The sequence below is a fragment of the Pseudophryne corroboree genome, chromosome 5, assembly GCF_028390025.1.
Source record: "Pseudophryne corroboree isolate aPseCor3 chromosome 5, aPseCor3.hap2, whole genome shotgun sequence".
Classification (NCBI taxonomy): domain Eukaryota; kingdom Metazoa; phylum Chordata; class Amphibia; order Anura; family Myobatrachidae; genus Pseudophryne; species Pseudophryne corroboree.
The window spans coordinates 406,484,921-406,629,099 of record NC_086448.1 but is presented as its reverse complement, the minus strand read 5'-3'; the positions used below and the strand labels follow the sequence as shown (position 1 = coordinate 406,629,099).

Sequence of the window (144,179 nt, the reverse complement as noted above, 5' to 3'; positions counted from 1 at the left end):
TCCAGACACACGAGTCGCAGGAGTGACACGAAGTTCATGACAACCACTGACTCACCCTGCAGCTCCTGATATACCCCTTGGTCTGCAGGCATTGGCTGGAGTAGAACGAGGAGGTGCGGCCAAGCTCCGGATTGGCTGCCACACTCAGACTGAGGGAAACTGTCATGGCGGCGCCCATGCCGTGGCCCGGCGGGAACGCGGCGCGCCCGCACGCCCGCTGACAACAGGAGCGCTCCCAGGCCCAGGATGACATCCAGCGACAGGGAGACGGGCGACAGCAAAACGCAGGGACCCCGGACGGAGTCCGCACCGACGGACAGATGCAGCCGTGGTAAGTCGATTCCTGACATGTTGTGAGAGCTGATAGGGATGAAAGAACTGGAAGAACTGAAGCTTGGAGCTGAACTAATTCCTAATTGCAGCAGAGTTAAATGACGAACTGAACTGGAACCAGATGGTGACTGGACTGGAATCAGATGATGACTGGACTGGAACCAAATGATGACCAGACTAGAACCAGTGAGTGAGCGGACTGGAACCCGTGAGTAACTATGAACAAGTCTCTTATTGATGCTGACTGGAACACTGGTAGCTGGAAACTTACATAAACCAGATGGGAACTGGATTTCGGTAGACAAAAACAGAGTACCTAGGAGCTCAGCACAGAGCTGTAACCTCAGCAGTAGTGATGTTGTACTGGCGATTATGTCTATCCCATGCATAAAAATTGATCTACTGTCTTAGCCTCTACCACCTCAGACGGGAGGCTATTCCACTTGTCCACTATCCTTTCTGTGAAGTAGTTTTAGTGCATGTGCTCATGTTCTATTACTTCTCTTCAGTTGAAGAATGTTTCCCTCCTGGACTTTATTAAAACCTTTGATATATTTGAAGTTTCTATCATGTCCTCCCTTTCCCTTCTCTTGTCCAAACTATTCATATTGAGATTTTTTTTTGTCTTTCAGGGTATGTTTTGTGATGTAGACCATGCACCATTTTAGTTGCCATTCTTTGTACAGTCTCTAATGTATTAATATCTTTCTGAATATATGGCCTCCAGAATTGAACACAGTATTCTAGATGAGGCCGTACCAATGAACTATACAGTGGCATTATTACTTCTCTTTCTTTCTTTCTTTCTTTCTTTCTTTCTTTCTTTCTTTCTTTCTTTCTTTCTTTCTTTCTTTCTTTCTTTCTTTCTTTCTTTCTTTCTTTCTTTCTTTCTTTCTTTCTTTCATCTCCCTATGCAACCAAGCACCTGACTAGCCTTCCTCATTGCTTTGTTACATTGCTTACCTGTCTTTAAGTCACTTGAAATAGTGACTCCTAGATCCCTTTCCTCCTCAGTGGTTTCCAGTATAGTTCCATTAATACTATATTTAGCCTTTGGATTTTTGAGACCCATTTGCATTACTTTGCATTTTTGGCATCAATCTGTAATTGCCATGCTCTTGACCATTCTTCTCATCTACTCAGATCCTCACTCATTTGTTTTACCTCTCCTGCTATGCAATATTTCATATTTGATTACACAATGAGTTTGGACTTTAGGTGCCTTGGGTAACTCTGAATGAAACTAATTTTGAGCGGTTTCAATAATGAAATGTGGAAAGAGTTTGGTATCCTCAGGAAGGGTGGTAGTTTAAGCTTGAATGAAACTGGGTTGATAACACTCAATGGTGAATGGCCTAATGTAGTGGGGTGCAAACTTCATAGAAGGTACTTTTAACCTCAAGTTTCATGTTAAAAGTCAATTCCCTTGTTTGAGACTGGGACTTGCTCGCCGTTTCTTGTCAGTGAATCTCTTATGCCGCTCAAGGGCCATTACAAGAGAAGAGCAAACCTCTTTCCAGATCCTAGTGAAATGGTGTAAGGTGCGATCAGAAGCTCGAATCTGTGAAGCAGAAAGAGGCTGAATCTCAGAACCTCAGGGATGGAGACCATAAGTAGTATGGAAGAGTGTAAAGCCAGAGGAGGAATGGTACTGGTTGTTATGACAAAACTCTGCCCAAGGAAGTAGTTTGGCCCAGGTGTCTTGAGAGGGGATACATATAAAGGAATGATTTAAAATCCTGATTGACCCTTTTTTTGACCATCAGTTTGAGGGTGGTATGTAGCAGAAAATTTGAGTTTGACCCCAAGTGCTGAACACAAAGAATGCCAGAATTTGGTGACAAATTGAAATCAGTGGTTGGAGATGGTTTCCAGAGGCAGTCCATTAAGTCTGAAGATCTCTTGTATGAAAATTTGAGCCAACTTAGAATCTAACGGAAGAGGTATGAAGTGAGCCATCTTGGTGAACCGGTCAACCACCACCCAGATGGTGTTGAACTTATTTGAGAACAGAAGATTGGTAATAATGTCTATTAACAAATCCTTCTGATTCTGGATCAATGGTTGGAAAGGCAACTTAACATTTAAGCATCAGAAGAGGAGAGCCCACGTGGCTTGCCCCAGGTTCAGACAATGGGCTGTCTTGAGATATAAGAGTTTTTTCTTGATTGGTCAGAATCGAGATTGGATGTTCAGCTCCTTTCAAGAGGTAACACCATTCCTCCAAAGCCAATTTAATGGCAAGAAGCTTTTGATCTCCAATGGAATAAGTACACTCTGCTGGAGTGAACTTGCAGATTCATTCTCTATGTATCTGTAATCGCAATCTAATCACTGCGTGTGTGCATGGTGGCTGGGATACATGCACATGCACTGATAATTGCTCAAATGCATGAACATTGGAATAACATACAATTATAAATCAGGCCCATAATTGTAGCCTCCTTGCAATAAAGACAACTGAAGGGAAAAGCTCGTAGTTAAGTTTCACCACCAAATTGAAGCCCTGCCGTACTTTGGGTAAATCTTATTCATCCTTAACAGCAAAGTTAAGGACCATAAGACGCACCTAGTTTTTAGAGTAGGAAAACAAGAAAAAAAAATATTCTGAACCAAATAGTTCCAGTTCTGTGTGATTTCTCATTAGACTCCTACAAGCATTTGCAGATTGTGATTCTGTACAGTGCAGCCTTCTGTCAGAGCCAGCATACACATAGACACACACACACACACACACACACACACACATCAGAGCCATCTAACGCTGCCTGCGGTGCACTCCTGAGGAAGGAGGAGGTGTGTGTGTGTGGGGGGGGGGAGCGGGGGAGTCACATGATGCCGGCTCTGCTGCTGGGCTCTGAGATGACGGCGCAGCAGCATCCAGGAACCGCCGCTACCCCCGCCGGCGCTACCCGCACACTCCATCTGCGATGGCTCTCCACATGTCTTATTCGCTCCATAAGACGCACATACTTTTTACCCCACATTTTTGGGGAGAAAAAGTGCGTCTTATGGTCCAAAAAATACGGTTTTATCTCTGGCTTAAGTGATACTTTTTGTATTTTTGTTTGCATTATTAGTGGAGTAGGCAAAGTAAAAGTAAGCAAGAGGGAGGTGGTACTGCGCTTCTATGACTAGTAGGGCCGGTGTGTGGATGCACTACAACAACCACTATATGCAAATTGTAGAAAAAAGGGGGACTCTCCCGGGCTCACCTCACTGTATAAATAACAGTACTTTTGTGCTGTGCTGGTCGGGAGCTACTCTTGAAGTGCAATGGCATCACCGCTGTGCGATGCCTTTGCACTTCTGCGGGGCTCCGGCACTGACATGCAGGGCAGACTAGCCCTGTGCTGGGCATTCCCCCGCATGTCAGTGTGAACGATCATAGCTGTGCTAAATTTAGCACAGCTACGATAATCTCAGAATGACCCCCATAGTGCCATGGGATCAGTTGTGCATGAAAGAGAAAATCTCAAAACACACGATTGCACTGGGTGTGCTCCTGCGACTTACAGTACTCCCTCTGTGCTGTGTGAAGTGAATGATAAAAACAGGGTCCAGTCACAGAGTTGAATAGCCCAAACCTTTAGTTCCTGATCTTAATTTAACAATAAGTCCTTGAGCCTTTTGAGGGTGTACTGTAAAATGCCCATGTTGGCCGGAGGCAGGTGAGGTATGTCACTTTCTTACCTCCTCCAGTCGTCTTGTGGGGATGGATGGCCGTTTCTGGTGTGCTGTGGATGCTTACCGCTCTGAACTGTGGGAGAGGGTGTTTGCCAGCAGACCACCCAACCAGCCTGCTGACAGCGCTGTGCGGCCCTGCGGGATTGATGCAATCTGCAATGCGTTTTGCCTACAAGGCTTTGTCAGGATAGCAGATAGGTCGATACGCTCTCCTGTCTGGTTTTAAATAGCGATGTTGATGCTTCCAAAGTAACTGAATCATTCCCGCCCTGCTATGCGTTCTAAATGTTCTGTGCTTCTGCCCATCATAAGGAGGTGGTATTATTGAATTTGTACAGTCTTAATTCAGTCATATACAGTAGGAATATTTAAAATAACCAAAGCAAATACCAATAGACTAGAAAACAGCGCTCTAAAAATATAGTAGGAAAGGGATTCCACACAGTAAAAGGAGATGTCCCCTTTAGACAGAAACTTACAGGTAATTTCAACCTCGCATGTACATAAAGGTAGTTTTTATAGACGAGAGTTTCAGTCCCAGACGAATGCTTCAATCATACAGACTCCTCTTATTAAGAACACTTACATTAGAATCTTTTCACGCATTCCCGTAAAGGTATCTTTTTATCTCCCGTCTTAGATCCAGGTAAATAGTATAGACAGGCAGGATATCCAAAACAACGTGGTTTATTCGTAAAATCACAAACGGAACAGCAATGTCTTTCCATACATCACAGGGTACAGACGGTTCACGCTCACATTGCTTCATATACAAATACCGGCTGCAGACAGGTAGGTGCAAAACATCTGTGGCACTCAGTTCTTAAAACCAATCGGATCCTGGGAGACAAGACACGGCAGGCAGCTTCAACGCGTTTCAGGGAGCTCCCTCCCCTTTCTCAAGAAGTACTGCTGCCAGCCCAAACCCGGGTTTTTATACCGGATCCAATCTAATCAATTGATTGACGTCACACACATCAGCCTCCATGTGTGTGAATAATTTAACAGAATCACTTTCTAAAACAACATAACACAAATATACTTGCATCATTTTACATTTGCAATGGTCCTCTTTTTCCAAGGATTCCCCCATTCACATTTTACTCAATTTCTCCTTATAATTTATATTTATAATACCTTGGGTTAAATTTACTAAGATGAGAGTTCTATTTGAGATGGGATGTTGCCCATAGCAACCAATCAGACTCCAGGTATTATCTTCTAGAAGGTGCTAGATAAATGAGAAGTAGAATCTGATTGGTTGCTATGGGCAACATCCCATCCTAAATAGAACTCCCATCTTAGTAAATTTACCCCGGAGACTCCACTTGTACAGAAAACATTCAGAATCACGTTTAAAAACATCTAAAACCTCCTTTAATTATACATACAATACAAAGCACAAGTATGTACTGTATGCATCTACATACTCCTCAAAGCTTTTCCTGTTGTCCCGGTCCCGTGACTGAATGTACTACGGTGGTTACTTCCGTCTGTCTACTATATTCATATAAAAGAACCCTATTATACACCCCAATAGGACATATCAATACTCCTAAAAGGCAGTTCCGTGACCTTGTCGCGTTTTTCATTACAATAAAACCAATCCATTTACAGAATGTCTTTCTTTAAATGAGGAATCCCCGTTTTGTACAAGGCGGCTAGTGACCATGATTGTATATGCTATCAGGGGGAACCCTCTCCATTCATAAACTAGCATTCACGTGACCTCTCTGGGCCAATAATACAAAGCTCCCCATCTGACATAAGACGGCTGCCGTGTAATGCTATACCTGTAGTAAGGAGGATAGTTACCCTCCTTAGACAAAAACGGCTTATTCCCCGTCAAAGCGGTAACATTTACCACCTATATTTTACCTACTATGATCCAAACTTTAAGGGATCAGTATTATATACCATAGTTTTTTTTAAAGCAATATTTTTATTGAAAAGAAGTCGAATATGCTGATACAAGTCAAACAGGAGATGATGACTCCAAATGAAATATCCAAAATCACATACAAGCCATCCCGTGGGGAATAACCAAATGTAACAACAACATGGGAGCACATCATCAATACATTGTATATATATATATCTGTCGACAACAATTTTTTACGTTTAGACAAAAAATAAGAGAAAAATAGGGGAGAAGAGACAAAGAAGAAGAGGAGAAGAGAGGAAGAAAGAAAGGGAAAGGGTGGATGGGAGAGAGGGAGATCATCATAGGAGAATACAAGGTAGAGGCAGGGCGCAGGAGGGGAGACCTCCCAACTGTAAACTTTACATCCTGGTAGAAGAGGGCATAGTATAGGTGAACCAAGGATCCCAGATCCTCCTAAATTTCTTTGACCTATCCCGTAAGGAGGCCGTGATTTTCTCCATCATGGAGATATGCCATATTTTGGCTATTAACATGCTCCTAGGGGGGTGGGGGTGGTTTTTTTCCAATTTTTAGCTATCACACATCTGGCAGCGTGTAGGATCTGGAGTACCAGGTTGCTCTCCTGGGAGTCTAGATTGGACAAAGGTAGGCCCAGAAGGGCCGACCAGGGACATAGCGTTACTTGCGAGGAGAAAATGGAGCTAATGAGGGTTTCCACCTGAGACCAGAACGTGCAAATTTTGGGGCATGACCACCAGATGTGCAAAAAGTCTCCAATTTGACCGCACCCACGCCAACACAATGGTGATGACCCAGGAAAAAACTTATGTAGTGTAGCAGGGACCCGATACCATCTAGTATAGACTTTATAGGAATTTTCCTTCACTAAGGAGGAAATTGAGGACTGAGCTACCTTTTGCCTAATAATTTCCCATGAGTCCTCTGCTGGGGGTGGGCCAAGGTCCTGTTCCCATTTACGCTCATGGGGAAGTATGTTCGCTGCCTTCAGAGAACGTAGTAAGCCATAAAGTATAGAAATAATACCCTGCCGCATGGGAGAATAAATACACAAACGTTCTAAGGGAGTAAGTTGACGTATGACTTGGGATTTTGAAAGGGAGCTTAAGAAAGAACGAATTTGTAAATACTCATAAGATACAGGTTGAGGGATATTATATTTGTCACGTAGGGACTGAAAGGAGCGCCAGGAGGAGCCCTCTATGAAATCAAACACCAGTCCCGGACGTGGGCTCAAATGGAACCACAGGTGGGACCGTAAGGTGGAGCCAGGGGGGAAATCCTGATTGTCCCAAATGGAAGTGATGGGCGAAGGGAAAGTGGATAAACCATAATGCCGAATGCAGAAACACCATAGGGAGCAGGTAAATTTAGTGGGAGGGGTGCACGCTTGCATTGTCCGGGTTGGTCTGGTCGGCGCAAGTAGGGAAACCAAAGTGGAGACCCCGGCCGCCAGACGCTCGATACGGATCCAGGGTAGATGGGGCGCTGGGGAAAACCAGGCGACAGCCTGGCTCAGGTGAGTTGCGTGGTAGTATTTACGAATGTCTGGCAGACCTCTGCCTCCAGATAGTGGATCACGTACCAAAGTGGAGGTCCTAATTCTAGGAGGCTTACCAGAACATATAAATTTTAGGAAGAGTTTCTGCATTCGGCCCAGGGCCTCAGCGGGGATGCGTACGGGAATTGTTTGAATCAGATATAAGAGCCTGGGTAGGATGTTCATCTTTACTGAGACTATCCGTCCGAACCAGGCTATAATCTGCTTGTCCCAGGCCCGAAGGTCCGACTCTATACACTTGAATAAAGCTGGGAAGTTCTCAGAGTATAGGGAGTCGTAGGAGTTCGTGATGAGCACGCCTAGGTATTTAATTTTCTTGGGGCGCCAAGCAAAATTAAAGTTAGCAGCTAGGAGAGATCTGGTGTCCTCACTGAGATGTAGAGGGAGGGCCTCCGATTTGGAATAGTTAATACGATATCCCGAATAATGAGAATATGATGATAGGGTTTTAAATAGATTGGGGATAGAAATATTAGGTGAAGACAGAGTTAACAGAACATCATCTGCAAATAATGACAATTTGAACTCCTCGTCGCCAACATTAATGCCCTTAATATCAGGGTTAGCCCTAATCATGCACGCCAATGGTTCGATGGTCATAGCAAAGATTAATGGAGACAGAGGGCACCCCTGTCGTGTACCGTTGTTGATGTGAAAGAGGGGAGAGTCCTTACCATTAACCCTAACTCTGGCAGAGGGGTTGGAGTAGAGTGCCTGAATACCCTGAAGTAGGCTTCCTCCCAGGCCGAACCTACGCAAAGTGGCGAACATGAATGGCCACAATATTTTATCAAAAGCCTTCTCCGCATCAAGCGAGAGAAGGACAGAGGGTAATTTAGCTTTATTGATAAGATGGACCAAATCAATGGTTCTACGGGTATTGTCTCTAGCTTGTCGGCCTGGGATGAAGCCCACCTGGTCAGCGTGTATCAAACGCGGAAGAACTGGGTTTAGTCTTAGGGCGAGAATTTTGGCAAAGAGTTTGATGTCATTATTTAGTAACGAGATGGGGCGGTAGCTAGCACAGGAATTGGGGTCTTTCCCAGGTTTATGAATTAAAACTATCCTTGCCTCTAGTGCCCGGGGTGACAGAGGATTATCTCTGAGGAAACCATTGAAGAGTCTACAGAGATGGGGTAATAGGATCCCTTTAAATTTCTTGTAATACATAATTGACATCCCGTCGGGGCCAGGGGCTTTACCAGATTTCTGAGTTTTAAGCGCATTATCTAACTCTTCCAAAGTTATCTCTGAGCTTAACTGAGAGACTGTCGTGCTACTCAGTGATGGTAGGTCACACTTATCTAAAAGGGATTCGATCCCCTCATGGAATCTCAGTGAAGACGACGAAGGGCCCGCCTCCGCGTTATATAATAGTTTATAGAATTCCTCGAATTCACCCAGGATGCGGTCAGGGTCATGTGTTAGTGTTCCCTGTTTGGTGCGAAAAGATAAGATATTTTTTGAAGAGATCTGAGCCCTCAGTTTCCTGGCCAAAATTTTATCTGCTTTATCCCCTTTTTCGTAATAAATCTGGTTAAGGCGTCTAAGGCATTGTTCAGTCTTATGAGATAACAATATATTAAGTTCACCCCTGACTTTAAGTAGTTTATCTAAATCGGCCGGGTTTAGAGAAGATTTATGAACCTCCTCCAGATGGTGGAGTTGGTCAGAGAGTTCTGATATCTTTTGGGAGCGCTGTTTGGTAAGTCTGGCCGCAATTTGAATAAAATGGCCTCTAAGGACCGCTTTATGCGCCTCCCACAGGGTCATGTCTGATATATCAGGGGTTTGGTTTTCATTAAAGTAATCTTTCAAAGCCTGAGTGATTTGTTGCGGCACCTCGAACTGTTGAAGAAGGGCATCATTAAGAGACCAAGAGGGAGGGGAGAAGGTGCGTGCCAGCCCAGACAGAGATAAGGATATTGGGGCATGGTCGGACCATGTGATTGGGTGGATACAGCATTTCTGGATTCGGGAGGTGAGGTCTCTACTTACCATGATCATATCAATTCTGGTGTATAGATTATGCACTGGGGAATAGAATGTGTAATCTTTAACTAAGGGGTCAACAACCCTCCAGGAATCGAATAGTAAGTGATTTTTAAGTAGGGACTGCAGGGCTCGGGAGTTGCGGGTATGTGTATGGGCCTGGGACGCTGGTAGGGAACTAGAGCGATCAAGGCTATGATGGAGTATAGTGTTGAAATCACCTGCCAATAAAATGTCGCCTTTCCTACACTGAGCGATTTTAGAGTCTAGAGAGGTGAAAAACGAGGCTTGATTAACATTGGGAGCGTAGATATTGACCAGGGTGATGGGGACATTATTAAGCTTGCCTACTATAATGAGGAACCTTCCGCGCTTGTCCCTAACAATTTTTTCTGATTGTAAGTGTAGATGGGCGGGGATCAATATGGCAACCCCTCTTTTCTTCTGGGAGTGGTCACAGGCATGTATGGCTACAGGATGGCGTCTAGAACGTAGTTCAGGGTGGGACGTTCCTTTGAAATGTGTCTCCTGGAGGAACACCAGATCTCCCCCTACTTGTTTCAAAAAGAGAAATAATTTGGTCCTCTTTTGGGGACTATTGAGACCCTTCACATTATAGGATATTACGTTAACAGACATAACCGTACAGGTAGAAGCAAAACTCTAATGGCCCTAAGGGCCTATTGATGATCTCCCTGGGGGTAGGGGGGAAGAAGAAAAGTGAGAGGTGGAGAAAGAGGAAGAACAAAGAAGGGTAGCAACATAAAGAACAATACAAAATGAAAAGCAATGAACATGTATAATATACCGAGCCAATGACCCATTGTACGCATTGTACGGGTCTAAACGTTTGAGCTCCCGTATGGGGTATTAAGGGAGAGGGGTTCTCCCCTATGCTCAAAACTGACTATAATGGCTCGGTGGGGGGTATGGCTCCGAGTATCAAGGGGCCCACCGACCAATCAGATGGGGGGGGGGCGACCAGGGGGGTCACAACCTCAAATAAACTTAATAAACCATTTTTGAATCTTATGAACACAGAGAACATATGCTCAGTTATATGAACACAGTGGAACAAAGGAACCCGTAAACCTCTAAGCTAATATGCATAACAGTGGGAAATGACATGTAGTAACCCGAGATTGCAGCTGTGAAGAAATGTTCACGGAGGGTCGTGTCTCGCGGAAGTTTTTGTCGGGACTGTCAGCCACAGACGTCGGGGCGCCCGCTGTGGGAGAGGTGAGACTGGAGTGCGTTGAAGAGCTGGAGCTTCCCGCGGGGAGACAGGTTTATCCGACTCCGGGGGAGAGAGGTTAAGTCTCAAAAGAAGCCGGTGGGCCTCCTCCTTAGAACGTGCCAGCAGACTCTTCCCATCAAGTTGCACAATGAGAGCAAAGGGGAAACCCCATCTGTAACGGATTTGGTTGTCCCTGAGGATTTGGGTGTACTCCCGCAAGTCGAAGCGCCTCTTAAGAGTGGTAGGGGATAAGTCCTGAAACACCATTAGCTTATGCGTGTCGAACAAACACAAGTCTCTATTCCGGGCCGCTGTTAGGATTTTTTCCTTGGTTTTAAAGTAGTGACACCGTAAGACTACGTCTCTTGGAGGGGACGAAGTCGGGGGTTTTTGGCGCAAGGCCCGGTGAGCCCTGTCCAGGAGGAACTGCTCGCGCGGGACGTCCGGGAGGAGGTGTTGGAAAAATCTGAGGAGGAAATCCTCCAATTGTGTTGGTTCCACCGACTCCGGTATGCATTTAATACGTAGGTTATTACGTCGTGCGCGATTATCTGCGTCTTCCTGTTGGTCTTGGAGCAGGTAAATATCTTCCTGCATAACGTGGACTGAATGTTCCAGTTCTTGTTGGAAGGAAATGACTTCATCAATTTTTTGTTCAGTATCGTTAGTACGGGCCCCGAGATCAGATATCTCCGCCTTGAGCCCCGAGATGGCGTTATGGATCTCCGAATGAAAAGCTTGTTTCAGTGATTTCATCTCCGCCAGGATAGAGGAAATGCCATCTTTCATGGAGGGGTCTGGGGCAGATGAGTCTTCCTCAGATTCCGAAACCGGGGCGGGAATAGGGACGGCCGGTACTTTAGTGGAACTGGATTTCATCTTAGAAATAAAGGAGGAGATTTCCGCAGAGGACGTATTTTTATTGGACTTAGACTTAGACATGGTGTGTGACAGTCCCGGAGCTAGGAGAGGTCATAGGGCATAGCTGAGTAATAGCATAAATAGTTACTGATCCATCATGAGGTAGAAGTTGAGAATTCACAAGGAAAAGACCCCCGTGGTCGCACCCATAGGCATTCAGCAGCACATTTCTCTGCTAGATAGCAACATAGGAGACTGGAGTATAAAGTATAAAGCAGGTGCAGTTGCAGGGAGAGGTCAGGAGATGGCGCCCCCGGGCTTGTAAAAATGTAAAACAGAAAAATCCAGCACAGAAGGGAAGCATCAGGTAACTTCAGTAAATTATATGAAAATTTAATGCTGGGGGGGGGGGGGTGTTATAGCATATATAGGACCCCTATGTGGTGAGAGGATGGTACTCTTATTTGGCCTAGTTGCACCTTAAGGCAATGGGGGGGGGGGCGAGAGAGCAGACGCCCCTATCCATGCGGGTAGTCGAGCAGGGCTCCCCAGCGGCCGAGCGTGAATAATAATACCCCCGAGAAGGGTTATTTGAGCGCAGGCTTGGGGCTGAGGGCCAGACCCAGAGAGAGGTTGATGTGGGAGCTGTGGTGCTGCGGTGCTGTGTCTCCCTCCGGCACACAGCGTGGAGTGTCCAGCCGTGGGCGCCCGTTGGTGTCAAGCGCAGGCAACGGTGGGGGAGAGAGTGTGTTGGGGGATCAGCTCACCTCTGTGTACGGTGGAGGCCGCCGGGTCCCGAGTCCACAGCTCCGTCACCGGGACCGAGACCTAAAATGGCCGCCGCCTCCGGAGCGTCGTATCCCCGGCGTCTGCTCTCCGGCCTGTTCTCCGTTCCTCCGCAGCCTCCTCTGTCTCACTGGTATGAGGGAGTGTGTGTCAGCTCCAAGGGGGTCCACGTCCGGGCACTTAATCGTACTTTGGGGACGGGGTTGAAGCTCCGTAAGGTCCGCCGCCAGAGGATCCGAAATTTAGGCCCCGGCTTTTGGGTGGAGGGTAGGCCGCAACCCGCAGGAGCCGGTAAACCGGCTCCCCGATTCCGCAGCACTACCCCACCACCGATGAGTGTTCCCTCTGTCAGGGGGAACACGTTTAGAAGGCTCTTCCCGGGCAGGGATTGGATTTTAAAGGCAAAAACTCATTAATCTCAGGGGAGCTCACAGAATGTGCTGCCTATCAGTTCAGCCTCCAGGCCACGCCCCCCCTATACCATAGTTTTTAATAACCAAATAAATTAATTTCGCCATCCTTCTTAGTGCATTTGAACCGGGATTCCTCATTCTGTACAATAACAATTTTAGACACATATAGGATACCATATTTCCAAAACATGAATCCTGCAACAACAGTGTCCATCTTCTTTAAAAGGAATCATCCTAGACTTCACCACGAGTGGGCTGGTTCCATCCGTGAGGCCACTCCAATCTCCTTATTCCAGATAATAGAGTACCATAATCCGAAAGTTCTTAACATATGGAATTTGTGGAAAAAAGCCCTCTATCCAGCATTCGAGGAAAAGAGAAGACAAAACAACACCATAATAGGGTTATTAGAATTTTGTTAGTGAATCATACACTGCTCAAAAAAATAAAGGGAACACTAAAATAACACATCCTACATCTGAATTAATGAAATATTCTTATTAAATACTTAGTTTTTTACATAGTTGAATGTGCTGACAACAAAATCACACAAAAATTATCAATGGAAATGAAATGTATTAACCCATGGAGGTCTGGATTTGGAGTCACACTCAAAATGAATGTGGAAAAACACACTACAGGCTGATCCAACTTTGATGTAATGTCCTTAAAACAAGTCAAAATGAGGCTCAGTAGTGTGTGTGGCCTCCACGTGCCTGTATGACCTCCCTACAATGCCTGGGCATGCTCCTGATGAGGTGGCGGATGGTCTCCTGAGGGATCTCCTCCCAGACCTGGACTAAAGCATCCGCCAACTCCTGGACAGTCTGTGGTGCAATGTGGCGTTAGTGGATGGAGCGAGACATGATGTCCCAGATGTGCTCAATTGGATTCAGGTCTGGGGAACGGGCGGGCCAGTCTATAGCATCAATGCCTTCGTCTTGCAGGAACTGCTGACACACTCCAGCCACATGAGGTCTAGCATTGTCTTGCATTAGGAGGAACCCAGGGCTAACCGCACCAGCATATGGTCTCACAAGGGGTCTGAGGATCTCATCTCGGTACCTTATGGCAGTCAGACTACCTCTGGCGAGCACATGGAGGGCTGTGCAGCCCCCCAAAGAAATGCCACCCCACACCATTACTGACCCACTGCCAAACCGGTCATGCTGGAGGATGTTGCAGGCAGCAGAACGTTCTCCTTGGCGTCTCCAGACTCTGTCACATCTGCTCAGTGAGAACCTGCTTTCATCTGTGAAGAGCACAGGGCACCAGTGGCGAATTTGCCAATCTTGGTGTTCTCTGGTAAATGCCAAACGTCCTGCACGGTGTTGGGCTGTAAGCACAACCCCCACCTATGGACGTTGGGCCCTCATACCACCCTCATGGAGTCTGTTTCTGATCGTTTGAGTAGACACATGCACATTTGTGGCTTGCTGGAGGTCATTTTGCAGGGCTCTGGCAGTGCTCCTCCTGTTCCTCCTTCACAAAGGTGGAGGTAGCGGTCCTGCTGCTGGGTTGTTGCCCTCCTACGGCCTCCTCCACGTCTCCTGATGTACTGGCCTGTCTCCTGGTAGCGCCTCCATGCTCTGGACACTACGCTGACAGACACAGCAAACCTTCTTGCCACAGCTCGCATTGATGTGCCATCCTGTATGAGCTGCACTACCTGAGCCACTTGTGTGGGTTGTAGGGAGGTCATACAGGCACATGGAGGCCACACACACTACTGAGCCTCATTTTGACTTGTTTTAAGGACATTACATCAAAGTTGGATCAACCTGTAGTGTGTTTTTCCACTTTCATTTTGAGGTTGACTCCAAATCCAGACCTCCATGGGTTAATAAATTTGATTTCAATTGATAATTTGTGTGTGATTTTGTTGTCAGCACATTCAACTATGTAAACAACAAAGTATTTAATAAGAATATTTCATTCACTTAGATGTAGGATGTGTTATTTTAGTGTTCCCTTTATTTTTTTGAGCAGTGTATAAACCATTTTGTCTCAAAGTCTGTGTTTAAACCATGAGGGGTCAGTGTTCTCAAATGAAAAATTGTTTTCATCTCTAACTTGGCTAAATTACTTTCTATATCATTAGTTCTCCAATTTCCTTTAACCATTTTTATCCCACAGAAATTCCTTAGACCTTTTATATTACATTTGTGTTTTTCTTTAAAAATGAAGGGATACACTATGTTGCTCATATCCTTTTTTAATGTTCCTAACGTGTTCGCTCATACGGTCTTTGAGCATTCTCCCAGTCCATCCTACATACTGAGTTCCACATTGGCATTCCAAAAGATCAATGACATTTTTGCTTGCACATGTAATAAAATCCTTTATAGAGACTACCTGTAAGGTTTGATTAGATTTATATTGAGTTATATTCTGTGTATCTGACTTGCAATTTTTACACATACTACAAATACCACAGCGGTAGAAACCTTTAGATTTTATATGTGTTTTTCTCTTATCCACCTGTAAGGCACTTTTCACCAACATATTTTTTACATTGTCAGCTTTCCTATAAACAAACCTTGGTATGTCTGTTATATGCATCCTAAGCAATGGATCCCTAGTCAATATACTCCAGTGTTTCCTAATGATAGCTTCCATTTCTCTATATTGTGAAGTATACTTTGTGATAAACATTATTTCTTTATTTTCCTTAATTTTCTTCCTTCCCTTTCCCTTAATGATCTCCTTTTGAACTAAGCCTCAATTTTTCACCTTTGCTTTTCCTATTAGAGCGGCATCATAACCTTTACTATTAAAATGTGATTCCATTATTTTTGCACTATCATCATAAGATTCATAGTTGGTACAATTGCGTCTTAGGCATCTAAATTGGTTATTAGGTATCCAATTTGAGTGATGGTTGCTATCACTATTTATATAGGAATTACTATCAGTAGGATTCCTTACCAAATCTCTCACTTTCTGAAACTCTCACTCTATTTATTTGGCACTATATGTGTAAACATTCTGTACTGAACGTCCCGTGGATCTGGGCAGAACATTCCTAAAAGGTACAGGGAGTAATTAAGTTACTAAATGAATCTGGATGGATAAAGTCATTAATCATTTCCAACAGCATGAATGGTGTACCACATACAGTGGTTGATTCCAAGTGATACCATGCTTAAAATGTATACAGCACTAAAGGAAGTGGATACTAAAATCTACTTGCATTGGGGATGTACTCACTCTAGCACTGCCCCGATGTATTGCACCTACAATAAAAATTATCTCCTGTAAAGAAAGAAGGTAGATTCACATCACTGTGTACATTTGTATTCCTCTTATTGCAAGAATGGGGTGATTTCAAAATCAACATTTAAACCTTTTGGGAATAAGGTTACCATGTTGTATGTGAACTTTAGTTCTTCTTTGGTGAGGAGTTGTTCCAAATTACCTCTCCAAGAGTAATGCGACTTTCTTAATTCCCGTGAATTTTAAAAAATACGAATTGCTATTATGCCTTTCCAGGAAATTAAATGGGATGCTCTGATCTTCTTTTTTATTTTTAATATACTGCATAGACGTTCTTGTACCCTTATGTGGAGTTTGCTTTTAGTTTTGATGATGTATTGAAAACTGCATGGGCACTTCAGGAGATATATTACTCCTGTGTTACACATAATTCATTCTCTTATCTTATACTCCCAACTGTTGGAATTGGAGTATACTGTCTCCATGATTTTGAAGGAATTCAGTCTGGTTTTTTTACATGCCATGCAAATACCACAGCATGAGAAACCATTCTTTACTCTTTCTCCTTTGGAGGTTACAGCTTCTTTATAGCTCCTGACTACAGTTGATTTAATCATTGAGGCTCTCCTATATACTATACATGGTCGTGCTGGTAATAGGTTGCTAAGTGATGTATCGGTCTTTAAAATGTGCCAATGCTTCTTAATTTGTAACTTTGTGAAAAGAAATTTGATATGAAGAGAATTTCATTTCCATTTTTAGTATCTCCTGGTTTGTACCCCAACAAATCGATCCTGTTTAAATTCTGGATTTTTTTCTTTAGATTCCCTTAATAATTCGGAGTCATAATCCTTTTCTTTAAAATTCTTTATCATGTTGTCCGCTTGCCTCCTGAAGTTAGTTTCTTTTGAACAATTTCGTCTAATGTGCCTTAATTGTCCACCTGGAATATTTTTCTATGGTGGTTACTTCTTGCATGGAGATAATTGTTGCTGTCTGTCAGTTTTACAAATGTATTTGTTTCTATCTTGTTATTTGGTTTCTATCTTGTTATCTACAAAGAAAGTCCAGAAAAAACACTAAGCTATTGCTGATGGTATTTGTGAACTCTAAATTCACGCTATTCTTGTTTATATGTTGGATAAAAAGTTCTAATTCCATATATTCTCCTTCCCAAATTATAATAATATTGTCTATGTACCTTTCCAACAGCTGAAGTTTATCTGCATGTTGTTTTGCCAAATGGTTTCTGATTCCCACTGTGCTAAAAATAGATTTGAATAGAATGGGGCAAATTTTGTGCCCATCGCTGTGCCCATATCTTGGACATACTGTAGTGTGTCCCATTAAACCAAAATAAATTATGGGTTAGGATGAACCTAGTGGATTTTATTAGATAGTCTATTTGCTCTTGTTTTAAGGTTGCATCATCTTCCAGTCTTTTTTGATGAAGTCACATCCAATATCATGATTGATACACGTGTACAGAGCCTTAATATCACAAGTTGCAAGGATGTTGTTTTTCTTCAATTCTATATCATTCAGGATATTCAGAACCTTAGTTGTGTCTTTAATATATCCTTTCTGTTTCTTTAATATATCCTTTCCAATGGATTGGAGAAATTTGTCGACATATCCTGACAGGTTTGCCGTAAGTGAGTTTGTCCCTGCCACTATTGGCCTTCCTGATGGATTGTGTGGTCCTTATGAATTTTAGGGAGGTGGTAAAAAACTGTCAGGAGGGGGTTCTTAGGGTCTAGGTACTCGCTTTCTTGTTTAGATAAAATGCCTATTTCTCTTCCCTTGTTCAGGAAACCTTGAAGTTATTCCTTATATCGTGGAGTGGGATCTTTCTTTAAAACTTGGTAAGTGGATTCATCTTGTAATTGTCTTATGGCTTTATTCACATACCTCTTGTGATCTTGAATGACGATCCCTCCTAACTTGTCAGCCAGCTTGATGACTATTTATTTATTCGTACTCAATGCTTGTAACACTAATCTCTCTTACTGGGTGATATTCCATATGTGCAGTTTTTACAATTTTATATTTTTGTTTTTTATGTTGTATCTTTATGTGTATTTGTTGTATACCAGTATTAGGAGTCATCACTTACTCTAGCATTCATTCTAAACCCATGGTTAAACACATTCTCTATTTGATTTAAACAGTGTTTTGGCTATACATATGTATCAAATAAATAAATAAAAAATATACATTATTTTATCACTGAGAAGTATATGTTATTCATATGGTGAGGTGAGCGCTTGAGACTCCCCCTTTTTTCTAAAGTAAAAGTAAGCAACTACTTACAGTTATGATGTCTATTCTTTAGCATTGCTTTTTAGAGTTTAACATATCTGATCAGGCATCCCTTGTATCGAGGTTTTAAAGTACCACCCTTTTTTAACATGGTTTTTAAGCCACCATGCTTATTTTTCTACAGCTCCTGTTACATCCAAATTAAAATGATAAATATAAATGTTTAAACTAAACATGTGTTAGATTTTACAAACTCGTGAACTTCATTTGATATGAATGTTAAATTTTTTTCTACTACTTTGGTAGTACTACTCTACTACTACTCATTATAAATATAGATGACAGAAAAAAACAAGTTGGTCAAAAATATAAATCATCAGTATGGATATAGATATAGGATAATAGGATATTTAGGATAATAATAATAATAATTCTATATAATAAAAACTAAGGCTGCTAATCACCTTGTTACGTGCACTGGTGGCCACTAGAGGCCGCCACATGGACCAGGTAACTCACTCCTGGAGGTGAAAGTGATACGGCAGGTGGATTTTACAGCATCTTACCCTGCTGCTGATGCTAATATTAATAATACTGATCTGACTGTTTCACACTTGCTGCTTACGGACAGAGGTGGCTGGGGAGAGAAAGAGTGTGGGTAGGGGCAGATATGGTCCTGAGGGTGTAGAGTGTTGTAGGTGCAGATAGGGATTGGGGGAGATATAGGGGGGAAGAATTGGGGAGAGAGTGGACTGTAGGGGCAGATAGGGACAATGGAGAAAGAGATGGTGATTTTTCAATATAGTCACCTCTGTAGTGCTGCAGGCAACTGGTGGGTGCCTGATGGAGCTCCATTCAGCACTTGTACACACACACTTCTGTGTACACAGCACCCCCAGCCATATACTGCCCCTATATACACTGCATCCTATTCCATATTCTGCTCCCACCAACAAATGCTGCCCCTATATACACACTGCACCCGCATACCCCTCTATACAGTGCCCCCAATATACAGAACATCCCCCACTTTCTCCTCTATTTACTGCTCCGCCATATGCCGCATACTCTGCACTCCCTCCTCCATATGCTGTGCTGCAACCCGAGGTTATTTCCCATCCTGGGACTCAGCAACAAGTAGCAGCAGTAACCAGGAAATGAATGCAGGAGCCCACAGACTGTCCAGCAGTGCTCAGAATGGAGGAATTGGGGACACGTATGGCCACTTACCGGTGGGGGCAGAAGGTGAATCAGTCCAGCAGGAAGGGGAGAAACTCTGTGTGGGGTGAGCTGTATGGTGACCAGGAGGTGGAGGAGTCAGTGCTGGGGAAGCAGATGATGCGGGTGAGGAGGAGGCAGATAACCGGCTCAGCTGCTTTATATGTACTGCATGCATGCGGCCCCTCCGCATGCATGCAGTACATATAAAGCAGCTGAGCCGGTTATCTGCCTGCTCCTGCGTAACCCCTCCAAAAAACCCACACAGGCCATGCCCAGAGTGGCACACACCTACATACATACTCTCCACATGACAGAGCCATGGCTCCCAGTAGCAGAACTTCCAGAAACCAAGCAGCTTCTGTGTGAGTAGTGACCCCCCCCCCCCCCATATTCCAGTCCTGGTGCCCGTCATTTTGATGTGCTTTTAAATAATAATAATAATAATAATAATAATAATAATAATAATAATAGGCACTTGAAGAAATAGGATTTTATATACCTACCGGTAAATCCTATTCTCATAGTCCATAGGGGATGCTGGGGTTCCATTTAGTACCATGGGGTATAGACGGGCCCACCAGGAGCCATGGCCACTTTAAGAGTTTAATAGTGTGGGCTGGCTCATCTCTCTATGCCCCTCCTACCAAACTCAGTCTAGAAACTGTGCCCGAGGAGACGGACATACTTTGAGAGAAGGAAATACACAGATAGTGGTGAGATTCACACCAGCTCACACAGAACAAAAGGAAAGCCAAGCTAACCAACTTGAAATGATTCAGCAACGACTGAACCAACAATACTTAACTAAGTAACAATGCAGGAATACGAAGCACTGGGCGGGCACCCAGCATCCTCTACGGACTACGAGAAAAGGATTTACCGATAGGTATATAAAATCCTATTTTCTCTTACTAGAGGATGCTGGGTTTCCATTTAGTACCATTGGGATGTACCAAAGCTCCCTTTATGGGAGGGAGAGTGCTGAGGTTCCTGCAGAACAGATTGACCAAACTTAAGGTCCTCAGTGGCCAAAGTATCAAACATGTTCGACCCTGACCAAGTAGCTGCTCAGCAAAGCTGTAAAGCCGAGACGCCCTGAGCAGCCACCCAGGAAAAACCCACCTTACAAGTAGAGTGGGCCTGAACAGATCTTGGAATCGGCAATCCTGCCATAGGATAAGCATGCTGGAGTAAGCCTGATCCAGCGAGAAATAGTCTGCTTTGAGCAGGACACCCAATCTTGTTGGGATCATAAAGGACAAATAGTGCGTTCGACTTCCTGTGACGAGAAGTTCTCTTCACATATATCTTCAAAGCCCTCACAACATCCAAGGACTTTGAATTAATTGAGGTGTCAGTAGCCACTGGCCCCACAATTGGTTGGTTCATATGAAAAGCTGACACAACCTTTGGAAGAAATTGCTGACGTGTTCTGAATTCAGTTCTATCCTCATGGAAAATCAAGTAGGGGCTCTTGTGTGACAATGTCCCCAATTCTGACACACATCTTGCAGATGCCAATGCCAACAGTGTGACCGCCTTCCAAGTAAGAAACTTTACGTACACCTCCTGTAAAGGTTCGAACCAATCTGATTGCAGGAACTGCAGCATCATATTAAGATCCCAAGGTGCCGTGGGAGGCACAATGGGTGGTTGGATGTGCAGAACTCCTTTCAAGAATGTCTGAACCTCAGGGAGAGCAGTTTCTGGAACAAAATGGACAAGGCCAAAAATCTGGACTTTTATGGAGCCCAAGCATAAGCCCACATCTACACCTGCTTACAGAAAGAGGAGAAACCATGCTAGTTGAAACTCCACCGTAGGAAACTTCTTTGATTCACACCAAGGCACATACTTTTTACAGATTCGATGGTAATGCTTAGAAGTTACACCCTTTCTAGCTTAAGTCAGAGTAGGAATGACTTTGTTCAGAATGCCTTTCTGATCTAAGATCTGGCATTCAACCTCCATGCCGTCAAATGTAGCCGTGGTAAGTCTTGATAGGCGAATGGCCCCTGTTGTAGAAGGTCCTTGCGAAGAGGAAGAGGCCTCGGATCCTACAGCAATAATTCCAGAAGATCCACGTACCAAGCCCTTCTTGGCCAGTCCAGAGCAATGAGGATCGCCTGAGCTCTTGTTCTTTTTGTTAGTTTGAGAATCCTTGGGATGAGTGGAAGTGGAGGGAACACATACACTGACTGGAACGCCCATGGAGTTACCAGGGCGTCCACCACCACTGCTTGTGGATCTCTTGACCTGGAACAGTACCTGAGAAGCTTCTTGTTGAGGCGAGAGGCCATCCTGTCTATCTGAGGTACACACTATCAGCTTGTTACCTCTGCGAATACCTCCAGGTGGAGGCCCCATTCTCCTGGATAGAGATCGTGTCTGCTGAGGAAGTCCACTTCCCAGTTGTCCACTCCCGGAATGAAGATCGCTCACAATGCCACTGTATGTTTTTCTGCCCAGAGGAGGATTCTTGTTACCTCTAACAGTGCAGCTCTGCTCTTCGTTCCACCCTGCCTGTTTATGTAGGACACCACTAAGATGTTATCCGACTGAATCTGAATGGCTTGATCTTGCAGAAGATGCAACGCTTGTATAAGGCCATTGTACAGTATATGGCCCTCAGTTTCCGGAACGTTTATTGAAAGGAGAGATTCCTGACTTGACCACCTTCCTTGGAAATTTTTCCCCTGGGTGACTGCTCCCCAACCTCTGAGACTCGCATCTGTGGTTAGAAGAATCCAATTCTGAATCCTGAACCTGCGACGCTTGAGCAGGTGAGAAGTTTGGAGCCACCAGAGGAGTGAAATTCTGGCTTTTGGCGACAGGCGTATATGCTGGTGCATGTGGATATGTGATCCCAACCACTTGTCTAAGAGATCCTGTTGGAAGAACCGTGCATTGAATCTTCCATACTGTAGAGCCTCGTAGGAGGTGACCATCTTCCCCAGAAGGCGAATGCACTGATGAACCGATACCTGGTCTGGCCTCAGGACATCCCGGACCATTGATTGGATCACCAACGCTTTCTCCACTGGTAGAAACACCATCTCCATTTCCGTGTCCAGAATCATCCCCATGAAGGGCAGTCTCCTTGTCGGCTCCATATGTGACTTTGGAAGGTTCAGGATCCACCCGTGATCCCGAAGTGGTTGAGTTGAGAGAGCAATACCCTGCAACAGTCTTTCTCTGGAAGATGCCTTAGATCGTCCAGATATGGAATTCTGTTCACTCCCTGCTTGTGGAGGTGGAACATCATCCAGGCCATGACCTTGGTGAACACCCTTGGCATTGTGGAGAGGCCAAATGGTAATGTCTGGAACTGATAGTGACAGACAGTCCAGTAGTGCAAACCGTAGGTAAGGGTGTGTACACACGGTGAGATATTTTCTTTCAATTTTGACTATATAGTCAAAATTGCAAGAAAACTTAGTGCAGATCGCAAGGTGAAAGTCACCTTGCGATCCCGATTCAATCCCAATGCGCGGTCCTGCCAGGTCGGCATCACAAGAAAATATAGACTGTGCAGGCAAGTCAGTTCTTGCTAGATCGGTGTACTATCTAGTTCATCTCACATGTCAATGACATCTCACATAAGCCAAAATCTCACACAAGCCAAAATCGTAAGCACACATAGTCCATATTTCAAGAAAAGTTAGTAAAAATCGGTGGTGCTGGGCTCCAGGGAGTTCAAGGGAAATTGCAAGTGAAAATCGGGCATAGCAAGGATCTCACAGTGTGTACACACCCTTAGCCTGATGAGGCATCCAAATCGGAATGTGAAGGTACGCATCCTTGATATCCAGGGATACCAGGAATTCCCCCTGCTCCAGACCTGAGATCACCACTCTCAGCGACTCCATCTTGAATTTGAATACCTTTAAGTAGGGGTTCAAAGACTTTAGTTTAAATATTGGTCTTACTGAACAGTCCGGTTTCGGAACCACAAACAGGTTGGAGTAATAACCCTTGTGTGTTAGATGAGGTGGAACCAGAACAATGACATTTATTTGTACCAACTTTTGAATGGCTTCCTGTAGGATAGTACTTATTGTCAGCAAAACTGGTAAGCCTGATTTGAAGAATCTGTGAGGTGGGAGTTCCTGAAACTTCAGTCTGTACCCCTGGGCAACAATATCTGTTACCCAGGGGTCTAGGCACTATGACGCCCAGACATTAAATATTTTAATCTCGCTCCCACCTGCCCTCTCTCCAGGCTGGGAGGTCCACCGTCATGCTGAAAATTTTGAGGAAGCAGAACCTGGTTTCTGTTCCTGGGAACCTGTTGGTGCAGGTTTTCTGGATTTCCCCCGACCTCCTCTAAAGAAGGTGGAGGGGCCTTTGGATTTAAAATTTTTTGCAAGGAGTATGATAAGATTTCTGAACCAGTGGAGCTGCGGAGGGAAAAAAGGTCGACTTACCCGCATTTTCCGTGGATATCCACGCATCCAGCACTTCCCCAAACAGTTCCTGACCTTTGAAGGGTAGGTTCTTTTCCCTTTTCTTGGATTTTTTATCCCCAGTCCATTGGTGTAAGCAGAGTCCCCTGCGTGCTGAGACTGTAATGGAAGTAGCCTGTGCATTAAGCAGGCCAATGTCCTTCATGGCCTCCACCATGAGACCTGCAGAATCCTGTATGTGATGTAAAAACAAGTCAATGTCACTCTTATCCATAGTATCCAATTCCTCTAGTAATGTGCCTGACCACTTTACTATAGCTTTAGAAATCCACGCACACGCAATAGTAGTGTATAGAGATTTGAGCGTAGTCTGTTGAACCGGGGACAGGTAAAACCAGATACAGGTAAGACAACCTAGATACAGAAGCATCTACTATAGGTGGGTTTTCCCACTTTTTCCTGTCCTCTTCAGGGAAAGGAAAAGCAATGAGAATTCTTTTAGGGATCTGAAATTTTTTTTCTGGGTTTTCCCAGGATTTCTCAAACAAAGAGTTTAACTCCCTACAAGTGGGGAAGGTAAGCGATAATTTCTTTTTACGGTAAAATAAGATTCCTCTTCCTGCTCAGGTACCTTCTTAGTAATGTGCAAAACATCCCTAATGGCTTTAATCATTAGTTGCACCTCTTTTGCAAGGGATGCATCCCCCCTGCAAATTCCCATCACCGTGCCCTGTATCAGAGTCGGTATCAGTGACAGCTTGCATTATCTGTGCAAGTGTACGCTTTTGTGGGTATATAGGTGGGGGTTTTGACGAAGTAGTGGAGGCCGAATACTACAAACCCTCCACAGATTTCCCCAAAAACTGCGTCTCTTTCTCAGTATGTGACATCCTTGCAGAAATTTGGGATATCATTCCCTTAAAGAATCCACCCATGCAGGTTTGGGTTCGGAAGGCTGAGAAAGCATATTGCAGTCCTGAGTACATGGAATAGACTACTCAGGAGAAGATAAACACTCTGCAGCGCAGGACACAGAGTCCTTAGACATGGTAATATGGGATATACTGTACACACTTACACACACACAGGAAAATGTCAGATACATTTTCCCAGAGAGTACTTTCAGAGAGTCACAGAGTATAAGGAGCCAGCCACACTGTGTCCCTGTAGACAGTTATTATGATAAAAGCCCGGCGCTTACTAACTATCCTTAATAGGGTAGTTAGTCCTGATATAACACTTCTCCCCTGCCTATAACACCCTGGTACCATAGAGAACTGTTGGAGTGATGTGGAGGGCAGCGCTACCTGTCAGCATCCTGTCTGAATGAATTGCATGGAGAAAATGGCGCTGGTAATTGCTGGATCCACCCTGAGAGGAAGCCCCACCCCTGCAATGGCGCGCGGTTTACCGCACTGATTCTTTATACTGGCTTGAGGATTCTGAAATGTTAACAGTGGGATTAGCCCCTATTAACTAGCGTGACCAGTATAGGGTTATGCATTGGCCCAGGAGGCCCCTCAAGCACCTACATGTAGCCTTCTAGGAGCACAGCCTGTGCTCCAACCCTTGTGCCGCCATACCTGCCGGCGACCCGCTAAGCGGGACGCCGGCACTGTACTCACCACTCTTCTGGCTCTGTTAGGGCGTGGCGGCCATGCTGCAGGAGTGAGCGGTCGCCTCGTGGGCTTGCGATCATCACCCTCAGGAGCTCATTGTCCTGTCAGCGGAGTAGAGAACCATTAACTCTCCATTAAGTTGGTTCCTACTCCCCCCAAGTACCACAAACCAGGGAGGCTGTTGCCAGCAACCTCCCTGTAAAACAACTCCTAGGAACTCCCCTAGCTGTGACTGGCTCCTCCGGGCACATTTTCTAAACTGAGTCTGGTAGGAGGGGCATAGAGGGAGGAGCCAGCCCACACTAATAAACTCTTAAAGTGCCCATGGCTCCTAGTGGACCCATCTATACCCCACGGTACTAAATGGAACCCCAGCATCCTCTAAGACCTAAGATAAAAGACATGTTTTGGTTCAAAGGTGCTTTGTATAGCATAATAAAGAAATGTATGGAACCAACATATAAAAATGACAACATGATAAAAAGTAGAACTCATGTAAACTAGAAAGTTATTTCCTCTATGTCATTTACTAATAAATTGTCAGATTGAATTATTTGCTGACACCTTCAATTTATTTAAACAAAGTAAACAGTACATTTATTGACTGCTAACAACTCTGTTTTTCCTTAATTTGTTATTCATTAATTTAAGATTTTTACAAGCTAGAGTTGATGTTATAGTGCAAATAGAATATGTTAAAAAATATATATATTTTTTTTATTTTTTTCAAATTCCATTAGGCAAGGTTGTTTTTAGACTTATCTCCTGTTGTTGGGCTATATACTTTGAAGTACGTCTTTTGAATGAACATTTTAAATGCCTTCTGAATTTTGTTCCCAAAAATGCGTACAAAAAAGGATTCAAGCAACAATGAACATAGACAGTTGTTTGACTGATATGAAATATATACTGCAGAACATTATTGCACTCAGCATATAATTCAATATGCTTTTTAAACATTAGAAACATAAGAATGTTGTATGGAGTCCAACAAAGAAAAAAAAGTGAAGCAATGAGAAATATTACTTTTAGGGCTCTAGATTTTTTTCTTAAATTAGATTTAGCCAGTTTTACCACAATTCGACTATAGCAGAAAATTATAATGGAGAGAGGTCCAAGATAAAACACAATAAAATGTTTATAATGGCCTATAGAAAGCCACAAATGTGTTTGGTCTCCAAAAAATGATGAAAATTCACAAACTGCAACTCCAAAGTCAGTAATGATTACTGTATAACTTATGACATCTGGAATACTCAAAATAATGCTTATTACCCAGGCCATGCAACTTATACAAACAGCATATCTTACTCGTAATCTTGAAGAAGTGGACCAAGAATGAACTATTGTAAAGTACTGATCAATGGTTGTCAACGTGATAAATATAACAAAACTTTGGAAACCAATATAAAAAGCAGCTATATTCAACTTGCACAAAGATCTTCCAAAAATCCAGGTGTATGAATGGTCGGCTGCTGTAAATGGCAATGTAATTGAAAATAATGAATCTGAGACTACTAGATTAAGAATGTAGATATTAGTTACTGACTGTAGCTTCTCTTTCCTAAAAAGAATAACTAAAATGACACTGTTCCCAAGTACACTGATGCAGAAGAGTATATAAAAAATTGTGGACATGTAAGAAGTCACAAAGGTTTTAATGTCCTCTTTTTCACATATACCCACTGGTGACATAGTCCAAGGAGGAATATCACTGTAGTCATTGTAATCTGTTACAGCAGATAAGCGTCCAATGTCTTCCTCCATTTTCACTAAAAGAAAATATAAGGACAGGTTGAAATGTATTTAAGTACAAAAAATAGTATGACAGGTTAAAAATAAATAGGCAAAATATATGTTGTTGTGTATGAGAACATGACTTCATCTGAGCTTCAAAAGTCATAATTAATTATATACAGTACATAAAAAAACAAAGATTAAAATGACAAAATACTGAAAATCGCTATAGAGAGAAGGGGAATGGCTGCCTCAGTATTCATGGATATTGGTAGGTATACAGAGGCAGGGCCAGATCTAGGGGGCGAAGGGGGCGACCGCCCCCCCCGAACACAGTCATAGCCACGCCCACTTTTGAGCAGAAGAGAGCTCTCCGGGGAGAGCCTGAGGCAGAACGATGTGCTGCAGCTTATACCACAGCAGCACAGAGGAGCCAGGAGAGCAAGGGTAACAGATCATTTGCCCCTCACTTGCTGGTGTGTGGGTACTAGGGCTAATCAACACAATTACCCCATAGCACAGTCACATGTACATAGAACAATCACAAAGCACTATCTCAGTCTCACTCAAAAAGTTCAGTCAGAATTGAGAGAGGAGAAGTTAGGATTGCAGATGGTAGAAGTTGGGATTGTAGAGGGAGGAGTCAAGATTAAACAGTAAACCGCCCCCCCCTAAAGAAAAGTCTAGAACCGTCCCTGTACAGAGGTGTCCTCATACATCTAGCCTGAATACACCATATGGTGCAAGATGACCGAGAAGCACTGAAAGGTGTAGTATAGTGGCTTTTTTTTCCTTTCATTTTTGCACCTTATTCACCTCACACAAGCATCAAAACAGGTGTACTAGAGACATTGGGCTTTGACTTTTACCACACAAGAATTAGTTTTACACTTCTACAAAGTTCCAGATGAAGCACAATGGTAATTGGCATGAGAAAAAGCTGTGGTCGCTGCACTTCGTATTAGGGATGTGCGCCAACACCGTATTTTGATAAATTTTCTGTTTTGGTTTTGATTTTGCAAACCACCCTCACATGTTTTGGTTTTGGGATTGGTTTTAGATGTGTATTTTTTTTCAAAATAAAAAAAAACAGCTAAAATCATGTAATTTGGGCCTGTATTTGTTCCTACAGTATTATTAACCTCAATAACATTAATTTCCAGCTATTTCCAGTCAATTTTGTCCACCTCACAGCGTGTTTCTCGCTGATACTCAGCCCTTATCCACAGAGCTCACAATCTAATACATGTATCATACAGATACAAAGCTTTTATCCCTACATTTTACAAACAGAAAAAAACATTACATAGATACTGAGCCCTCACCATCTACAGAGCATAATCCAGGTTCTCACTGATACATGTCCCCAAGTATCCCTCGAGCTAGTAATCATATGTTGCTCTTTCCCCACCCAGCGCTTGCTATTTTATTATACAGTACACTTTAGAGGGACCTCACCCTACAACTTGACATCTACTATTTATCGCACATCCCAAAATGTAAGATACATCAGAGCAGATTTGAAAGTGTACAGGATGCTTGTCCACAGAGTTTGTAATCTCAGAGAATGTCATCTCACCTGGGAAGGGCAGAGTTTGAAGCAGGGCGCCCCAAAGCATCTCTTGTCAGGAAGTTAGCAGAAACAGATTTAATAATAATAATTTTATTTATATATATACTATAGCGCTCTTTCTCCAGTAAGACTCAAGGTGCTTAACAGATAGAACATATTATGGGACAGAAAAGCTTTTCATAAAATACAGAGAGCATGCAGATACTAAAGGGACATTATGGAAATGCTTGAGATAGCAATAAAGTCTGTCTGTTTTTGAAGGATTCTAAAGTGGAGGCCTCTCGAATTGTGCGTGGAAGTGAGTTCCGTAGAGTTGGAGTCTCATGGTTAAAGGCTCAACCCACAGATGAATTACCTGAGATTCTAGGTACTGCTAAAAGTCCTTCATCTACCGATCGCAGTAATAGAGTGGGAAAGTATGGATTTAGAAGCTGCTTCAGGTACCTTTGGCCCTGGTCATGTAGGGCTTTGAAACTCTGTAAGCCAATCTTGGAGATGATTTAGCATCTTACAGGCAAACAGTGGAGGGAGTAGTGAATGGGTGTTATGTGGATAGAATGGGGCTGGTTGGTTAACATCCTGGCAGCTTTGCGTTCTTCCAGCTGTAAGTGGTGCAATTCTTTTGTGGGAGACCAAGGTAATGGGCATTGCAGTAGTCTAATTGAGATGATACAAATGCACGGATGACTTATGGCAGATCTTCAGAGGGAATTAAGTTTTTGATTCTGACTGTGTTCCTCAGATGAAAGAATGAGCACTTGATTGTGGCTTATATATGATATTTAAGTGTCAAGAAACCATCCAAGACAATGCTTAGATTCCGCACATGATCAGTGTTTTGTAATTCTGTATCCCCAAGTGTAAGCCCAGTTGGTTGGCTGTGCTGCAGTCTTGTCCTTTGATGTTGAGGTCCTATTATAAGGATGTCTGTTTTATCAGGATTCAGTCTCAGCCAACTGGCACTCATCCACTCCTGGAACTCAGATAGACAGCGATTTAGGGTTGTTATTGGGTTCTCAGTGCCGGAGCAAAGGACATGTCCAGTTGAGTATCATCTGCATAACAGTGATATGGTAGCATGTATACTGCAAAAAGCATGATGTATAGAACCTTGTTGGACACCACATGGCAATGGTACTAATGGTGATGAGCATACTTCAGATGAAACTCTCTGTGACTTGCTAGCGAGAAATTATTTGAACCAGCTTTAACCAGTCCACAGAAACTTTTCAGTTGCTCAATCAGAAGCCCATGGTCCATGGTATCAAATGCTGCAGAGAGATCCAGAAGGATCAAGATTGAACATTCAACTCTGTGTCTTGTCATCAGAAGATCATTTAACACACACCAGGGCTATTTCGGTGCTATGTCTTCTCCTGAATCCAGATTGGAATTAGTTGTCAGGCAGGTTTTTAGTTGATTTGCAACCATTTTCTCAAGAACCTTTCCCAGCAAATTAAGGTTTGATACTGACCTGTAGTTGGTCATGCAGTCTGGGTCTAAATTAGTTTTTTTACGAAGAGGTCTAACAATTGCTTCCTTTAGGGTTTCAGGAAAAATGCCTTTCTGCAAAGAGCATTGGACATTTTTTTCAAAGGCAGTGCCAATTTTATCCATACATCCTATTAGGAGTTTGGTTGAGGCAGGGTCCAGAACACAAGAGTGAGGCACAACATTCAGGTGATTTCAATAATGTCCTTTACATCCATTGGGTCAAAGCTGGTCCATAAAGATAGGTGGTTTACATTGGAATTTTGCTAGTTTGGCACTTCTTTCATGACACTGTGGAGAAATCCAGTCCAGATGGTGGATATTTTATCTGCAAAGAAGTTTGCAAACTCATTGCATCTTTCCTGGGAGAGCGTTTCATCAGGCTGCAGGCATGCTGGCTTGCAAAGCATCTCCACTGTGTGGAACAGTTGAGCTGGCCTATTTGCAGTCTTGATCTCATTTGACTGGAACTATGATTTCTTACTGGAGATAGTCTATTGATATTCTTCATTATGCTTTATTAGTTTTATCTTGTTCTCCACCAGGTTAGTCTTCCTCCATCGTCTTTCCAGTCTACGCCTCCTTTTCTTGTTCTCATTAACACTGTTGTCAAACCAGGAAGCTTGACGTTGTGGTGCACAAGATTGTATATTCAAAGGGGTGATAATATCAATTGCAGCCATCACATCCCTATTATAATAATGAACTAGGGAACAGGGGTCTTCACAGGCACCCAGTACTGCATAGAGATCCAAATTTTATGCGAGAGCCTGCGGAGTCATACCCCTCATTGGACGATTCCTGGTCAACCTCATGGGAAAAGATCTAAGTGGAAGGGTTGCAACTAAGAACTGAGGAAGATATATGTATTTCGCTTAAGCAGTGTCAGCCATTTTGTTAAGTAGCAGCCATGATGCAGTGAAGTAGAAGTATGCTTTGCTGGTTAAATCATAATAATGCTGACATTTCACAGTTAGTACATTCTGTGCGAAGCAAGGTCGTAGCTATAAGTCTTGAAAACATGTTATTAGACAGTCTCTGTGTGTTTAGACTTCCTGTGAAGGACACATAGGAGGGTGTCAGTCTGATAGTAGTTATGAGAAGAGATGCATTATTGTTTTGAAAATGTGTTGTGTATCAAGTGTTCATGCAAGTACCTTTTGTTGGAATGGCAGTTGTTACAGGATACACAGATGCTGCTACTGGCACAGGGGTTGTGCACCTTCTTGCGTTGTCATCTTGTGTGTGCTGGTTTACATAGGGCTGGTCTTAAGCCTGTTGCTGTGCCAGGATGTGCTTAAGGTACTTCCTGCAATCCTTTTTCTGATGACCTGGAAGTCTACACCAAAAACATCTGCCAGTCATGTCATTACCTTGTGAATCAAGTTGATTCCGTGCCTGGAATGGTTTTCTGTGCTGTTTTCCCTAGCGGTGGGATTCTACGTTTTCTGGGGACCCTGCACCAAATTGACAGTCACTGCTGGGACTTTGGACATGCGATTTTCCTTCTTTTCTCATTCCATATCTTCGATGCCTTCAAGAACCTGTAGTATGGCTGCTATATCCATTGTCATGGCTTTAGGTCTGATCTGGAAAAACTCAAGTCATTTCTTAGTCCATTTAGAAATTTTGTTTTTAACAATCTTGCTCCTGCAGCGCCATCTACTGGGTAACCTTCATCCTCTTGTCTAACCACTAGCTTATAATACTGACATACACTGTCCAACTTTTGCACAATATCAGGTGCTGCCAAAGCAGTCTCTTGTATTTCAAAACATCTCCATTGCACTCTTGCTAAAAGATCTATACCACTTGCTCTGGAATATCAACCTTCCTCATCTGGCTTGTCTGTAAGTTTCTTCCTACTGCCTTCTGCATCTCGATTAGTCATATGCTCCATAAGAGTATTCTCCTGAGCCCACTGTGGCTCTGAGAATCTGCTCCAAGTCTATCCAACAAGGTATGTATATACTACACACTTGTGACAGATGCTTGTAAAATACAGTAGGATGTTTTCTCACATCTGGTAAACCATTCACAATTCTCATCATATCAGATTGGAACCATGGTGTGTATTGCTCTTGCAGAATAAACTCTGGGTTATCTTCCCCCACATCTTCTCGTGGATTAAATTTAGGGGATAATAGTAGTCTGCAATCTCACAGGCATAACGTAATTTTGCAAAGCTGCAGCACAATAAGGATCTGTATAGTGTATTTCAGCTAGTGGTCTGTGGAGGCGCTTTCTAACCGTTAGCTCTGTCGGCTCCCTCTCGGGACTAATATTGTGGCTTTTTAAACAACTCAGCATTCTTTTCTGTCTGGGGTGGTTACTAGGCAACTCACAAATAGGGTTACTGTCCGGTCCACATGTGGGTTATCAGGACTGACCCAGTTTCCAAAGAAGGGACATTTTACATAGCCTTCTGGGACACATTGTTTACAAGCCTCACAGACTCTCTCTGGAAAGTACTATATTTTTATATTTTTCATTCCCTGCACAACCTCATTTATATCAGAGTACACCTTGGGCGACTGTTTCATGTGTGCAGGGACAGGTGGTGGTGGAGGTATCACAGCCTGCAGCGGTGGTATGACCTATGGTGGTATTACAGGTGCAGTGGCATATGGTGGGGGTGTATACATTACATCTACATCTGTTCCAAACATATCTTCCTTTCTCTGTTTTAACTCATCATCTATTTCCTGTGATATGGTCTGCCAAATATTTACAGTGTCAGAATTACCTTTTCTATTAATCCAGTGTTTATTAGTTGCTTCAAACCTCATCCATTGGCTAGGATCCAATGTCCCATCCTCTGGAAAGTTAGCCCTCTTTAAAATTGTATGAATTCTATGGAATGCCCGCTTTCTTTCCCTAGAACTGACAACCTCCAGGGAACTCATCTCACTGACTTTACTATTGTGCGATCCCATCATTAGGGGAATGATCAGATCACATTACGATATGCTTGTTATACCTGTTATATACCCATTACTTGTACTGCGCAGTATCAAAAACAACAAGTCAGTATATACCTCAGCTTAAAAGTTTTACTCCTTCAAGCATCACACTTACAGTAATAAGTGTCTTCTAGGGAACTCTCAGTTTAGATTCTAAACATCACACTTGGATTAAGTGTATTCTTAGGAAAATACCTCAGTTTAGAAGACTTGCTTCTCTTAAATGTCACACTTATATTATTCAAGTGTTTTCTGTATTCATCAACAGAAAAAGGGCTAACTGGATCTCAATTCTTTGACACAACAAACTAGAAATCTGTTATTACTGACTTAAAACCATCTAGTTCACAAAGACCTCCCAAATCACTGAGTCATATGTCTTCTCATATGCAAATGAATTACCTTGGTAACAATAGATTTAACATTTTTCTTCTAATAATGTTAAACTTTTTGAACAGACAGGTGATTTATAGACGGATAAGCGTAGACAATATACTGCAATATATCAGATAGTGCACATTTCTATGAAGAACTGATACCACTATTACCAAATCTTGTATGTCAAACTGACTGCAGTTTTCTTATATTAACAGAGACATACACCCCTTACCACACACACACACACACACACACACACACACACACACACACACACACACACACACACACACACACACACACACACACACACACACACTGGCTGTAATGGATTGCAAAGACTGAGTATGTTTTTAATGCCTTAACCTAAGTCTATGCCATCTGGTTAAACATTGTCTATAGTTAGAAGGATTTCCTTCACCAACTATATGTTAGGCGCCGCGGTCCGTGGCGTCGCTCGGACCGACTCCGAGCGACGACCGCGGCCGCTGCACCCTCCTCCTTGCCCGCCCGGCGCCTAGCAACTAGGGACGCCGTGCGCGCTTAGCTGCCGGGTCCCTAGCAACGCTAGGACGCTGGGCGCGCCGAGCCGCTGGGACCTTAGCAACGGGGACGCCACAGGCGGACCGCGTTCCCTGTTGCAGGGATTGATTAATTAAAGTGTTCACACATGTTTCTCTGGTCGTGCAGCAAGGCAGCTGCACGACATTTATTGTAATTAGGCTCTGTGCTCTTATTGGAGGGTTCCCTGTTTAATGCCTCCTCAGTGCCTCACACAGACGCCGGTGATAGCTTCCTGCATGCTGCTCATGTTTGGTGAACGTCTGTTCCTGGTCTGCTGTGTCCGGTCCCTCCAGTTCTCTGAGTTCCTGAATCTTGGAGTTTGTCACCTGGTCCCAAGGAGTTCTCTTGGTCCTCATTTACCTGTGGCAGTCGATTGAGGTTCTCACTTGGTTTCGTGAGTGGCTGCCCTGCCGCGTGTTGCGGCCTAGGCCGCTTTAGTATTGTTTTCTTGCATTGGAGCATTTGCAGAGGTTTCCGCTTCCATAGTCCTCTCCGGTACTCGGCAGTGCCGTGTAGGAGAGTGGACAAGTGGATTATTTTGGTTGTTCTTTTCCCTGGCGGTAAGCCGCGCATACTTTTAGTTTCAGGTTAGCCAGTAGCCCCTGGCCTTGTTGTTTAGTTAGAGGGCCCCTTGTTATTACCCTGCCTCGGTTCACTCTTTGTCTCTCATTAAGACCTGAGGGGGCATCGGAGTTGGGCAGACGTAATCCGCCCTTCAAACGCGGCTGCCATGGGCCCAAGAAACCATAGTCTCGCAAGAGTGAACTGACAGCACGGGTAAGACAACGGAGGTAGGGCGCAAGGGGCTATTCCCATTCCGTTTCCCCTTTCCAGCATTACGTCCTGGCACTCAAGACTCACAGTATAAGATCTCCCCTGACCTGAGTGTCTGGATCATAACATTATCACCGGCCCAAAACATAAAAAAAAAAAAAAAAGGGGGTTTAATTTTTTCAATTTTTTTTGTTTTGGTGAGAGTAAAATTCGGCTTCATGAATCCGGCAGGGTTAGGGCCAAATCACGGTCAGCTTTTGGTTAACCAAATTCAAGAACTAACTCAGATGGTTCAGGACCTTTCTCTTCGGGAGAAATCGCAGGAAGATCTTTTGCGAGCCTCCCCGAGGGTGGTCCCAGAACCAAAGATGCATTTACCCGACCGTTTTTTGGGTAACCGAAAAGATTTTTTTAATTTTAAGGAAGCTTGTAAGCTTTATTTTCGTTTAAGGCCTCATTCCTCCGGTACTGAGTCTCAGCGGGTTGGGATTGTTATGTTGTTGCTCCAGGGTGATCCACAGACCTGGGCGTTTGGGTTAAGAACAGATGATCCTGCTTTGTTATCTGTAGACGCCTTTTTTAAATCGTTAGGCCTGTTATATGATGACCCAGATAGAGAGGCGTCAGCTGAGAGTCACCTGCGTGCCCTTAAACAAGGTAATAATCCAGCAGAGGTGTATTGTACCGAATTTCGCCGTTGGTCGAACGACTGTGGCTGGAATGACCCGGCCCTGCGCAGTCAGTTTCGCCTCGGTTTGTCTGAACTTATTAAAGACAGTCTCCTTCAGTACCCCGCTCCTGAGACTCTCGACAAACTCATGGAGCTTGCTATTAAAATAGATTGTCGTCTCCGAGAGCGGAGGGCTGAAAGAGGAACAACTTTTAGGCCTAATCCTTGTGTTTATACCTTTCCTGAGGACGTTGAGGAGCCCATGCAGATGGGTCTCTCCCGGCTGTCCCCAGAGGAAAGAACCAGAAGATTAAGTTCTGGTCTTTGTTTGTATTGTGGTGGTAAGGGACATATTGCTCGCAACTGCCCGAACAAGTCGGGAAAACGCTCTGACCAAGTGAATTGTGAGGGGGTTCACTTGGGTCTGCAGCTAATCTCCTCAAATGATTCTCTGTTAGTTCCTGTTAAGATTTCCTTTGGCAGCCTCAGTTCATTGGTGTCGGCCTTCGTCGACAGTGGAGCTGCAGGAAATTTTATGGACTTAGCTTGGGCTAAGGCTTTAGGTATTCCACAGATACCATTGGATAAACGTATCACCATGCACGGCTTGGATGGGGGTCCGCTTTCCAATGGGATAATTACTCACCGCACACCTCCAGTGTTACTGACAGTGGGGGCCTTACATTCTGAAGATATAGAATTTTACCTTACACATTGTCCGGCAGTTCCTGTAGTTTTGGGTCACCCCTGGCTTGCCTTTCATAATCCCACCATAGATTGGCGGTCTGGGGAGATTTCCCAATGGGGTCCTTTTTGTGTTAAGGAGTGTATTTCCCATCCAGTCCGGGTTGCGGCAGTCATCCCAGAACTTATTCCTGTGGAATATCAAGATTTTGCCGATGTGTTCTCCAAAGGCAATGCAGACATTCTGCCTCCCCATCGGTCCTATGACTGTGCGATAGAGTTAGTACCAGGTGCCACTTTGCCTAAGGGGAGATTATATGCCCTGTCCGGGCCAGAAACCACGGCCATGAATAATTACATTCAGGAAAGCCTGAAAAAAGGCTTTATTAGGCCTTCGAAATCTCCGTTGAGTGCAGGTTTTTTCTTTGTTGAGAAAAAAAATGGGTCACTCAGACCATGTATTGATTTTCGGGCTCTGAATAAGATTTCTGTTAAAAACACCTATCCTTTGCCATTGATTTCAGTGCTTTTTGATCAGTTACGCTCCGCCGTGATCTTTTCAAAAATCGATCTTAGGGGAGCTTACAACCTCATCCGAATAAGATCTGGGGATGAGTGGAAGACGGCTTTCAGCACTCAGTCGGGTCACTATGAATACCTGGTGATGCCGTTTGGCCTGTCAAATGCTCCTGCGGTGTTTCAGGACCTCATCAACGATGTTCTCCGTGACTTCCTTGGGAAGTTCGTGGTCGTTTATTTAGACGGCATTTTTATATACTCTGAGTCTATGGAACAACATGTTACCCAGGTGCGTCTGGTTCTTCAAAAACTACGAGAGAATCATTTATACACTAAGCTTGAGAAGTGTGATTTTCACATCACAGTAGTGTCCTTCTTGGGGTACATTATTTCTCCCCAGGGATTTTTTATGGAACCGAAAAAACTTCAGGCCATCCTTAATTGGGCGCAACCCACTAATTTAAAAGCAATTCAGCGCTTTTTAGGGTTTGCAAATTATTACAGGCGGTTCATTCATACCTTTTCTGACCTGGTCGCTCCTATAGTAGCTTTGACTAAAAAAGGAGCGGATCCTTCCAATTGGTCGCCTGAAGCTGAGTCTGCCTTTCGGGCCTTGAAGCAGGCCCTTGTCTCGGCTCCTGTCCTCAGACACCCTAATCCGGAGCTCCCCTTTATTGTTGAGGTTGATGCCTCAGAGGTTGGAGTGGGGGCTATCCTTTTTCAGGAAGATCCGGAGTCTCAGGAATTACTTCCTTGTGCCTTCATGTCCAGGAAATTCTCCTCCGCAGAATCCAACTATGACGTTGGTAATCGGGAATTACTGGCAGTAAAATGGGCTTTCGAGGAGCGGAGGCATTGGCTGGAGGGAGCTAGGCATACTATTACAGTATTTACTGACCATAAGAATCTGCAATATATTGAGTCAGCTAAACAGCTTAATGCTCGGCAGGCACGTTGGGCATTGTTTTTTACTCGTTTCAGGTTTATTATCACCTTCAGGCCTGGTTCCAAGAATACGAAAGCTGATGTCCTGTCACGTTGCTTTCTTCCGGTTCACAATAGCAATCCTGTTACTACCCCCATAGTTCCATCTTCAGTCATCCGGGCAGGTCTCACACAGGATTTATTTACTCAGTTAAACCAGCTTCAACACCAGGCTCCTAGACTTACTCCTCCTGATCGTCTTTTTGTCCCTGAATTTTTGAGAGGCACTGTTTTAGCTGAATTTCATGACAACAAAGTCTCGGGTCATCCAGGTATCACTAAGACCTTGGAGTTAGTCTCTCGCTCGGTGTGGTGGCCTAGTCTTTCTAAAGACATAAAGGAATTGGTCCGTTCCTGTCAGGTTTGTGCACAGCATAAGGTCCCTCGTTCGTTGCCGATCGGGCAACTCATACCTTTAGCCGTTCCTCTCAGGCCATGGTCTCATATATCCATGGATTTCGTGGTGGACCTTCCCCTTTCAGCCGGATTTCGAGTCATTTGGGTGGTAGTGGACCGTTTTAGTAAAATGGCTCATTTCATTGCTCTTCCCCGATTACCCTCTGCTCAAGGGTTGGCAGTTTTGTTCCTCCGCCATGTGTTTAGGCTCCATGGTTTGCCCCCTGATATGGTCTCTGATCGGGGTCCGCAATTCATCGCACGATTCTGGAAATGTTTTTGTGCCTCATTGAATATGAAGCTGCCTTTAACATCTGGTTACCATCCACAGTCCAACGGGCAAACCGAACGAGTCAACCAGTCATTAAAACAATATTTACGCTTATTTTCGGCCAAACTCCAGAATGATTGGTCTGAATTTCTTCCTTTGGCCGAATTTGCTTATAGTAACTCGTGTCATTCTTCCACCAAGGAGTCTCCTTTCTTTTCAGTTTTTGGTTTTCATCCTAGAGCCAACTCTTTTTTCCATCATTCTCCAGTCTCCTCGTTGACCTTGACCTCCCATCTCAGAGCAATTTGGAGAAAAGTGCACCTTGCCCTGAGAAAAGCTGCCTTCCGAGAAAATACATTTTCTGATAGGCTCCGACGTCCTTGGACTTTTAAGGTGGGAGATAAGGTGTGGTTGTCAATTTGCAACATCAAGCTCCGACAACCCTCGGCTAGATTGGGACCCAAATTTATTGGACCATTCCTTATCATTAAGAAGGTCAACCCAGTTGCTTTTTGGCTACGCTTGCCAAGATCTCTCAGAATTGGAAATACTTTCCACTGTTCCCTTTTTAAACAGTATTTTTCTTCCAGGAGATTTCCTCGGAGGACTTCCCAGGGTAGATCTCCGGTGGATGTTCAGGGGCAACAGGAGTTCTTGGTAGAGAGGGTTTTAGATTCAAAAATTTCTCGGGGCCGGCTTTATGTTTTGGTTCACTGGAAAGGCTATGGTCCGGAGGAAAGATCTTGGGTCCTGGATAAAGATCTTCATGCCCCTAAACTCAAGAGATTATTTTTTCAGGAGTTTCCTCATAAACCGGGCTTTAGGGGTTCTTTGACCCCTCCTCAAGGGGGGGTACTGTTAGGCGCCGCGGTCCGTGGCGTCGCTCGGTCCGTCTCCGAGCAACGACGGCGGCCGCTGCACCCTCCTCCTTGCCCGCCCGACGCCTAGCAACTAGGGACGCCGTGCACGCTGAGCCGCCGGGTCCCTAGCAACGCTAGGACGCTGGGCGCGCCGAGCCGCTGGGACCTTAGCAACGGGGACGCCACAGGCGGGCCGCGTTCCCCGTTGCAGGGATTGATTAATTAAAGTGTTCACACCCATGTTTCTCTGGTCGTGCAGCAAGGCAGCTGCACGACATTTATTGTAATTAGGCTCTGTGCTCTTATTGGAGGGTTCCCTGTTAAATGCCTCCTCAGTGCCTCACACAGACGCCGGTGATAGCTTCCTGCATGCTGCTCATGTTTGGTGAACGTCTGTTCCTGGTCTGCTGTGTCCGGTCCCTCCAGTTCTCTGAGTTCCTGAATCTTGGAGTTTGTCATCTGGTCCCAAGGAGTTCTCTTGGTCCTCATTTACCTGTGGCAGTCGATTGAGGTTCTCAATTGGTTTCGTGAGTGGCTGCCCTGCCGCGTGTTGCGGCCTAGGCCGCTTTAGTATTGTTTTCTTGCATTGGAGCATTTGCGGAGGTTTCCGCTTCCATAGTCCTCTCCGGTACTCGGCGGTGCCGTGTAGGAGAGTGGACAAGTGGATTATTTTGGTTGTTCTTTTCCCTGGCGGTAAGCCGCGCATACTTTTAGTTTCAGGTTAGCCAGTAGCCCCTGGCCTTGTTGTTTAGTTAGAGGGACCCTTGTTATTACCCTGCCTCGGTTCACTCTTTGTCTCTCATTAAGACCTGAGGGGGCATCGGAGTTGGGCAGACGTAATCCGCCCTTCAAACGCGGCTGCCATGGGCCCAAGAAACCATAGTCTCGCAAGAGTGAACTGACAACACGGGTAAGACAACGGAGGTAGGGCGCCAGGGGCTATTCCCATTCCGTTTCCCCTTTCCAGCATTACGTCCTGGCACTCAGGTCTCACAGTATAAGATCTCCCCTGACCTGAGTGTCTGGATCATAACACTATAGCTCTGGGACCAGGGCATAAGGATGATAGAGACTTAGAACACATCACTTGAGAGGTTCCTGGTATATAATCTACAGATAATCTATCAAGACAATATGGAAATTTATCACCAATACATTTTTCTATCTCCACTTTATCAATGTGACACCCCACAACTGCCACAAAGCCTGTCTTAAGGTTCCCCACAAAACTGAAATGACTACTTTGCAATACACCTTTAAATTCACAATGCTCATCTTCTTAGGACATTATATTTCTCAAGGCACCAGGCACTTAACAGAGGAGAAGAAGAAACTTATACTGCAAGCAAAAATGCCAACCACTCTGAAGCAAGTCAGATCATTACTGGGCCTAGTGGGATACTGCAGGGAATGGATACCTCTAGCATCAGTCTATATGCAAACACTGTATGACAGTAACAAAAAGCAGGGTCCACGCCCCACCCAACTTGAGATGAAAGAAGCATTCAAGCAACTAAAAGCAGCAATTGCCTCATCTCCAGCCCTGGGACTACCTGACTACAGCAAGCCTTTCACCTTGTATTGTCATGAAGAAGGAGGCCATGCACTGAGAGTCCTTACGCAACTTCATGGACTAAAGCAAAGACCAGTGGTCTCCCACTCAAGCAAGCTTGACAACGTTATTCAAGGAGCACCTACGTGCATCAGAGTAGTGGCAGCAGCAGCAGTTTTAAAAGACAAAAGCACAGACATAGTGCTTAATCATGAACTTATCATTCAAGTACCACATGCTGTAACAGAAATTCTGCAGCAAGCAAGAACAAAGCATTTGTCTGCAGCAAGACTTACCAAGTATGAAGTAGCACTGCTCAGTGCAACAAATACCACCATCAGAAGATGTACTACCCTCAACCCAGTAAATCTTTTACCAGCATTCCTACCTTAATGTGTTGAATCTCAAGATTCAAAAGGAGGGAGAAACAGGTTATCATTCCAATTGATGAACCAGCCAGAGGAAGATGATGAGGACCAGGAAGGTGATCCAGAAGAGAGAGGTGGAGACAGAACATCATGGACACAGGACCAGAGGAACAAACATTATAATTCTGCTGACCAGATTTTTTCCCATGATTGTGTGGCATCAATGGAACAAGAAACTCAACCTCTACCACATGCCACAGACACAGCCCTACCCAATGCTCATCATGAGCTATACGTGGATGGATCAAGATACTATGAGAATTGGAATTCCCTATACAGGATATGCAGTGACCTCTGCACATGGAGTTGTGGATTCAGGATCCCTACCATCTCACCTATCAGCACAAGCGGCAGAGCTGGTAGCTCTCACTAAGGCATTGGAGTATGCTGAAAACACCATAGCCAACATATACACTGACTCAAGGTATGCTTGGGGAGTGGCCCAAGATTATGGGCAAATATGGAAAAGTAGAGACTTTAAAACTGTAACAGGAAAACAGATACGACACGCTGATCTAATCAGAGACTTGTTCAAAGCGCTTGACAAACCATTAAAGGTTGCCATTATCAAAGTTCAAGCGCATTCAAAGAATCAATCAAAGAAAACCCGAGGCAACGATTTTGCAGATGAAGAAGCCAAAAGAATGGCCAAGCAGCCAGTGAAGACAACAGTTTACAATGCACAAATAGAAGTAACCAAAGAAGAAGATGAACCTCAAATGCCTGACCTACAGGAATTGAAGAAACTTCAGGAACAAGCTGGACCTGAAGAAAAGGCCTCTTGGGAGAAAAGAGGGGTCAAGCAAGAAGAACCGGCCTATGGAAGGAAGGACACATATTATGTCTACCAAGAAGTTTGTATCCACCCATGTACCAGGTCAGCCATGGACTCACACACTTGGGAAATGACCAGATGGGAAACATAGTCACAGAAAGATGGGTAGCTCCAGGACTCTGCCCAGCTGCAGCCAAATTTGTAAAGGCTTTTTGGATATGTGGAATTTCCAATCCAGGGAAAAAGGTCAGGACAACCCTTGGTGCAATCCCCAAAAGCTACTTCCCATTTAAAAGACTGCAAATTGACTATATCCAGATGCCCAAGGTGGGCACCTATGAGTATGTTCTGGTATATTTGGACACTTTTAGCAAATGGATCGAGGCTTGGCCCGTTGACAAAGCAACAGCCAGAAACACAGCTAAGAAACTCTTGTCTGAAGTTGTCTGCATATATGGAGTACTAGAGACTATTGAATCAGATAGGAGTACCCATTTCACAGGAGAGGTAATGACCCATATCATGCAAGATATGGGGATACAGCAGGCCTTGCATGGGGCCTATAGGCCGGAAGCAAGTGGTCTAGTGGAAAAATATAATGGAACTCTCAAGCTTAAGATACAGAAAGCTATGTAGGACACTGGGAAAAATTGGTTAAAGTGTTTGCCAATAGCCTTGTTCAGTATTAGAACCACACCCAGTAAGACTACAGGTTATTCACCTTATGAAATCTTGTTTGGTGGCATACCTAAGATAGGATGTTATTATCCACAAGAATTACAGCCTAAGCATGGTGATTTGACTGCATATGTAAAAAGTCTTACTGAGAAACTAACATCTTTGCATTCTCTAGCCTTTACCTCTCTCCCAGACTCAGGAGCAGATCTGAATCCCCACAAGCTTCAGCCAGGAGATTGGGTGTACCTCAAAAGACACGTGAAGAAGTCACCTGAGCCCAGATTTGACGGTCCATACCAAGTGCAGTTGACCACACCCACTTCCATGAAGGTCAAGGAGAGAGAGGCTTGGGTACATGAATCCCACTGCAAACAGGCCCAAATTAAGTTTGGATAAGCAAACATACCCACATATAACCATGCAAAGATTACTTGGGCCTAACCAGACAAACCGTTATGGGGAGTCATATTAGGAACCTCAGTCATTGTTGTCCTAATTATATACTCTGTATTTTTCTTTGAAAACAATGAAACAGGTGAAGTAGAGGAAGGTTTCTCTCACCAACCTCCTCTCCATGAAAACTATAGCAATCTTGTGAGAGACAAGAGAAGTGCTACTGTCTGGCCAAACTCATTAGTCCAGTCCCATTTCAAAGTAGCACAGGCCCTTAATTTGTCCGATTGTTGGGTATATACTCACCCACTAGTAAGTGCCCAATCCATGCACTGGTATGGGGTCCCCTTAACATTAACTGAATTCCAGGCTTTGAACTACTCATTAGGAGAGTACCATAACAAATCCATGACTGGGAAATCAGTAAGTTTGGTTATAGCTGGGATGATCAGTCCCCCTAGTTTTTGTATACAGGCACCACCCACTGCTAACGTCTACCCTTAGCTGATGGGACAGTTATAAAACCAGTCACTCGAAAACTGGGTCTTGTAGACTGTTCCCAGACCCTAGTAAATTTCACCACTAACAAGAGGTTGGACATAAGCACATGCAGTAGAGGGGGTTATTTAACTCCATTTCCCCTTAAGGGCATAAAGGTACAGGCAAACACTTCCAACCCCCAAATAATTAAATGGCTTAATGGGTCAGAATGCAGCGCACATGCTCATTCTAAACCTAGCTTCCAAGGGAAAAAACAGGATGGATATTTTCAATCCCAGATACCTGATTGGTTCAACAGTTCCATTGAAAATGTGTTTGTCATAACCCAAGATCTTTCCAATCAAATGTATGATCTACAGATTGCATATGGAGTAGTGGTTAATAGACCTTTCATTCTGCAACTAGATGTGTACTTTCTATGTGGTAAAAAGGCTTACAAGTGGATACCATATGGGGGGACAGGGTACCTGCACCCTAGGGAAAGTAATACCTGCAATTAGTGCAATAGTTAATCCAGAGATAGAGGATACCCCAGCCCATTTCAATGCCTTGGAAAAAAGGGAACTAAAAAAGAGCAAAACTCATGCCCATGATCTCATTTACATTCCATGGTATAAGAAAATGGGACTAGCCCTTGCAGGAGGTACAGTTAAGAATTCCCATAACATAGAAGCATTGGCGGAACTGCTTGACAATATTACTGCCATATACGATGACACATTTAAACTAGTTTTAGAAGACATAAAAATGGTGAAACGAGAGGTGCAGGCTCATAGAATGGTTTTAGATTACTTGACAGCCAAAGAAGGAGGTATGTGTATGGTAATAGAAGGTGCATGCTGTAATTATCTGAACCAGACCACCTCTATAGAGGAGGCCATAGAAGACCACTTAAATAGGTAAAAGAACTTAAGAATGCATTCAGAGAAAAGCATAATGACCCTGAATATGATGTAGATGGAGCAGGATGGTTATCATGGCTGAATCCAGCCAATTGGTTTAGTGGAATCAGAGGATGAATTGTTGGGTGTTTAATGTTTTTATTAAAAATTATTGGCTTAGCAATTTGCATATATCTGTGTCTTAAGATACTATTTTTTTTTTCAGATGGCAAAAAGTCTATAAACTCAAGACTTGAATCCTCCAAGTTTAAGAAACTACAGAAGAGCTTGGCAAGAAGGAGCCGTGAGCAGTCTACCTTAATGGATATGATGTGAAGGGTACCTTCCATAGGATATTGTAACAAGCACTGCCCTATGGGAACATAACCTTTAGCACCATTATAGGTAGACTGCTTAGTCTCTTGTAGGTAGAGTTTGTGTAATGCCTTTTAGCTCAACTGTAATGTCATATTATTGTAGCTCAACTGTAATGTCATATTATCAGCTGTAATGTCATTTTATTATGAAAAGGAGATACTGAGGAAGATAAATGTATTTAGCTTAAGCAGTGTTAGCCATTTTGTTAAGTAGCAGCCATGATGTAGTGAAGTAGAAGTATGCTTTGCTGGTTAAATCATAATAATGCTGACATTTCACAGTTAGTACATTCTGTGCGAAGCAAGGTCGTAGCTATAAGTCTTGAAAACATGTTATTAGACAGTCTCTGTGTGTTTAGACTTTGTGTGAAGGACACGTAGGAGGGTGTCAGCCTGAGAGGAGTTATGAGAAGAGATGCATTATTGTTTTGAAAATGTGACGTGTATCAAGTATTCATGCAAGTACATTTTTCCTCTATATAATGTCATGCTGAATAAAGTGGAGGCAGTCTCATTTGGTGGACTGAGGAAGCTGGGCTGTCAATACCAGCGAAACGCGCTGAGACTGTTGGACACACCATTCAAATTCCCTCAATGTTTCTGGACATTCCATCCAACTCTACCTTACGGCAATAACTGGACTGCTTTTCCCTTGGACATCACCCCCCATGGAGGATTTGGAGTCACCCCTACCTACCTACAAAATGCTTGCACTGTTGTGCTCAAAAAGTGATTTTACTGAACTCCACTGCTTATACAATTTCTCCAACCAGCCAGTGTGGACTTATTTCCGGAGGGAGTCCTAGCCGGGGTATGATACAATTTCTCTATTGAGGGGACATGTAATGTGTCACGACATATGAATGAGCCATGATTTCTATAATTATGTTTTCTCTGACGTCCTAGTGGATGCTGGGGACTACGTAAGGACCATGGGGAATAGACGGGCTCTGCAGGAGACTGGGCACTCTAAAGAAAAGATTAGGTACTATCTGGTGTGCACTGGCTCCTCCCTCTATGCCCCTCCTCCAGACCTCAGTTATAATCTGTGCCCGGCCAGAGCTGGGTGCTCCTAGTGGGCTCTCCTGAGCCTGCTAGTTAAAGAAAGTATTTGTTAGGTTTTTTATTTTCAGTGGGCTTCTGCTGGCAACAGACTCACTGCTACGTGGGACCGAGGGGAGAGAAGCAAACGTACCTGTTCACAGCTAGGTTGCGCTTCTTTAGGCTACTGGACACCATTAGCTCCAGAGGGTTCGAACACAGGCAGCTGTCCTCGATCGTCCGTTCCCGGAGCCGCGCCGCCGTCCCCCTCGCAGAGCCAGAAGAACAGAAGCTGGAAAGACAGTGAAATCGGCGGCTGAAGACTCCTGTCTTCATTTAAGGTAGCGAACAGCACCGCAGCTGTGCGCCATTGTTCCCACAGCACACCACACACTCCGGTCACCGTAGGGTGCAGGGCGCTGGGGGGGGGGGCGCCCTGGGCAGCAATTTGAGTACCTTGTGGCATTAAACCTACATATATACAGTCAGGAACTGTATATATGTAAATCCCCCGCCATTTTCTATCACTGAAAGCGGGACAGAAGCCCGCCACTGAGGGGGCGGGGCCTTCTTCCTCAGCACACTAGCGCCATTTTTCTTCACAGCTCTGCTGGAAGGACGCTCCCCAGGCTCTCCCCTGCAATATCCTGGTAGCAGAAGAGTAAAAAGAGAGGGGGGGCACATAAATTTAGGCGCAAAAGTTATATTTCAGCAGCTATTGGGTAATCAGTGTATCCCTGAGTTATATAGCGCTGTGGTGTGTGCTGGCATACTCTTTTTCTGTCTCCCCAAAAACCTCTGTGGGGTCCTGTCCTCAGTCTGAGCATTCCCTGTGTGTCTGCTGTGTGTCGGTACGGCTGTGTCGACATGTTTGATGAGGAGGGTTACGTGGAGGCGGAGCAAGTGCAGATAAATGTGGTGTCGCCGCCGTCAGTGCCGACACCTGATTGGATGGATATGTGGAAGGTCTTAAATGACAATGTAAAATCTTTACATAAAAGGTTGATGACGTTGCAGCCGGGGGACAGCCGGGCCCTCAAACCGGGCCTGCCCAGGCGCCTCAGAGGCCGTCAGGGTCTCAAAAATGCCCACTATCTCAGTTGGTTGACACGGATGCCGACACGGGGGTAAATTTACTAAGGTCCCGATTTTGACCGAGATGCCGTTTTTTCATCAAAGTGTCATCTCGGTAATTTACTAAGCAATAATCACGGCAGTGATGAGGGCATTCGTAATTTTTTGCAAGTCCAAGAAAAAAATTACGAATGAATACACCATCGGTCAAAACGCGGCTGTTTAAGTATGAATCTCGGTAATTTACTAAGAAGTGCAAAGCAAAAAACAAACAAACACTGCCGTGAAAAAATACAACTCGCAAAAAAGTGCTAAAAAAACCCAGACCTGCTTTTTTTTTCCGTGATTGGATAGGCATGCAGGGATCCATGAGATCCGTGCATGTATATCAGTGGGAAGGGGTGGGAAAGTTGTTATTTTATAAAAAAAAATTGCGTGGGGTCCCCCCTCCTAAGCATAACCAGCCTCGGGCTCTTTGAGCCGATCCTGGTTGCAGAAATATGGGTAAAAAAATGACAGGGGTTCCCCCATATTTAAGCAACCAGCATCGGGCTCTGCGCCTGGTCCTGGTTCCAAAAATACGGGGGACAAAAAGAGTAGGGGTCCCCCGTATTTTTAAAACCAGCACCGGGCTCCACTAGCTGGACAGATAATGCCACAGCCGGGGGTCACTTTGATATAGTGCCCTGCGGCCGTGGCATCAAAAATCCAACTAGTCACCCCTGGCCGGGGTACCCTGGGGGAGTGGGGACCCCTTCAATCAAGGGTTCCCCCCCCCAGCCACCCAAGGGCCAGGGGTGAAGCCCGAGGCTGTCCCCCCCCATCCAATGGGCTGCGGATGGGGAGGCTGATAGCCTTTTGTGATAATGAAAAGATATTGTTTTTAGTAGCAGTACTACAAGGCCCAGCAAGCCTCCCCCGCATGCTGGTACTTGGAGAACCACAAGTACCAGTAGTACTACTACTAAAAAAATACCCAAAAAAAGACAAGACACACACACCGTGAAAGTAAAGATTTATTACATACATGCACACAAACATACATACATACTTACCTTATGTTCACACGCAGGTCGGTCCTCTTCTCCAGTAGAATCCAAGGGGTACCTGTTGAATAAATTCTACTCACCAGATCGCGGGTCCCAGGGTCCTCGGGGCATCCATTTGTAATCCACGTACTTGCATAAAATAAGAAAATGGAAAGCCGAGCCACGAACTGAAAGGGGCCCCATGTTTTCACATGGGACTCCTTTCCCCGAATGCCAGAAACCCACTCTGACTGATGTCTAAGTGGGTTTCTTCAGCCAATCAGGGAGCGCCACGTTGTAGCACTCACCTGATCGGCTGTGTGCTCCTGTACTGTATGACAGGCAGCACACGGCAGTGTTACAATGTAGCGCCTATGCGCTCCATTGTAACCAATGGTGGGAACTTTCTGCCCTGCGGTTGACCTAAAGTGACGTCACCGCTGAGCAGAAAGTTCCCACCATTGGTTACAATGGGTTCGCTCACAGGTGGATCCTTGGGCTATACAGATTGTATCTCAGGGATACAAGCTGGAGTTCGAAGTGACTCCCCCTCACCGTTACCTAAAATCTGCCTTGCCAGCTTCTCCCACGGAGAGGGAGGTAGTCCTGGCGGCGATTCACAAGCTGTATCTCCAGTAAGTGATAATAATGGTACCCCTCCTTCACCAGGGAAAGGGTTACTATTCCACACTGTTTGTGGTACCGAAACCGGACGGTTCGGTAAGACCCATTCTGAATTTAAAATCCTTGAACATTTATATGAAAACGTTCAAGTTCAAAATGGAATCACTCAGAGCGGTCATTGCAAGCCTGGAAGAGGGGGATTTTATGGTATCTCTGGACATCAAGGATGCGTACTTGCATGTCCCCATTTACCCACCTCACCAGGAGTACCTCAGGTTTGTGGTACAGGACTGTCATTACCAATTCTAGACGTTGCCGTTTGGTCTGTCCACGGCTCCGAGAGTATTTACCAAGGTAATGGCGGAAATGATGGTACTCTTTCGGACGCAAGGAGTCACAGTTATCCCGTACTTGGACAATCTCCTCATAAAGGCAAGGTCCAGGGAGCAGTTGTTGCTCAACGTAGCACACTCTCAGGAAGTGTTGCTAAGGCATGGCTGGATTCTGAATATTGCAAAGTCGCAGCTGATTCCTACGACACGTCTGCCCTTCCTGGGTATGATTCTGGACACAGAACAGAAGAAGGTGTTTCTCCCAGAGGAGAAGGCGCAGGAGTTGGTGACGCTGGTCAGGGACTTCCTGAAACCAAAACAGGTGTCGGTGCATCACTGCACGCGGATCTTGGGAAAGATGGTAGCGTCATACGAAGCCATTCCCTTTGGCAGGTTCCATGCCAGGATCTTTCAGTGGGATCTGTTGGACAAGTGGTCCGGATCGCATCTTCAGATGCATCGGATGATCACCCTGTCCCCGAGGGCCAGGGTGTCTCTTCTGTGGTGGCTGCAGAGTGCTCATCTTCTCGAGGGCCGCAGGTTCGGCATACAGGACTGGGTCCTGGTGACCACGGATGCAAGCCTCCGCGGATGGGGGGCAGTCACTCAGCGAAGAAACTTCCAAGGGCTGTGGTCAAGTCAGGAGACTTGTCTTCACATAAACATACTGGAATTAAGGGCCATATACAACGCCCTGAGTCAAGCGGAGCCCCTGCTTCGAGGTCAACCAGTGCTGATTCAGTCAGACAACATCACGGCGGTCGCCCATGTAAACCGCCAGGGTGGCACAAGAAGCAGAGTGGCAATGGCGGAAGCTACAAGGATTCTGCGTTGGGCGGAGAATCACGTGCAAGCACTGTCAGCAGTGTTCATTCCCGGGAGTGGACAACTGGGAAGCAGGCTTCCTCAGCAGGCACGACCTCCAACCGGGAGAGTGGGGACTTCATCAAGAAGTCTTCGAGCAGATTGCACATCGTTGGGAACGCCCACAGGTGGACATGATGGCATCCCGCCTAAACAAAAAGCTAAAAAGATATTGCGCCAGGTCGAGGGACCCTCAGGCGATAGCTGTGGACGCACTGGTAACACCGTGGGTGTTCCAGTCGGTCTATGTGTTTTCTCCTCTTCCTCTCATACCCAAGGTGCAGAGAATAGTAAGAAAAAGAGGAGTGAGAACAATTCTCATCATTCCGGATTGGCCAAGAAGGACTTGGTACCCAGAGCTACACGAGATGATCACAGAGGACCCATGGCCTCTGCCTCTCAGACAGGACCTGTTGCAACAGGGGCCCTGTCTGTTCCAAGACTTACCGCGGCTGCGTTTGACGGCATGGCGGTTGAATGCCGGATCCTAGCGGAAAAGGGTATCCCGGATGAAGTAATTCCTACGCTGATAAGAGCTAGGAAGGATGTGACAGCTAAGCATTATCACCGTATATGGCGAAAATATGTTGCTTGGTGTGAGGTTAGGAATGCCCCTACAGAGGAATTCCAGCTGGGTCGATTTCTCCACTTCCTACAGTCAGGTGTGACTATGGGCCTCAAATTAGGGTCCATAAAGGTCCAGATCTCGGCCCTATCCATTTTCTTTCAAAATGAACTGGCTTCACTGCCTGAGGTTCAGACGTTTGTAAAGGGAGTGCTGCATATTCAGCTTCCTTTTGTGCCACCAGTGGCACCTTGGGATCTTAACGTTGTGTTGGATTTCCTGAAATCCCACTGGTTTGAGCCACTTAAGACCGTGGAGCTAAAATATCTCACGTGGAAAGTGGTCATGCTGTTGGCCTTAGCATCGGCTAGGCGGGTGTCAGAATTGGCGGCTTTGTCATGTAAAAGCCCCTATCTGATCTTCCATATGGACAGGGCAGAATTGCGGACTCGTCCCCAATTTCTCCCTAAGGTGATATCATCGTTTTCATTTGAACCTTATTTGAATATTGTGGTGCCTGCGGCTACTCGGGACTTGGAGGATTCCAAGTTGCTGGACGTAGTCCGTGCTTTGAAAATATATGTTTCCAGAACGGCTGGAGTCAGGAAGACTGACTCGCTGTTTATTCTGTATGCACCCAACAAACTGGGTGCTCCTGCTTCGAAGCAGACTATTGCTCGCTGGATCTGTAGCACGATTCAGCTGGCTCACTCTGCGGCTGAATTGCCGCATCCAAAATCGGTGAAAGCCCATTCCACTGGAAGGTGGGCTCTTCTTGGGCGGCTGCCCGAGGGGTCTCGGCGTTACAGCTTTGCCGAGCTGCTACTTGGTCGGGTTCAAACACATTTGCTAAGTTCTACAAGTTTGATACCCTGGCTGAGGAGGACCTTGTGTTTGCTCATTCGGTGCTGCAGAGTCATCCGCACTCTCCCGCCCATTTGGGAGCTTTGGTATAATCCCCATGGTCCTTAAGGAGTCCCCAGCATCCACTAGGACGTCAGAAAAAATAAGAATTTACTCACCGGTAATTCTATTTCTCGTAGTCCGTAGTGGATGCTGGGCGCCCGTCCCAAGTGCGGACTTCTTCTGCAATACGTGTATATAGTTATTGCTTAATAAGGGGTTGTTGTTATGAACCATCCGTTGAATGAGGCTCAGTTGTTGTTCATACTGTGAACTGGGTATGGTTATCACAAGTTGTACGGTGTGATTGGTGTGGCTGGTATGAGTCTTACCCTGGATTCCAAATCCTTTCCTTGTAGTGTCAGCTCTTCCGGGCACAGTTTCCTTAACTGAGGTCTGGAGGAGAGGCATAGAGGGAGGAGCCAGTGCACACCAGATAGTACCTAATCTTTTCTTTAGAGTGCCAGTCTCCTGCGGAGCCCGTCTATTCCCCATGGTCCTTACGGAGTCCCCAGCATCCACTACGGACTACGAGAAATAGAATTACCGGTGAGTAAATTCTTATTTTAATGACATCTGTGCTTTTTAGTGTATGTTTCTATTAAATGTATTATATATTTTTCAACTTAACCTACCGTCCTAGGTTTTTATTGACTAACTTCTTGATATTCGATTTATAAGCAACCAAGCGCTGGTGACCATTGTTTTTATCATTTGGTGGACATAACTGCATGTGTTGTCTGCTACCTGGGATTCCCAATGCATTGGTAACCAACCACTATCATACAGACAATTGAAGCGACTTGCTAGAGGAGGCTTATCTCCAACAGAACCAAAGGGAGTGGTGGTCTGAACACGACTGGGTTTATTTTTAGGTCAGTGACTTCTAATCCAATGTGAAATAAAATATCTAGAGTGTGATCATTTTTATGTGTGGCAGAAGGAATGACTCATGTGAAGCCCAGATCTTTGTGCACAGGAGGGCTTGGCCAAGGCAAGAGAGCTCATCTTCAACCCATTTATTGAAATCCCAGAGGCTGAACCATCTCTGATGCACCAGAACTAGGCTAGCAACAGTGTCTTCATGTCTGAAAATCTGGCCAAGTCACTGGCACATCATTTGCTCTCTATGTAGCCCCACATCTCTGCTGCAGGCTCTGTGTTCTCCCAAACTCTCCTCTGCTGCTGGGGTGGAGTGTGACAGATCTTACGGAAAGGCTGGCAGAGAAAATGAATGAAATATCAGAGTGAAGTTGTGGATAGGAATCAGGTACTGAATCAGCCATGAGGAATTAGGGAGCTACCAATGTTCGATTGGATTCCATGCCGCTGATTGGATCCAACAGACAGGCAATATGGACCAAAACTAATGAGATGTGACACTGGGAGAATTATGTTTTGCCTTGATTTGGATCTGAGCCTGGTGAGAATACCCAAGCCAGTACTTGTATCCATTCGTAAATGGTACTGTATATTCAGATAGATTTGGTTTCCAGCAAACTGCACCCGCTCATCTCTATTTTGTATACAGATTCAGATGTGCACATCAAATTGATAAGTGCAGTCTAGCTAAATAATTTTGTTGGTTCCAACTGTTTCATTTGTGTGAATAAGATGCTCAGCATGGCTGAGCCACTTGGGACCTGGCACACTGAAAGGAGCTGTTTGGCTCTACTGAAGTCACATTGTAAGGACACATCTGTATTACATTGTATCTTTTTCTCTTTAGAGTAGTTCTGGGCTGGTTGATAAGTTTATAGAACCTTCTTAATGAAAAGAAAAATGGGAACTATTATAAAAAACCTGTGCAAAGAAATAATATATTGCTGAGCTGTAGAAAGTAAAATTTTTCAAAACTTCAATAGAGAAATGCCAGTATGGACAACAGTGCTTAACACTCTTAACACAGTGCTTAGGCAATGGTAGCACCCATGGGTTTAATCAACTGCAGGCCCCTTTATTTCCAACCCCCTAACCTCATCGGTCAATGCCAGTCCTGCCAAGTCTCTGTCGCAGCCACCTGGACTGTCAGGATTGATGTACTGTATGCTGTATTTCAGTGCAGGTGACTGGACTTTATCTTCTCCTCCTGCCCCCCCTACCTTTGGTGAAGAGCGAGCTCCCAACCCAGGCTGGGGTTGATAATATTAGTAGTGCACAGCGGCAGTAATAAGGGCCCCATACAGTGGTTCCATATGATTTGGTACATTTGCATGCAATATATTGTATGCGATTCCAGCCATGCCTGCAGGAACCGACATATTACGAGTGCAGCACTAACGACCTAGGAGAGCTGATCCGACCCTCACGGGAACGTGCATCGCATCGGATCGGAAACACCTCCAAAATGCCCAATTTCACCGTTATATCATCCCGAGTGCCCGAAATTGGCTAAAATCAAGCATTATCGTTCTAGTGTATGGGGCCCTATAGCCTCTCAGACAGTGATAATCAAGTGGTTGGGTTGTAGTGTAGCTAATGAAGGGAATGGCTTAATAAATACTGAGTGGATAGAAATTAATAGGTGCTACAGATGTAGCCACCTTTATCTTGACTGTTTCTCCGCTGAGACGGGCGTTTAGTCACGCTAAGGCGATAGCTGAGTTTAATCACAGGTAGGCGCGTTGAGGCGATCTAGATACTCATAATGCATTACACATCTCCACCACTGTGTGGCTAATGCTCCACTAATCCAGTACTTTCGATCGTACAGTATAGCGGCGGATTGATCTACAGCTCTGGCAATACTGTAGGCGTAACGGGAGGCGGTGGAAAAAGATGGTGACCTACAGTACTGTAGAGTACTGTACTGTATGTGTATGGAGTACTATATGTGTATGGAGACGCAACTACAGTAATTGTGTAAAAGGAAGAATGTACACGACAATGTATAAACACCGTGCTTTTAAAATACATGAGCGTCTGAGTTCGCTAATGCATAATGGGAATGGAGGGCTAGCAGGAGGCGGTGGAAAATACCGTGCTTTACAAATGCGAGCGTCCGAGTCCTCTAAGGCATAAACCAACACCAATGGGGTGGGGGCCGGGTGCTGTTTGCAGTACTTTCACACATGAAATTGGGAGTCTCTCATGAGGCGTCGTGGGCTAGGGGTGAAGGCTCCCACCTCCCACGCTGGGGGTCCAGGGTTCAAGACGTGATGTGCCTTCTTTTTTTTTTTTTTTATTGTAATAATACACTGTATTATTTTATCTACATTGTAAGACAGTCAATGGAAAGGTGCACACAAGTTACATATAAATCAGAGTACATCTGCAGGAGCGATTCTTTACGCTAAATGCAACTAAACAGCGGGAATGAAATGAGGGTATTCTGACGCTACTAACTGAGCAAAACAGTACTGTAGATCTTCAGCGTTTGTGTATTGCACAGGACCTGAATTCCCTCCCTGTGCAGGCTCCCAGGGGGGAAGGGCGATGGGGGTAGGGGGAGACGATGGAAAATACTGTGCCTTTGAAATGCAATTACTGTACATGAGCGTCCGAGTCCACTACGACATACTGTAAACCAACACCAATGGGAAGAAAGTGCCAACCTTTTTTTTAATGTGTTCCCGTGACATTCATTTAAAAAAAAAAAAATTTTTCTCTCTAATACATCCAATGGAAGGATGCACACAGGTTTCACATAAATCAAAGTACATCTGCAGGAGTGATTCTTTACGCTAAATGCAACTGCACAGCGGCAATGAGTAGAAATGAGTGTATTCTGACGCTACTAAGTGAGCAAAACAGTACTATACAGTAGATATTCTGCATTTGTGTATTGCACATGACCTGAATTCCCTCCCTGTCTACTGCATGATCTGTGCAGGCTCCCAGGGGGGAAGGGCAATAGGCTAGCAGGAGGCGGTGGAAAATACCGTGCTTTACAAATGCGAGCGTCCGAGTCCTCTAAGGCATAAACCAACACCAATGGGGTGGGGGCCGGGCGCTGTTTGCAGTACTTTCACACATGAAATTGGGAGTCTCTCATGAGGCGTCGTGGGCTAGGGGTGAAGGCTCCCACCTCCCACGCTGGGGGTCCAGGGTTCGAGACGTGATGTGCCTTCTTTTTTTTTTTTTTTTAATTGTAATAATACACTGTATTATTTTATCAACATTGTAAGACAGTCAATGGAAAGGTGCACACAAGTTACATATAAATCAGAGTACATCTGCAGGAGCGATTCTTTACGCTAAATGCAACTGCACAGCGGCACTGAGTAGAAATGAGTGTATTCTGACGCTACTAAGTGAGCAAAACAGTACTATACAGTAGATATTCGGCGTTTGTGTATTGCACATGACCTGAATTCCCTCCCTGTCTACTGCATGATCTGTGCAGGCTCCCAGGGGGGAAGGGCAATAGGCTAGCAGGAGGCTACTGGGGACTCAGACTCATACAGTACTTGCATTTCAAAAGCACAGTATTTTCCACCGCCTCCCGCTTGCCCATCGCCCTTCCCCCCTGGGATCCTGCACAGGTCATGCAGTAGACAGGGAGGGAGTTATTCACGTAAAATAGGGCAAAGCTGCAGGAGCAGTTGTACTGTTTAGGGTCTATGCACCATATGGTATACATACAATTCTATAGCAGGGCAGACTCAATTGAAATGGCTACCGCCTGTGTCTCCTCGCCCAATGGAGGCCCTCGGCTATGGAGCAAGTAACAGCACAGATTTGGTAGGTCACGGGGCAATGCTGAAGGAGCGTCAGAATTCCCTAGCTAAAATACACAGGGGTGATAGGGATAAGTGAGGTCTTTGCGCATAACGATACACCGCAAAGTTCCCCATGGTTTTGATTATGCCTTTTCTTTGAACACGGTATTTTCCACTGCCTCACCCTACCCCCATCCCACTTTCCCCTTCCCCCCCTGGGAGCCTGCAAAGTACATGCAGTAGACAGGGAGGGAGTTCCGATCAGGTTACAAGACATGTGCAACAGTATACTACTGTATGTAGGAAAATCCACCGCCCACTCTGATTTATGTGAAACCTGTGTGCACCCTTCCATTGAATGTATAACAAAGAAAAATAATAATAATAAAGTGAATGTTACAGGAACACATTAAAAAAAGGTTGGCACTTCCTTCCCATTGGTGTTGGTTTATGCCTTAGGGGACTCGGACGTTAATACTTGTATTTCAAAAGCACAGTGTTTTCCACCGCCTCTCCCTACCCCCATCGCCCTTCCCCCCTGGGAGCCTGCACAGGTCATGCAGTGGACAGGGAGGGAGTTCAGGTCAGGTACAATACACAAATGCTGACGATCTACAGTACTGTGTTGCTCAGTTAGTTGCGTTGGAATACACTAATTTATACTCATTACCGCTGTGTATTTGTATATAGCGGAATGAATTGCTGCTGCAGATTTACTTTGATTTATGTGAAACCTGTGTGCACCCTTTCATTGAATGTACAACAAAGAAAAAAAATAATTAAGTGAATGTCACGGGAACATAGAAAAAAAAAGGTTAGCACTTTGTGACTCTCAGCGTGGGAGGTGGGAGCCTTCATCACTAGGTTGGTATGGAAGGGGAGACAATTAGCTACCGGAGGGTACCAACCCCAAGTTTCTGTGACCCCCACAAGGCTCATGGCAAGCGTCGGAACCTATGGTGGGTCTGAATTAACGGTCCCATTATAGTCTATGGGAAAATGGGTCCACTTTGCGTACTGATATCTCTGGTTCTGGGTGTCCCAGAGACTCGGGACTGGTACCATACAAAAGAGGAGACTCTTGGCTTTCGGGGCAGACCAACCACTAGTTTATGTGACACTGGAAAAGGAAACGGGAAGCAACCGTGTTTCGGGTCCCCTCCAGTTGTCCGCCTAGCTTGCACAGGATACAGGGTTTCTGGCTAGATAGGAAATACTGTACAGAAATGCTAAGCATGGTAATTTGACATCCAGGAACATAGGGAGGAGTTTTTATCTCACTCCATTATACTTAGAAAAATTACACTTGCCACTGTACGTTACAAGCTGTTTGTGCTAATTAGTACACTAGTAGAACATACTGTACAGAGATACTAAGGACAGTGATTTGGCATCCACGAACTTAGGGAGGAGCTTTTATCTCTCTCCATTGTAATCTTTCTAAGTATAATGGAGAGAGATAAAAGCTCCTCCCTAAATTCCTGGGTGCCAAATAACCGTCTTTAGTATCTCTGTATAGTATTTTCAATTAGGGTACTAATTAGCACGGACAGCTTGTAAAGTACAGCGGCAAGTTTAATCTTTCTATGTAAAATGGAGAGAGATAAAAGCTCCTCTGGAAGTTCCCAGATGCCAAATCACCATTCTTAGTATCTCTGTACAGTATGTTCTACTAGTATACTAATTAGCACGAACAGCTTTTAACTGGATGCCAAATCACCATACTTCGTATCTCTGTACAGTATGTTCTATTAGGGTACTAATTAGCACGAACAGCTTGTAACGTACAGCGGCAAGTTTAATCTTTCTATGTATAATGGAGAGAGATAAAAGCTCCTCAATAAGTTCCTGGATACAAAATCACCATACTTGGTATCTCTGTACAGTATGTTCTATTAGGGTACCAATTAGCTGTTTGTGCTAATTAGTACCCTAATAGAAAATACTATGCAGAAATACTAAGGATGGTGATTTGGCAACCAGGAACTTAGGGAGGAGCTTTTATCTCTCTATATTATACATAGTAAGATTAAAATTGCCACTGTACGTTACAAGCTGTTTGTGCTAATTAGTACCCTAATAGAAAATACTATGCAAAGATACTAAGTACAGTGATTTGGCATCCACGAATTTAGGGAGGAGCTTTAATCTCTCCATTGTAATCTATCTAAGTATAATGGAGAGAGATAAAAGCTCCTTCCTAAATTCCTGGATGCCAAATTACTGTCCTTAGTATCTCTGTACTCTATGTTCTACTAGTGTACTAATTAGCTGTTTGTGCTAATTAGTACCCTAATAGAAAATACTATGCAAAGATACTAAGGATGGTGATTTGGCAACCAGGAATTTAGGGAGGAGCTTTTATCTCTCTATATTATACATAGAAAGATTAAAATTGCCACTGTACGTTACAAGCTGTTCGTGCTAATTAGTACACTAGTAGAACACACTGTACAGAGATACTAAGTACAGTGATTTGGCATCCACGAACTTAGGGAGGAGCTTTAATCTCTCCATTGTAATCTATCTAAGTATAATGTAGAGAGATAAAAGCTCCTCCCTAAATTCCTGGATGCCAAATTACTGTCCTTAGTATCTCTGTACTCTATGTTCTACTAGTGTACTAATTAGCTGTTTGTGCTAATTAGTACCCTAATAGAAAATACTATGCAAAGATACTAAGGATGGTGATTTGGCAACCAGGAATTTAGGGAGGAGCTTTTATCTCTCTATATTATACATAGAAAGATTAAAATTGCCACTGTACGTTACAAGCTGTTCGTGCTAATTAGTACACTAGTAGAACATACTGTACAGAGATACTAAGTACAGTGATTTGGCATCCACAAATTTAGGGAGGAGCTTTAATCTCTCAATATTATACATAGAAAGATTAAAATTGCCACTGTGTGTTACATGCTGTTCGTGCTAATTAGTACACTAGTAAAACATACTGTACAGAGATACTAAGGACGGTGATTTGGCAGCCAGGAACTTACTGAGGAGCTTTTATCTCTCTCCATTATACATAGAAAGATTAAACTTGCAACTGTACGTTACAAGCTGTTCGTGCTAATTAATACACTAGTAGAACATACTGTACAGAGATACTAAGGATGGTGATTTGGCAGCCAGGAACTTACTGAGGAGCTTTTATCTCTCTCCATTATACATAGAAAGATTAAACTTGCAACTGTACGTTACAAGCTGTTCGTGCTAATTAGTACACTAGTAGAACATAGAGTACAGAGATACTAAGGACAGTGATATGGCATCCACGAATTTAGGGAGGAGCTTTAATCTCTCCATTGTAATCTATCTAAGTATAATGGAGAGAGATAAAAGCTCCTCCCTAAATTCCTGGATGCCAAATTACTGTCCTTAGTATCTCTGTACTCTATGTTCTACTAGTGAGTCCGGTGTACCGTAATGTGCAGACCTAGCTTATCCCTATCGCCCCTGTGTATTTTAGCTAGGGGATTGTGACGCTCCTTCAGCATTGCCCCATAGCCTGTAAAATCTGGACTGTTACTTGCTCCGTAGCCTAGGGCCTCTGTGGGGCAAGGAGTCATAGGTGGTAGCCATTTCTATTGAGTCTGCCCAGCTACAGAATTGTATGTGTACTGTACGGTGCATAGAACCTTAACAGTAGAACCGCTCATGCAGCTTTGCCCTGGTTTATGTGAATAAAAAAAATAATAAAGTGTCTGGAAAAAACTAACATGCATTTGTACTTTAGGAATCAAACTCAGGACTCTGAGTATAGGAAGCGGAACACTTCACCACTTCGCCGCAGACAGATGAATAAATCCATTGGTTTTGATTATGCTGTAATGACTACAGGATTAGGACGCTAACATACTGTACAAAATTCCTAATCTCAAGAGGCAATAGTGAACTTCAAACACGTCCATTTGCGACAGTGTACACTACTGGTTTTCTGTTGTTTTGTCTGCGGGACTTGGACGCTCACATATTCATAAAGTACTGTAGATGGATCATATACTGTATGCTGTACTATCTGTGTCTGTATCGTATATACTGTATTAAATAATGCAGCGTAATGAGTATTTACTGTATGCAGCGTAATGAGACGCCTTAGTAAAGTAGTCCTTATTATATATTTCAGTATTGTATTTTACGGGAGACCACACGCATGCTCAGTGGTGATTGTAAAAAGCGACATCTGGTGGATGATCGCAGGTATTACACGTAAAGGTAACGCCAAACGCTCTGTCTGCCTCCGTGCGATTAGGTACGCCTCTCTGTGACTAGGTGCGCCTCCCTACGCTGCGTATGCTCGATCGGGACAAACGCCTTAGCCAGTCAAGATAAAGGTGGCTACATCTGTATGTGGCGGTTTAATGGGTGTAGCTGTGGTTGAATGACAAGGCTGAAAATTTTTTAATGAGAGCAGGGAGGGTGAATCAGTATAGAAAAACTTTAGAAACAATGCGTAATAAAATTTGGTGTGCAACTACAACATGTGCACATCCCAAAGACACTTAAAATCAAATGAAAAAGATAAATGTTTTGTACATCAATAATAGTGCTCTCCAAATACCACATTTAAACATGCGACACCATTGTGTGACATTTATAGGCAAATGACAAAATTGATTCACCATAAATAAGGAAGGTCCTCTAGTCACCATTGGATAGATATAACCAAAGATTGGGTGAAATCCTCCTTTTCAGGGAGTAAATTCTATTCCTTACGTGCTTTAATAGACCTGAAAGATACGCGTCTCCTTTCCCCATGCAATTGAGGATAAATGGAGACACTTAAAAAGAACAGAACATAATTAATACATTTAATGAGACAGATTGCACTTACAAAAAACACAATTTAAAACAGCATATCACAATAATCTCCATAGGACATAGCAGCATTCGTATATATCACCCGGGGGGATTCCTGGCTTAGGCTGCTGAGGCAGGAGGCTTACCCGTAAACTGTTAAGCGAAGTGCTGACATTTTGGGGAGGGTGGGACCCGGCATGCAGGGCAGCCTTGCACCCCCTCCTGTATGCTAGAGAAAGGAGTTGTAGTTTTGTGATTTCTCGTAAAACTACAACTCATGTTGAATCAGGGCTTCTTTTCTTTCTGCTGGTAAATACTATGGGCTAAATGTAATAGAGCGCAAGTTTGGGAAATGTGCGAGTTTACCACAAAACATGCACATTTTTGGAATTCAGGCAATGTAATAGCGAGAACATGTAAACTCACGTTTCTCCCAATTCCGCAACTCACAATGGATAAACTCGCTTCCAGATGTTTTGCAATGGAAAAATACAACTCTCTGCAAATGTAGTAGAGTGCGAGTTCTAAACTTGCACCAAAAATCTTACCAAAAAATCACAAAACATAGATCAGTTTCAGATAGTTGAGATCAATGTGACACTTTACTTAAGAATATAAAAAAACACAGTTAAAGCCCAATTACAATACTAAAACATATCTCAATACATATCTACAGATGGAGCCACCTTTATCTTTGCCTTTAATAGGATTAATTGAGCCAGGACAGTCGGATTTAATCCCCCAGTGGCGCACCCAGGGGGGGGTTTCCGAGTACCCAGAAACCCCCCTCCACTAAAAAAAAAAAAAAAATTTTTTTTTTTTTTTTAGCTGCATGAGTATTATTAATGACTGTCTAGCGTCCTCTGCAGCCTGCTGTCTTCCTGGTGGCACTTGCAAGTGCAATAAAAGTTTACTTTATTTTAATTATAGTACATATATATCCATGTGCCTACATATATACACATGTATATACATACATACATACATACATACAAACAAACACACACACACACACACATACATATGATATATATATATACATGTGTATATATATATATATATATGTGTACTGTATGTGTGTGTGTATATATATATATATATATATATATATGTATGCATGTTTAATATGCTATGTATATGTGTATATGGGTTCACTACGATCTCCCGGCGGCCGACCTCCCGGCGACCAGCATACCGGCGCCGGGAGGCCGGCCGCCGGCTTACCAACAGTGTGGCGAGCGCAAATGAGCCCCTTGCGGGCTCGATGCGCTCACCACGCTACGCGCGCCACACTATTCTATTCTCCCTCCAGGGGGGTCGTGGACCCCCACGAGGTAGAATAAGTGTCGGTATGCCGGCGGTCAGGCTCCAGGCGTCGGTATGCTGGTCGCCGGGAGCCCGACCACCGGCATACTGAAGACCACCCGTGTATATGTGTGTGTGTGTGTAGATATAGATAGATATAGATATCTATCTATCTATCTATCTAGATAGATAGATAGATACACACACAGACACACTAGTTTTACGGACCAAGCATATACTGGGTCACCTCAGTCCCCACCCCCGTGATTGGCTCCGCCCAGTTCTGGAAACCCCCCCATGCAAATCCTGCGTTTGCCACTGTCCCCTGCTGTAATGATTTAATCCCCTGCTCTATTGTTCTCTGTATTGTATTGCAGCTGAGGACAATAGATGAAAGGCTTATGCTAATAAACCATGGTGTGCCTAGGCGCAGCAGAGAAGCCAAGATAACCGTGGCTCCATCTGTAAGTAAAAAGAACCATTTACATTCATTAAACCCCTAAATACATTAGTGTACCTACATGTAAGTGTTAAAAACACATTACCCAAACTTCTAATTCCTAAAAAGTGTACCACACTCAACTAGTGCAAACATTGGGGGTCATTCTGACCCGTTCGCACGCAGCGGTTCTTCGCTGCAGTGCGAACGGGTCTGGAATGCGCATGCGCGGCATGCGCATGGCGCACGTGTGGCATGCGCATGGCGCACGTGCATTGTTTTCGCCGGGCTATGATGCTGGTTATGAAGAAAGCGGTCTCAGCGGCGCCCGCAAGAAGATTGTTAGAAGGAAGACGTTCCGAGGCGTCACCTGTCCGTAGGCGGCCGTTTTCGGGGAGTGGTAAGGAAAACACAGGCGTGTCCAGGAGAACGGAGGTGGATGTCTGACATCAAAGCCGGCCCCATCATCGCTGATATCGTCGCACAGGGTAAGTATGTCCAGGGCTGGTCTACTTTTACACAAAACTTTTTAGCTAAGCAGGGCTGCACAAGCGTTCGCAGCCCTGCTAAGCTAAAATACACTCCACCATGTGAGGGGATTAGTTGATCGCACCAGCAGCAAAAAGTTGCTGGCTGCGATCAACTCGGAATGACCACCATAGTGTGCCCGCATCTATGACACGTGTGTGCATATGCACGTGCATGCCATAAATTTCTATGGTGCGAATGCAGGCTGCACTTCATCATAGTGCGGCACATATGTGTCTTTCCACAAAGCGTATGTCTGTGCATATGCATCAGGGCAAAAGTGAGCATGGCTACATCTGTATATGTAAGATTACATTTTTTTACAATTGACACCTTGATGAAGTCCAGACAGGACGAAACGCGTTGGATGCTGCTTTGATCTATACCTCAACTACTAAGTTAAGCTATCTTACTCCTTCTTTTGAACTTTATAATCCGTTTTTTTTTTTTACTCTTTTAATCCTATGTATTTTTATGTCCCATGTACCAATTTTTATGTCAATTGTAATTTTTTAAGCATTTTTATTTACCTCCCTGTGCTCCCTATATATTATATTATTATTATTATTTTTACTGTACAAAATTCCACTTTTTTACTCTATTTTTGTTTTAGTGCACCACAGTTTAAATAAATTTAAAATTTTATTGCAGCTGCCTATCCTCTGCATCTGATTGACACCAGCGGTCGCCTTTACTACCTCATCCTTTGCATACATATATTTCTGTTAAAGTTTACTGAACATGAAATAAACATACATATGTGTCCTTATACATCCTTGCTGCGATTCATGCTCATTGCAGCAGGGACAGAGCGATATAGTGAGGCTCGTGTGATCACACGCTGCCACTATACCATAGACTTGAATGTGATACAGCGAGCTCATGCGCACACATCCAATTCACTAGTTATAGGACCTGGCAGAAATGCAAACAAGCGTGGCATGCTGCACTGTGTTCATATCAGGGCCCTTCTACAGCATGCTACTTAAAGCAGCAAAGCTGTAGCAGGACACATTTGTAAACACAAAATCAACAATATACAACAAATTTAAGTTTTACTTAGAGGCAGAGCTGCCTCTGCACTTTTTCAACCACACCGCCTGGTGTGCATTCACTGCGTCTAGTGGGAGTGATCATTGATGTAGTTTGATGCAGGCATATGGAGCATCCCTTATGGTCCTTTGGGACACCAGCTTCCTTTGCAGGTTGATGAGGGCCTGTGTTTGCTGACGGGTGACCTGTGTCATTTCAAACATGTGCAGGTTCATCTCACTGGCCATCCAGGTGCCGATCCCCTGGGCCACTGTGATGGTCTGGTTCAGCTTCCACAGTTGTTGTGTGATGGCATCCATCTTTTGGCTTTGCCTGTCTGTATAGGCCAACTGGTGTTATCAGAAGCTGATACACTGTTATTCATGCTTGAGCACATGTGCATTCAGTAGGGACTCCTTTACATTATTGAATACGCCACAATGTATGCATGGTTTTTAATGTGTTTTTATAGATTATTTTCATTAAAAAAAAATTAACATACTGTATCGGTGTGCTTAAAGTAGGACACTATTATTTTATTATGTAACTGTTGCAGGCTTTTATGTCACTATGGTAATGGAATTAATGTTACTGTATTTGAGTTTATAGTTATATTATAGAAGCCTGCTGTGTGTAATATTGTGTGTGTTTTTTCTGTTTACTACTCACTAGCCTCCTCCTTGTCCATTTGAGTCTGCCTCCTTTTAGCAGACTCAGGAGCAGGGGCAGAACTCCCAGAGGCAACGAAGTCAGTTGCCGCTGTGCTCTAGCCCTGAAGGGGCACCTGGCTCCAGCCTCCTCCATTATACCCCAATCGCAGGGCCATAACTAGGGTAGTGCGGATGGTAAGCGGATGGTACTTAGCCCACATTTGCCCTGTGGGCGCACCATCCGCATCTACCGGCCTATGCATATGCTACTGCCACAGTCCACTGCCCTCCCCTGAGCCGGGTAATCCGGCTGGCCGTCCATACAAACTGCAGCCTTCCTCCAAGCCATACCCCCTTTTGACTATAGCAGAAGTTCTCCCCCGGCACACTGAAGCAGCACAGTGACAGCTGGATCATCTTGGCATCCACACCACACTAAAAGCCAATTAATAGCTCCCGGAGTCCTTGCAACATTTAAAAATGAGGGGTCTATTTACTAACAAGGCACTTTATGCTGCACAAAAGCCACTCGCTACAGCTGCAAAGCAGAAGGTGGCTACTGCGGGAAGACTGTTCCCACTTAACTGTACTGTGACTGCGGCTTGTACCCCTTTTTAGCTGCTTTGCACGTTTCTGATCCCCTTTATCCCCTCCATCACCAAGGTGTACAGGTCTGCCCCCCCATACCTCCTGTCCTTCCCCTCTCCTTTGCTTCCCTTAGCTGTCTCTACAGAGCTGTACTGGGCTGCAGTGTTTCTAGTGAGGCTGGTGCCACAGTGCTTTAGCAGCGGTCTCTGCCTGTGCAGGGGAGGGATGGTGGGTGATCACACTGATTGTGCTCCTCCCACCCTCCCTGGATTTGCTCCTGCCGAAGTGGTTTTCATGGCAGCCTCCCATTCATCAGGCTAGCTCTACATCACTGTCTATAATAGGTACACTTTAACACTGACAAGTCTTCTCTGTTTGTTCTTGGCCCTCTTCTCCCCACCTCCCTCACTTTATTCTAATGCTCTCTGCAGCTGGTCTCTCTTCATACTAAAGGACCTTGCTCAAAACAAACTGTTTCCCCTTTAAAATAAGTCTAACCTCACCTCCCACATCATTACCATAGCCTCCCCACTAACCCTAACCCCCACCCAAACTTTGCTTTCCCTATAGCAGCCTTACACTAACCCTAACCTCCCTCCTTAACCTCACTTTTCCTTCCATAGAGTAACCCTAACCTACCCTCCTGCAGCTTTACTCTAACCTTACCACTAACCCTAGACTCCCCCTTAGTAGCCTAACTCTATCTATCCCTCCCATGCCTAACATTACCTCCCCAGGTATGTGGAAGGGACTGATATGCGATACCAAAAGACAGGATGCCGGTGATCACAATATAAACACTGGCATCCCAATTGGTGATGATCCCAACAGGGGTTAGGTTATAATCCTTTCCCCCTCTAACTCTCCAGTACCGCAGCCTAACCATAACTTTCCCCTTAGTAGCTAAACCTACCCTTCCCCCTAAGTGGTGCATAACACCCCCTCCCCACAGCACCTAAACCTAACCCATCCCCCCTCTGCAGCCTTACCCTAACCACCACCATTAGTGCCCCTGCTGCCCAGGTGTTTCAGCCCTGTCCGGATGTGTGTCCCAGCTCCTCTCTGGTCAGTGTCAGGTGGAGAGAGAAGGGAGCGAGAAACAGGTAGAGACAGAGAGGGTGAATGAGAGACAGAGAGGGTGTCAAGGGGAGAGAGGGGAGCGAGAAAGAGAGACAGTGTCATGGAAAGAGAGAGGGGAAAGAGACAGGGGGGGTTGAGGGGAGAGACACAAAGTTTCAGGAATAGAGAGAGGGAGTGAGCAAAAGAGGGGATGGTGACAAGAGAAGAGATGGTGTCAAGGAGAGAAAGAGAGGGGAAGTGTGTCAAGAGAAATGAGAGATGGGAGCAATAATATACCACTTTTACACTGCACTAAATATACCAGGTTTTTGATCGTTGACTAGCAGCAACCTGGGATATTGGGCCTAATTCAGAGTTGATCGCAGCAGCAAATTTGTTAGCAGTTGGGCAAAACCATGTGCACTGCCAGGGAGGCAGATATAACATGTGCAAAGTTAGATTTGAGTGTGGTGTCTTCAAACTGAAATCTAATTTGCAGTTTAAAAATAAAGCAGCCAGTATTTACCCTGCACAGAAACAAAATAATAACCCACCCAAATCTAACTCTCTCTGCACATGTTATATCTGCCCCCCCTGCAGTGCACATGGTTTTGCCCAACTGCTAACAAATTTGCTGCTGCGATCAACTCTGAAATACCCCCATTGTGTGTTACACGAGCTGAAACAATAATAGGGAAACAGCTGCACTGTTGCACTCAGCAAGGGACACCGCAGGAAAGTGCACCCAGGCTCCTCTCTTCGTGCCAGCCACAGGTGCCAAAGGAGGAAGCATGATGTGATGTTAACGTTCTTAGAGCCAGGCCTATAGGTGATATTGAAGTTGAATAGAGATGAGCGCCTGAAATTTTTCGGGTTTTGTGTTTTGGTTTTGGGTTCGGTTCCGCGGCCGTGTTTTGGGTTCGAACGCGTTTTGGCAAAACCTCACCGAATTTTTTTTGTCGGATTCGGGTGTGTTTTGGATTCGGGTGTTTTTTTCAAAAAACACTAAAAAACAGCTTAAATCATAGAATTTGGGGGTCATTTTGATCCCAAAGTATTATTAACCTCAAAAACCATAATTTACACTCATTTTCAGTCTATTCTGAATACCTCACACCTCACAATATTATTTTTAGTCCTAAAATTTGCACCGAGGTCGCTGTGTGAGTAAGATAAGCGACCCTAGTGGCCGACACAAACACCGGGCCCATCTAGGAGTGGCACTGCAGTGTCACGCAGGATGTCCCTTCCAAAAAACCCTCCCCAAACAGCACATGACGCAAAGAAAAAAAGAGGCGCAATGAGGTAGCTGTGTGAGTAAGATTAGCGACCCTAGTGGCCGACACAAACACCGGGCCCATCTAGGAGTGGCACTGCAGTGTCACGCAGGATGGCCCTTCCAAAAAACCCTCCCCAAACAGCACATGACGCAAAGAAAAAAAGAGGCGCAATGAGGTAGCTGTGTGAGTAAGATTAGCGACCCTAGTGGCCGACACAAACACCGGGCCCATCTAGGAGTGGCACTGCAGTGTCACGCAGGATGTCCCTTCCAAAAAACCCTCCCCAAACAGCACATGACGCAAAGAAAAAAAGAGGCGCAATGAGGTAGCTGTGTGAGTAAGATTAGCGACCCTAGTGGCCGACACAAACACCGGGCCCATCTAGGAGTGGCACTGCAGTGTCACGCAGGATGTCCCTTCCAAAAAACCCTCCCCAAACAGCACATGACGCAAAGAAAAAAAGAGGCGCAATGAGGTAGCTGACTGTGTGAGTAAGATTAGCGACCCTAGTGGCCGACACAAACACCGGGCCCATCTAGGAGTGGCACTGCAGTGTCACGCAGGATGTCCCTTCCAAAAAACCCTCCCCAATCAGCACATGATGCAAAGAAAAAGAAAAGAAAAAAGAGGTGCAAGATGGAATTGTCCTTGGGCCCTCCCACCCACCCTTATGTTGTATAAACAAAACAGGACATGCACACTTTAACCAACCCATCATTTCAGTGACAGGGTCTGCCACACGACTGTGACTGATATGACGGGTTGGTTTGGACCCCCCCCAAAAAAGAAGCAATTAATCTCTCCTTGCACAAACTGGCTCTACAGAGGCAAGATGTCCACCTCATCTTCACCCTCCGATATATCACCGTGTACATCCCCCTCCTCACAGATTATCAATTCGTCCCCACTGGAATCCACCATCTCAGCTCCCTGTGTACTTTGTGGAGGCAATTGCTGCTGGTCAATGTCTCCGCGGAGGAATTGATTATAATTCATTTTAATGAACATCATCTTCTCCACATTTTCTGGATGTAACCTCGTACGCCGATTGCTGACAAGGTGAGCGGCGGCACTAAACACTCTTTCGGAGTACACACTTGTGGGAGGGCAACTTAGGTAGAATAAAGCCAGTTTGTGCAAGGGCCTCCAAATTGCCTCTTTTTCCTGCCAGTATAAGTACGGACTGTGTGACGTGCCTACTTGGATGCGGTCACTCATATAATCCTCCACCATTCTATCAATGTTGAGAGAATCATATGCAGTGACAGTAGACGACATGTCCGTAATCGTTGTCAGGTCCTTCAGTCCGGACCAGATGTCAGCATCAGCAGTCGCTCCAGACTGCCCTGCATCACCGCCAGCGGGTGGGCTCGGAATTCTGAGCCTTTTCCTCGCACCCCCAGTTGCGGGAGAATGTGAAGGAGGAGATGTTGACAGGTCGCGTTCCGCTTGACTTGACAATTTTGTCACCAGCAGGTCTTTCAACCCCAGCAGACTTGTGTCTGCCGGAAAGAGAGATCCAAGGTAGGCTTTAAATCTAGGATCGAGCACGGTGGCCAAAATGTAGTGCTCTGATTTCAACAGATTGACCACCCGTGAATCCTTGTTAAGCGAATTAAGGGCTCCATCCACAAGTCCCACATGCCTAGCGGAATCGCTCCGTGTTAGCTCCTCCTTCAATGTCTCCAGCTTCTTCTGCAAAAGCCTGATGAGGGGAATGACCTGACTCAGGCTGGCAGTGTCTGAACTGACTTCACGTGTGGCAAGTTCAAAGGGCATCAGAACCTTGCACAACGTTGAAATCATTCTCCACTGCGCTTGAGACAGGTGCATTCCACCTACTATATCGTGCTCAATTGTATAGGCTTGAATGGCCTTTTGCTGCTCCTCCAACCTCTGAAGCATATAGAGGGTTGAATTCCACCTCGTTACCACTTCTTGCTTCAGATGATGGCAGGGCAGGTTCAGTAGTTTTTGGTGGTGCTCCAGTCTTCTGTACGTGGTGCCTGTACGCCGAAAGTGTCCCGCAATTCTTCTGGCCACCGACAGCATCTCTTGCACGCCCCTGTCGTTTTTTTAAAAATTCTGCACCACCAAATTCAAGGTATGTGCAAAACATGGGACGTGCTGGAATTTGCCCATATTTAATGCACACACAATATTGCTGGCGTTGTCCGATGCCACAAATCCACAGGAGAGTCCAATTGGGGTAAGCCATTCCGCGATGATCTTCCTCAGTTGCCGTAAGAGGTTTTCAGCTGTGTGCGTATTCTGGAAAGCGGTGATACAAAGCGTAGCCTGCCTAGGAAAGAGTTGGCGTTTGCGAGATGCTGCTACTGGTGCCGCCGCTGCTGTTCTTGCGGCGGGAGTCCATACATCTACCCAGTGGGCTGTCACAGTCATATAGTCCTGACCCTGCCCTGCTCCACTTGTCCACATGTCCGTGGTTAAGTGGACATTGGGTACAACTGCATTTTTTAGGACACTGGTGAGTCTTTTTCTGACGTCCGTGTACATTCTCGGTATCGCCTGCCTAGAGAAGTGGAACCTAGATGGTATTTGGTAACGGGGGCACACTGCCTCAATAAATTGTCTAGTTCCCTGTGAACTAACGGCGGATACCGGACGCACATCTAACACCAACATAGTTGTCAAGGCCTCAGTTATCCGCTTTGCAGTAGGATGACTGCTGTGATATTTCATCTTCCTCGCAAAGGACTGTTGAACAGTCAATTGCTTACTGGAAGTAGTACAAGTGGGCTTACGACTTCCCCTCTGGGATGACCATCGACTCCCAGCGGCAACAACAGCAGCGCCAGCAGCAGTAGGCGTTACACGCAAGGATGCATCGGAGGAATCCCAGGCAGGAGAGGACTCGTCAGAATTGCCAGTGACATGGCCTGCAGGACTATTGGCATTCCTGGGGAAGGAGGAAATTGACACTGAGGGAGTTGGTGGGGTGGTTTGCGTGAGCTTGGTTACAAGAGGAAGGGATTTACTGGTCAGTGGACTGCTTCCGCTGTCACCCAAAGTTTTTGAACTTGTCACTGACTTATTATGAATGCGCTGCAGGTGACGTATAAGGGAGGATGTTCCGAGGTGGTTAACGTCCTTACCCCTACTTATTACAGCTTGACAAAGGGAACACACGGCTTGACACCTGTTGTCCGCATTTCTGGTGAAATACCTCCACACCGAAGAGCTGATTTTTTTGGTATTTTCACCTGGCATGTCAACGGCCATATTCCTCCCACGGACAACAGGTGTCTCCCCGGGTGCCTGACTTAAACAAACCACCTCACCATCAGAATCCTCCTGGTCAATTTCCTCCCCAGCGCCAGCAACACCCATATCCTCCTCATCCTGGTGTACTTCAACACTGACATCTTCAATCTGACTATCAGGAACTGGACTGCGGGTGCTCCTTCCAGCACTTGCAGGGGGCGTGCAAATGGTGGAAGGCGCATGCTCTTCACGTCCAGTGTTGGGAAGGTCAGGCATCGCAACCGACACAATTGGACTCTCCTTGTGGATTTGGGATTTCGAAGAATGCACAGTTCTTTGCTGTGCTGCTTTTGCCAGCTTGAGTCTTTTCATTTTTCTAGTGAGAGGCTGAGTGCTTCCATCCTCATGTGAAGCTGAACCACTAGCCATGAACATAGGCCAGGGCCTCAGCCGTTCCTTGCCACTCCGTGTGGTAAATGGCATATTGGCAAGTTTACGCTTCTCCTCCGACAATTTTATTTTAGGTTTTGGAGTCCTTTTTTTTCTGATATTTGGTGTTTTGGATTTGACATGCTCTGTACTATGACATTGGGCATCGGCCTTGGCAGACGACGTTGCTGGCATTTCATCGTCTCGGCCATGACTAGTGGCAGCAGCTTCAGCACGAGGTGGAAGTGGATCTTGATCTTTCCCTAATTTTGGAACCTCAACATTTTTGTTCTCCATATTTTAATAGGCACAACTAAAAGGCACCTCAGGTAAACAATGGAGATGGATACTAGTATACAATTATGGACTGCCTGCCGACTGCAGACACAGAGGTAGCCACAGCCGTGAACTACCGTACTGTACTGTGTCTGCAGCTAATATAGACTGGTTGATAAAGAGAAGATGTCTATGTAACTATGTATGTATAAAGAAGACTGAAAAAAATCCACGGTTAGGTGGTATACAATTATGGACGGACTGCCTGCCGAGTGCAGACACAGAGGTAGCCACAGCCGTGAACTACCGTACTGTACTGTGTCTGCAGCTAATATAGACTGGTTGATTAAGAGAAGATGTCTATGTAACTATGTATGTATAAAGAAGAATGAATAAAAACCACGGTTAGGTGGTATACAATTATGGACGGCCTGCCTGCCGAGTGCAGACACAGAGGTAGCCACAGCCGTGAACTACCGTACTGTACTGTGTCTGCAGCTAATATAGACTGGTTGATAAAGAGAAGATGTCTATGTAACTATGTATGTATAAAGAAGAATGAAAAAAATCCACGGTTAGGTGGTATTACAATTATGGACGGACTGCCTGCCGAGTGCAGAGACACAGAGGTAGCCACAGCCGTGAACTACCGTACTGTGTCTGCTGCGACTGGATGATAAATGATATAAAAAGTATATATATATCACTACTGCAGCCGGACAGGTATATATTATATATTATATAATGACGGACCTGCTGGACACTGTCTGTCAGCAGAATGAGTTTTATTTTTATAGAATAAAAAAAAAAAAAACACACAAGTGAAGTCACACGACGAGTGTTTAACTTTTTCAGGCAATCACAATATAAGTATACTACTAACTATACTGGTGGTCAGTGTGGTCAGGTCACTGGTCAGTCACACTGGCAGTGGCACTCCTGCAGCAAAAGTGTGCACTGTTTAATTTTAATATAATATGTACTCCTGGCTCCTGCTATAACCTATAACTGGCACTGCAGTAGTGCTCCCCAGTCTCCCCCACAATTATAAGCTGTGTGAGCTGAGCAGTCAGACAGATATATAATATATATAGATGATGCAGCACACTGGCCTGAGCCTGAGCAGTGCACACAGATATGGTATGTGACTGACTGAGTCACTGTGTGTATCGCTTTTTTCAGGCAGAGAACGGATATATTAAATAAACTGCACTGTGTGTCTGGTGGTCACTCACTATATAATATATTATGTACTCCTGGCTCCTGCTATAACCTATAACTGGCACTGCAGTAGTGCTCCCCAGTCTCCCCCACAATTATAAGCTGTGTGAGCTGAGCAGTCAGACAGATATATATAATATTATATATAGATAATAGATGATGCAGCACACTGGCCTGAGCCTGAGCAGTGCACACAGATATGGTATGTGACTGACTGAGTCACTGTGTGTATCACTTTTTTCAGGCAGAGAACGGATATATTAAATAAACTGCACTGTGTGTCTGGTGGTCACTCACTATATAATATATTATGTACTCCTGGCTCCTGCTATAACCTATAACTGGCACTGCAGTAGTGCTCCCCAGTCTCCCCCACAATTATAAGCTGTGTGAGCTGAGCAGTCAGACAGATATATATAATATTATATATAGATAATAGATGATGCAGCACACTGGCCTGAGCCTGAGCAGTGCACAGAGATATGGTATGTGACTGACTGAGTCACTGTGTGTATCGCTTTTTTCAGGCAGAGAACGGATATATTAAATAAACTGCACTGTGTGTCTGGTGGTCACTCACTATATAATATATTATGTACTCCTGGCTCCTGCTATAACCTATAACTGGCACTGCAGTAGTGCTCCCCAGTCTCCCCCACAATTATAAGCTGTGTGAGCTGAGCAGTCAGACAGATATATATAATATTATATATAGATAATAGATGATGCAGCACACTGGCCTGAGCCTGAGCAGTGCACACAGATATGGTATGTGACTGAGTCACTGTGTGCTGTGTATCGCTTTTTTCAGGCAGAGAACGGATTATAAAGTAAACTGCACTGTCCTCACTAGTAAACTCTCTCCACTCAGTCTCTACACTTCTACAGTAACAGTACTCCTCCTAGTCAGCTCCAGTAAATCTCTCTCAGTCTCTTATAATCTAAATGGAGAGGACGCCAGCCACGTCCTCTCCCTATCAATCTCAATGCACGTGTGAAAATGGCGGCGACGCGCGGCTCCTTATATAGAATCCGAGTCTCGCGATAGAATCCGAGCCTCGCGAGAATCCGACAGCGTCATGATGACGTTCGGGCGCGCTCGGGTTAACCGAGCAAGGCGGGAAGATCCGAGTCGCTCGGACCCGTGAAAAAAACCATGAAGTTCTGGCGGGTTCGGATTCAGAGAAACCGAACCCGCTCATCTCTAAAGTTGAATAGAGCAAAGAACAGTGCCTAATATGCCTGTTGGGAATTCTGTCTATTTGCAGATTCAATATAAGATATATTTTTAGAGATGTGCGCCGGGCACTTTTCGTGTTTTGGTTTTAGTTCTAATTCCATTTTCGTGTTTTGGTTTTGGCTTGGTTTTGCTAAAACCACCCTTTCGTGTTTTGGTTTTGGATCTGGATGATTTTTGAAAAACAAAACAAAACTTAAAAACAGCTAAAATCACAGAATTTTGGGGTAATTTTGCTCCTACAGTATTATTAACCTCAATAACAATCATTTCCACTCATTTCCAGTCTATTCTGAAAACCTCACACTTCACAATATTGTTTTTAGGCCTAAAAGTTGCATTGAGGTGGCTGTTTGACTAAGCTAAGCGACACAAGTGTGCGGCACAAACACCTGGCCCATCTAGAAGTGGCACTGCAGTTTCAGACAAGATGGCACTATTCAAAAACTAGTCCCCAAACAGCAGATGAGGCAAAGAAGAAAAAGAGGTGCAATTAGGTAGCTGGATGGCCAAGCTAAGCGACACAAGTGTGTGGCACAAACACCTGGCCCATCTAGGAGTGGAACTGCAGTTACAGACAGGATGGAAGATTTAAAAAATAGGCCCCAAACCGCACATGATGCAAAGAAGAAAAAGAGGTGCAATGAGGTAGCTGCATGACTAAGCTAAGCGACACAAGTGCGCGGCACAAACACCTGGCCCATCTAGGAGTGGCACTGCAGTGGCAGACAGGATGGCAGATTTAAAAATTAGGCCCCAAACAGCACATGATGCAAAGAAGAAAAAGAGGTGCAATGAGGTAGCTGGATGGTCAAGCAAAGCGATACAAGTGTGCTGCACAAACACCTGGCCCATCTAGGAGGGGCACTGCAGTGTCAGACAGGATGGCACTTAAAAAAACTAGTCCCCAAACAGCACATGATGCAAGAAGAAAAAGAGGTGCGAGATGGAATTGTCCTTGGGCCCTCCCACCCTCATGTTGTATAAACAGGACATGCACACTTTAACAAACCAATCATTTCAGCGACAGGGTCTGCTACACGACTGTGGCTGAAATGACTGGTTTGTTTGGGCCCCCACCAAAAAAGAAGCAATCTATGTCTCCTTGCACAAACTGGCTCTACAGAGGCAAGATGTCCACCTCATTATCATCCACCGATTCCTCACCCCTTTTACCGTGTACATCCTCCTCACTGAGTATTAATTCGTCCCCACTGGAATCCACCATCACAGGTCCCTGTGTACTTTCTGGAGGCAATTGCTGGTAAAGGTCTTCCCGGAGGACTTTATAATTAATTTTCATGAACATCATCTTCTCCACATTTAGTAGAAGTAACCTCCTACGCCGATCGCTGACAAGGTTACCGGCTGCACTAAACACTCTTTCGAAGTACACACTGGAGGGGGGGCAACTTAGGTAAAATAAAGCCAGTTTGTGCAAGGGCCTCCAAATTGCCTCTTTTTCCTGCCAGTATACGAATGGACTGTCTGACGTGCCTACTTGGATGTTGTCACTCAAATAATCCTCCACCATTCTTTCAATGGTGACAGAATCATATGCAGTGACAGTAGACATGTCAGTAATCGTTGGCAGGTCCTTCAGTCCGGACCAGATGTCAGCTTTCCGTGTGGGCTAGGAAATGTTATCCTTTTCCTTGCAGCCCCAGTGGTGGGTGAAATTGAAGGAGGAGCTGTAGATGGGTCACGTTCCGCTTAAGTTGACAATTTACTAAACAGCAAGTCTTTGCACCTCTGCACACTTGTGTCTGCTGGAAAGAGAGATACAACGTAGGCTTTAAGCCTAGGATCGAGCACGGTGGCCAAAATGTAGTGCTCTGATTTCCACAGATTGACCACTCTTGAATCCTGGCAAAGCGAATGAAGGGCTCCATCCACAAGTCCCACATACTTTGCGGAATCGCTCCGTCTTAGCTCCTCCTTAAATTTATCCAGCTGCTTCTGCAAAAGCCTGATGAGGGGAATGACCTGACTCAAGCTGGCAGTGTCTGAACTGACTTCACGTGTGGCAAGTTCGAAGGGTTGGAGAACCTTGCACAAGACGGAAATCATTCTCCACTGTGCTTGAGTCAGGTGCATTACCCCTCCTTTGCCTATATTGTAGGTGGATGTATAGGCTTGAATGGCCTTTTGCTGCTCCTCCATCCTCTGAAGCATATAGAGTTTTGAATTCCACCTCGTTACCACCTCTTGCTTCAATTGATGGCGGGGCAGGTTAAGGAGTGTTTGCTGGTGCTCCAGTCTTCGGCACGCAGTAGCAGAATGCCGAAAGTGGCTCGAACACCCCTCTCATTTTTCAAAAAATTCTGCACCACCAAATTAATTGTATGTGCAAAACATGGGACATGCTGGAATTTGCCCAGATGTAATGCACGCACAATATTGGTGGCGTTGTCCGATATCACAAATCCCCAGGAGTGTCCAATTGTGGTAAGCCATTCTGCGATGATGTTCCTAAGTTTCCGTAAGAGGTTGTCAGCTGTGTGCCTCTTATGGAAAGCAGTGATACATAGCGTAGCCTGCCTAGGAATGAGTTGGCGTTTGCAAGATGCTGCTACTGGTGCCACTACGGGAGGCTATACATCTACCCAGTGGGCTGTTATAGTCATATAGTCCTTAGTCTGCCCTGTTCCACTTGTCCACATGTCCGTGGTTAAGTGGACACTGGATACAACTGCATTTTGTAGGACACTGGTGACTCTTTTTCTGACGTCTGTGTACATTCTCGGTATCGCCTGCCTAGAGAAGTGGAACCTAGATGGGATTTGATACCGGGGACACACTATCTCCATCAAATCTTTAAGTGACTCTGAACTGATGGTTGGATACCGGATGCACCTCTAACACCAACATAGCTGTCAAGGCCTCAGTTATCCGCTTTGCAAAAGGATGACTGCTGTCATATTTCAGCTTCCTCACAAAGGACTGTTGTACAGTCAATTGCTTACTGGAAGTAGTACAAGTGGTCTTCAGATTTCCCCTCTGGGATGACGATCGACTCCCAGCAGCAACAACAGCAGCGGCGGCAGCAACAGCAGGCATAACACTCAAGGATCCTACGGAGGAATCCTGGTTAGGAGAGGACTCCTCAGTCTTGACAGTGACATGGCCTGCAGGACTACGGATGTTCCTGACTGAGGAGGAATTTGACGTTGAGGGAGTTGGTGGTGTAAGCAGGAGCTTGGGTACAGGAGGAAGAAGGGATTAAGGTGTCAGTGGACTGCTTACTGTTATGATTCCAGCACTCTGGTCTGAGGAGATCTTATAAGAAGGACCTGAGTACTGGAACGAAATGCTGGGAAAGGGAGCGGGAATGGAAAATAGCCCCTGGTGCCCTAACTCCGTTGTCTCGCCCGTGCTGTCAGAAATCCCTTGCGAGACTATGGTTGCTTGAGCCCATGGCAGCCGCGTTTGAAGGGCGGATTACGTCTGCCCAACTCCGATGCCCCCTCAGGTCTTAATGGGAGACAAAGGGAAATCCGAGACAGGGTGATAACAAGGGGCCCTCTAAGTCAGCAACAAAGCCAGGGGCTACAAACTAACTTAAAACTAGAATATGTGCGGAAAAACCGCCAGGGAAAAGGACAACCAAAATACCCACTTATCCACTCTCCTACCCGGCACCGCCGAGTTCCGGAGAGGACTTGTGGAAGCGGAACCCTCCGCAAATGCTCCGAAACAGAATACAAAAATAAAGCGGGCTGAGCCGCAGCACACGGCAGAGCCGCAACTCACGAACACCACACGAGATTCTCTGGCGACCGTGGCGGACAATAGGGGATCAGGAGATTTCTTGGGAAGAGATGACAACTCCAAGCTTCAGGAACTCTGAGGACAGGAATGACCGGACACAGCAAGACTGGAACAGACGTTCAGCAAACCTAAGCAGCATGCAGGAAGCTATTACCGGCATCTGTGTGAAACACTGAGAAAGTATTTAACAAGGAGTCCTCCAATCAGATGTTTCAGAGACAGATTAGCAAGCATACCGTGCAGCTGCCAGGCTGCACGAGCAGAAACAAGTGTGTGTAATTGATTTGATAGACCCTGCAATGGGGAACGCGGTCCGCCCGTGGCGTCCCCGTTGCTAGGGTCCAGGCGGCTAAGCACGCCCGGCGTCCCTGCGTTGCTAGGGAGCCGGCGGCTACGTGCGCACGGCGTCCCAGCGTTGCTAGGGACCCGGCGGCTAGCACGCTCGGCGTCCCAGCGTTGCTAGGCGCCGGGCCGCGAGGACATCGCGGACCTCGGCGCCTAACAGTACCCCCCCTTGAGGAGGGGTCAAGGAACCCCTAAAGCCAGGTTTCTGAGGAAATTCTCGAAAAAATGCCCTCTTCAGCCGAGGGGCATGAAGATCCTTATCCAGGACCCAAGACCTTTCCTCCGGACCATAGCCTTTCCAGTGAACTAAAAAATAAAGCCGACCCCGGGACAATTTGGAATCAAGAACTTTCTCTACCAAAAACTCCTGTTGTCCCTGTACATCCACTGGAGATCTACCCTGAGAGATCCTCCGAGGAAATCTACTGGAAGAAACGTATTGTTTCAACAGGGAACAGTGAAAAGCATTTCCAATCTTGAGAGATCTTGGTAAACGTAGCCGAAAGGCAACTGGGTTGACCTTCTTAATAATAAGAAACGGTCCAATAAATTTGGGTCCCAGTGTAGCCGAAGATTGTCGAAGCCTGATGTTGCGAGTCGACAACCACACCTTATCTCCCACCTTAAAAGTGCAAGGACGTCGGAGCCTGTCAGAAAATTTCTTCTCTCGGAAGGCCGCTTTTCTGAGAGCAAGGTGCACTTTTTTCCAAATTGCTCTCAGATGGGAGGTCAAGGTTAGCGAGGAGACTGGAGAATGATAAAAAAAAGAATTGGCTCTGGGGTGAAAACCAAAAACTGAAAAGAATGGAGACTCTTTGGTGGAGGAATGACAAGAGTTATTGTAAGCAAACTCAGCCAAAGGGAGAAACTCGGACCAATCATTCTGGAGTTTGGCTGAATACAAACGCAAATATTGTTTTAATGACTGGTTGACTCGTTCGGTTTGCCCGTTAGACTGTGGGTGGTAACCAGATGTTAAAGACAGTTTCATCTTCAATGAGGCACAAAAACATTTCCAGAAATGTGCGATGAATTGTGGACCCCGATCAGAAACAATATCAGTGGGCAACCCATGAAGCCTGAACACATGGCGGAGGAACAAAACTGCCAACCCTTGAGCAGAAGGCAATCGGGGAAGAGCAATAAAATGAGCCATTTTACTAAAACAATCCACTACCACCCAAATGACTCGGAATCCGGCTGAAAGGGGAAGGTCAACCACAAAATCCATGGAAATATGAGACCATGGCCTGAGAGGAACAGCTAAAGGCATGAGTTGCCCGATAGGCAACGAACGAGGAACCTTATGCTGTGCACAAACCTGGCATGAATGAACGAATTCCTTAACGTCTTTAGAAAGACTAGGCCACCACACTGAGCGAGAGACTAACTCCAATGTCTTAGTGATTCCCGGATGCCCTGAGACTTTGTTGTCATGAAATTCAGTTAAAACAGTGGCTCTCAAAAATTCAGGGACATAAAGACGACCAGCCGGAGTAAGTCTAGGAGCTTGGTGTTGAAGCTGGTTTAACTGGGTAAATAAATCCTGTGTGAGGCCTGTCCGGATGACTGAAGACGGAAGTATGGGGGTGACAACAGGATTGCTATTGTGAACCGGAAGAAAGCTACGTGACAGGGCATCAGCTTTTGTATTCTTGGAACCAGGCCTGAAAGTGATTATAAACCTGAAACGAGTAAAAAATAATGCCCAACGTGCCTGCCGAGCATTAAGCCGTTTAGCTGAATCAATATATTGCAGGTTCTTATGGTCAGTCAAAACCGAAATAGTATGTTTAGCTCCCTCCAGCCAATGCCTCCACTCCTCGAAAGCCCATTTCACCGCCAGTAACTCCCGATTACCAACATCATAGTTGGATTCAGCGGAGGAGAATTTCCTGGACATAAAGGCACAAGGATGTAACTCCAGAGACTCCGGATCCTCTTGAGAAAGGACAGCCCCCACTCCAACTTTTGAGGCATCAACCTCCACAACAAAGGGCAATTCCGGATTAGGATGTCTAAGGACTGGAGCCGAGACAAAGGCTTGCTTCAAGGCCTGGAAGGACAATTCAGCTTCATGCGACCAGTTGGTAGGATCCGCTCCTTTTTTTGTCAGAGCTACTATGGGAGCAACCAGGCCAGAAAAAGAATGAATGAACCTCCTATAATAATTCGCAAACCCTAAAAAGCGCTGAATTGCTTTTAAATTAGTGGGTTGCGCCCAATTAAGGATGGCCTGGAGCTTCTTTGGTTCCATGGAAAATCCCTGAGGAGAAATTATGTACCCTAAAAAAGATACTTCCGTGACGTGAAAATCACACTTTTCCAGCTTGGCATATAAATGATTCTCACGTAACTTTTGAAGAACCAGACGCACCTGGGTAACATGTTGTTCCATCGATTCAGAATAAATCAAGATGTCGTCTAAATAAACGACCACAAATTTCCCTAGGAAGTCACGGAGAACATAGTTGATGAGGTCTTGAAAAACTGCCGGAGCATTAGACAGGCCGAACGGCATCACCAGGTATTCGTAGTGACCCGACTGAGTGCTGAAAGCCGTCTTCCACTCATCCCCAGATTTAATTCGGATGAGGTTGTAAGCTCCTCTAAGGTCAATTTTAGAAAAAATCACAGCAGAACGTAACTGATCAAAAAGTATAGAAATCAACGGCAAAGGATAGGTGTTTTTAACGGAGATCTTATTCAGGGCCCTAAAATCAATGCATGGTCTAAGTGAGCCATCTTTTTTCTCCACAAAGAAAAAACCTGCACTTAAAGGAGATTTTGATGGTCTAATAAATCCCTTCTTTAGGCTTTCCTGAATATAATTATTCATGGCCGTAGTTTCTGGCCCGGACAAGGCATATAATCTCCCCTTAGGCAAAGTGGCACCTGGAACTAGCTCAATTGCACAATCATAAGGACGATGGGGAGGCAGAATGTCCGCATTGCCTTTAGAGAAGACATCGGCAAACTCTTGGTATTCCACAGCAGGGCCGGTTCTAAGAGTTGTGGCGCCCCGGGTAAAATATGGGGGCGTGGCTTCAATTGGGGGCGTGGTCACGACGCTGCAAGAAAATAAATAAATAAATAAAAAGAATACTTACCATCCCGTTCCTGATAGAGACCCCCTCCGCCGGCGGCACCGCTCTTCTCCCCTCTCTTCTCTCCCATAGAACAGCATAGACACTAAAGGTCAATTATGACCCCTAGTGTCTGTGCCACTATGCTGTTCGGTGCGCGATGACGTCATCGCGCACCGCACAGCAAAGGTCCTCTACACGAAGGGAAACTAGACCGTAGCGTCTAGTTTCCCTTCATGGAGAGGACCTTTGCTGTGCGGTGCGCGATGACGTCATCGCGCACCGCACAACTAAGGTCCTCTCAATGAAGGGAAACTAGACGCTACGCGTCTGGTTCCCTTCAAAGCGGGGGGGCACAGCAGGGCACTGCGGGGGGCACAGTGGCGGATCTTGCCCTGGTGCGGCGCCCCCCAGATGGCGCCGGCGCCCTCCGGAAGGCGGCGCCCCGGGCAAAAGTACCGCTTGCCCGTGGCAAGAACCGCCACTGTTCCACAGGAATGAGCTCTGGAATGATTGCTGCAACTCTGACTGGATACGAAATACATTCCTTAGCACAAAATGTACCCCAATGGGAAATCTCCCCGGACCGCCAATCAATGGTGGGATTATGAAAGGCCAGCCAAGGGTGACCCAGAACAACAGGAACTGCTGGGCAATGTGTAAGGTAACATTCAATATTTTCAGAATGTAAGGCTCCTACAGTAAGTACTACTGGAGGTGTATGGTGAGTAATTATCCCATTGGAAAGCAGACCCCCATCTAAGCCGTGCATGGTGATACATCTATCTAATGGTAACTGCGGAATGCCTAAGGCCTTAGCCCAAGTTAAATCCATAAAGTTTCCTGCAGCTCCACTGTCGACAAAAGCCGACACCAAAGAACTGAGGCTGCCAAAGGAAACCTTAACAGGGACTAAAAGAGAGTTGTTCGAGGAGATAAGCTGCAGACCTAAGTGAACCCCATCACAATTCACTTGGTCAAAGCGTTTCCAGACTTGTTCGGGCAATTACGAGCAAAATGTCCCTTACCACCATAGTATAAACAAAGACCGGAATTTTGTCTTCTGGTTTTTTCCTCGGGAGACAGCCGGGAGAGACCCATCTGCATGGGCTCCTCGACGTCCTCTGGAAAGGAATATACACAAGGACTAGACCTTACAGATGTTCCTCTTTCAGCCCTCCGCTCTCGGAGACGACGATCAATCTTTATAGCAAGCTCCATGAGTTTATCGAGAGTCTCAGGAGCGGGGTACTGGAGGAGACTGTCTTTAATAAATTCAGATAACCGAGGCGAAACTGACTGCGCAGGGCCGGGTCATTCCAGCCACAGTTGTTCGACCAATATCAAAACTCGGTACAATAAACCTCCGCAGGATTTCTACCTTGTTTGAGAGCGCACAGCTGACTCTCAGCGGACGCCTCTCTATCTGGGTCATCATACAAGAGCCCTAAAGACTTAAAAAAGGCGTCTACAGATAACAATGCAGGATCCTTTGCTCTTAAACCAAATGCCCAGGTCTGAGGATCCCCCTGAAGTAAAGAAATAATAATGCCAACCCGCTGAGATTCATTACCAGAGGAAGTAGGTCTTAAACGAAAATAAAGTTTACAGGATTCTTTAAAATTAAAAAATTATTTTCTATCACCGGAAAAACGGTCGGGCAAATGCATCTTTGGTTCAGGGACTACCTTCGGGGAGGCTCGCAAAAGATCTTCCTGCGATCTCACCCGAAGAGAAAGATCCTGAACCATCTGAGTAAGTTCTTGAATCTGGCTGACTAAGAGCTGACCGGGATTTGGCCCTAAACCTGTCGGATTCATGAGGCCGATAAACTCTCACAAAAACAGAATGAGTAAAAATTAAACCCCGTTTAATTTTAAGTTTTGGTAAGGCCGGTAATAATGTTATGATTCCAGCACTCTGGTCTGAGGAGATCTTATAACAAGGACCTGAGTACTGGAACGAAATGCTGGGAAAAGGAGCGGGAATGGAAAATAGCCCCTGGCGCCCTAACTCCGTTGTCTCGCCCGTGCTGTCAGAAATCCCTTGCGAGACTATGGTTGCTTGAGCCCATGGCAGCCGCGTTTGAAGGGCGGATTACGTCTGCCCAACTCCGATGCCCCCTCAGGTCTTAATGGGAGACAAAGGGAAATCCGAGACAGAGTGATAACAAGGGGCCCCCTAAGTCAGCAACAAAGCCAGGGGCTACAAACTAACTTAAAACTAGAATATGTGCGGAAAAACCGCCAGGGAAAAGGACAACCAAAATACCCACTTGTCCACTCTCCTACCCGGCACCGCCGAGTTCCGGAGAGGACTTGTGGAAGCGGAACCCTCCGCAAATGCTCCGAAACAGAATACAAAAATAAAGCGGGCTGAGCCGCAGCACACGGCAGAGCCGCAACTCACGAACACCACACGAGATTCTCTGGCGACCATGGCGGACAATAGGGGATCAGGAGATTTCTTGGGAAGAGATGACAACTCCAAGCTTCAGGAACTCTGAGGACAGGAATGACCGGACACAGCAAGACTGGAACAGACGTTCAGCAAACCTAAGCAGCATGCAGGAAGCTATTACTGGCGTCTGTGTGAAGCACTGAGAAAGTATTTAACAAGGAGTCCTCCAATCAGATGTTTCAGAGCCAGATTAGCAAGCATGCCGTGCAGCTGCCAGGCTGCACGAGCAGAAACAAGTGTGTGTAATTGATTTGATTGACCCTGCAACGGGGAACGCGGTCCGCCCGTGGCGTCCCCGTTGCTAGGGTCCAGGCGGCTAAGCACGCCCGGCGTCCCTGCGTTGCTAGGGAGCCGGTGGCTACGCGCGCACGTAGTCCCAGCGTTGCTAGGGACCCGGCGGCTAGCACGCTCGGCGTCCCTAGTTGCTAGGCGCCGGGCCGCGAGGACATCGCGGACCCCGGCGCCTAACACTTATGCTCTTATCCAAAGTTTCACAACTTGACACTGACTTCTGATGAATGCGCAGCAGGTGACATATAAGGGAGGATGTTCCTAGGTGGTTAACATCCTTACCCCTTCTCATTACAGATTGACAGAGGCAACAGATGGCTTGACACCTGTTGTCTGGACTTGTGGAGAAATAATCCCATACCGAAGAGGTGGATTTTTTTGTAGTTTGCCTAGGCATCACAATGGACTTCTTCGTCCCAAGGATAATAGGTGTCTCCCCCGATGCCTGACTTAAACAAACTACATCACCATCAGAATCCTCATCGTCAACTTCCTCCTCAGCGCCAGCAACACCCATATCCTCATCCTGGTGTACTTCAACAGTGACATCTTCAATTTGAATATCAGGAACTGGATTGTGGGTGCTCCTTCCAGCACTTACAGGGGGCGTGCAAATGGTGGAAGGAGCCACCTCTTCCTGTCCAGTGTTGGGAAGGTCAGGCATCGCAACCGCCGACACACTTGGACTCTCCTTGGGGATTTGTGATCCCATCTCAGAGTGCACAGTTCTTTTCTGTGCTCTTTCCAGCTTAACTCTTTTAGTTTTTCTAGCGGGAGGATGAGGGCCATGAACATAGGCCAGGGCCTCAGCCGTTCCTTGCCACTCCGTGTCGTAAATGGCATATTGGCAAGTTTACGTTTCTCCTCAGACGATTTAAATTTATTTTTTTGGTTCTTTTTACTGAACTTTGGCTTTTTGGGTTTTACACGCCCTTTACTATCACGTTGGGCATCAGCCTTGGCAGGCGACATTGATGGCATTTCATCGTCTATGTCATGGCTAGTGGCAGCAGCTTCAGTACTAGGAGGAAGTGGTTCTTCTTGATCTATCCTTATTTTCTCCTCCAAATTTTTGTTCTCCATTATTTTTTGGGAGTTATATGAGACAATATGCATCACAGGAATGACTGGAATTACTGATGTCACAGGACACTACCACTGGTCTGATGCAGCACAACACGTTGTTGTTATAATTATTATACTGCAGCAGTGGACATATAGCAGCAGCGTATATCATCACTGGAATTGCTGATGACACAGGACACTACCACTGGTCTGATGCAGCACAACACGTTGTTGTAATAATTATTATACTGCAGCAGTGGACATATAGCAGCAGCGTATATCGTCACTGGAATTACTGATGACACAGGACACTACCACAGGCCTGATGCAGCCCAACAGGTTGTTATAATTGTTATACTGCAGCAGTGGACATATAGCAGCAGCGTATATCGTCACTGGAATTACTGATGACACAGGACACTACCACTGGTCTGATGCAGCACAACAGGTTGTAGTTGTTATAATTATTATTATACTGCAGCAGTGGACATATAGCAGCAGCGTATATCGTCACTGGAATTACTGATGACACAGGACACTACCACTGGTCTGCACAACACAGCACCACTTCATACAGCTACACTGGATATATGGCAGCAGAGAATACCAACACTGTGGCTGGCTGGACTGATACAGCACAATACACTGACTACACTGGACTGTTCTGCACAACACAGCACCACTTTATACAGCTACACTGGATATATGGCAGCAGAGAATACCAACACTGTGACTGGCTGGACTGATGCAGCACAATACACTGAGTGACTACACTGGACTGGACTGAGCAGCACAACACTTGCCACCCCACTTTCCTGCCCCAACACACAGACACTGAACACTGAGGACACGTCCTCTCTATACACTCTCCGAGACTGGAGTGAAAATGTCGGGGACGCATGGCTCCTTACATGGAATCCAAATCCCGCGAGAATCCGACAGCGGGATGATAACATTTTTCCACGTTCAGGTTTCCGAGTCAGACGGGAAAATCTGAGCCTGACTCGGATCAGGGCTCGAAACGTGAAGTTCGGTAGGGTTCGGTTCTCTGAGAACTGAACCCGCTCATCTTTAATATTTTTGTAATCAGTGAAAACGGTGACAGAATATCTCACACCCTCCAACCAAGGCCTCCAGTCTTCCAAAGGCCATTTGATAGCTGAAAGTTCACGATTGCTGACATTGTAGTTAGCTTCTGCAGAGGAGAATTTGCGAGACAAGAAAGAGCATGGATGTATCCTAGAGTCTTTAGGATCTCTCTGAGACAAGATTGCTCTGACACCCACTTCAGATGCATCCACCTCTACCAAAAATGACCTCTGCCTTGTTGTTAGCTGCCATCTCTCATTACTGAGACACAGCTGATGGATCACGGAGGACAATACTGGTGTGCAGCCTCAACAGGACATCCCCGACTCCCAGCAAGATGTCCACAGATGATGTATCTGGAACTGCCTGTGTGATCTCCTGCTGCTGTCTATACAGACCGGACCCGAACTACTAGAATGTGTACTGTGTATGAGCAGTGCCAGATTAAGGTTCACATGGGCCTGGAGCTGAAATGTATGAAGGGCCTATTGGGTGCCTTGGCAGGAGGTAAGACAAGCACTGCGGTGCGGGTGGTATAAATAGGTTGTGTGGCTTTTGCCATGGGTGTGGCTATCTCCATGGAGGTCATAGCTAGTGCCTACCTTCAACCATTTAATAGAGGAGCAGAACAACAAACCCATACACACATACATACAGTGGTCGTGGAAGTGGGAATTTTGAAGTGGGGGTATGGCAAATAAAATGGGATTACTGTTGCGCGCGCCTAAAAAGGGAGCATGGCCACTGAAAAGTAGTGTGTCCTTCAAAGTACATTCATTAATGTGCCCCGTCCCCTCCTAGTCTGTATAGCTACCCATTAGTGTGCCCCCCTCCATTCCTAGTCTGTATATGCGTCAGTGTGCTCCCCTCCCATCCTAGTCTGTATGTGTATTTGTGTGCCCCTCTCCCCTCCTAGTCTGTATGTGTATTAGTGTGCCCCCCTCCCCTCCTAGTCTGTATATGTATTAGTGTGCCCCCCTCCCCTCCTAGTCTGTATGTGTATTAGTGTGCCCCCCTCCCCTCCTAGTCTGTATGTGTATTAGTGTGCCCCCCTCCCCTCCTAGTCTGTATGTGTATTATTAGTGTGCCCCCCTCCCCCCCTAGTCTGTATGTGTATTATTAGTGTGCCCCCCTCCCCTCCTAGTCTGTATGTGTATTATTAGTGTGCCCCCCCTCCCCTCCTAGTCTGTATGTGTATTAGTGTGCCCCCCTCCCCTCCTAGTCTGTATGTGTATTATTAGTGTGCCCCCCTCCCCTCCTAGTCTGTATGTATATTAGTGTGCCCCCCTCCCCTCCTAGTCTGTATGTGTATTATTAGTGTGACCCCCACCACTCCTAGTCTGTATATGTATTATTAGTGTGCCCCCCTCCCCTCCTAGTCTGTATATGTATTAGTGTGCCCCCCTCCCCTCCTAGTCTGTATGTGTATTATTAGTGTGCCCCCCTCCCCTCCTAGTCTGTATATGTATTAGTGTGCCCCCCTCCCCTCCTAGTCTGTATGTGTATTATTAGTGTGCCCCCCTCCCCTCCTAGTCTGTATGTGTATTAGTGTGCCCCCCTCCCCTCCTAGTCTGTATGTGTATTAGTGTGCCCCCCTCCCCTCCTAGTCTGTATGTGTATTATTAGTGTGCCCCCCTCCCATCCTAGTCTGTATGTGTATTAGTGTGCCCCCCTCCCCTCCTAGTCTGTATGTGTATTATTAGTGTGCCCCCCTCCCCTCCTAGTCTGTATGTGTATTATTAGTGTGCCCCCCTCCCCTCCTAGTCTGTATGTGTATTAGTGTGCCCCCCTCCCCTCCTAGTCTGTATGTGTATTATTAGTGTGCCCCCCTCCCTTCCTAGTCTATATATGCGTAGATGTGTCCCCTCCCCTCCTAGTATTTATAGCTACCCATTAGTGTGCCCCCCTCCCTTCCTAGTCTGTATATGCGTCAGTGTGCCCCCTCCCCTCCTAGTCTGTATGTGTATTAGTGTACCCCCCTTCCCTCCTAGTCTGTATGTGTATTATTAGTGTGCCCCCCTCCCCTCCTAGTCTGTATGTGTATTATTAGTGTGCCCCCCTCCCCTCCTAGTCTGTATGTGTATTATTAGTGTGCCCCCCTCCCCTCCTAGTCTGTATGTGTATTAGTGTGCCCCCCCTCCCCTCCTAGTCTGTATGTGTATTATTAGTGTGCCCCCCTCCCCTCCTAGTCTGTATGTGTATTAGTGTGCCCCCCTCCCCTCCTAGTCTGTATGTGTATTATTAGTGTGCCCCCCCTCCCCTCCTAGTCTGTATGTGTATTATTAGTGTGCCCCCCTCCCCTCCTAGTCTGTATGTGTATTAGTGTGCCCCCCTCCCCTCCTAGTCTGTATGTGTATTATTAGTGTGCCCCCCCTCCCCTCCTAGTCTGTATGTGTATTATTAGTGTGCCCCCCTCCCCTCCTAGTCTGTATGTGTATTAGTGTGCCCCCCTCCCCTCCTAGTCTGTATGTGTATTATTAGTGTGCCCCCCTCCCTTCCTAGTCTATATATGCGTAGATGTGCCCCCTCCCCTCCTAGTATTTATAGCTACCCATTAGTGTGCCCCCCTCCCTTCCTAGTCTGTATATGCGTCAGTGTGCCCCCTCCCCTCCTAGTCTGTATGTGTATTAGTGTGCCTCCCCTCCCCTCCTAGTCTGTATGTGTATTAGTGTGCCTCCCCTCCTAGTCTGTATGTGTATTAGTGTACCCCCCTCCCCTCCTAGTCTGTATGTGTATTAGTGTACCCCCCTCCCCTCCTAGTCTGTATGTGTATTAGTGTGCCTCCCCTCCCCCCCTAGTCTGTATGTGTATTAGTGTGCTCCCCCTCACTTTCTAGTCTGTATGTGTATTAGTGTACCCCCCTCCCCTCCTAGTCTGTATGTGTATTAGTGTGCCTCCCCTCCCCTCCTAGTCTGTATGTGTATTAGTGTACCCCCCTCCCCTCCTAGTCTGTATGTGTATTAGTGTGCCTCCCCTCTCCTCCCCTCCTAGTCTGTATGTGTATTAGTGTAGCCCCCCTCCCCTCCTAGTCTGTATGTGTATTAGTGTACCCCCCTCCCCTCCTAGTCTGTATGTGTATTAGTGTGCTCCCCCTCACTTTCTAGTCTGTATGTGTATTAGTGTACCCCCCTCCCCTCCTAGTCTGTATGTGTATTAGTGTGCCCCTCTCCCCTCCTAGTCTGTATGTGTATTAGTGTGCCCCTCTCCCCTCTAGTCTGTATGTGTATTAGTGTGCACCCCTACCCCCTAGTCTGTATATGCATCAGTGTGCCCCCCTTCCCTCATAGTCTGTATATGCTGTAGTCCGGGCTGGTTCTAGATATTGTGGTGCCCAGAGTGAACGTTTCCTTTGGCGACCCCACTTTCCCCATTGAAAACAGGGACACTGCGTGCCGAAGGCGTGTGTCAAAAATAATAAGAATTTACTTACCGATAATTCTATTTCTCGGAGTCCGTAGTGGATGCTGGGGTTCCTGAAAGGACCATGGGGAATAGCGGCTCCGCAGGAGACAGGGCACAAAAGTAAAGCTTTTACAGGTCAGGTGGTGTGTACTGGCTCCTCCCCCTATGACCCTCCTCCAGACTCCAGTTAGGTACTGTGCCCGGACGAGCGTACACAATAAGGGAGGATTTTGAATCCCGGGTAAGACTCATACCAGCCACACCAATCACACCGTACAACTTGTGATCTAAACCCAGTTAACAGTATGATAACAGAGGAGCCTCTGAAAGATGGCTTCCTAAACAATAACCCGAATTAGTTAACAATAACTATGTACAAGTATTGCAGATAATCCGCACTTGGGATGGGCGCCCAGCATCCACTACGGACTCCGAGAAATAGAATTATCGGTAAGTAAATTCTTATTTTCTCTATCGTCCTAAGTGGATGCTGGGGTTCCTGAAAGGACCATGGGGATTATACCAAAGCTCCCAAACGGGCGGGAGAGTGCGGATGACTCTGCAGCACCGAATGAGAGAACTCCAGGTCCTCCTTTGCCAGGGTATCAAATTTGTAAAAATTTACAAACGTGTTCTCCCCTGACCACGTAGCTGCTCGGCAGAGTTGTAATGCCGAGACCCCTCGGGCAGCCGCCCAAGATGAGCCCACCTTCCTTGCGGAATGGGCCGTAACAGATTTAGGCTGTGGCAGGCCTGCCACAGAATGTACAAGTTGAATTTTGTTACAAAACCAACGAGCAATCGACTGCTTAGAAGCAGGTGCACCCAACTTGTTGGGTGCATACAGTATAAACAGCGAGTCAGATTTTCTGACTCCAGCCGTCCTTTAAATGTATATTTTTAAGGCTCTGACAACGTCCAACAACTTGGAGTCCTTCAAGTCGTCTGTAGCCGCAGGCACTACAATAGGCTGGTTCAGGTGAAACGCTGATACCACCTTAGGGAGAAAATGCGGACGCGTCCGCAGCTCTGCCCTATGTCGAATGGAAAATTAAATAAGGGCTTTTATAAGACAAAGCCGCCAGTTCAGATACTCTCCCGGCCGAAGCCAGGGCCAGTAACATAGTCACTTTCCATGTGAGATATTTCAAATCCACATTCTTTAGTGGTTCAAACCAATTGGATTTGAGGAAATCTAAAACTACATTTAGATCCCACGGTGCCACCTTAGGCACCACAGGAGGCTGTATATGCAGTACTCCTTTGATAAAAATCTGGACCTCAGGGACTGAGGCCAATTCTTTGTGGAAGAATATTGATAGGGCCGAAATTTGAACCTTAATAGATCCCAATTTGAGACCCATAGACAATCCTGATTGCAGGAAATGTAGGAAAACGACCCAGTTGAAATTCCTCCATCGGAGCACTCCGCTGCTCGCACCACGCAACATATTTTCGCCAAATACGGCGATAATGCTTCGCGGTGACTTCCTTCCTTGCCTTTATCAAGGTAGGAATGACTTCTTCTGGAATGCCTTTTCCTTTTAGGATCTGGCATTCAACGCCATGCCGTCAAACGCAGCCGCGGTAAGTCTTGAAAAAGACAAGGACCCTGCTGAAGCAGGTCCCTTCTCAGAAGTAGAGGCCACGGATCGTCCGTGACCATCTCTTGAAGTTCCGGGTACCAAGTCCTTCTTGGCCAATCCGGAGCCACTAGTCTTACTCCTCTTTGCCGTATAATCCTCAATACCTTTGGTATGAGAGGCAGAGGAGGAAACACATATACCGACTGGTACACCCAAGGTGTTACCAGCGCGTCCACAGCTATTGCCTGCGGATCTCTTGACCTGGCGCAATACCTGTCCAGTGTTTTGTTGAGGCGAGACGCCATCATGTCCACCATTGGTTTTACCCAACGGTTTAATAGCATGTGGAAAACTTCTGGATGAAGTCCCCACTCTCCCGGGTGAAGGTCGTGTCTGCTGAGGAAGTCTGCTTCCCAGTTGTCCACGCCCGGGATGAATACTGCTGACAGTGCTATCACGTGATTCTCCGCCCAGCGAAGGATCCTGGCAGCTTCTGCCATTGCCCTCCTGCTTCTTGTGCCGCCCTGTCTGTTTACATGGGCGACTGCCGTGATGTTGTCCGACTGGATCAACACCGGTCTTCCTTGAAGCAGAGGTTCCGCCTGGCTTAGAGCATTGTAGATTGCTCTTAGTTCCAGAATGCTTATGTGAAGAGACTTTTTCAGGCTCGACCACACTCCCTGGAAATTTCTTCCCTGTGTGACTGCTCCCCAGCCTCTCAGGCTGGCATCCGTGGTCACCAGGATCCAATCCTGCATGCCGAATCTGCGGCCCTCCAATAGATGAGCCTCCTGCAACCACCACAGAAGGGATACCCTTGTCCTCGGCGACAGGGTTATCCGCAGGTGCATCTGAAGATGCGACCCTGACCATTTGTCCAACAGATCCCTTTGCATGGAATCTGCCGAAAGGGATTGCTTCGTAAGAAGCTACCATTTTTTCCCAGGACTCTTGTGCATTGATGTACAGACACCTTTCCTGGTTTTAGGAGGTTCCTGACCAGGTCAGATAACTCCTTGGCTTTTTCTTCGGGAAGAAAAACCTTTTTCTGAACTGTGTCCAGAATCATCCCCAGGAACAGCAGACGAGTTGTCGGCATTAATTGGGATTTTGGAATATTCAGAATCCATCCGTGCTGCTTTAGCACCTCTTGAGATAGTGCTAAACCCATCTCTAGCTGTTCTCTGGACCTTGCCCTTATTAGGAGATCGTCCAAGTATGGGATAATTAATACGCCTTTTCTTCGAAGAAGAAATATTATCTCGGCCATTACCTTTGTAAAGACCCGAGGTGCCGTGGACAAACCAAACGGCAGCGTCTGAAACTGATAGTGACAGTTTTGTACAACGAACCTGAGGTACCCCTGGTGTGAGGGGTAATTGGAACGTGGAGATACGCATCCTTGATGTCCAAGGATACCATAAAGTCCCCTTCTTCCAGGTTCGCTATCACTGCTCTGAGTGACTCCATCTTGAACTTGAACTTCTTTATGTATAGGTTCAAGGACTTCAGATTTAGAATAGGCCTTACCGAGCCATCCGGCTTCGGTACCACAAATAGAGTGGAATAATACCCCTTCCCTTGTTGTAGAAGAGGTACCTTGACTATCACCTGCTGAGAATACAGCTTGTGAATGGCTTCCAAAACCGTCTCCCTTTCTGAGGGGGACGTTGGTAAAGCAGACTTCAGGAAACGGCGAGGTGGCTCTGTCTCTAATTTCAACCTGTACCCCTGAGATATTATCTGCAGGATCCAGGGATTTACCTGCGAGTGAGCCCACTGCGCGCTGTAATTTTTGAGACGACCGCCTACCGCCCCCGAGTCCGCTTGCGAAGCCCCAGCGTCATGCTGAGGCTTTTGTAGAAGCCGGGGAGGGCTTCTGTTCCTGGGAAGGAGCTGCCTGTTGCTGTCTCTTCCCTCGTCCTCTGCCTCGTGGCAGATATGAATAGCCCTTTGCTCTCTTATTTTTAAAGGAACGAAAGGGCTGCGGTTGAAAGGTCGGTGCCTTTTTCTGTTGGGGAGTGACTTGAGGTAGAAAGGTGGATTTCCCGGCCGTAGCCGTGGCCACCAAATCCGATAGACCGACCTCAAATAACTCCTCTACGCATCGCCTGTCCACTGTCGTGTCCATAAAGCTCTTCTGGCCGAAATGGACATAGCACTTACCCGTGATGCCAGTGTGCAGATATCTCTCTGTGCATCACGCATATAAAGAAATGCATCCTTTATTTGTTCTAACGACAGTAAAATATTGTCCCTGTCCAGGGTATCAATATTTTCGATCAGGGACTCTGACCAAACTACCCCAGCACTGCACATCCAGGCAGTCGCAATAGCTGGTCGTAGTATAACACCTGCATGTGTGTATATACCTTTTTGGATATTTTCCATCCTCCTATCTGATGGATCTTTAAGTGCGTCCGTCTCAGGAGAGGGTAACGCCACTTGTTTTGATAAGCGTGTTAGCGCTTTGTCCACCCTAGGAGGTGTTTCCCAGCGCTCCCTAACCTCTGGCGGGAAAGGGTATAAAGCCAATAACTTCTTTGAAATTAGCAGTTTTTTATCGGGGCACCCCACGCTTCATCACACACGTCATTTAATTCTTCTGATTCGGTAAAAACTACTGGTAGTTTTTTCACACCCCACATAATACCCTGTTTAGTGGTACCTGTAGTATCAGCTAAATGTAACATCTCCTTTATTGCCAAAATCATATAACGTGTGGCCCTACTGGAAAATACGGTTGATTCGTCACCTTCACCACCGGAATCAGTGCCTGTGTCTGGGTCTGTGTCGACCGACTGAGGCAAGGGACGTTTTACAGCCCCTGACGGTGTTTGAGGCGCCTGGACAGACACTCATTGAGTGTCCGGCCGCCTCATGTCGGCAAACGACTGCTTAAGCGAGTTGACGCTATCCCGTAATTCCACAAATAAAGGCATCCATTCTGGTGTCGACCCCCTAGGAGGTGACATCCTCATATTTGGCAATTGCTCCGCCTCCACACCAATAACGTCCTCATACATGTCGACACACACGTACCGACACACAGCAGACACACAGGGAATGCTCTATACGAAGACAGGACCCACTAGCCCTTTGGGGAGACAGAGGGAGAGTCTGCCAGCACACACCAAAAAGCGCTATATATGACAGGGATAGCCTTATGATTAAGTGCTCCCTTATAGCTGCTTTTATATTAATATATTGCCATTTATTCTGCCCCCCCTCTCTGTTATACCCTGTTTCTGTAGTGCAGTGCAGGGGAGAGACCTGGGAGCCTTCCTGACCAGCGGAGCTGTGACAGAAAATGGCGCCGTGTGCTGAGGAGATAGGCCCCGCCCCTTTTTCGGCGGGCTCGTCTCCCGCTATTTAGTACATTTAGGCAGGGGTAAATATCTCCATATAGCCTCTGGGGCTATATGTGAGGTATTTTTAGCCTTTTTAAAGGTTTTCATTTGCCTCCCAGGGCGCCCCCCCCCAGCGCCCTGCACCCTCAGTGACTGCCGTGTGAAGTGTGCTGAGAGGAAAATGGCGCACAGCTGCAGTGCTGTGCGCTACCTTAAGAAGACTGCAGGAGTCTTCAGCCGCCGATTCTGGACCTCTTCTTGCTTCAGCATCTGTGAGGGGGCCGGCGGCGTGGCTCCGGTGACCATCCAGGCTGTACCTGTGATCGTCCCTCTGGAGCTTCATGTCCAGTAGCCAAGAAGCCAATCCATCCTGCACGCAGGTGAGTTCACTTCTTCTCCCCTCTGTCCCTCGTTGCAGTGATCCTGTTGCCAGCAGGAATCACTGTAAAATAAAAAACCTAAGCTAAACTCTCTAAGCAGCTCTTTATGAGAGCCACCTAGAATTGCACCCTTCTCGGCCGGGCACAAAAATCTAACTGGAGTCTGGAGGAGGGTCATAGGGGGAGGAGCCAGTACACACCACCTGACCTGTAAAAGCTTTACTTTTGTGCCCTGTCTCCTGCGGAGCCGCTATTCCCCATGGTCCTTTCAGGAACCCCAGCATCCACTTAGGACGATAGAGAAATAGGGGTGTGGCTTTACAGGAAGTGGCGTCGCCACATAATAGTACCAATTCACATTACACCACACAGTAGTGTCCTCATACACATTGTGCCAGTCAGATACCTGTATACACATTGCGCCAGGTAGCCCCTTATACACATTGCACCAGGTAGGCCCTAATACACATTGCACCAGGTAGGCCCTTATACACATTGCACCAGGTAGGCCCTTAAACACATTGCACCAGGTAGGCCCTTATACACATTGCACCAGGTAGGCCCTTATACACATTGCACCAGGTAGGTCCTTATACACATTGCACCAGGTAGGCCCTTATACACATTGCGCCAGGCAGCCCCTTATACACGTTGCGTCAGGTAGCCCCTGGAATGCAGTGTAGTACTGGTAGAAAAGGTTTGATGTGACAAATATGGACCAGGGTTATACATTAATAACTGATATCTATACACAGAGCACAGATTATTATTACCATTACATGCATAGCGCCAGCGCTGTACACAGAACTTCATTTGTGGATGCATGGTACAGTTGCAGACTCACTCAATTTCATCACTACATGAGTAAACATACGTGATTCCAAAAGCATATAAAGGGACGGACACACCAGTGACAGAACAGCAACCCCACATAAAAAACGTAAAAAATTATATTCTATATAATTTACAGCAACCTTCACGGGGGGGAGACAAAAGTAACACAGGGGGAATAACGGGGAGAGACAAAAGGAACACAGGGGGAATAACGGGGAGAGACAAGAGGAACACAGGGGGAATAACTGGGAGAGACAAGAGGAACACAGGAGGAATAACGGGGAGAGACAAGAGGAACACAGGGGGGAATAACGGGGAGAGACAAGAGGAACACAGGGGGGAATAACGGGGAGAGACAAGAGGAACACAGGGGGGAATAACGGGGAGAGACAAGAGGAACACAGGGGGGAATAACGGGGAGAGACAAGAGGAACACAGGGGGAATAACGGGGGAGACAAGAGGAACACAGGGGGAATAACGGGGAGAGACAAGAGGAACACAGGGGGAAAAACGGGGAGAGACAAGAGGAACACAGGGGGAAAAACGGGGAGAGACAAGAGGAACACAGGGGGAATAACGGGGAGAGACAAGAGGAACACAGGGGGAATAACGGGGGAGACAAGAGGAACACAGGGGGAATAACGGGGGAGACAAGAGAAACACAGGGGAAATAACGGGGGAGACAAGAGGAACACAGGAGGAATAACGGGGAGAGACAAGAGGAACACAGGGGGAATAACGGGGGAAGACAAGAGGAACACAGGGGGAATTACAGGGGAGACAAGAGGAACACAGGGGGAATAACAGGGGGGGGGGGAGACAAGAGGCACACAGGGGGAATAATGGGAAGACAAGAGAAACACGGGGAACAACGGGGGAGAGAAGAGGCACACAGGGGGAATAACGGGGGGGGGGGCAAGAGGCACACAGGAGGAATAACGGGGGAAGACAAGAGAAACAGGGGGGAATAACAGGAAGACAAGAGGAACACAGGGGGAATAACTGGGGGAGACAAGAGGGACACAGGGGGAATAACTGGGAGAGACAAGAGGAACACAGGGGGAATAACGGGGGGGAGACAAGAGGCACACAGGAGGAATAACGGGAAGACAAGAGAAACACGGGGAACAACGGGGGAGAGAAGAGGCACACAGGAGGAATAACGGGGGGGGGGGGGGCAAGAGGCACACAGGAGGAATAACGGGGGAAGACAAGAGAAACAGGGGGGAATAACAGGAAGACAAGAGGAACACAGGGGGAATAACTGGGGGAGACAAGAGGGACACAGGGGGAATAACTGGGGGAGACAAGAGGGACACGGGGAATAACGGGGGGGGGGGGGGACAAGAGGAACACAGGGGGAATAACAGGGGAAGACGAGAAACACAGGGAATAACGGGGGGGAGACAAGAAGAACAGAGGGGGAATAACGAAAGAGGAACACGGGGAGTAACGGGGAGAAGAGAGCAGCACACAGCACAGGGGGAATAACAGGGGGGAGATTGGAGGAAAGAGAATGAAAACAGGATAAATTAGATACTTATACAAAATATAACCGTTGTGTAATATGTAACAGACATATAATATTGTTATTACCTCATTAGGCAGGGTGTAAAAGCGAGGAGCTCCAGCAAGTGACGGAGCACTGGCGCTGCTCTTGTAACCAGTTTTCTCCAGGCAGTGCATCAATATAGGGCAGGCCCAGAAAATATACTTTCCACAGCCCCACCTCAGACCGACCCCCTGAAAATCATGTAGATCTTCTTTAAAAATACCAAACAAACGGCCGGAAGGGGGGGAAGTGGGGGGGGGGGGGGGGGGGGGGGTCAGCGCGGTGCGGTGTGCGGGAGGCGGCCGGGGAGGGGGGTAGCGACCAGCACACTGCAATGCTGTTGTTGGCGGCCGGGGAGGGGGGTGGCCGCCAGTGCGGTGTGTGGTGTGGGAGGTGGCCGGGGAGGGGGGGTGACCGCCAGTGCGGTATGAGAGGCGGCTGGGGAGGGGGTGGCGGCCAGCGCTGTGTGCGGTGAGGGAGGCAGCCGGGGGTGACAGTCAGCACAGTGTGTGCTGCGGGATGGAGGAGGGGGGGGGGGGGGGGGGGCGCGCGGTGTGCAGCCGTTACGTTACATTGAGGTGCCTCTCCTCCGGCCGGTCCGTCCTCATCAGCAGCACCAAAGTCTAAGGGGGAGGAGCTGGAGTAGAGGGGAAAGTGGCTCCTCCTCCACACTGGCCAGGCAGAGAAGATCAATAATCTGTGTGGAGGAGACGCTCGAGAGGAGAGCGGCCTTTCCTCCTGCTGCGGCCGGGATTTACAAATTGGGGGCCGATGCACTGTCTGGCGGCAACATACAATGAGTCAGAGTGACTCATTGTAATGCCGGCTATTATGGCCCTCTTGTCTGTGGCAGGATATGGGCCTATTTTCAATGGGGGGCCTGGAGCTGCAGCTCCATCCGCCCCATTGTTAATCCGGCCCTGTGTATGAGGCACGTCCTCCGCCCTGTTGTATATTGCCGTCTCCAGTCACTGGGACCTGGCTGATGAATCTCCGCGGATGTCTCTGACGTGCAGTTCCACAGGTTGTCCAAGGCTCACGGCAAAAAAGGCAGCAGAGTCAGCCAATGTACAGGTGCTTCCAACACTATAAAGTCCCTTCTGGGAGAACTCAGGTAATTTCCCTAATGTGTTTCGCACCCTTGGATGCTTTTTCAATATGTGCACAAAAAATGAGGCCCTCTGTACACAGACACTATGAGACACATGTACCCAGTTATGTGAGCACTGCATGCCAATTAGCCTCTTGGTCTGTTTTTACAAACTCCTGCTATTATCTCCTAAGTAACATGTCAATCCTGAATATTATTTTTTGCTTCAACAAAAAGACACCTGTATGCTGTGTTTGTCAGTAATCTGCTATTGCTGTGACTGCTAGTTCTAAGCTTGCTTCCAGAAACTTTAATCATAGGCGTGCGCACAGGGGGTGTCTGGTGCGCACAGGCACCCCCTAATGTCCAGTCGTTCCCCCCTCGCCAAGTGTGCCAATCGATTCCATGCAAAGTGCCCTGTGGGAAAAATCGTCTGAGCTGCTTGTACAGTGAAGCAGATGAGCCAGCAGCCAGGGCATTGCTTCAGTGTCTGGCCGGACCTTCTACCAGGCTCAGAGTGGGTTGCATGTGTCAGCCCAGCCTTCCCCTCTTTTCCTGCTCCACGGATGCATCTCTATACTCCCTGGCTGCCTGTGTCCTGGGCTGGCTTTCTGCTATTCACAGGAATACACTAGAAAGATAGGTAGAGGCTGTGGTTACTGGGGGTAATATGGAGGAGGGTGGTCTATGTATAATGTAGCATGGGTGTTCTATGGGGGAGCGTAATGCGAATTTCAGCTCATACTGTGTGGTGTAATGTGAATTTCTGCTCATACAGTGAGGCTTAATGTGAATTTTGGCTCATACCGTGTGGCGTAATGTGAATTTCGGCTCATCCTGTATGGCGTATTGTGAATTTCGGCTCATACTGTATGGTATAATGTGAATAATGGGCACTACTGTCTGTAGCTGGTGATCATGGGGACATGTGTGACAAATGCTGGTGTCCAGCAGAGGAGGAGGCTGATGGCATAGAAAGAGGCAGATGTGGCTCTGATGGCACATGTGGAAATTTTAAACTTTACTTGTGTTATATTAAAACTCAAATGTTTGGCCCCCTAAATCTCCCGTACTTTGCAGAGTGGCCAACTCAAAATCAGGGTGTAGGTGCTCGGGGGTGCAAGGGATGGGGTGGGGGTGGGGTAGGGGTGGGGGGTGGGGGTGTTGGGGGAGATGCATATGCACCTAGGCCCACCACTTTCTAGTTCTACCACTGGGTCAGGAATAGATTGGGGAAGTGTAAGCAGTGATATAGGGCAGTGGCAGCTAGGACTCAGGGATATGCCATAGCGGACAGTCAGAACTGGCCAGTGGTTGCACCATTATGTTTCATTTTATTTATCTGGGGTGTATTATATCTACTTTATTATTAGGAACTAGGGAGAAATTGGATTAAGCCATATGATTTTAGGGGGCTGTTCTGAGTTGTTAGCAAACAAAAAAGGTTAGCAATCAGATAAAACCATGTGCACTGCAGGGGGAGGGGGGGGGGGGGGGCAGATATAACATGTGCAGAGAAAGTTAGATTTGGGTGGGTTATTTTGTTTCTGTGCAGGGTAAATACTGGCTGCTTTATTTTTACACTGCAATTTAGATTGCAGATTGAACACACCCCACCCAAATCTAACTCTCTCTGCACATGTTATATCTGCCTCCCCTGCAGTGCACATGGTTTTGCCCAACTGCTAACAAAGTTCCTGCTGCGATCAACTCAGAATTACCCCCTTACTGAGAGAATGTAAAATAGTGATAAACACGTCCCTGGGTAGTGCTAGACCCACCCAAAAGATGGTGCTAGACACGCCCCTCCTGCAGTGCACCCCCTAATAAAATTAGCTGCGCACGCCTATGACTTTAATACAGTATCTTCACCCAGGGCTCTTTCTAGACAATTTAGCTCCCAGTGAAAAACAGTTAAAAAAATGTGCCCCTCCATAGACATTCGAAAATGTGTCCCCCATAGACATAAAAACGCCTTCTCCTGATGAGAGAGCGTGGCCTTGCTAAAATGGGCATTGCCTCACTGAAATGAGCATGGCCTTACAGGAAAGACTACCTTACATATCAGTTTTTGACCCTGCACCAACAGACCTCAGCCACCATATGAAAGAAAAAATTCTACCATGGAACCCAGAATGAAACCCCTGGCAACAAGTAGGTAATTTAAAACTAAATAGAAGCCTTACTGTAGTTGCACCATATTATGCCCTTTGCAACATATTATGCCACACACCACAATGCCCGTGATACATTATGCCCTACAGTAAGGCTTCTAATTAGTTTTAAATTACCTGCTTGTTGCCAGGGGTTTCATGCTCTGGATTCCATGCTCATTGTCAGGGGTGTGTAATGCCCTATTGCCAGAGGTTTTTATGTTCTGGGTGTCATGCTCATTGCCAGTCGTGTCATGCTCTGGGTGACCTGCACGTTGCCAGGGGTGTGTAATGCCCTATTGCCAGAGGTTTTTATGCTCTGGGTGTCATGCTCATTGCCAGTGGTGTCATGCTCTGGGTGACCTGCTCGTTGCCAGGGGTGTGTAATGCTCATTGCAGGGGTTTTTATGCTCTGGGTGTAATGCTTGTTGTCAGGGGTTTAATGGTCTGGGAGCCATGCTTGTTGCCAGTGGTGTAATGCTTATTGGCACCAGCCAGGATTGTTTCCTGCTCCCCCTCCTCAATCTGCCCATTGTACTCTGCTGGGGGGGGGGGGGGAGGGGAGGGAGTTTCACAAAATGATGCAGTTGCATTGTGATGCCACGGCGCAACCGTGTCAATTTACGATACTCTGCCACCTGAGCGGAGTACTATGGTGGAAGGGGGGTGCAGTATAGCAGCCAGCAGGTGTCACAGCAGGCACCCTGTTCGATCGCATGGCACACCCATCACTAGAAATGGCACTGCCTTCACCTGTACCTGGATTCTCCTAGAATAAAGTTTTTTCTCCTGTGTTTCATATTGGAATTCTGATCCTGATTCAGAGATGGATGTAGTGTGGATTTAAGGCCTAATTCAGACCTGATCGCAGCTGCAAATAAACATGCAAGCGATTTTTTGCCTACTGCGCACATGCAAAATGATCATTGCGTATGTGCCAGAACGCGATGTGCTAAAATTGTGCAGACATACGAATAAAAATCTGAACACACACAGGCAACAGGAAAGAGGCATGCTGAGGGAGGTGCGGGTGTTTGGCTTTGCAGCCCTGCGAAGAGGGGCATGAATTTGGGCATGTAGTGGGTGTGTGATGCCTGGCCTGCAATTTTTTCTTTATTTATTGAAGCAAAAACACTACATACAATTCTTCAGACATAAGTATGATTTTAACATAAAAAAATACACATAGTGAAAAGTATCACACTGTAAGACACCTTCTAGTATATTTCCATGAACCACCGTTACAATATACTTATGTCCATATAACTCAAGACTTGTGTAAAAAAACAAGCATGTATGCAATACTTGAGCAGAAGTGTAGCTTAGTCACAAGTAATAAAAAAAAGGGGTGGGGGACGTAAAAGAAAGGGGTATATGGCATTCACTCGATAGGCAATGTAATAGGGGGATCGCCCAGAATTTTTGTTTCATTCCACTGTGTCAGACACATGCTATGATAGATCTGGGATTGCGTCAAGGTTGGCAAAGCTGCAATAAAACTTTCCCATGTATCAAAAAAGGAAAGGGCCTTCTTTTCCTTATCAAAAAGCATCTCAACCCAGTCCATTCTAAATATAAAAGTACGTTTCTCTTTGTATAATTGAAAATTAGTAGGGGTTGGGTGTATCCAATCTTGCAGAATGTTTTATTTGCCGCAGCACTTATACTGTAGCAAGCAATAAATAATTTCCTACTGCCCGGGGTAAGTCTCTGTCCCCTTGGAAAAATACCCAAAATGGCCTACTCTGGAGTAAAGGGCACAAAATTAACCAGATGTGTCTCAGCCTCTCACCTTTACCTTCCTCCAGAAGCCTTGAACTACTAGACACTCCCAAAGACAGTGCCTCTTCTTTGGCACATCTAGGGCACATATGAGAATCAGATAAACCCATTCTATATCATCTGTGGGGGGACAAATAAGTCCTATGATACACATTTAAGAAAAGCTCATTGTATGTGCTTGCAGTCAGCAGTATGCGCCACCTCAGAAGCCATCGTTCTAAGTCATTCATAGAACAAGTTGGAAATTGCGTCAGCCATTGGCACATCCCCTAACTGACCAATTCAAATGGATCCATTTATGAGCAGAATTTATGACACAGAATGTTCCATAGACATCTGGTTAAAACTTATCATTAGTAGGGGATTATCACGAACCTCTAGCGGGACTTCTTGTTCATGAATATGAAAAAAATATTTTAAGGCCATTATAGGTAGACACTGTGATTCGAGGGGTGCATTAGCATAAACTTCCTGATCTTGTAACCAATACATTAAGAATCTCATCAGGGAGGCGTGATTGTATACACGGATATTGGGAAAATGTATCCCCCCATTGAATTTAGGTTGATACAGCTTCCTAAGGCTGATACGAGCCCTACTGCCTTGCCAAAGAAATGACAGAAGCAGTTTATTAATAAGTTGAATATCCTTTGTAGTGAGAAGAATGGGTAATGCCTGCAGCATATAAAAGAGGCGGAGGAGTGTCATCATCTTGATAAGGGCAGCCCTACCAAGATACAGTATGAGAGGGTCCAATGTTTCCAACCCCTGAGCTCTTCAGTAATAATTTGAGTCATCCAGGATACATTGATTTCATATAATAAAGCTGGGTTCTTAGGTAAAAGAACATCCAAATATTGTAGATGTGAGGAGGCCCAGGAGAATGGAAAGGAGGAGCCCGAGGAAGGAGTGGTAATGGTGGAACAGAGAAACATTGCCCTTGATTTATCTGCATTGATTTTTAAGCCAGAGACGTCACCAAATCGCCAAAACATATTCACAATCAAGGTAGTGAGTGTTGAGGGTCCGCAATATATAGAAGAATGTGATCTGCATATACCATAAGCTTGATGTCACGTGAACCCACACGGACTCCCTGAAAGCCTGGCCATTGCTGCAGAATGCGGAGGAGAGGGTCTATGGCAAGACTGAAGGAGAGAGGGCATCTTTGATGGGTGCCCCGTCCTAGCTCCATAGATGTGCCATGCAGTCCATTAATCAAATGGGCCAGAGAATTGTATCAAACACCTTATGTGTATCCAGACTAAGGAACATGTTCTGAGCATGGAAGTACTTATTTTGGGCAATTATAGCAGCCAAAGCAGTACGTATGCCCTACCTGCCACTAAGCAAAACTGATGTTTTGTTAAAAGGGTAGGTAAGATTTGTTGCAAGTGAGTGGTCATAATTTTAGCAAGAATTTAAAGTCCACATTCATCAATGTGATAGGGTGGTATGAATCAAGGAGAAGGGGATCCCTCTCTGGTTTAGGTAGGAGAATCATATAAAAGGCATTAAAATATGTCAGGAAAGGAGAATTGTGCTGTATGTGTCTAAACAAGTCTAAAAGAAGCAGGGAAAGATCATCGTGAAGAATTTTGTGATTTTCGAGTCTAGGAAGTCGCGTTGATCTTTGGGTAAGCTTAGGTAGATGAGCCTCATCTAAAATGAGTCTTCGTGTGGATTGGATTAATTGGCTGAAGTGAGAATATGGTGGAATAATAAGTATTAACTAGAGATAGAATACCCTTTGAGTCTGTAACGAGTGGCAGGATTGAGAATTGCAAAGATATGGTTCCTAGATCTTCGTGACTTATTATTATTGCCCCAATGGTAGTATTTATGTTTGGAGCTTTCTAAGCTATGTTTCGCCTGTGAAAGGAGGAAATCTTCTAGCAGTTGACGGGCCTGTTTGTAGCAACATAGCTTTTCAGGTGATGGGTCTGAAGTGCAAGCGAGAAAGGTTTCTGAGACAAAGGTAAGTAGCAACGTAAAAATAGCCATATAACTAATAATGTGGACCCAGCCTTTTGAGGTTTCCCACATTAGCCCATCCTTTCTTTAGTCCAATGGTCAAGATTGTCACTGACAAAGTCAGACCATTTGGACTTAAGAAAGGATTGAAAATCAGCAGAGCAGACCAGATGTGAAGGGAATTGCCAGCTGTTATCACGATAAGGGTCTGAGGGAAACGTTAGTGTCACAGTGATAGGAGCATGATCATAGATCATAATGTCATGTAAGCTTCACATTATTACATCAGATATTAAAAGGAAATCGATGCACGACAAAGAACCGTGCGCTGCTGAAAAGTGTGTATAGGACCGATCGGTAGGGTTCAGGAGACGCCAAGGATCCGTCAAGTGTAGTGTAGTTAACAAGGACGGTAGTGACCGCCACAGTGAAGAAAACTGTCTAGGGGTGGAGGAGTCTTATCAATTTGAGGATCTAATACTGTATTAAAGTCCCCACCAATAATCAAAGGAAAAGCCTCCCTTTGCTGCAGCAATCTGGTGAGATAATTAAAGAAGGTTAGGGAATCCGCATTGGGAGCGTAAACATTAACTAATGTGAAACGGAAGTGCAGAATTTCAACATCAATAATAATAAATCTGCCATGTCTATTCACCACTTGGTTTAAAATTGTGAACGGTAGGCTTCGTTGGAACAAAATGGCAACACCTCTGGACTTAGTGTGGAATGGGGCTGCGACACATAAATCCAACCATGGGGTATGATGGAGGGTAGCATTATCTCCTGTACGCCAGTGGGTCTCCTATAGAAACATTATGTCGGGTTGCAACTTCTTTAGATGGGAAAGTACCTTTTGATTTTCGCCTGATGGGTGAATTTAACCCCTGATATTTCATGAGGCAAGGCGCAACTGGACCGGGGTACGGGAGAGGGTCGAATCTGCTATGGACGTGGGCAAACTATCCCCTGATGACATCTAAGAAGATAGAGAAGTGATCCTCCAGAACAGGCCTGGCCAAACTGTGGCTCTCCAGCTGTTGTGAAACTACACATCCCAGCATCCCCTGCCACAGTTTTAGTATTCCCTAATAGCAACATGATGTCAGGGCATGCTGGGAATTATAGTTTCATATAAACTGGAGAGCAACAGGTTGGCCAGGCCTTGCCCCAGAACATAAAATCTGGACCACGCCCACGAAACGGCGGCCAAATGCCATCATTCCGACCCCTCCCGCCCAGCGACCGCCTCTGCCTGTCAATCAGGCAGAGGCGATCGCAGCCCAGCTACGGCCTTTGGCCATCTGGCATGCACCGGCACACTACGGTGCCGGCGCAAGGGCAGTGGGTACCCGTTTGCTCGGCTGCGATAAAAAGCAGTGAACAAACGGGTCAGAATGACCTCCTATGTGTATAGATGATTAATGAGTGATACTGGCAATAGTAGGCATCAGAACCCTTCTAGGACCCCTAGATTTAGGGTTCCTTAAGATGTGTACACACGGTGAGATCCCTGCTATGTCCGATTTTGACTATGCGATTTCCCTTGAACTCCCCCAGAGCCCAAATAGCACAGATAGTATGGATTTTAACTATCTGTGCTTCAGATTTTGTCTATGTACGATTTTGACTAAGTTCCAATTTTGACTATACTTTGTACTAGATAGTACACATGATACAACCCCACGGGAGCGCGCATCGGGATCGAATCTCTATCGCAAGCTGCCTAACACCTTGAGATATAAGAGTTTGACTATATAGTCCAAATCTTACAGATTTATCTCACCATGTGTACACACCTTAACTTTGCCAAATCCTCCTCATCTCATTCGGCATCTGATTCTGATGTGCTTGTCTCTCTGCCCCTGAGTAATGTTTTAGGCCACGTCATCTATAGACATTGCCTGTGGAAACCTCGTAGACCCGATCCAAGAAGAGGGGAGCACAAGATAAAAAAGGTCAGATAAGGAGAATATGATCAGTATATTTAATCTGTCTGATTACACTTTATCTACAGCAGAATAATCTTTGTTAGTTTAAGGATTGTCTTTTGTGTCTTCTTTTAAGTGTGGGAGAAAATTGAGATTGAAAGAGTATTTTATGAAAAGTACAATTGAAGATCTAGTTGGCCAAAATAGATCTTCTCTGTTTGAGACAAAAAATGCAAGTAATATTTAGCAAATAGTGAGAAAAGCGCTGGTATATGGTAAAAACAATGTTTTTATTTTATTTTTTTCAAAAATGCTACAAATCTTGGGGCAAAACCCAGGGACGTGCGGTGAGCTAAAAGGCTAAGGAGGCATTAGCTAGCACTAGAGCCAGATTTACACACAAAATAGGAGCAAAGGGTACATCTGGGCATTATACACAGGTGCAGCAGTATAAACTCCTGGAAATTTGGTGAGTTTTGATCAGAGATGTATGGAAAAGATAGGCAGGGAAGGCACTGCCTCACCTGCCATAGACTTTTTACTCCAGAGTTTTGGCTATAAAAATGATTAGAATAGTGCAAATAAGATATTTCAAACATATTCTTTGTATTTTTCATATACTTTATACAGTCATAACTCTGGCACAAACGTAAGTATGACAGGAAAGGCTCTGCCTCACCCCACCGCACGTCACTGGCAAAACCAATACAGATCCAAAACACGAAGGAGATCCAGATCTAAAAACAAAACACAAAACCTGAAAAAATGACCTGGTGCACACCCCTAGTTTTAATGTGGACCTTTTTAACCAGGAACAAAGAATTATGCAAGAAAGAATCTAGTGAAGTAACATCAGTTACAGCTCTACTCCAAGACATAACAGTGTTTTTCCATATCCTAACATCCAATTTCCCCACCAAATCTGCAGTGAGGTACTTAGTCTTATAGTGGGTGTAATATAAGGAATGATAAAAGGTAGAGATGAGCGGGTTCGGTTCCTCGAGATCCAACCCTCCCCCCCGAACTTCACGTGGTTTACATGGTTCCGAGGCAGCCTCAGATCTTCCCGCTTTGCTCGGTTAACACAAACGCGCCCGAACGTCATCATCCCGCTGTCGTAATCTCGCGTGATTCGTATTGCATATAAAGAGCTGCGAATTGCCGCCATTTTCACTCATGCATTGGAGATGATAGCGAGAGGACGTGGCTGCGTTCTCTCAGTTTCTGTGTTCAGTGTGCTACAAATATCTGTGCTCAGTGTGCTGCAATTATCTACGTTCTCTGCCTGAAAACGCTCCATATCTGTGCTGCATTGTAGTTGTACAGTAGTCCATTGCTCTACCTCTGTGTCGTCAAGAATACTATCCATATCTGTGCTGCATTGTAGTTGTGTGCAGTATATAGTAGGAGGAAAGTGCAGAATTTTGCTGACCACCAGTATATGTATAGCAGTACGGTACAGTAGTCCATTGCTCTACCTCTGTGTCGTTAAGTATACTATCCATATCTGTGCTGCATTGTAGTTGTGCGCAGTATATAGTAGGAGGACACTGCAGAATTTTGCTGACCACCGTATATATATATATATATATATATCAGTACGGTACAGTAGGCCATTGCTATTGATATATTACTGGCATATAATTCCACACATTAAAAGATGGAGAACAAAAATGTGGAGGGTAAAATAGGGAAAGATCAAGATCCACCTCGTGCTGAAGCTGCTGCCACTAGTCATGGCCGAGACGATGAAATGCTATCAACGTCGTCTGCCAAGGCCGATGCCCAATGTCATAGTAGAGAGCATGTAAAATCCAAAAAACAAAAGTTCAGTAAAATGACCCAAAAATCTAAATTAAAAGCGTCTGATGGGAAGCGTAAACTTGCCAATATGCCATTTACGACACGGAGTGGCAAGGAACGGCTGAGGCCCTGTCCTATGTTCATGGCTAGTGGTTCAGCTTCACATGAGGATGGAAGCACTCATCCTCCCGCTAGAAAAATGAAAAGACTTAAGCTGGCAAAAGCACAGCAAAGAACTGTGCGATCTTCTAAATCACAAATCCCCAAGGAGAGTTCAATTGTGTCGGTTGCGATGCCTGACCTTCCCAACACTGGACGGGGAGAGGTGGCGCCTTCCACCATTTGCACGCCCCCTGCAAGTGCTGGAAGGAGCACCCACAGTCCAGTTCCTGATATTGAAATTGAAGATGTCACTGTTGAAGTACATCAGGATGAGGATATGGGTGTTGCTGGCGCTGAGGAGGAAATTGACAAGGAGGAATCTGATGGTGAGGTGGTTTGTTTTAGTCAGGCACCCGGGGAGACACCTGTTGTCCGTGGGATGAATATGGCCATTGACATGCCTGGTCAAATTACCAAAAAATCACCTCTTCGGTGTGGAATTATTTTAACAGAAATGCGGACAACAGGTGTCAAGCCGTGTGTTGCCTTTGTCACACTGTAATAAGTAGGGGTAAGGACGTTAACCACCTAGGAACATCCTCCCTTAAACGTCACCTGGAGCGCATTCATCAGAAGTCATTGACAGGTTCAAAAACTTTGGGTGACGGCAGAAGCAGTCCACTGACAACTAAATCCCTTCATGCTCTTGTACCCAAGCTCCTGCAAACCACACCACCAACTCCCTCAATGTCAATTTCCCCCTTAGACAGGAACGCCAATAGTCCTGCAGGCCATGTCACTGGCAAGTCTGACGAGTCCTCTCCTGACTGGGATTCCTCTGATGGATCCTTGAGTGGAATGCCTAATGCTGCTGTTACTGCTGGCGCTGCTTTTGTTGCTCCTGGGAGTCGATCGTCATCCCAGAGGGGAAGTCGGAAGACCACTTGTACTACTTCCAGTAAGCAATTGACTGTCCAACAGTCCTTTGCGAGGAAGATGAAATATATCACAGCAGTCATCCTGTTGCAAAGCGGATAACTCAGGCCTTGGCAGCTGTGTTGCTGTTAGACGTGCGCCCGGTATCCGGCGTTAGTTCACAGGCAATTAGAGAATTTCTTGAGGTAGTGTGTCCCTGGTACCAAATACCATCTAGGTTCCACTTCTCTAGGCAGGCGATACCGAGAATGTACACAGACATCAGAAAAATACAGTGTCCTAAAAAATGCAGTTGTACCCAGTGTTTACTTAACCACGGACATGTGGACAAGTGGAGCAGGGCAGACTCACGACTATATGACTGTGACAGCCCACTGGGTAGATGTATTGCCTCCCACAGCAAGAACAGCAGCAGCGGCACCAGTAGCAGCATCTCACAAACGCCAACTCGTTCCTAGGCAGGCTACACTATGTATCACCGCTTTCCATAAGAGGCACACAGCTGACAACCTCTTACGGAAACTGAGGAACATCATCGCAGATTGGCTTACCCCAATTGGACTCTCCTGGGGATTTGTGACATCGGACAACGCCACTAATATTGTGCATGCATTACAATTGGGCAAATTCCAGCATGTCTCATGTTTTGCACATACATTGAATTTGGTGGTGCAGAATTATTTAAAAAATGACAGGGTCGTGCAAGAGATGCTATTGGTGGCCAGAAGAATTGCGGGCCACTTTCGGCATTCAGCCACCGCGTGCCGAAAACTGGCGCAGCAGCAAACATTCCTGAACCTGCTCCGCCATCAGCTGAAGCAAAAGGTGGTAACAAGGTGGAATTCAACCCTCTATATGCTTCAGAGGATGGAGGAGCAGCAAAAGGCCATTCAAGCCTATACATCTGCCTACAATATAGGCAAAGGAGGGGGAATGCACCTGACTCAAGCGCAGTGGAGAATGATTTCAACGTTGTGCAAGGTTCTGCAACCCTTTGAACTTGCCACACGTGAAGTCAGTTCAGACACTAGCAGCCTGAGTCAGGTCATTCCCCTAATCAGGCTTTTGCAGAAGCAGCTGGAGAGATTGAAGGAGGAGCTAAAATGGAGCGATTCCGCTAGGCATGTGGGACTTGTGGATGGAGCCCTTCATTCGTTTTGCCAGGATTCACGGGTGGTCAATCTGTTGAAATCAGAGCACTACATTTTGGCCACCGTGCTCGATCCTAGGTTTAAAGCCTACGTTGTATCTCTCTTTCCGGCAGACACAAGTCTGCACATGTTCAAAGACCTGGTAGTGAGACACTTGTATAGTCAAGCGGAACGTGACCCGCCAACAGCTCCTGCTTAATTTTCTCCCGCCACTGGAGCTGCCAGGAAAAGGATCAGATTTCCCAAACCACCCGCTGGCGGTGATGCAGGGCAGTCAGGAGCGAGTGCTGACATCTGGTCCGGATTGAAGGACCTGCCAAAGATTACTGACACGTCGTCTGCTGTCACTGCATATGATTCTTTCACCATTGAAAGAATGGTGGAGGATTATATGAGTGACCGCATCCAAGTAGGCACGTCAGACAGTCCGTACGTATACTGGCAGGAAAAATAGGCAATTTGGAGGCCCTTGCACAAACTGGCTTTATTTTACCTAAGTTGCCCCCCCTCCAGTGTGTACTCCGAAAGAGTGTTTAGTGCAGCCGGTCACCTTGTCAGCGATCAAGGTACAAGGTTACTTTCAGAAAATGTGGAGAAGATGATGTTCATCAAAATGAATTGTAATCAATTCCTCCGTGGAGACATTCACCATCAATTGCCTCCAGAAAGTACACAGGGACCTGAGATGGTGGATTCCAGTGGGGACGAATTAATACTCTGTGAGGAGGGGGATGTACACAGTGTAAAGGGTGATGAATCAGAGGATGAGGAGGAGGTGGACATCTTGCCTCTGTAGAGCCAGTTTGAGCAAGGAGAGATTGATTGCTTCTTTTTTGGTGGGGGCCCAAACCAACCAGTCGTTTCAGCCACAGTTGTGTGGCAGACCCTGTGGCTGAAATGATGGGTTTGTTAAAGTGTGCATGTCCTGTTTATACAACATAAGGGTGGGTGGGAGGGCCCAAGGACAATTCCATCTTGCACCTCTTTTTTTTATGTATTTATCTTTGCATCATGTGATGTTTTGGGCTAATTTTTTTAAGTGCCATCCTGTCTGACACTGCAGTGCCACTCCTAGATGGGCCAGGTGTTTGTGCCGGCCACTTGGGTCACTTAGCTTAGTCATCCAGCGACCTTGGTGCAAATTTTAGGACTAAAAATAATATTGTGAGGTGTGAGGTGTTCAGAATAGACTGAAAGTGAGTGGAAATTGTGGTTATTGAGGTTAATAATACTATGGGATCAAAATGACCCCCAAATTCTATGATTTAAGCTGTTTTTGAGGGTTTTTTGTAAAAAAACACCCGAATCCAAAACACACCCGTATCAGACAAAACATTTTCAGGGAGGTTTTGCCAAAACGCGTCCGAATCCAAAACACAGCCGCGGAACCGAATCCAAAACCAAAACACAAAACCCAAAAAATTTCCGGTGCACATCTCTAATAAAAGGTGGTACAGAGTGTCAGGTACATCTGTAGCTGGATATTGAGACTGGCTTGGAGATACGTGTAAAATTACTTGTTTGGAATAAGGGCAGCTCATGGAGAGCGGTGAATAAAATAACTTCTCCTGTGTCAAATATATCTCTAAATCAGAGCAATACCTTTCAGCTTCCATTGATAAAAGATGGGATTATCTAAGCCTGGGGGAAACATAGGGTTACCGGTGAAGGGAACATATTTAGAAAAAGTATAGGATCTAGAAAGTTTAAGGCATATAGCCTTCCACACCAAATAGGTATGATGAAATAGCACAAATATATGGGGTGGAATTGATTTTCTGGGTGCAAGAATCAAGCAGCAGCCTGGTATGGGGAACACATAGCTGCCACAGTAGGTGCATGCATGTATGTTTCCCTGTTCAATAACTTGTCACTTATATATTAAAAATGTACCGCTCTAATAAATAAGAGTATGTCAGAGAGTCCTAGTCCACCATGAGACCTGGAGAGCTTCAGTTTAGCAATAGCCAACCGGTGCCTACCATCTCTCCATAAAAATGTAGCAATGAGCTTGGTACAGGATTTAATGTCTGCTAGTGACATACAAATAGGGAGCATCTACATGAGGTAGAACACTTTCAAGAAATGATATTCTGCCTAACAGGGAAAATTTGGAGCATTTTCCAGGCATCCAACAGTTTAGCCAGCTGAGCAATAACTGGAGTGAAATTAAGGTGATATAGGGAGAAAAAGACTACAGGGATATTAATGCACAAGTATTTAAAGTGTGCAGAAGTGGCTGTCTCTTAAATCAGTCGTGCTTAAATTCGCTATAGGTATAAATCAGAATTGATTTCTATAAATTAATTTTGTATCCTGCAAAGGACACAAAGTGACACAGTAAATAAAAAATAACTTGTATGTCTGAAATAGGGTCATTTTTCGGGTTTTGTGTATTGGATCTGTATCTTAATGTTTTAGATCTGTATTGGTTTTTTGCCAAAACTGCCCATGGTTTTGATTTTGGATCTGTATCGCTTTGAAAAAAATAGGATTTTAATTGCCTACCGGTAAATCCTTTTCTCGTAGTCCGTAGAGGATGCTGGGGTTCCATTTAGTACCATGGGGTATAGATGGGTCCACTAGGAGCTATGGGCACTTTAAGAATTTGATAGTGTGGGCTCAGTGGCGCACGGAGGGGGGGTTTCTGAGTACCCAGAAACCCCCCCCCCCTGATGGACCAAATTCTTTTTTCCAGAGACGGAGACAGCTATGTCTCCGTCTCATTATAAATCGCGACCGCAATCGCGACCACAGCAGCACGGACGGGAGAGCTGGGGAGTTGCTGCGCGTGCTCATCCCACAGCTGCTCCTTAGTCCGACTTGTCACATTCTGAAATGAATGGGCTGGCTGCCGCCAGTCTCCTCCTCTCAGCACTAGGTTTGTGTGTAACTGTGTACATAAGTACAGTGTGTGTGTGTGTGTGTGTGTGTGTGTGTGTGTGTGTGTGTGTGATTTTGCAATGTATATGTGATTGCAGTGCTACTGTGTGTGGTATGAATGTATGTTTGTGTAGTGTACTATGTATGTGTGTGCAATGTTTGTGGTGAGCTATATATATGTGTGGTATGCTGTGTATGATCATTTTGTACTATGTATGTGTGTGCAATGTGTGTGGTGATCTATGTGTGTATTTGTGTGGGATACTATGTATATATGTATATGTTTTGTACTATGTATATGCGTGTGTGGTGGTGTGCTATGTATAGTGTGTCTGTGCAATGTGTGTATTTGTGTGGTGTGCCATGTAATGTATATGTATGTGTGCTATGTATGTGTATGCAATGTGTGTTGTGAGCTACAGTATGTATGTATGTATGTATGTATGTATTTGCGTACGTACGTGTGGTGTGCTATGTATACAGTATGTGTGTGTGTGCATGTGTGTGTTATGCTATGTATGTGTATGCAATGTGAATATGAAGGTGTGTGTGTGTGTGTGTGTGTGTGTGTGATGTGCTACTGTATGTATGTATTTATATATCTATCTATCTATCTATCTATATATATATATATATATATATATATATATCTACATCTACATCTACATCTACCTATCTATCTATATATATATATCTATATATATATATATATATATATATATATATATATGCACACACACACACAGACACAGAACTGGTAAGGTCGGCACTCCCTTAAATAGACAGCTGCCCCGGTGCCTTCCTAATATCCAATGTATAACAGTACCGTTCTTCTAGAGAGGGGTATGCATCCATCCGCTCCCAATGTGTAAAGAACAGGCAGCACTCCAGGGTCTTGGTGAAAAGTCAGTGTATTGAAAAAATCAAATTAGTGGCACATTACGCCAACGTTTCAGCGCCGCGCAGGGCGCTTTTGTCAAGGCTGTGTGCAGGTGCATTTTTTTCTGCCCAGATGAGAATTCTTGACACATCTGACATTGCTGCTCTGCTTTTCGTTCCACCCTCTCTGTTTATGTATGTCATTGCCGTCACATTGTCCGACTGGACCTGAATGGTCCGATCTTGAAGAAGATATGAGGCCTGCAGAAGGGTGTTGTATACGGCACCCCCTAAGTGACTGCTCCCCAACCTCTGGGGCTTGCGTCTGTGACTAACAGGATCCAGTCCTGAATTCCGAACCTCCGACCCTTGATGAGGTGAGAAATCTGTAGCCACCGCAGAAGGGAGATCCTGGCTTTTGGTGACAGATGGATCCTCTGGTGCATGTGAAGATGCGATCCGGAACATTTGTCCCACGGATCGAGCTGGAAGGGTCTTGCATGAAACCATGTTCCTAGTAAGAGGCCACCATTTTCCCCATAAGGCGAATGCATAGATGCACCGATATCCAGGTTGGCTTTAGGACATCCTGAACCATCGACTGGATTACCAGTGCCTTTTCCAATGGAAGGAACACTTTCTGCGACTCTGTGTCCAGTATCATTCCCAGAAATGGGAGCCTCCGGGTTGGCTCTAGGTGAGATTTTGGAAGGTTCAGAATCCACTTGTGATCCTGGAGAAGTTTGGTTGAGAGACCAATGCTGTCCAGCAACCTCTCCCTGGATGCAGCTTTTATCAGATATGGAATTATATTCACTCTCTGTTTGCGGAGTATAAACATCATCTCTGCCATCATTTTGGTGAATACCCTCGGTGCCATGGAGAGACCAAATGGCAGGGCCTGGAACTGGTAGTGACAGTCCCGCAGTGCAAACTGTAGATAAGCCTTATGAGGTGGCCAGATCGGAATGTGAAAGTACGCATCCTTGATATCCAGAAACACTAGGAATTCCCCTTCCCCTTCCAGACCTGAGATCACCGCTCTCAATGACTCCATCTTGAACTTGAAAACTCTTAAGAACAGGTTCAAGGACTTACCAATCGGACGTACCAAACTGTCCGGTTTCGGTACTACAAACAAGTTGGAACAAGTTGTGCAGATAAGGTGGAACTGGAACAATGACTTGAGTCTGTACCAGTTTTTGGATGGCATGCTGTAAAGTTAAACTTTCCTATTGTGAAGCTGGTAAGCCTGATTTGAAGAATCTGTGAGGTGGAAGCTCTTGGAACTCCAGTCTGTAGCCCTGGGAAATAAGCTCTATGACCCAGGGATCCTGGCGCGAACTTGACCAGATGTAACTGAAGAATTTTAGTCAGGCTCCCACCTGACAGTACTCCAGGCATTGCAGTCCACCGTCATGCTGAAAGCTTTGAGGAAGCAGAGCACCTGCAGTTGCTGGTTTGCGTGGTTTACCTCTTGCACCTCTGGAGGCCGTAGAAGCACCTCTGGATTTACCCTTGAACTTGGATATCTGAAAGGACTGTAAATTTGAAGCTGAATAAGCTTTCCTGGCTGGGGGAGCTGCGGAAGGGAGATATGTAGATTTACCTGCAGTAGCTTTGAGATCCATTTGTCTAGTTCGTCTCCAAATAATGCCTCTCCTGTGAAGGGTAGGACTTCCATACCTTTCCTGGAGTCCATGTCGGCAGTCCATGTCGGCAGCCCACTGGCGTAGCCACAAGCCGCTGCGTGCTGACACTGCCGTAGCCGTGGTGCATGCATTAAGCAAACCTATCTCTTTTATGGCTTCCACCATAAAGTTTGCAGAGTCCTGTATATGCTGCAGGAGTAATACAACATCCCCCCTAGACAATGAATCTAACCCCTCAATTAGGTTACCTGACCATTTAGCAATTACTTTTGTGATCCATGCACATCCAATAGAGGGTCTCTGGGCCACCCCAGCAGCTGTATACAATGATTTGAGTGTAGTCTCAATTTTACGATCAGCCATGTCTTTAAGGGAGGCTGCATCAGGGACAGGCAATACATAACATAGTAACATAGTATCTGAGGTTGAAAAAAGACAAATTTCTGAATGATGCTGCTGTCAGCCGTTGCATTTTATCCCTATTTATAGTAACTATAATGCATGACTATGCACCATACCCCTGGATATCCTTATCCATTAGGAATTTATCTAACCCATTCTTAAAGGTGTTGACAGATTCCGCCATTACAACTCCCTCGGGCAGGGAATTCCAAACACGTATTGTCCTTACCGTGAAAAAGCCTTTACGCCGTTTTGTGCGGAATCTCCTCTCCTCTAACCTGAGCGAGTGTCCACGAGTCCTCTGTGTTGATCTAACCAAAAACAGGTCCCGCGCAAGCTCTGTGCATTGTCCCCTTATATATTTTTAGATGTTGATCATATCCCCTCTTAGTCTCGGCTTTTCCAATGTAAACATGCCTAGTCTTTCAAGCCTTTCCTTGTATTCCATCGTCTCCATGCCCTTAATTAGTTTGGTCGCCCTCCTCTGTACCTTTTCAAGCTCCAGGATATCCTTTTTGTAGTACGGTGCCCAGAATTGTACACAGTATTCAAGGTGTGGCCTCACTAGTGATTTATATAACGGGAGTATAATACTCTCGTCCCTAGCATCAATACCCCGTTTTATGCATGCTAATATCTTATTTGCCTTCTTTGCTGCAGTCCTACTTTGGGTACTACTGCTTAGCTTGCTATCTATGAGGACACCTAAGTCCTTTTCCAGTACAGAATCCCCTAATTTTACCCCATTTAGTAGGTAGGTGTAATTTTTGTTCTTGTTACCACAGTGCATTACCTTACACTTGTCTGTGTTGAAGCGCATTCTCCATTTGGCTGCCCATGCTTCTAATTTAACTAAGTCGTTCTGAAGAGACTCGGCATCCTCCTCTGTATTTATAGCCTTACACAATTTGGTATCATCTGCAAAAATTGACACCATGCTCTCTAGACCTTCTGTTGGGATGTTAATGAAAATATTGAACAATAGCGGTCCTAATACTGAGCCTTGCGGCACACCACTTAGCACTTCAGTCCAAGTTGAAAAAGATCCATTAACCACAACGCGCTGCTCCCTATTATCTAACCAGTTTTTGACCCAAGTGCATATTGTGCTTCCTAGCCCTGATTCTTGTAGCTTGTAGATAAGTCTCATGTGTGGTACAGTATCGAACGCTTTGGCAAAGTCTAAAAAGATTACATCCACGTCTTTACCCTGATCTAGGTTTGCGCTTACTGTTTCATAAAAGCCAAGTAAGTTGGTTTGACAGGATCTGTCCTTCATAAAACCCATGTTGATTCCTTTTAATGACCTTATTGGTTTCAAGGAACTTCTGAATACTATCTCTTAGAATACCTTCCAATACTTTCCCCACTATAGATGTAAGACTAACTGGTCTATAATTACCTGGTTCAGCTTTACTTCCCTTTTTGAATATAGGCACTACTTCCGCTATACGCCAGTCTTTGGGAACCATACCTGATATAACTGAATCCTTAAAGATCAAAGATAGCGGTTTTGCCAGTTCAGAGTGAAGCTCCATTAGAACCCTTGGATGAATGCCATCGGGCCCTGGTGATTTATTAATCTTTAAATGTTTTAATCGGTCACAGACTACTTCCTCGCTTAAATAAGTACCTATCAGTTTTACAATTTTTTGTGACAGCCTAGAAACTGATGTGTCCACTATCGGTGGATTTTCCCATTTTTTTCTATCCTACAGAGGAAAAGGAAAAGATGAGAGCAACCTTTAAGGATCTGAAATTTCTTGTCAGGATTAACCCACGGTTCTTCAAACAGGCTATTCAATTCCTTTGACGCTGAAAAGTGACTGAGGACTTCTTTTTACTGCTATGATCCCCTGCTATTGCTGAGGTAATCTGGAGTCTTTCCGGAGTAGCTGCGCATCCCTGTCAGTCAGTGTCTGTATCCACTGCAGAGGGAAATGGAGCTGGTGAGATACTGGATCCGCTCACAGTGAAGTCCCTGCCCTTTCAATGATGCAAGGTCTTCCTGCTTTATTTTATACTGGCTGAGGTAATCTGGTGCTTAAAATGGAGAGAAAACCGTTTTAGGGCTGTTTTTGCCAGTGTGGGTACTGTGTACATTGTACTGAGATGCAGCTGTGTACTGTGTCTGGAGATGCATTCCACCCCGGTTAGAAGTCTTAGTCTCCGTACCCTCATGCCGCCATAATGGCAGGTGCCCTGGTAACCGGGATGCCGGCTTAGTACTTACCACTCTTCATTCTTCTGGCTCTGTTAGGGGTGGCGGTGTGCTGCGGGAATGTACGCTTGCCATGGTGGGGCTTGCGAATAGTTCATTCAGGAGCTCAGTGTCCTGTCAGTGGGGAATGGGACCATGAACCCTTCAAGAGGTTGGGCCGGTCCCCCGCTTAGTCCCATCCAGCCCTGCCTGCTGGGCCGTTTTTTGTATGGGCTCAGTGGGCTCTTGTCCAAGGGCCCACGGAGTATAAGGGCCCTAGGCTGATATCTGAGGGTCTCCTCTTTCCAGGGGTATCAGGATTTTGAAAATCGGCCATTGGGAACCGGAGATATCCGACTTCAAAGCAGTTGTCCCCATCCGAGCCTGTTAATTGTTCTTATCAGCCAGTTATCTTGGGTTCTGTCTGACTTAGGCCCTCATTCCGAGTTGATCACTCGCTAGCTGCTTTTAGCAGCAGTGCAAATGCTAAGCCGCCTCCCTCTGGGAGTGTATCTTAGCTTAGCAGAAGTGCGAACAAAAGGATCGCAGAACAGCACCAACATTTTTTCAAGCAGTTTCTGAGTAGCTGCAGACCTACTCCTACCTTGCAATCACTTCAGACTATTTAGTTCCTGTTTTGATGTCACAAACACGCCCTGCGTTCGGCCAGCCACTCCCCCGTTTCCCCAGTCACGCCTGCGTTTTTATCTGACACGCCTGCTTTTTTCAGCACACTCCTGGAAAACGGTCAGTTACCTCCCAGAAACGCCCCATTCCTGTCAATCACTCACCGATCAGCAATGCGACTGAAAAGCGTCGCTAGACCTTGTGTGAAACTGCATCGGTTTTTGTGAAAGTACGTTGCGCATGCGCACTGCGTACCATACACATGCGCAGAAGTGCCGATTTTTTGCCTAATTGCTGCGCTGCGAACAACAGCAGCTAGCGATCAACTCGGAGTGAGGGCCTTAGATTGTTTCAGAAAGTATACTCCAAAAGCTGATACTCTCCCCTGTCAGTGGATGCTGACAGCTTGCCTTTACTATGTCCAGAACAAGAGATATCAGCCTTCCAGCAGATGGTCCCTGCTCCAGCTCCACACACCTAATATGCATTTTTATATTTTCATTGATGGATTGCTCTGGCTCCTGAACTCTGATCCCCAAGTTCCCAATACCTCCTGAAAGGTGGGACTCTCTAGTGTTTTACCTCATTAAAAGTGAAGAAATCTATTTCCAGGAACTGGAGATATCTGCTGTCAAGCATACTGCCCTCCCACCAGAAAATTATGAATATTAAGCACACTCCACCTTCCACCCCTCACCTACGTATTAAACACCCCCTACCACCATGGAAGTCATGTACCAGGGCCCCTTCATTCAGTCCAATGCTCCCTTCTAAAGTTTAGTGTTCTCCCTCCCTCCCCATCTGTGCAGTAAAGGAGTAATTAGCAGAAATGACTGCTCCAGGTCCTACATGCTGAGCGGAAGATAGAACACCCACTACCGCCCGAGGGACGTCAAAGCTGCCATTGATAGCACCCGCCACTCCTACCCCAGGAGGATGGGTAGGGGCCCCAGTGCATTGCTTTGCCCAAGGGCCTACACTGCTGTTAAGACGGCCCTGCCTGCCTGAAAATAACAAACATATAAAATGAATGCAGAAACTCTTCAGGAGCTTCCATAAGCGTGACTGGCTCCTCCGGGCACATTTTCTAAACTGAGGCTAGTCGGAGGGGCATAGAGGGAGGAGCCAGCCTACACTATCAAATTCTTAAAGTGCCGATGGCTCCTAGTAGACCCGTCTATACCCCATGGTACTAAATGGAACCCCAGTATCCTCTAAGATGTAAGAGAAATGGTATGTATCCTGTCATTCCCTGGATATGTGCAAAACACAACCAACACCATATCTCCCAACTTACAGGATGTTGAAGGGGGACCCGTCGACTAAAGGGGGCGTGGCTATGGAAAATTTAGGTGTGGCCTCGTAGAAAGGGGGCATGGCCTAATGGCTATGCCGCGATCGCGAGCCACGGCCCCTGTTCTTGTCACTATGGGGGCAAGGCCAGCGCTCAATCAGCTGCTGGTATGCCCCCAGTCCCACTGTCTCCGTGAATAGACGCCCTGCAAGAGCCTTCCAACTGCCCTCCCCATTGCGGGACACTGCTGCCCGCAGGTGGGACAGTCCCCAAAAAATGGGACTGTATCGCGAAAATTGGGACAGTTGGGAGGTATGCAATTATTGTTATAATGTTCTGTAATGATGCTTCAGGTAATAGATTCACAATATACAGTAGTTTTGTTTTTTATAATTTTATTAAAAAAATTAGTGAAAGCATTATGATTTCTCAACATATTTTTGCATTACCATGCATCTCAATCAAATTAACACTATTTGTGGACAAAGTGAAAGGCAATAAATACATATTTTATTGATAAATACAAAACAAGCAAATGGCTGTGCAGAAAAGAGGCTTACAGCAGGGCCGAAACTAGGATTTACGGCACACAGGGCAAGGCAGTAATTTAGCGCCCCTCCCCCCCAAACATTTTTTTTTCTAATTAATTTAAATTAAAAATAAATACATAAATAAATAAAATAATTAAGAAACAATTTTTTTTTTTTTTTAAATATACAAAGCAGATATCCCTCAGGCTCTGGCAGACCGCAGTAACACACACACACACACACACACACACACACACACACACACACACACACACACACACACACACACACACACACACACACACACACACAGTGTGCTGGATGACTAAGCTAAGCAACACAATTGGGCGGCACAAACGCCTGGCCCCTCTAGGAGTTGCACTGCAGTGGCAGACAGGATGGCAGTTTTAAAAACTAGGCCCCTAACAGCACATAATGCAAAGAAAATAAAGAGGTGAACTGAGGTTGCTGGATAAGCTAAGCGACCTAAGCGGGCGGCACAAGCACCCTTCCCATCTAGGAGTGGCACTGCAGTGTCAGACAGGGTGGCACTTTTAAAAACTAGGACCCAAAGAGCACATCATGCAAAGAAAAAAATAAGAGGTGCCCTCCCTCCCACCCTTATGTTGTATAAACAGGACATGCACACTTTAACAAACCAATCATTCCAGCACCAGGGTCTGCCACACGGCTGTGGCTGAAATAATTGGTTTGTTTGGGCCCCCAACAAAAAAGAATCAATTCATCACTCCTTGCACAAACTGGCTCTACAGAGGCAAGATGTAGTACTTATCCTCCGATTCCTGACCCCTTTCAGTATGTACATCCTCCTCCTCACAGAGTATTAATTAGTCCCCACTGGAATCCACCATTACAGGTCCCTGTGTACTTTCTGGAGACAATTGCTGGTGAATGACTTCCAGGAGGAATTTATAATTCATTTTGATGAACATCCTCTTCTCCACATTTTGTGGACGTAACCTACTACACCGATTGCTGACAAGGTTACCGGCTGCACTAAACACTCTTTCAGAGTACACACTGGAGGAGGGGCAACTTAGGTAAAATAAAGCCAATTTGTGCAAGGGCCTCCAAATTGCCTCTTTATCCTGCCCGTATACATACGGACTGTCTGACATGCCTACTTGGATGCTGTCACCAAAATAATCCTCCACCATTCTTTCAATGGTGACAGAATCATATGCAGTGACAGTAGACATGTCAGTAATCGTTGGCAGGTCCTTCAGTCCGGACCAGATGTCAACACTTGCTCCAGACTTCCCTGCATCACCGCCAGCGGGTGGGCTAGGAAATGTTAACCTTATCCTCGCAGCCCCAGTTGCGGGAGAAAATAAAGGAGGAGCTTTTGACGGGTCACGTTACGCTTGAGTTGACAATTTTCTTACCAGCAGGTCTTAGCACCTCTGCAGACTTGTGTCTGCCGGAAAGAGAGATCCAACGTAAGTTTTAAACCTAGGATCGAACACGGTGGCCAAAATGTAGTGCTCTGATTTCAACAGATTGACCACCCTTGAATCTTGGCAAAGCGAAGGAAGGGCTCCATCCACAAGTCCCACATAGCAGAATCCCTCCGTCTTAGCTTCTGGGGATGGCCCGGGGCAGCTAGGAGCTCAGAGGAGAGGCTGGAGGAGGAGAAGGAGTGGCCGGTCCCAAGGTAAGCTCAGCTGCTCCATATGCTGACACTGTGTTTAGGCTGCTAGTACTGTGCTGTGTGGTGATTTTGTGGGCTGTCACTGATCAGTTGGAGGGGGGAAGCTGTCACTGACCTCTGTGTAAGTGACCTGTATGTGTGTGTGTGTGTGTGTGTGTGTATAGGGTGGCACTGACCACTATGTGTGTAGGTGACCTTTGTGTGTGTAGGGTGGCACTGACCCCTTTATGCTCAAACAGTGGAAACCATTAAAAAACGAGAGGTCTCACATTATGTATAAGTGTATAACGTGCTCTACCTGGTGCAATATGTATTACATGCTCTGTCTGGTGCAATGTGTATAATGTGCTTTACTGTCAGGCTCGCTCCGGAGCCATACCTCTGGCGGGTGCTCCCGCAGGTTACCGTCCCGCTGGTTGGCGTGGCTGCGACGACAGGGAGCTGCTAGCAGCGAGTCCTTCTGGACGGATGTGCGGCTGCCAAGGGCCAGGGGCCGAGGGTCTGGAGAGCTGGGCGCTGCGGTGGGGATCGCTGCGGTAAGGTCCTCTAGTGGTGACACAGTATAGTGTGTCAGAGACAGAAGCTGGCTAAAGCTGTGTGCTAACAGCTAAGTATGTCTCCTGTGCTGGGGGCAGCCATGTTGGAGACCAAAGTATTACCAGTGAAGTTCCCAATCTGTGTCCAGCCAATCCTGCGTGTTCTCCCCTTACAAAAGGGGGCTGACTCAGAGGGAGAGTGCCAGTGCTTCAAGTTACCTCCTTGTGAAAGGTTCTCCAGCTCAGTGCTCCCAGGTTACTTCTGGTTCCCTGGTCCTGGTTGCTCTCATCCATCGTTTACCTAAACGCTGCTGCAGTACTGCTGTCTAAGTCCGTTGCCACTCGTGGAAGCACTCACGGGGTCCTAGGTCATAGAGAAGCTCCAGGTGCTAATGGCGGTTCCCGCAGACGTCTTCATTTCTTCAAAGTCCAAGTTCTTCAGCCTCGTCTTTCAATCACAAACCACAGTCTTCATTTCTTCAAAGTCCAAGTTCTTCAGCCTCATATTTCAATCATAAAACACAGTCTTCAGTTCTTCTTTACCAGAGTTCTTCAGCTTCACTCTTCAAGTCATTTAACCATAGACTCTAATTCTTCCACTTTCTTCAATTTCTCCAATATTCGTGTACAGCCTGTTTATTCATTAAAATGCCAGTTATCTTCCTACGAAGTCCTCCTTTTCTTTACGCCCTCTGGTCAACGTTAACACTTGGTTTGGCTTCCACCCCATGAGGAGGAATTACATTCAGCCACCTCATTTACTCTCCTCACAGGTAGCTGTCCCTTCAGGCAAAACTCGGTTGTCGGAATCCCAACTTACGCCGAGCGTGACACTTTAGCTGGTGCAATGTGTATAACGTGCTCTACTTGGTGCAATGTGTATAATGTGCTCTACCAGGCGCAAAGTATATAACGTGCTCTACCTGGTGCAATGTGTATAATGTGCTTTACCTGGTGCAATGTGTATAACGTGCTCTACCTGGTGCAATGAGTATAATGTGCTCTACCTGGTGCAATGTGTATAATGTGCTCTACCTGGCGCAAAGTGTATAACGTGCTCTACCTGGTGCAATGTTTATAACATGCTCTGCCTGGTGCAATACGCATAATGTGCTTTACCTGGTGCAATGTGTATAATGTGCTCTACCTGGAGCAAAGTGTATAATGTGCTCTGCCTGGTGCAATGTGTATAACGTGCTCTGCCTGGTGCAATGTGTATAATGTGCTTTACCTGGTGCAATGTGTATAACGTGCTCTGCCTGGTGCAATGTGTATAACGTACTCTGCCTGGTGCAATGTGTATATCGTGCTCTGCCTGGTGTAATGTGTATAATGTGCTTTACCTGGTGCAATGTGTATAACGTGCTCTACCTGGTGCAATGTGTATAATGTGCTCTACCTGGTGCAATGTGTATAATGTAGAGATGTGCACCGGAAATTTTTTGTGTTTTGTGTTTTGGTTTTGGATTCGGTTCCGCAGCCGTGTTTTGGATTCAGACGCGTTTTGGCAAAACCTCCCTGAAAATTTTTTGTCGGATTCGGGTGTGTTTTGGATTTGGGTGTTTTTTTTCAAAAACCCCTCAAAAACAGCTTAAATCATAGAAATTGTGGGGAATTTTGATCCTATAGTATTATTAACCTCAATAACCATAATTTCCACTAATTTCCAGTCTATTCTGAACACCTCACAATATTATTTTTAGTCCTAAAATTTGCACCGAGGTCGCTGGAGGACTAAGCTAAGCGACCCAAGTGGGCAGCACAAACACCTGGCCCATCTAGGAGTGGCACTGCAGTGTCAGACAGGATGGCACTTAAAACAATTGGCCCCAAACAGCACATGATGCAAAGATAAATAAAAAAAAAAGAGGTGCAAGATGGAATTGTCCTTGGGCCCTCCCACCCGGCCCTCCCACCCTTATGTTGTATAAACAGGACATGCACACTTTAACAAACCCATCATTTTAGCCACAGGGTCTGCCACACGACTGAAATGACTGGGTGGTTTGGGCCCCACCAAAAAAAGAAGCAATCAATCTCTCCTTGCTCAAACTGGCTCTACAGAGGCAAGATGTCCACCTCATCATCATCCTCTGATTTCTCACCCCTTTCACTGTGTACATCCCCCTCCTCACAGAGTATTAATTTGCCCCCACTGGAATTCACCATCTCAGGTCCCTGTGTACTTTCTGGAGGCAATTGATGGTGAATGTCTCCACGGAGGAATTCATTATAATTAATTTTGATGAACATCATCTTCTCCACATTTTCTGGAAGTAACCACGTACGCTGATCGCTGGCAAGGTGACCAGCTGCACTAAACACTTGTGCAAGGGCCTCAAAATTGCCTATTTTTCCTGCCAGTATACGTACGGACTGTCTGACGTGCCTACTTGGATGCGGTCACCCATATAATCCTCCACCATTCTTTCAATGGTGACAGAATCATATGCAGTGACAGTAGACGACATGTCAGTAATCGTTGGCAGGTCCTTCAGTCTGGATCAGATGTCGGCACTCGCTCCTGACTGCCCTGCATCACTGCCAGCGGGTGGGCTCGGAATTCTTAGCCTTTTCCTCACAGCCCCAGTTGCGGGAGAATGTGAAGGAGGAGCTGTTGATGGGTCACATTCCGCTTGAGTTGACAAGTGTCTCACCAGCAGGTCTTTGAACATGTGCAGACTTGTGTCTGCCGGAAAGAGAGATACAACGTAGGCTTTAAACCTAGGATCGAGCACGGTGGCCAAAATGTAGTGCTCTGATTTCAACAGATTGACCACCCGTGAATCCTGGTTAAGCGAATTAAAAGCTCCATCCACAAGTCCCACATGCCTAGCAGAATCGCTCTGTTTTAGCTCCTCCTTCAATCTCTCCAGCTGCTTCTGCAAAAGCCTGATGAGGGGAATGACCTGACTCAGGCTGGCAGTGTCTGAACTGACTTCACGTGTGGCAAGTTCAAAGGGTTGCAGAACCTTACACAACGTTGAAATCATTCTCCACTGCGCTTGAGTCAGGTGCATTCCCCCTCCTTTGCCTATATCGTAGGCAGATGTATAGGCTTGAATGGCATTTTGCTCCTCCTCCATCCTCTGATGCATATAGAGGGTTGAATTCCACCTCGTCACCACCTCTTGCTTCAGATGATGGCGGGGCAGGTTCAGGAGTGTTTGCTGGTGCTCCAGTCTTCGGCACGCGGTGGCTGAATGCGGAAGGTGGCCCGCAATTCTTTGGGACACCGACAGCATCTTTTGCACGGCCGTCGTTTTTAAAAAAAATTCTGCACCACCAAATTCAATGTATGTGCAAAACATGGGACGTGCTGGATTTTGCCCAATTGTAATGCACGCACAATATTGGTGGCGTTGTACGATGTCACAAATCACCAGGAGAGTCCAATTGGGGTAAGCCATTCTGCGATGATGTTCCTCAGTTTCCGTAAGAGGTTGTCAGCTGTGTGCCTCTTATGGAAAGTGGTGATACAAAGCGTAGCCTGCCTAGGAATGAGTTGGCATTTGCGAGATGCTGCTACTGGTGCCGCCGCTACTGTTCTTGCTGCGGGAGGCAATACATCTACCCAGTGGGCTGTCACAGTCATAGTCGTGAGTTTGCCCTGCTACACTTGTCCGTGGTTAAGTGGACATTGGGTACAACTGCATTTTTTAGGACACTGTCTTTTTCTGACGTCTGTGTACATTCTCGGTATCGCCTGCCTAGAGAAGTGGAACCTAGATGGTATTTGGTACCAGGGACACACTGCCTTAAGAAATTCTCTAATTCCCAAAGAATTAACGCTGGATACCAGAGGCACGTCTAACACCAATACAGCTGCCAAGGCCTGAGTTATCCGCTTTGCAACAGGATGACTGCTGTGATATTTCATCTTCCTTGCACATTGCTTACTGGAAGTAGTACAAGTGGTCTTCCGACTTCCCCTCTGGGATGAAGATTGACTCCCAGCAGCAACAACAGCAGCACCTGCAGCAGTAGGCGTTACACTCAAGGATGCATCGGAGGAATCCCAGTCAGGAGAGGACTCGTCAGACTTGCCAGTGACATGGCCTGCAGGACTATTGGCGTTCCTGTCTAAGGGGGAAATTTACGTTGGTGGTGTGGTTTGCAGAAGCTTGGGTATAAGAGGTAGGGATTTAGTTGTAAGTGGACTGCTTCCGCTGTCACCCAAAGTTTTTGAACTTGTCAATGACTTCTGATGAATGCACTCCAGGTGACGTATAAGGGAGGATGTTCCTAGGTGGTTAACGTCCTTACCCCTACTTATAACAGCTTGACAAAGGCAACACATGACTTGACACCTGTTGTCCGCATTTCTGTTAAAATAATTCCACACCGAAGAGGTGATTTTTTTTGTAATTTGACCAGGCATGTCAATGGCCATATTCATCCCACGGACAACAGGTGTCTCCCCGGGTGCCTGACTTAAACAAACCACCTCACCATCAGAATCCTCCTTGTCAATTTCCTCCTCAGCACCAGCAACACCCATATCCTCATCCTGGTGTACTTCAATTTGACTATCAGGAACTGGACTGTGGGTGCTCCTTTTAGCACTTGCAGGGGGCGTGCAAATGGTGGAAGGCGCCACCTCTTCCCGCCCAGTGTTGGGAAGGTCAGGCATCGCAACCGACACAATTGGACTCTCCTTGGGGATTTGTGATTTAGAAGATCGCACAGTTCTTTGCTGTGCTTTTGCCATCTTAAGTCTTTTCATTTTTCTAGCAGGAGGATGAGTGCTTCCATCCTCATGTGAAGCTGAACCACTAGCCGTTCCTTGCCACTCCGTGTCGTAAATGGCATATTGGCAAGTTTACACTTCTCCTCAGACGCTTTTAATTTTGATTTTTGGGTCATTTTACTGAACTTTAGTTTTGTGGATTTTACATGCTCTCTACTATGACATTGGGCATCGGCCTTGGCAGACGACGTTGATGGCATTTCATAGTCTCGGCCATGACTAGTGTCAGCAGCTTCAGCATGAAGTGGATCTTGATCTTTCCCTATTTTACCCTCCACATTTTTGTTCTCCATTTTTTAATGTGTGGAATTATATGCCAGTAATATATCAATAGCAATGGCCTACTGTACTGTACTATATGTATACTGCTGGTCACCAAAATGCAGCACTGTCCTACTATATACTGCTTACAATAATGCAGCACAGATATGGATAGTATACTTGACACAGAGCTGCAAGATACAGCAATGGCCTACTGTACTGTACTATATGTATACTGCTGGTCACCAAAATGCTGCACTGTCCTACTATATACTGCTCACAATAATGCAGCACAGAAATGGATAGTATACTTGACACAGAGCTGCAAGATACAGCAATGGCCTACTGTACTGTACTACTATAATTATATTATATACTGATGGTCCCCACAATGCAGCACACTGAGCACAGATATGGAGCGTTTTCAGGCAGAGAACATAGATATTTGCAGCACACTGAGCACAGCTATTTGCAGCACACTGAGCACAGATATTTGCAGAACACTGAGCACAGATACGGAGCTTTTCAGAGAGAGAACGCAGCCATGTCCTCTCCGTTCAATCGCCAATGCACGAGTGAAAATGGCGGTGACGCGCGGCTCTTTATATAGAATATGAATCTCGCGAGAATCCGACAGCGGGATGATGACGTTTGGGCGCGTCCGGGTTAACCGAGCAAGGCGGGAAGGTCCGAGGCTGCCTCGGAACCGTGTAAAATAGGTGAAGTTCGGGGGGGGGGGGGGGGGGGGGTGTTCGGATCTTGATGAACCGAACCCGCTCATCTCTAGTATAATGTGCTTTACTTGGTGCGATGTGTATAATGTGCGTTACTTGGTGCAATGTGTATAATGTGCTCTGCTTGGCGCAAATTGTATAACGTGCTCTACCTGGCGCAATGTGTAAAAATGTTCTTTACCTGGTGCAATGTGTATAATGTGCTCTACCTGGTGCAATGTGTATAATGTGCTCTACCTGGTGCAATGTGTATCATGTGCTCTACCTGGCACAAAGTGTATAACGTGCTCTACCTGGTGCAATGTGTATAACATGCTCTGCCTGGTGCAATATGTATAATGTGCTCTACCTGGCGCAAAGTATATAACATGCTCTACCTGGTGCAATGTGTATAACATGCTCTGCCTGGTGCAATATATATAATGTGCTTTACCTGGTGCAATGTGTATAATGTGCTCTGCCTGGTGCAATATGTATAATGTGCTTTACCTGGTGCACTGTGTATAATGTGCTCTGCCTGGCGCAAAGTGTATACCATGCTCTACCTGGCACAAAGTGTAGAACGTGCTCTATCTGGCGCAATATGTATATAACATGCTCTACCTGGCGCAGTGTGTATAGGAGGTTCTACCTGGTGCAATGTGTACAAGCAGCACTACTGTGTGGTGTAATGTGAATTGGCACTATTATGTGGCCACGCCCCATCCCCGTGAAGCCATGCCCCTAAAATTTCCATGCATACATGTGGTTAGGCCTTCTGAGCAATAATCCCACCCACTTCACAGACTCCACCCCCTCAACAGACCCCACCACTATTAGGGCCTCTTCAATACATTTCCCGGGCTGTTTTTTTATCCCTATCCGCCCCTGGGTGCTAGCGTGCATAAAACGGGGAATTGAGACAAGGGACGAGGATGTAATTCTGCCACTGTACAAATCATTGGTACGTCCGCACCTGGAATATTGTGTTCAGTTTTGGGCACCACTGTATAAAAAAGATATCAGTGCACTCGAAAGGGTTCAAAGGCGAGCTACTAAATTGATTAAAGGGCTAGAAGGACTGGATTACGATGAAAGGCTTACTAAGATGAATATGTATACACTGGAAAAGAGGCATCTAAGGGTAGACATTATTAATATCTTTAAATATGTAAAGAGCATTACAAAGAGTTATCACAGGAATTATTTATTAAAAGAACTCTGTTTAGGACACGTGGGCACTCGTTGAGGCTGGAGGGAAAAAAATTCCGTACACAACGGAGGAAAGGATTCTTTACTGTTAGGGCAATAAGGATTTGGAATTCCTTGCCAGAGAAAGTGGTAATGGCAGACTCTGTAAATGCATTTAAAAAAGGATTGGATAAATTTCTGACTGAAAAGGATAACCAAGCTTATAACATTTAAAATATTGACGTTTTTAATCCCGGTGTAACATGACTATAGTTGTTAACTAGTCATAAAAACATTCTTCAGCAGGTACAGTAAAATCAACTCAACTTAATACAGAATACAGGTTGAACACGATGGGCATTTTGCCTCTTTTCAACCTCAATTACTATGGGGGTCATTCCGAGTTGTTCGCTCGTTGCCGATTTTCGCTATGCTGCGATTTGTTGCTAATTGCACATGCGCTTAGTTATTTAACTAAAAACTTAGCAGTTTTGCTGTGGATCCTGCCGCGCTTTTCAGTCGCACTGCTGATCGTGAATGATTGACAGGAAAGGGGCGTTTCTGGGTTGTAACTGAGCGTTTTGCGGGAGTGTGCAAAAAAACGCAGGCGTTTCAGGGAAAAACGCAGTAGTGTCTGGAGAAACGGGGGAGTGGCTGGCCGAATTCAGGGCGTGTTTGTGATGTCAAACCAGGAACTAAACGGACTGAGCTGATCGCAATCTGTGAGTAGGTCCGGAGCTACTCAGAAACTGCAAAGAATTATTTAGTATCAGTTCTGCTAATCTTTCGTTTGCTGTTCTGCTAAGCTAAGATACACTCCCAGAGGGTGGCGGCCTAGCGTGTGCAATGCTGCTAAAAGCAGCTAGCGAGCGAACAACTCGGAATGAGGGCCTATGTTACTATGTAAATGTTAACCATATAATAATTTTGGGTTTGCAAGTTTTGCAGAAGATAGGGGATATCCTTGCACCCCCTGGCTCATGACTCCTTATAGCACACCAACACCAGGACCACAATCTGCATTTACAGGTGGTGGAGTGCACAATTGACCTATTAAAAGGCCGGTTTTGGATGCTTCACCGCACTGGTGGCAACCTCATGTATTCTCCGGAAATGGTTAGTAAGTAAGTCCTGTGTGCAATACTGCACAATATTGCTATAAACAGTCATGTGGACCTGGCCCGACAAGAAATTGTGGCCCCAGAGGATGAGGAGCCAGGGGGTTGACCTTTTCTGGGGCCTTGGCCATGAAACCCAATGCGGCCATGCCAGAAAAACAGAATAGTTGCACAATATTTTAGTTATACTTCCCCCAGCACCCTGAATGATAACAGTAACCAGATATAAATCCCACATAATATTAGTATTCAGAGATCTTCGTTACACATATTGGCGCAAATGTGTGCATAAGCCCCAAAGCGGCATCAAGGCATCTTTGTATATTTGGGGTCCCTAGCGCTATATCTAGGTGCAGGATGTGGCACCCCAAAACACCAGCATAAGCCAGAAAGCCCAGGGTAGCATACCAGTGAAAAAACTATAGTGTTAATAAATTAGTATTTAGGAAGCCGAATCTATAGAGAAAGTGATACAAAAATGAAATGTAATTAAAATAGAGAAATAGTGTTAAAAAAATGAATAAGTGAAAAGTGTTAATAGAATGTAAAGGTATGCCACACTAAGGCCATCCAGCTCAGTCAGTCCAGAGGCACCACACCCCACACCTCCATTACCCCAATCTGGGTCTATGATTAACCAGCAAGGAGCCACATGATAATGGCTCCTTACTACAATATGTCTACGCTAAGAGCTACCTAACTTGGAGCAACCCCATAATGCTCCATGTGGCATGTCAGGGCCTGCACCTCCTCCTAATGCAGGAACCTCTCTGCCTCTCTTTGTGAGAGGCATATGTGTAGTTTGTTTGACAAGCATTAATGTGTCCTAACAAAATTATTGTTTTTCTAAAAAAAGGTAATTTTTTTTCTCTTTTTCTTTAAATACATATAATCAAACTAACAAATTAATCCTGAAATGTTTAGTTGACTGAGGAACAGAGAGTATTTTGCGATTTTAGCAGCTACAGTAGCGTACCCTCGCAATTGCGTTCGCAACTGAGAACACAACATACTGTCAATGTCCATTAATAGCAATAAAGCTTATTTGTATTCATGTGCATCACAGCTGTCGACCAATCAACAGCAGGCAGACAGTATAAATAATAGCTATTATGATTAATATTCCATTGGCACCATGCGAGCTGCCACTTTCAGTATTAGGGCTCCTCACATCCATAATGGACCGACGCATAGGCCGCACGGGCCCTTATATATCTAACGAGGGTCCACACCAGGCGGATCATTGTGCAACTTGAGCAGTGGTTGTCAGACCTCCGCCGCCGACAGTGGCGTTTGCTGGCACAACTACGCCAGCAAATATAGGAATGTAAGTAATGCATACTGTAACATTTGTGTGTGCATGAGTGTTTGTTTAGTTAAATGGATAGTAATATTTGCATCCATAAGTGTGTGTATGTTGTTTAGCCTGTAGATAGTGATAATGTATATAGGTATGCATGGATGTTTGTATGCATGTATACAGTATGTGTGTGGGTTCTATATTTACTAATTTACAAACAGTGGATATGACTCATGTACATGTTATATTATTTTTTTAATTACAATTTTTTTTTCAAAGAAGGATAATTATAATGTGTTTTAAATGGCAAATAAAACATAAAAAAGGATATTTTTTGTGCATTCTAGAGTAGCTAATGTGTATTATAACTGAAAAAAACCCATAAGCTTCATAATGAAAAATTATAACTGTGTTCCTCTCTCCTTAGGTAGAGCACAAAGGAGGAATGGGAGTCCACATCCAGAACAGTGATCCAGTCCCTTCCCCCACCAAACTCCATCCCCTCTCCAGCTCCATCCCCCTCTCAAACTTCATCCCCCCTCAAGCTCCATCCCCCTCAAACTCCATCCCTCTCAAGCTCCATGCCCTCCTCAAACTCCATACTCCTCTCAATCTTCAGCCCCCTATCAACCTCCCTCTCCCCCTCAAACTTCCTCCTTCACTCAAACTCCCTCTTCCCCTCAACCTCCATCCCCCACTCGAACACCATCCACCCATGAATTGCCCACCCCCTCTCAATCTGATCCTCCTTCCCCTATCCAACCTCTGTCCCCCTTTCAAGCCCTTCCTCAGCTAACCTCCCACCCCCTTTCAAGCCTCATCCCCCATCCAACCTCCCACCCCCTTTCAAGCTCCTTCCCCATTCAACCTCCATCCCCCTCTCAAGACGAAATGCAGCCACCACCAGAGGAAGAAGAGTAGGATAAGTGGGCGGCTCTGGTTGAAAGTAATCACATTTTTTTTATAATTAATTGAATGTAGCTTTATTATGTTTTTTTTTAACATACTAACGCATGTGTCTTCAACCTGTGTCCCTCCAGCTTCTGTGGAACTACACATCCCAGCATTCCCTGCCACAGTTTTGCTATTAAGGCATCTTATCACTGAGCCAGGGCATGCTTGGATGTGTAGTTCCACAGCAGCTGGAGGGACACAGGTTGAAGACACATGTACTGCAACAGATTACATTAATACATTCAATTATTAGAAAACTGGGTCATAACAGACAAGGGGGACATTTACTAAGCAGTGATAAGAGCCAGTGGAGAAGATCAAATGGCAACCAATCAGCACAGACGTAACATCTAGAATTTGCATACTATAAAATTATACAGAGCTGCTGATTGGTTGATGGGGCAACTTCTCCACTGGCTCACTTCTCCGCTCTTATCACTGCTTAGTAAATGTCCCCCTTAGAGGTAGGAAGGCCCTGCTTCCAAAATTTCTAAATATATGGTATTCAGAATGAAAAACAATGCTAGGAACTAATTCTAGCACTATCACAGTGGTCCAAAAACATTGAAAATACTTTCCTGATGTCATTGTAATGACATATTAAACATTTTGAAAGTCATGTGTATTGTTGTGGAATTTATATGCCTTGTCTGAATAGTTTAATTTACAGGGTATGAATTATTGGCGTTTCTATAATGGGTGCAATGAGTGCGGTGTACACGGGCCCCTGGGTCCAGGGGGCCAACACCGCACACTGTACCCATTTAAATACTTACCTTACCAGAGTCCAGTGGCCGATGTGCATGCGTGGTAGCCAAATTGGTCTCTGGATCATGGCGAGTGCCAGGTTTCCGGAGATCTGTGCATGCGCAGTAGACTCCGGCACAATGCCAGAGTCTACAGTGTCGTTCATGGGAGGGGGTCCACCCGGACCCGGAGGTGAACACAGGCCCCCTCCTCTGTAGAAACGCCCCTGGTATGAAGGCAAAAATTGAGCCTACAGGACAGTCTTATGATGTGTGGAAGGCCATTACATAGGATGGGTAGTGGGCCAACAAACTCCTGAAAATTTGTTTGTGAAGATGACAGATGCATAATGTAGATGGCAATTGGGTGTTTTTACTAGATAAGGGGAGAGATATATGCTTATTTATGAAATATGTATGCTAATAATTGTTTGTAGACGTGAGTGTAAGTTTTTATTGGTTAAAAATCAGTTGCATATGTGAAGACAAACAGCGTTGATGCGCACACAATGACGTTGTGTTTGTAATCAGCATTGCAGTGGCATTCTAAATGGATTCTAGTGATGAGGTTTTTCTGAATACAGTATGTTATTATGTTTGTAATTTTTATTTGTCACATTCTTCCCCAGTTATTACAGACCCAGAGGTTGGAAATCGAAACAAGGCCATCCGAAAGGAACTACTTGCCATGCAGGCATACATTCTGGCCCTGCTGGAGAATGTCCAGAATTTATTACAGTTTTTTTTTCATTTTGTAAAAATTCATTATTATGTTTGTATTTTTTTTGTTATTTCAAAAAGTAAACCTTCAAAACTTAGCTATTGTGTGGTGTTTTTATTAAACATAATCTTATACATTTTTATCTGTCATTTTTCTATGTCATCTTCTGTTTTTTCAATATGTGTCTATTATCTTTTTCCTACATTGCATTTATGTGTCTTTCCTTATTTGTAATTTTTTGGGGGGTTAGTAACATCACTATTTTAAAATAGTAAATATTTTTAAAGATAGTATTATAAAATAGTATTTAGTGTATTGTGCAAATAGGACATCAAACATATTTTGAGGATACAGCATGTTTGTAGCCTTATTTGCTAAATGTCATTGAACAATTTGGTTGTCAAACTCTTCACTTGGCAGTGTTTGATCACTTAATTGGGGTGGTCTTCAGTATGCCGGCTGTCGGGATCCCGGCGCACAGTATACCGGCGCCGGAATCCCGACAGCCGGCATACCGACACTTATTCTCCCTCGTGGGGGTCCACGATCCCCTTGGAGGGAGTTTACGCGCCACCGTGCCAGCAGCGTGGCGAGCGCAGCGAGCCCGAAAGGGGCCCATTTGCGCTCACCACACTGTCGGTAAGCCAGCAGTCGGGCTCCCGGCGCCGGTATGCTGGTCGCCGGGAGCCCGACCGCCGGCATACCATACTACACCCACTTAATTGTTCAATAACATTTAGAATCCTTAGGGTGATTGGGTCAATAAACTATTATTTAAAAAATATTGTACGATTGTTTGCAAACTAGCGAATACAACGCAAATAGTAAACACCTCTTTTGTGCACTGCTGCACATTTTGTGTATTCATACGTAATACGTGCGTTTTTCTTTCTGTTCGCATGCATGCTTTCTGTTTGCACACTTGCGTACGCTGCGTGCGAATACATGGAACAGCAATCAGATCTGAATTACCTCCATGTTGGTTCACGTAGGATCGGCTCCCTCCAAGGGAGACTAAAGCAAACCCTGTGCATTCTGCAGAAGCAGTGGAGGTTTGAAATGGCAGGTTTTCTAGGTTGCACAGGTCCAGCTGGAAATCATCACTGAAAGACAGGAAGGTTTAAAATCCTCATCCGTGCGGCACTGTGGCCACTGATTATGAATAGTGGCCAGCGAGTAGGCCGGAGTCTCAATAGTGCCAGGTTCTTTCTGAACTAGCTGTACCAGGATGCGCAGCAGATAGTGGCTGCCTTCTATCAGCAGACTGATGACTAGCACTATTAGTGCTGAGACATTTATCCACACCTGTATGTCTAATTACTGTGCCTGCGTGTCCATGTTAAGTGTGGTGTCTGCCAAAATTAAAAGACACTGCTACACCATGGACCTACTTATAGTGTACCCTAATTTCTGTGACCCTGTTAAAAAAAATAAAAATAATAATACACACACACACACACACACACACACACACACACACACACACACACACACACACACACACACACACACACACACACACACACACACACACACACACACACTCAGAAAATCAGCACTCAACAGTCCATGCAGCATTCATCAGCAAAGCGGAACATAAAACTGCTGGCTGCTGATTTTTAGTGAAGGAGTGCTAGCTATTTTTCTCTCTCTCTATTTATATATATATATATGCCTGTGTGTGTGTGTTATATATATATATATATATACACACACATAAATCTATATCTACTCTCATACGAAAAAACATTTTACTGTTTACTAAGTCAAATAAATATTGAGCTAAATTAAGTAATGTAAATACAAAAATAAATGTTAGATGACTAGAAATATGATAAATGCCTGCAGTTTTAATGCAGTGTGCTGTTTATGAATGATTTCTGAAAATAAACTATTTATGCATTCTCAAAAAAGGGCAGTATTCTTGACTCATAAAATAACAGTTACAGTATATTACATGTACAAAAAGGACCTAGACAGCTGTCAGAATTCTGCAATTGATTAATACACAGAGAAATTAAAGATGACTATTTAATATAGGGGAGGATAAATAGATTGTTTTTAAATATAATTTGCTTTCAACTATCTGCCTTTTTTCAGTGAAAGTCTCTATGTAAAATATAGTAAATGGATTTAATTCTGGTAAACCAAATTAAACAGATGTAGCTGTGTTAATATTTTTACTTCTTTATTCTCCCCCTTCCTTTTAAAATATAAAAACAAAGCTGCCAGTACAAAGAAAAGGAACAAATATATGTTGGTAATTTAGTACTGTTTTGACTAACGGTTTATACTGAATACTGTACCTGATAAACCACTAATCCAATGACATGCTGTTTTCACTACACTCTTATAACAACTGTGGAAAATACTAAAATGAATTGCGTTTGCTGCAGTTAAAGTTCCATGATCTTCCTGTAATTGACAGATCAAAATACCATCTTTTTATCATAAAAAGTTTAAAACAGTTTACATACTGAAAAATAATTCACTCTCAGGTTTCTTTCAGTTACAGCTTGTACTCAACATGTCACCTACCTATCAAAGAGATATGAATCCAGTTGCTTCCTCTTCTTTCTTTTTTTCACTACTGTAGTTTCTTTTTGTTGAACGGGGAAATTCAACTATTCACTGTACTGTTTTTGTTTTTATATGTCAAAATGTGCTGTGTGCATACTTTTACTTCTGTATTACTATTACACTTCCTCTTTACATGTACTTGCAAAAAATGTTCTAAGATAATAACAAATGATTTCCCAAAAACTAGTATATACAAGGATGGTTCAGTAAATAACGTGACAAGACCTCTCATTGCATAAATGTACTCAACTCGTACATATATATGTATAATCAATAGTATGGATTTGGTACAGATTATTTTCAATACAGTCCTCATACTTGTCTAATCATTTGTTCCAATGGTACACCAAGGCATCTATCCATAGATGGAATCAGTGTCAAGGCATAGAAGCAATCAGTGTCAAGCACCTGAAGCCAAAACATGACAGCTGGCTGAAATTAATCATCTGTAGCAAGTCGACTTGCACCTAGGTGCTTTTTTAAACAGTTCAAAGTAATGGAAATTACCCTGTGTAGGAAGTATGGTCCAGTACCTCTCAATGGTGTTACCATCACAACTCACATCTGTCCTGCCATTATCAACGCCAGTGCACCAAACCCAAACATGTTTCTGTGACATGACATTATCACCATACACCTCGACAAGATGGCGATTAATTTATCTATCTATCTATCTATCTATCTATCTATCTATCTATCTATCTATCTATCTATCTATCTATCTTTTAATCAGCACACCATGGTTCCTACCAAGTTAATTTGTATTTCAGAGGGACAAAATATAGTTACTCCAACATTAATATATATATATATATATATATATATATATATATATGATGCAGAATGACCCGGCAATCATATGTCCTTAAATGAAGAGATAACTTGCTACCGGTGCCCTCCCTCTAGGTGATAGCCCAGCATAATAGAACAACAAATGGGCGGCACTTGGAGTCTTCAATTTAACAAATAAAGTGCAGTGACTTTATTGTAGACATCAACGTTTCGAGGTCTGCGCCCCGTCGTCAGGATAACAAATAGTGTACAAAACAGTGTTTAAATACCTTAACTTACAGTGGTTTTCTCCTGCCAGCTCAGACGCCGCTGCCCGGTTTCCAGCCGTGTTTCCAGGTCACTCAGGAAGTGACACAGCGCCGGTCCGCCCCGCACGCGCGCTGCAGCTATGGAAATAATCACCATGGTAACATATCAACAATTTGTGTGATTACATCAGAGGAAGTATATAGCTTCCATATAATCGTGCTTATATTCAATATTAATTAGCAGCATCATAATAGTAAAGTGCAACGTGCAAAATAAATGTACAAACACACAAACAGTGTAATAAAAACCATTAATGAGTGCAAAAAAGATATGCTGCAAATAATCAAACAATTACAATTAAAACCTGGCATCTTGTTACATGATTAATGGAGTGGTACTATTTATCTCAAACAGATATTATAATGCTAGATAATATTATATCATACTCGTATATATCGGACAATCATGGTAACTAAGAATCTAGCATAGGTAAAAAGAGATACTGATGGGGTTACAAGAAACATCTCAGATTAAGTGATTCGTTCAATCCCTTGGGATGTATCGTATTTAAACTGTGAATCCATCTGGATTCCAGTTGAAGCAACTTTTTTGACCTATCCCCTCCCCTTAACGATTTGGGAATATGGTCGATAATTTTATAACGTAACGTTGCTATGCTGTGTTTAAGTTTTGCATAATGCCAGGCAACCAGTTGTTCACTTTCCCCAGTTTTGATTGCTTCCCTAATGGCATAACGATGTTGTGCCATCCGTGTTTTAAAGGCGCAGTCTGTCTTCCCAACATAAACTAATCCACAAGGACAGTACAAGAGATACACTACGAATTTGGATTCGCAGGACAAAGGATATAATATGGAATATGATTTCCCAGTATGTGGATGTCTGAATTTATCACCTGGAGTGAGATAGCTGCATGTGGTGCAACCACTGCACCTATAGCAGCCTGGTTTCCTACTCAAGAAGTGGGATTTGGGTTGCTCAAACTCAGATATGTCAGTTTTCACCACATAGTACCTGATATTCCAGTTTCTTGCATAGCTGACCAATAATTTAGATCCAAATGCCTCACCAAGATCTTTATCTGAAGACACAATAGGCCAGTATTGTTTAACCTTTCTAGACAAATGTGTACTTTTACTGTTGAATTGAGTGACCCATGGAAATCTATTTTTAAATTGCTTTTTGTCTTTGGGTCTAAGCATTCATCACAGGTACATTTGAGGGCCTTGTTCTTAGCTAGTAATAATTCCCCTGCTGGGTACCCTCTTTCACAAAATTTTTAGTCATGTTGTTCTAGTCAGTATCTCTTATACCTGGGTCATTATTAATACGACACACCGTAGAAATTGGGAGTATGGGAGACTGTTGATGGTAGGTCTAGGGTGAAAGCTGTCAAATTTGAGGAGATTATTTCTGTTTGTTGGTTTGACATACAATGATGTACTAATGATACCACCCCTAATGGAGATTTTTACATCTAAATAGTTAATACTACTGGTGTCCATAACAGATGTAAATTTGACCGGGCTAGACGATAAATTATTAGTCTCAATGATGTTTTCTAGCTGAGACTGTGCCCCTGTCCAGAAAATTAGTATGTCATCTATATACCTTAATAAAGACCTAGATGACATTATTTATTATTTATTTATTTATTAACAGTTTCTTATATAGCGCAGCAAATGCCGTTGTGCTTTACAATTTGAAATAACAATAACAAACTGGGTGATAACAAACAGTCATAGAGGTAGGAAGGCCCTGCTCGCAAGCTTACAATCTATAGAATCTATGACATGCACTCATTAATTGTTTTTATTACGCTGTTTGTGTGTTTGTACAGTTATTTTGCACGTTGCATTTTACTATTATGATGCTGCTAATTACTATTGAATATAAGCACAATTATATGGAAGCTATATACTTCCTCTGATGTAATCACACAAATTGTTGATATGTTACCATGGTGATCATTTCCATAGCTGCAGCGCGCGTGCGGGGCGGACCGGCGGTGCGTCACTTCCTGAGTGACCTGGAAACACGGCTGGAAACCGGGCAGCGGCGTCTGAGCTGGCGGGAGAAAACCACTGTAAGTTAAGGTATTTAAACACTGTTTTGTACACTGTTTGTTATCCTGATGACGGGGCGCAGACCTCGAAACGTTGATGTCTACAATAAAGTCACTGCACTTTATTTGTTAAATTGAAGACTCCGAGTGCCGTTAATTTGTTGTTATTTATATATATATATATATATATATATATATATATATATAATGTATATTTTCAAGTTCCTCTGTCATGCACGCAAACACAATACAAATTAACATTTTAAACTAGCTTGGAGCAGTTTGTCATTACTGTACTGTAGATCAGAAGATCAGTTACAAATTGTACTCAGACCTGCATTAAAGCATTGAGCGTCCTGAAGCAGACAGGAGCCCCCTATAGTTAAAATGAAAAGCATAGTGACATAATCTAGAAGAGATTTTTAAAAGCAGATGACAAATATTAAGAGGCTGTCAAACACCCATTTAACACCAATGTGCCATATAAATGCGGTCAGTGACTGCTATGTAATACACAGAGCATTGGAAAGAAGTAGGTATCATTTTTAAACCTATGTTGTGTGTATTTCTGTGTTAGTACCTGTTATGTTGTGCTAGAATGTTGTGCAAAGGGTGTTAGCATATCCTGAAGAACCAAAATCTACACGTTACAAAAATCAATAGGTAATTAGTAGCGATGAGCGGGTTCGGTTCGTCGAGATCCAACCCCCCCCGAACTTCACGTGATATACACGGGTCCGAGGCAGCCTCGGTCCTTCCCGCCTTACACGCAAAACCCGAAAGGGGGAAAACATCATCATCCCGCTGTCGGATTCTCGCGAGATTTGGATTCCATATAAGGAGCCGCGCATTGCCGCCATTTTAACTCGTGCATTGTCGAGATAGCGAGAGGACGTGGATACATTCTCTGCCTGAATAGCCCAATATCAGATAAATCTCAGCTCAATATCTGTGCTCAGTATCAATGCTGCATTGTGGTGACCAGTATATATATAGTAGTACAGTACAGTAGTCCATTGCTATATTTTGCTGCCCAGTGTCAGTTCTATTATCCTGAATAGTGCTCAGTATCTGTGCTCATTATTATTATTGCTGCATTGTGGTGACCAGTATATGGTATTACAGTACAGTAGTGCATTGCTGTATTTTGCTGCCCAGTGTCAGTTCTATTATCCTGAATAGTGCTCGGAATCTGTGCTCATTATTATCATTGCTGCATTGTGGTGACCACTGACCAGTATATAGTAGTACAGTACAGTAGTCCATTGCTGTATTTTGCTGCCAAGTGTCAGTTCTATTATCCTGAACAGTGCTCAGTATCTGTGCTCATTATTATCATTGCTGCATTGTGGTGACCACTGACCAGTATATAGTAGTACAGTGCAGTATCCTGAATAGTGCTTAGTATCTGTGCTCATTATTATCATTGCTGAATTGTGGTTACCACTGACCAGTATATAGTAGTACAGTTGCTGTATTTTGCTGCCCAGTGTCAGTTCTATTATCCTGAATAGTGCTGAGTATCTGTGCTCATTATTATCATTGCTGCATTGTGGTGACCAGTATATGGTATTAAGGTACAGTAGTCCATTGCTGTATTTTGCTGCCCAGTGTCAGTTCTATTATCCTGAACAGTGCACAGTATCTGTGCTCATTATTATCATTGCTGCATTGTGGTGACCAGTAAATGGTATTACAGTACAGTAGTCCATTGCTGTATTTTGCTGCCCAGTGTCAGTTCTATTATCCTGAACAGTGCTCAGTATCTGTGCTCATTATTATCATTGCTGCATTGTGGTGACCACTGACCAGTATATAGTAGTACAGTACAGTAGTCCAGTGCTGTATTTTGCTGCCCAGTGTCAGTTCTATTATCCTGAACAGTGCTCAATATCTGTGCTCAGTATCAGTGCTGCATTGTGGTGACTAAAAGTCCAGTGTCTTGTGCTGCATCTTGCTGCTGTAGGGTGCTGTGGTAGTGTCCTGTCACTGTGCATAGGTCATCATCACTTCAGTCACAGTGGTATCTGGTATCTGTCTAGTGGTATCTAATTCCAGAAATTACTGCTGTCTAATTCCAGATATATTACTGGCATATAATTCCACACATTAAAAAATAGAGAACAAAAATGTGGAGGTTAAAATAGGGAAAGATCAAGATCCACTTCCACCTAGTGCTGAAGCTGCTGCCACTAGTCATGGCAGAGACGATGAAATGCCATCAACGTCGTCTGCCAAGGCCGATGCCCAATGTCATAGTAGAGAGCATGTAAAATCCAAAAAACTAAAGTTCAGTAAAATGACCCAGAAATCTAAATTAAAAGCATCTGAAGAGAAGCGTAAACTTGCCAATATGCAATTTACGACACGGAGTGGCAAGGAATGGCTGAGGCCCTGGCCTATGTTCATGGCTAGTGGTTTAGCTTCACATGAGGATGGAAGCACTCATCCTCCCGCTAGAAAAAGAGTTAAGCTGGCAAAAGCCCAGCAAAGAACTGTGCGTTCTTCTAAATCACAAATCCCCAAGGAGAGTCAGATTGTGTCGGTTGCGATGCCTGACCTTCCCAACACTGGACGGGAAGAGGTGGCTCTTTCACCATTTACATGCCCCCCGCAAGTGCTGGAAGTAGCACCCACAGTCCAGTTCCTGATATTCAAATTGAAGATGTCACTGTTGAAGTACACCAGGATAAGGATATGGGTGTTGCTGGTGCTTAGGAGGAAATTGACAAGGAGGATTCTGATGGAGAGGTGGTTTGTTTAAGTCGGGCACCCGGGGAGACACCTGTTGTCCGTGGGATGAATAAGGCCATTGACATGCCTGGTCAAAATACAAAAAAAATCACCTCTTCGGTGTGGAATTATTTTAACAGAAATGCGGACAACTGGTGTCAAGCCGTGTGTTGCCTTTGTCTAGCTGTAATAAGTATGGGTAAGGACGTTAACCACCTTGGAACATCCTCCCTTATACGTCACCTGGAGCGCATTCATCAGAAGTCATTGACAAGTTCAAAAAGTTTGGGTGACAGCGGAAGAAGTCCACTTACAACTAAATCCTGTTAGGGTCTCCTGCTCTGTGCTGCCACGTCATCATGGCAACCGGGAGACAAGTGCTAGCGGAGTAACCTGAGCGTAGCTGATACTCCGGTTCGGGTCTTTTGCTGTGCAGTGGTTACAGGCTCTGTGCACGGCAGGGGATCCGGTGCTGGTTTTTGTGCTCACAGTCTGTGAGGTCTGAGTGGGGCGTGGACAGCACCTGCTATATAAACCCTCTTCTCAGGTTAGGCAGATGCTGCTGAATCTTTGTTGGTTAGTCAGTTCCTGAAAGCTAGCTAGTACTGTGTAAACTTTGTATTTGTTTGTTGCTTACTGCAAATAGGCCTTGGGATTTGGTATTACACTCTGCCAATCCAGACCTAGCAGTAAGACTGGAGTCAGTTGTTTAACCTGCTGGGGTTCTTTTGCTACTCTGTGAACCTAGCAAGTTTGCGGCTGTATTCTCAGACTTGCCTGCCAAAATCCTTTCTCACTGTGCAAGGTGTTCAGGTGTCAGTTTAGTGGCAGTAAGCTGAACCAGTGCACTGCAAGTGAGGACTAGGATTGTGGAGACTCTCCTTGTGTCTATTATTCCATCTCTGACCAAGGAGTTTACTGCCACACCCGTTGGTAACCCTTTAGGGTTTTGCTGTTGCCCTTAGCAACAGCATTTTGGGTTCTCTGCGTATTAAATCACAACATCTCGCTTTTTTCCATCTGAGCATTCCTAATACTAGGGAGACACCCAGTTTCTTAGCCTTTGGGCT

At 45.3% G+C, this 144,179-nt stretch overlaps 1 protein-coding gene and 1 long non-coding RNA gene across 3 annotated transcripts; one reads left to right on the top strand and one right to left on the bottom strand.

Annotated features, from left to right (window-relative positions):
- Positions 1 to 26,061: 26,061 nt before the first annotated feature.
- On the bottom strand, positions 26,062 to 137,282 carry LOC134929070 (C-C chemokine receptor type 4-like). Of its 2 annotated transcripts, XM_063924911.1 has the most exons (4): positions 97,895 to 98,074; positions 97,367 to 97,513; positions 60,664 to 60,822; positions 26,062 to 27,269 (listed from the first exon to the last, which is right to left on the bottom strand). In XM_063924911.1, the coding sequence occupies exon 4, from the start codon at positions 27,262 to 27,264 to the stop codon at positions 26,224 to 26,226; it is 1,041 nt and encodes a 346-aa protein (XP_063780981.1). In that variant the 5' UTR covers positions 27,265 to 27,269; positions 60,664 to 60,822; positions 97,367 to 97,513; positions 97,895 to 98,074; the 3' UTR covers positions 26,062 to 26,223. The 2 variants fall into 2 exon arrangements, with proteins under 2 accessions (XP_063780981.1, XP_063780982.1); XM_063924912.1 differs by lacking the exons at positions 97,367 to 97,513; positions 97,895 to 98,074 and adding an exon at positions 137,209 to 137,282.
- LOC134929071 (uncharacterized) lies at positions 97,896 to 134,767 on the top strand. Its single transcript, XR_010178251.1, has 3 exons — positions 97,896 to 98,436; positions 132,677 to 133,195; positions 134,579 to 134,767. It is a non-coding gene; the product is annotated as an uncharacterized LOC134929071 (long non-coding RNA).
- Positions 137,283 to 144,179: the final 6,897 nt, after the last annotated feature.

Bases quoted from the DNA above. Each gene is read 5' to 3' on its own strand.
- LOC134929070 (XM_063924912.1), bottom strand. From the start codon at position 27,264: ATGGAGGAAGACATTGGACGCTTATCTGCTGTAACAGATTACAATGAC.